General features: G+C 43.9%; 1 protein-coding gene across 1 annotated transcript; it reads right to left on the minus strand.

The window, feature by feature from the left end:
• Positions 1-15149: 15149 nt before the first annotated feature.
• LOC115463480 (protein SET-like) lies at positions 15150-80722 on the minus strand. Its single transcript, XM_030194020.1, has 7 exons — positions 79689-80722; positions 79132-79209; positions 44803-44914; positions 32698-32843; positions 32165-32250; positions 31902-32005; positions 15150-15830 (listed from the first exon to the last, which is right to left on the minus strand). Exons 1-7 carry the CDS (start codon positions 80259-80261, stop codon positions 15700-15702), a joined length of 1230 nt encoding a protein of 409 aa, XP_030049880.1. The 5' UTR covers positions 80262-80722; the 3' UTR covers positions 15150-15699.
• Between the last annotated feature and the right edge of the window lie 63457 nt (positions 80723-144179).

Consider the following 144179-nt stretch of genomic DNA (forward strand, 5'->3'; position numbering starts at 1 on the left):
GCATAACCGAAGCACTAAAAGGAGATAAACTAAACTCCTTACACCAGTCCTCAAATATCCTCCAAGTGCACACGTAATTCAAAGAAGTAGAACGACAACGAGAGCGAAGTATAGTAGTAATGACCTGAGCGGAGTAACCTTTCTTAATCAGCTTAGCCCTTTCAAGAGCCAGGCCGTAAGACAGAATTGATCCGGATCGGGATGAACGATCGGATCCTGCGCAAGAGATCTTGCGTGACCGGAAGTCTGAAGGGAAGATCCACTAGAAGACATCGAAGCTCGGCGTACCACGGCCTTCGAGGCCAATCCGGTGCCACCAAAAAAATCAGACGTCCCTTGTAGTCTAGACCTTCTGAAAAAGGCCACCCTATCAGAGGCCATGGAGGAAAGCATACACTTGGCTGGCCAAGATTGAAGAGCATCCACGCCCTGCGCTTTGGGATCCTTGCGCCGACTGAAGAACAGCAGAGGCAAACAGATCTATCTTGGGAGACCCCCAACGATTCGACCAGCAGCCCGAAACTGCCATTTCGCTTAGCGACCACTCTCCGGGATCGAGCATGTGACGACTGAGAAAATCTGCCTGAACATTAGGACCCCTGCTACGTGAGCCGCTGACAGAGCCACCAGATGGACCTCCGCCCATTGAAGTAGCAGCGACGCCTCTCGCTCCAATGGCAGGCTCCTCCATCCCTCCTTGCCGATTGATATAAGCTACCGCTGTGGCACTGTCTGACATTACCCGTACTACTCGGCCTCTCAGAAGATGAAGAAAACTCTGGAGCGCCAGACGAATCGCTCTGGTCTCTAACAGGTTGATTGAAAATAATGTCTCCTGATGAGACCAGAGACCCTGAGCAAACTGCCCGACAGGGAGCTCCCCAGCCGTGGAGACTGGCATCTGTCATCACCACTGTCCAACTGGGCTGATCTAGAGGCATACCTTTGGTCAAATTGGCCTCCCGAAGCCACCATCGTAGACTGGTCTTCACTTTTTTTTTTTTTTTTTGTTACATTTGTACCCCGCGCTTTCCCACTCATGGCAGGCTCAATGCGGCTTACATGGGACAACGAAAGTGCCAAACTTTGATGAAGCGAATCCTTCTGGGACTACCATCTCAACAGAAGCGACCTCTGAAGAGGCCTCATGTGAGCCCTGGCCCAGGGCACCGCCTCGATCGCTGTCGCCATTGATCCCAAAATCTGTAGATAACCTCTTGCTGGCGGACTCAAATTCTGTAAGGAGAGACGAATTGAGCCTGTAACTTGAGGACCCGGGCCGGCGGAAGAAACACGCAACCCTGCCTTGTTTCGAAACTGGACTCCCAGATACTCTATCGACTGAGAAGGCTGAAGACAGCTTTTCTGTACATTGACTACCCAACCTAGGGACTGTAAGAATTCTACCACCCGAGCCGTTACTTGAACACTCTCGTGGTAAGACTTTGCCCGGATCAACCAATTGTCTAAGTAAGGATGAACTAAAATGCCTTCCGTTCTGAGAGCCGCAGCTACAACTACCATGTCCTTGGTAAACGTACGAGGAGCAGTCGCAAGTCAGAAAGGAAGAGCCCGAAACTGAAAATGGCGGCCTAGCACTGCAAAATGAAGGAAACGTTGATGTGCAGGACGAATAGGAATGTGGAAATAGGCTTCTGTAAGATCGAGAGAAGTCAGAAACTCCCCGGGACGCACCGCAACAATGACGGACCACAAAGTCTCCATACGAAAAGAGGGCACCCTTGAGGGCTTGACTGACTGCCTTGAGATCTAAAATCGGACGGAAAGAACCCTCTTTCTTGGGCACCAGAAAGTAAATGGAATAACGGCCTTGACACCTTTCCGCCCAAGGGACTGGACAAATCGCTCAAAGGTCCAGAAGTCTGCGGAGAGTAGCTCTGACAGCTCCGGCCTTGATGCGAGAACGGCAAGGGGATTCTAGGAAAGCATCTAACAAAGGGTGAGTGAACTCTAATGCATACCCATCTCAAATAACCTCTAATACCCACTGATCTGAAGTAATCTGGGCCCACCTCTCTTGAAATTGCGCCAACCGAGCGCCCACTTGGACTACAGACTGGGCCCGCACACCTTCATTGTTGAGAGCGGGAGGAGGAGGGAAGGGAATTCCATGCCTCTCGACCTCCCCTACGACCTCCTCGAAAGGACTGAGTCCTTTGGAAAAATCTGGAACGTTGTCCCTGAAAAACTCTGCCTGGCCGAAATCAACAAAAATCACAGTCTCTACCCCGAGCTGAGAAAATACCAAGATAGATTCTCTTGGACGATCCTCCGGCAACCTTGGAACCCTAGCCTCCCCGAGGCTATGCACCAGCTTATCTAACTCTTCTCCAAACAGAAAAGAGCCCTTAAAGGGAAATTTACTAAGCTTAGACTTAGAGGCCGCATCCGGCGACCAACCACGCAGCCAAAGTGTACGACGAGCCGCCACAGACAGGGCCATAGACTTAGTAGAAGCCCGAAGCAAATCATAAAGAGCATCTGCTAAAAAGGCTGAACCCACTTACAGCTTAGCCACTTCATTATCAATAGCAGAAAGGTCATCGGAAGAGCGGTCCAACACCTTCTCCGACCAGCGGAAACAAGCTCTCGCTACCAAGAACCCACAAATCGCAGCCTGCACTGCCAGAGCCGAAACATCAAAGGAATTCTTCAACAAGGATTCAATACGGCGATCCTGGGGATCTCGCAGAGCCGTACCACCATCTAACGGGACAAAGTTTCGCTTAGTAACTGCGGGAAACTACTACATCCACTACGGGGGATGTAGAAGGTCTTTATTTAAGTCAGGAACTGGATAAAACCTAGCAAGCTGAAAAGCAGAATCAGGAAACTGCCACTGACCCTGAATAATATCTCTAATATCCTGATGGACTTACCTGCTCTGCGAATACCCTTGACCAGCAAATCCACCTTTCTGGGCTCTGACACCTGAAGATCCTGATCATCAAAGCGTAAAGTAGAAAAAAACCCATAGAAATAAGCTCCTGAAGATCATCCTTATGGAAAATCCTTACCACTGAAGGATCATCCCCCACCAGAAGAGATTCCTCACCTTCTACTGTGTGCTCCAGCTCCTCCAAAAATTGCTCCTCAGAAAGAATACCTCCTCCTCTAAGGAGGGCATGTCCTGGTCATGAGAAACAAACAAATCCTGCTCAACTTCTACAGAGGACCTACACCGTTTCTTAGCCACAGAGGCCCCCTCCATAGACCGCCTCACCTGAGAGTCCACAAGTGCAGCCTTGTGCAGAAGAAAAGCTTGGTACATCTGTACCACGAATTCAGGGGGAAAACCTCCTTCCCCTGCTGGCAACACTGGAGATTGAAAAGCAGGCACAGGCCCAGCAGCTAAAGAAGCCTGAGAAACAACCAATGGTATGGTCTCCAAAATGGCAGCGTTTCCCGCCGAAATCGGCACCTGAGGGGGAGACGCAGCCACTGCCAAAATGACGGACTCGGACCCCCCCCCCCCCAGGAACCAATGATTTGCCAGAATCTGCACCCTGGTCCTCCACAGCGGTGCAGTAAGGACACACACCAGCCGCCCCTAAACCCCAGCCGCTGACAGATAGAACAGGGCGGAGTTTTTTCCGGCATCACAAAAGCAAAAAATAAACAAGGACCAGCTGATCGCTCCGACGCGAACCGCTAAGGAGCTGCCCTGCTCATTGATAGTGCCCAAAAACGGCTCTGCTGAGACAGCAGACCGGGAGGCTCTTTTTTTTTTTTTAATCAGTAGCTGCCTCTCCCCACCTCTAAAGCTCCCCCACTTGAGGAGCTTGAGGTAAATCTTTAATGCTTTGAAAAGCAAAAAATGCTAGCAGACCCAAAATAGCCAGCACCTACATTAGCCAGGGAGGATAGGGGAGAGGGACTCGGCCTTCCGAGTGTGGCACCCCCAAGGCACTGAGACCCCCAAGGGCCTCAGCCTCCAAAGAGCAGGGTTTTTTGTTTTTTTTTTTTAAATGCACAGGGACACAACAGAAATTTAAACAATCAAAGAAACGTTTAACCAAAAGAGAGAAAGAATAGAAAAGACTGAAGGGCTCACCACCTTCCACCTGCTGGAGACTGAGATTACTGGATCTTGCTCTAGCTGGCAAGGGCTCTTACTGGCTCGCTAGCGTCACAGATTTTTTTCTCAGTCTCCACCTGCTGGAAGGTGTACACAACCCATCAGTCACATTCTGGGCGGGTCTGGAGGGACGCTAAGGAAGCTGCCATTAACAAAGACATAAGGAACACAGTAGGAATGGCTAAACCTTCTTGAGACATCTGGAGAATATCGGAAGCTATGTCTTAGGCCAGGGGTAGGCAACTCCGGTCTTCAGGATATCCACAATGAATATGCATGAACTTATTTGCATACACTGCCTCCATGGTATGCAAATCTATCTCCTGCATATTCATTGTGGATATCCTGAACACCTGACCTGCCTGTGGCTCTCGAGGACCGGAGTAGAGAGCTGCACGGCTTCCGTCCAGTTCCTGCAGGGTTCCCGCGGGGATGGGAGCAGTTCTGCGGGGTTCCCGCGGGGACGGAGGCAGTTCCTGCGGGGTTCCCGCGGGGATGGAACCAGTTCTGTGGGCTTCCCATGGAAGTGTAAGCTGCACCTGCACCAGCCTCTCATCTACCGAATACCAATTTATTTGAGTGCTGTCTCTTCCTCCTCTTCTTCCTTGCTTTAACAGCATAAATGTGGAAAGTCTTCCATTAAGGAGGTGGTAGAGTCACAAATGATGACGGAATTCAAAAAGGCATGGGATGAACACAGAGGATCTCTAATTAGAAAATGGAAGTTATATAAAAGCTAACCTTAAATGGCTGCATGTGTGTGGATATGTCAAGTGACACTTAGATGGCGACTCTGGCTGTGATGAACTAGAGCTGATACCTGGCAGACTTGTATGGTCTGTGTCTCATACATGGCAATCTGGTGTAGGATGGGCTGGAAAGGGCTTAGACAGCAACTTCAGTGGCTGGAACATAAGGACAGTGCTGGACAGACTTTTACGGTCTGTGTCCCACAAATGAGAACATGAATAGGCTGGAGTGGGCTTCGATGGCAACTCCAGCAGTTGGAACATAAGGATGGGGCCAGATAGACTCCTGTGGTCTTTGTTCCAGAAACACGAAAGAAAGACCATAATCAAGTATATAATATCACACTTGTTGATTTAATGATGAATTGATCATGAGTGTGACTATTGGGCAGAGTGGATGGACCGTTCAGGTCTATTTGCTGTCACTTACTATATTACTGTTAATCCCTCTTTGCTCCCAGGCTGGTGCACAGACCTCAGCTCTGACACAGGCACGAGAATCAGATGTCACCTGACCTACTGGCGCGTGCATGTGGCGGCCTCTCAGCACACACTGCCAGTGAATCAGAGACAAATCTTACATGTGCGCACCAGAGTGTTCCAAGTTCCAACTTCCATTCCTTCCTTGCCTACAGTGCTGTGGCTCAAATCCAGAAAGGGAGCTGACTGGAACTTTCTTTTATGTACTATTAAATTCTTACGGAGATGGGTGGGGATGGGTTAAATTCTTGCGGGGACGGGTTGGGATGGTTTTAATTTTTGGCGGGGATGGGTGGGGACGGGTAAGATTCCAGCAGGGACGGGCGGGGATGAGTAGGATTTCTGTCCCCGTGCAACTCTCTAGACCGGAGTTACCTGCCCCTGTCCTAGGCCCTTGGAGACTATTACACCCCTTCCGATACTACAGAAAAGTGGGCCTACACGTTGACAGCACTTCAAAGACATCAGATAACTTCAGTGCTCTTGGCAACACACTCCAATATAGTGCAATGGTGGTATGCCCCGGACTTCTCCTGGTGTTTGGCATCACGAGCCCTTAGCATCAAAATCAAATTTTCTCTCTTCCTTATTGCCTCTATCAATGCTCAGTTGAGAGTGAATAATGCATTCTTGATTCCGATGCATCTCTAGGATGTCAAAATGAACAGCCCAGAGCCAAAAATATATTCACACTGCTTCTCTTGACCAGGAAGATCTCCCTTAACATATGTGAACATAAAACAGGAGAGATCATAGTTGATCTCCAGGCAGTTCTAGAATGAGTATCCATAATGGATACCGAACTCTTACACCAGGTGCACTTCTTTAAATCACTGGGGCTTTGTCTGAGACATCTCATTTGGACAAAATAGCCACTGTAAGATCAAACAACCTGATTTTGAAAATAAATACCCTTATCAAGAGCATGAGATACTCACTGAGGTGTCTTCTGAGAGACAGAAAAATAAAGGATACATGATAATAAACAAAAACCTAAGTTATGAACAGGAAAGACACTGCACAGTAGCGACAGGATACATGGGGAAAAAAAAAACTTACAAAACAGTGCAAATTTGGATAAGACATGGTCTTGAGGTGAGCTTGTGACAAGCGTTTGATCACCTCTGTGGAAAAATGAAGACAGTACTACTTAGTAAATTTAAAACAAAACGAAAAAAATATTTCTTCACTCAAGGTGTAATTAAACTCTGGAATTCGTTTCCAGAGTGTGGTAAAAGCAGTTAGTTTAGCAGGGTTCAAAAAAAGGTTTGCGTAACTTCCTAAAAGAAAAGTCTGTGAGCCATTAAGATGGATGTGGGAAAATCCACTGCTTATTTCTAGGATAAGCAACATAGAATCTGTTTTATTGTTCTGGGATCTTGCCAGGTACTTATGACCTGGATTGGGCACTGTTGTAAACAGGATACTGGGTTTGATGAACCTTTGGTCTGTCCCAGTATGGCAATGTTTATGTTCTTAAGATGGTCCCACACAATAGAAGCAGGTGAAAACTAGTGTGCACGCACAGTGGAGCAACTGAAAGCTTCTAGTACTTACTAGGCTATTAGTAGTACTAGTACTAGGCTGGAGAGGCTTTCCAAAGTGGGTTTTAATGGTGGAACAATGTAGGACTCTGGCCTCTGCCAGCTGGCATATGTGGATCCTGTTTAGTCCTATTCTTCGGTACTGTTCTATGTAAAGTATTCTTTCTTTCTTGCCCTTCTACTCTATTATTCTAATTTGTATCTGATATCTCCCGGAGATCTCTCTCTCTCTGGTTTATGTAAGCCACATTGAGCCTGCATGTCTGTGGGGAAAATGTGGGGTATAAATACATTAATAAAATAAATAAATAAAATATCAGCCATGCTGTGAGGACTTGCTATCATGTTTGTTCTTAAAGTAACTTCACTATACCCAGAGTCCTCTTTTGAAACACAAAATATACATAAAATCGGATTTGAGTTGTCTTGTGAACTTTTGAACACACTGTCCCTTTAAGGACTATGATGTTGTAATCCAATACTTAATTTTATATAACAAGTAACATATTAGACTGAAAACCACACTGCTAGCTAGCAGTACACAAAGCCAGTAGACAACTGTATGAGCATGTTTTTCAAACAAGAACAGCAGCAGTAACTGCAAGTGTGTATGCACAGACAAGTTAAAGTCATTCAATATATATATATATACATATATAAATTATTTTATTTCAGAGAGTTACAGACCTTCCTGTATTTTTATACATTTAGGTTACAATACATGAAGATTTTACAGACTCCTTAGCCAGTGTTATAGCCTCACTGCCAGAAGGGATATTATATGCTCTCTGGATTCAGTCAAGAAAACATCCCATACTATAAGTGGATGACTATATCTTTTGCATTTATGCAAGACCTTTAGCACTGTTGTGTAGATCCAAATTTTGCTTGGCAGCACTGATCTTGGGACCTCATCTTGCCCCCCTCAAAACACACACGCTGCATTACAGAACTTCCTAGGTTTGCAGGGTGATCAAAAAGGATAAATTAGGTCTTACCTGCTAATTTTCTTTCCTTTAGTCCCACTGGACCGGCCCAGAAATGACCGATGGTTGTACACTACTACCAGCAGGTGGAGACTAAGAATTCCGATCACATGAGCCTGTAACACCTTTGCCCAGCCCTCAGTTAGAATCAGCATCTTTGTACCAAAACAAGAGTGGAAGAAAGAGAAAACAATCTGCATGTGTGCTTGCGGCCGGACTCCAAACAGCCATACAGGAATGAAACAAGTTAGCTGGCACAGGAAGAAGACCAAAACTTTTGTTATCACTCTTTTTTAACAAAAGAACAAACTAGAAACAGTTCTCTCTCCACAAAGGCAAAATAAACGCAAAACAACCATCCAGGAATCGAGATCAGTATACTCTTTAGGGAGAGATCTGGGCTGGTACAGAAGAACTAAAGGAATGAAAATTAGCAGCTAAGACCTAATTTATCCTTCCTTAGCATCGCTCCGGACTGGCCCAGAAATGACTAATGGGAAATACAGAGCAGTTCAATTAAGGGTGGGACCCAGGAAGTCCTACAGTTAGGGAAAGAGGAAATGGGACTTGATATACCGCCTTTCTGTGATATTTTGCAACTACATTCAAAGCGATTTACATATATACAGGTAATTATTTTGTACCTGGGGCAATGGAAGATTAAGTGGCTTGCCCACAGTCACAAGGAGCTGCAGTGGGAATTGAACCCAGTTCCCCAGGATCAAAGTCCGCTGCACTAACCACTAGGATACTCATTCATATGCTCACCAAAAACCGCCTCTTGACACACTTGAACATCCACCCAGTAATGACGAACAAAAGCATGAAGAGACAACCAGGTCACTGCCTTACATATATATGCCCAATGGAGGATCGAGGAACCACTCAGCTGAAAGTCCTCTGTCCTACACACATACTCCTGAAGAGTTCTATGAGACAACGCTGCTCCTCGGAACCAGGAGAGCCTAAAGTGGGTAACATGACAGTCTAGTTCAAATGAAAGAACAAAACCTTAGGAAAAAAGGAAGGCACAGGCCTCAAGATCACTCTTTCCCTGGAAAACTCCAAGAAGGGTGCCCTGCATGAAAGGGCCTGCAACTCTGACATCCGACAAGCCGAAGACATCGTGACCAAGAACACAGCCTTCAAAGGCAAATCCTTGAGCGAAGCAGAAGACAGCAGCTCCAAAGGGGGCCAAACCAAAGCTAAGCGGAACTTTAGATCCCATGAAGGAAAAGAATTGCGCCTCAGCGGTCTCAGGAGACTTACCGACCGGAAAAACCAAACTACATTTGGGTGACTCGTCCTTCCCTACACCCCTTCCCGTGCACTCCGCTCCATGGATAAATCCTTCTTATCTGTTCCCTTCTCCACTACTACCAACTCCAGACTTTGCGCCTTCTGTCTCGCTGCACCCTACGCCTGGAATAAACTTCCTGAGCCCCTAAATCTTGCCCCATCTTTGGCCACCTTTAAATCTAGACTGAAAGCCCACCTCTTTAACATTGCTTTTGACTCGTAACCACTTGTAACCACTCGCCTCCACCTACCCTCCTCTCCTCCTTCCTGTACACATTAATTGATTTGATTATTTTTTGTCTATTAGATTGTAAGCTCTTTGAGCAGGGACTGTCTTTCTTCTATGTTTGTGCAGCGCTGCGTACGCCTTGTAGCGCTATAGAAATGCTAAATAGTAGTAGTAGTAGTAGACTTGCCAAAGCAAGGTGGCAACCCGAACCTTCAGAGAAGCCACGGTCAAACCTTTATCAAAACCATCCTACAAAAAATCCAGAATCTGCTCAATTGAAGCATGCAAAGACTCTACACTATGATCCGCACACCAGGCCTTGAAACTCTCCAAATCCGCACATAAGTGAGAGAAGTAGAAGTATGGCAAGAATGTAGTCAATAACTTTTGTCGAATACTCCCTTCTGCCTTAGCCGAGCCCTCTCAAGAGCCGAAGCTGCAAGACAAAACCAAGCCAGATCTGAATGGAGACTGATCCCTGCCTCAGCAGATCCCCCAAATCCGGTAGTCTCAGTGGAGATCCTGTCAGAAGATGCACCAGCTCAGCATACCACAGCCATCTTGGCTAATCTGGAGCCACTAGCACCACCAGGCCATTGTGACTTTCAATTCGTTGAATGACTCGACCAAACAGCGGCCACGGGGAAAACACGTAATGCAGACCCATTAGCCAGGGCTGAAGCAGGGCACCAATGCCTTCCAAACAGCAATCCTTCCTCTGACTGAAGAACTGTGCCGTTTTGGCACTGGAGCTGGTCGCCATGAGGTCCATCACCAGACACCCACAGACATACACCTCAGAACCCATTCCCCCGGGGTCCAGAGTCTGACTGGACACTTTGCATCGCGAACAGATGGACTGCTGACACTCCACCCAACTCATAAGAAGTGCCGCCTCCTTCTCCAACTGACACCTCTTTGTACCGCCCTGGCGACTGACATATGCCACTGCCGTTGCATTATCTTAGAGAATTCTCACTGTCTTGCCTTTGAGGAGAGAGTGGAACATGAGATGTGCCAAGCGGATCACCCTGGTCGCCAATAGATGGGGCAAAACCTTTCTTCCTGGGTCCAAAGTCCCTGCGCCAATTGCCCTAAACAATGATCCCTCCAGCCCTTTAAGCTGGCATTGGTTGTGACCACCATCCATTGAGGAGGATCCAATGGACCCTTGGAAAGGTTGGGAAAATGGAGCCACCAACCGAGACTCATGCATACCGCCAACCTGAGCAGTAGCCGAGCACCCAAAGAATCTGCCTGAGGACTCCACCGGAAGAGAGGAGACTGCTGCAGAAGACACATATGAGCCTTAGCCCACGGCATCACCTCTATGTTCATCACCATGGATCCTATAACTTGAAGATAATCTCTGCCCGAGGGACTGATCGGCAAAGAATATGGCAAATCTACAAAGCTGAGACAGAGGAAGAAAGACATGGCTCTGGAATGTGTTAAATAAGACCCCAAAGTAATCCAGAGTGAGTAGGTTCACCACCTAACCAAGGGGCTCCAGAAATTGAACAAGACTGGCTATAACCTGACAGCCCTCTTGATAAGACTTTGCCCTGATTAACTAATCATCCAAGTAGGGGATGACCGCTGCTACCACCATTATCACCTTGGTAAAGGTCCGAGGGGCTGTTGCCAGGCAAAATGGTAGGGCACAGAATTGGTAATAGCGGCCTACCACCACAATGCGCAGAAACCTCTGGTGCTGCTGTCTGATGGGAATGTGAAGATAGACCTTGGTCAAGTCCAATGCCGTTAAAAACGCTCCTGAACAAATTGCAACAATTACCAAAGAGTTTCCATGTGAAAGGTGGAGACCTATAAAGCTCGAGTCACACACTTGAGATCTAAAATGGGCTGAAACATACCTTTCTTCTTTAGCGCACAAAATAGTAACAACCTGTGCCCCACTTTTCCTGAGGCACGGGACAGACCGCTTGCAAGTGCAAAAGCCATACGAATGCCCCTGACTGCCCCTGTCTTCACGCAGGAATAGCAGGGAGACTCCATAAGGGAGTCCAGAAGGGGCCAATTGAACTCTAAGACATACCCATCACAAATAATCTCGAGAACCCACTGATCGGAGGTTACCTGGGCCCACCTCCAATAAAAGTCTCGCAATTGAGCTTCTACAGGAATAAGAGGGTGGGCCCTCAAACCTTCATTGTGAGCCTCTACCTTGGGACTGTGAGGTCCCTACTTCGACGATGGGCCCCTCAAAAGAACCGAGAAGGCTGGAAAAAATTATATTTCCAAGTACCAGCCAGCCCAAAAATGCCTAAAACCGAGGTCCCTAGCAGCCAAAATTCCTCTGCCCCCCAATCTAGGACGATTCTCTGGAAGGTGAGGTACCTTAAACTCCCCCAAACTTTTGACCAATTAGTAAATTCCCCTTTAGAGGTTCTGGTTGTTTGGTGAGGAGCTGGACAATCTTAGATTTGGAAGCAGCATCCACCAACCAACCAACCACGAAGCCAAAGAGACCGCTGAGCTGCCACACTGAGAACCATAGATTTAGCTAAAGCCCAAAGCAAATCAGAGTGCATCCGCTAAAAAGCTCAATCTGAGAGCCTTTCCTATCAATCAAGGAGACGTAATCTGAAGTCCTATCCAGAATACGCTCCGACCATCGATATCATGCTCTAGCTGCCAGAACCCCGCAAATGGCTACCTGAACCGCCAAGGAGGAATCATCAAAACAATGTTTTAACAGTCTCCATTCGGCGATTGGTAACTACCAATACTATCGCATCTACAACTGAAGGCTTCAGCAAAACTTTATCTGTGTCCAGAAGAGAAAAAAGCCAAATCATGGACCTACCCAAGTAAAAAGGAACTTCCAGAAACTCCCACTGCGTCTGAACCATGTCTCTGATGTCTTGATGCATGGGAAAAGACTTATTTGACTTATGGATCCCCTTCACCAAAGGTGCTGCAGCTACCGGTTCCTCCTCAAAATTCAAAGTGGACAACACCAAGAAGATAAGTTCTTGTAAATCCTCCCTGTGGAACACCCGGACGGATATCATCCTGAGGGGAAAAAAGATCTGCAAACCTTTTCTGGTCCCTGTCATCACAGGGAACTTCCTCCACATCTCCAAACTGATCAGACTCCAAAAATTCTCCAGGAGCTTTCTCCTCCTCTTCCCACAACACCCAAGGGCGTTTAATAAAAGAGGATGAGGAGGAAAGACCTCTAGAGGACCTCAGGGGAGCCGACTACTTCAGCAAAAAAACCCAAAATGCTCTGCATTGCTAAAATTAATTCAGGAGGAAACCCTCCTTCGAGAAATTCCCCCAGTACCACCACTGAAGCAGCAAGACAAGAGTGAGGAGAGAGCCACAGAGGCCCCTCTACTGCTGCTGACTGGGAATTCAAAATGGCAGCAGTTCCCGCCGAAATGGGAACCACCAGTCTGCTGGAACCCGGCTCTGCAGATGGCACCGCAGGTCCACCGACACCCCCAGAGCACACCAAGTCAGCCTACTCCAACGCTCCAGCCAATACCACATTGCAAATCTTGCAAACACCATGCTGTTGACAAACGGGGCAGCGTTCAAGCTTCTCTGACATGCTAGCTGCTTTTAACTGGTAAGAACCAACAAGCCAGCAGAAAAAGAAATACTGTCCCAGTTCAAAAGGGTGGTGTCCAGGCTCTCTGCTCCCCCCCCCCCCCCCCCAAAAAAAAAACGTGACTGTCTCCTCAGGTGCTTCAAAATATCCTTCACTCGAAAGAGTTGAGGCCCACCACCTACAGTCCAGGAAAACGAGACCCCTACAGGCCCTCAAGAGACTACAGGAGGTGAAAGGGGGAGGGACTCGGCCACCTGTGTTGAACCCCCGAAGCAACAGAGAACCCCCACGGGCCTCAGCCTCTGCTAGCAAAAAAGGGGATTGACGGAGCACAGAGCGAAAAGTAGATTAAGAAGAAATAAAGAAGCCAACAGTTCTTCTCTTTGTTTTTATGAAGAACAAAGAAGGAAAAAGGCACAATACTAAGCCTGAAGGGCACACCACCTACCACCTGCTGGAGACTGAGAATATCAATTCTAACTGAGGTTGGGCAAGTGTGTTATAGGCTCACGTGACAACCAGAATTCTCAGTCTCTACCTGCTGGTAAGTGTGCACAACCCAACAGTCATTTCTGGACTGGTCCGGAGGAACACTAAAGAAGTGGTAGCAGTTAGGGTTGGAGTGTCCTCTTACTGAACTATACAGCCTGAAAGAGAGTAGATGAGTACTGCAGCTAACGCTTTGGGATCATCTGAAGGCAAAGACGATGTGGCTTAAGACCAAGAGCTGGGGAAGACAAATCTGTAGGGGGAAATTTGTTCCCTAGCTAAAGGAAGCATCGTTCTGGGGAAGATTGTTAGAAACTTCAGAAACAAGACTACATGAATTCCTCAATTGTGAGTCAGAAGGGCCTATTTTCTGATAAAAGGAGCCAAAAAGGTCAAGGGTCACTTCAATAGGGCCTTGTCAGCATTGCTCAGTGCATAAAGTCTTCTGACAGTAGATTTATGGAACTGGACTTCTCCCTCAGCAGGGTAAAGAACCTGACTATTCAGGCCCAAAATCTTCAGCAAAATTGAATACATGGTGCAGGCCAAGGGACCGGTAGCAATGAACCGGTAGCAATGAACCAGATATCTGCAGCAAACCTCATGAATTCCAGTGATGAGACATCTTTCTACATGGCAAAGAACTTGAAGCTGTCATCTTCTTTTTTTCTTTAAAGCATCTAATTTTCAAGAAACAGGTGACCGAAGACTTTGGAAAAAAATATTTCAAATGGACTCAAAAAATACATTGTGCAAGATAACTGAATGCAGAAAGTGCCAAAACATGGCAAATAAGGGATTTCAGGGTTTTTTTGAAGAAATGGAGAAAGCTACAAAGGAAGTTGGGATGTGCTAAAGCAAATGCATTTGACTTTTCTGGCAGATGAGAACAAGATGAGGAGCAGCATTGTCAAAGGGCATGGAAACTCCCACTTGTGGAGTAAAGGCCTCGAGTCTTTTCTAGAAAGCTCTGGATTAAACATCTTCTGAAGCTAAGTCAACATAACCATACAGAAGACAGGTTTGCACTGGTCTAATCACATCATTATATTTAATCATTAAATAAGCATGTGTTTACAATTTTTGTATTAAGTGCTGAGAACTTAAGTGTTTTCCATATATTACTGATTTATCATGAAGTTTCCTTCACACTGCAAAAAGGCCTCCCAAGAGCAGGATGATGCCCACAAGAAGGCCAACACCTTGCAGCTGACATGCTCAGCTCTCCTGGAAGTGAAACACCAAATGCAGCAAGTAGTGTTTAGACAGCCAGTAAAAGATCACTATCAATAAATAAAGGAAAAACGCCACCAGAGCTACACAAAAAATTAAACCCTTATTGAGCATCATACTTATGCATACACCACTACCAGACATCATCTAAGAGATTAGTTACCTCCTTCAAGCAACCTGATGCTTAGCATCTATAGCTTAAAATAAGAGATGCAAGAGTGGAACCAGCCAAGAGGATTATTGTGTCATCACAAGTTTATTGAATATTGACCAGATCTAGTCACATCTCACATACAAAGATATGCTAGAATGTGACGCTGATGAATATTTTCCCTTTTTGGTACAAAGTAGAGCTTCCCAAACTACGGGTCAGGATCCTAAATGAGGTCACAAAACCTGCTTTTGGGGTCATAGCCTAATTGGTCTCTCTATAAGTACCTTATTCCGCATTTCCGGGGGGGGGGGGGGGGGGGGGGTCACTATCTTATTTGGGGTCACAGCCACAAAAAGATTGGGAAGCACTGGTATAAAGGAAGGTGACAAACATATCGTTCATATTAGACATTGGACCCCTGATGCAAGCACAATTCACTGAAACATGGCCGTGTCAATAAGACTTTGTGATATCACATTAGTCCTCTCAGCTCATTCTGCTCCTTGTAATCTTGCTCCTGTTCTGCGGAATTTGTTCCTTCTTTTTTGTATGTCTGTAGCTTAAACCCTATGCCCATTTTTTTCTATAAATATTATAAAACTAGATTTAACCCATAAAAAATAAACTTTTAAAAACCCATCTGAGTCGACTGGGGTCTCAGCAGTGCAATTTTTGAAAAAGGTTTTGATGCATTTTCCAGAGAAATTCAAGGGCCTCACACTGCAGGCCCACCACAGGGCAAAGCCTGATCCAAAGCGTCCGTAATCAGTTTGCTCTCTCCAGCTGCAGTTTCAGCCTTTCTGCAACCTTCTGTACCTCGGGTATCAGCAAGGATGTAGTTGAGTACCACCACCTTAGCCATCCTTATCTTTCTCTCCTATCTTATCCATATATTCTGCTCCTGAAGTTCTCTTCTCACCATCCTCTATATTGCCAGTGTTCTGCCTTGCAAAAACATCCACCTTATCTTCATTTGGGTCCAGATCTGCAAGATACAAAAATAAGGCAACATATGGACAACCACAAAGACAGAGAGACAGCTGGATAAACTGCACCTGAGAAAAAGAGTGGAATTTATCATACTGAAATGCAATCCATTTATTCCTTCAGGTTACGATCACAAATGCCTTTCTCAATTGCTCCAGGGCTGGGTTTCTTCAACGCCTACTTGAATTCCCTTTCAACAGAGTAAGACAGCAATAAATCAAAGATACTTACATGTAAGCAGGTGTTCTCAAAGGACATCAGGCCATTAAATCTCACATGTGGGTGACAATCTGCATCATCTGGTGTGGAATGCCTTTACAACATACTCTCTAAGAGCTCATGACAGAGATCCCACCACGCAAGCACAAGTGCCTTCCTACCTGTCACGAGAGTGTGGGACCATCAGTACAGTAAAATAGCTAAACAAATCTAGGGAAGGTGGGAGGGTATATAAGAATTAATGGTCTGCTGTCCTCGGAGAATACCTGCTACAGGTAAGTATCTTTGCTTTCTCTGAGGACAAGCAGGCCAGATAATACTCATATGTGGGAGTTCCTAACTACCAGGCTAACCGAAAACAACAACAGTAAGAAAACTAGAACTCACAATGGCGAGTTTGAAATAGTAATGTGAAACTATATACAAACTGTGCAAGAGTACAGCCTGGAACAGAATAAAACAGGCCTAGGAGGGTGGAGTTGGATTCTAGACCCCAAACAAATTCTGCAGATCTGTCTGTCCAAACCAACTATCATGTCAGGTATCTTGCTCAAGGCAATAGTGAGACATGGAATTTGTGGACTGAAGACCAAGTCGTAGCCATGCAAATCTCCTCTACAGAGGCTGATCTCAAGAGGGCTACAGACGCAGACAAGGCTGGAGCTGAAAAGCTGGACAGGAGCTTGAAACTGTACTGAAGCTGGAAAGCCAACTGGAGCTTGTAAGCAAGACTGGAATTTTGGAACTTGAAGGTAGGACTTGGCTGGAGCAGCAACCAGAAACCAGGAACAGAGCTTGGCTGAAGCAGGAACAGGGTTTGGCTGAAGCAGAAAAAAGGAACAGGGCTTGGCTATAGCAGGAGCCAAGAACAAGATGCAAGGTTTGGCTATATAACAGGAGCTAGGAAAGCGAAGATACTTACCTGTAGCAGATATTCTCAGAGGACAGCAGGCTGATTGTTCTCACAAGTGGGTCATCATCGTCCACGGCAGCCCAGGAACTGGAAGAAAAATTTTGCCAGCAAAACTGAAGATTTTCGGGAACGTTCGTCGCGCAAGCAGGATGGACTGCGCATGTGCGAACTGCTTCCTGCCCGCCGCACAACAGTGTCTGCTTATAAACAAGACCAACCATAACAACTCCTCCAAAGGGGAGGACGGCGGGTTTGTGAGAACAAACAGCCTGCTGTCCTCAGAGAATATCTGCTACAGGTAAGTATCTTCGCTTTCTCCGAGGACAAGCAGGCTGCTTGTTCTCAAAAGTGGGGTATCCCTAGCATCCAGGCTCACCCAAAACAATGAACATTGGTCAATTGGGCCTCGCAATGGCAAGGACATAAGATTGACCTGAAACCAAAAAGAACTAACTGAGAGTGCAGCCTGGAACAGAATCAAAATGGGCCTAGGGGGGGTGGAGTTGGATTCTAAACCCCGAACAGATTCTGCAGCACCACCTGCCCAAACCGACTGTCATGTCGGGTATCCTGCTGAAGGCAGTAGCGAGATGTGAATGTGTGGACTGATGACCACGTTGCAGCCTTGCAAATCTCTTCAATGGAGGCCGACTAAGTGGGCCACTGACGCAGCCATGGCTCTAACATTATGAGCCGTGACATGACCCTGTAAAGTCAGCCCAACTTGGGCATCAGTGAAAGAAATGCAATCTGCTAGCCAATTGAAGATTGTGCATTTTCCAATGGCAACGTCCCTCCTGTTGGGATTGAAAGAAACAAACAACTGGGCTGACTGTCTGAAGGGCTCCGTCCGCTCCACGTAAAAGGCCAATGCTCTCTTGCAGTCCAAAGTATGTAAACTGCTTTCGCCATGGCGGGTATGAGGACGGGGAAAAAATGTTGGCAAGACAACTGACTGGTTCAGATGGAACTCCGACACCACCTTAGGAAGGAACTTAGGGTGCCTGCGAAGGACTACTCTGTTATGATGAAATTTGATGTAAGGTGCATGAACTACCAGGGCCTGAAGCTCACTGACTCTACGAGCTGAAGTAACAGCCACCAAGAAAATGACCTTCCAGGTCAAGTACTTCAGATGGCAGGAATTCAGTGGCTCAAAAGGAGCTTTCATCAGCTGGGTGAGAACGACATTGAGATCCCTTGACACTGGTGGAGGTTTTAAAGGGGGCTTTGACAAAACCAAACCTCTCGTAAAGCGAACTAAAGGCTGTCCAGAGATAGGCTTACCTTCTACACGGCAATGACAGGCACTAATCGTACTAAGGTGAACTCTTACGGAGTTGGTCTTGAGACCAGACTCTGACAAGTGCAGAAGGTATTCAAGCAGGGTCTGTGTAGGACAAGAAAGAGGATCTAGGGCCTTGCTGTCACACCAGATGGCAAACCTCCATTTGAAAGAATAACAGTGGAATCTTTCCTGGAAGCAAGTAAGACTCGGGAGACACCCTCTGAAAGACCCAAGGAGGCAAATTCTAAGTCCTCAACATCCAGGCCGTGAGAGCCAGAGATGTAGAAGCGACCCCTTGGTTCTGGGTGATGAGGGTCGGAAAACACTCCAATCTTCACGGTTCTTCGGAGGACAACTCCAGAAGAAGAGGAAACCAGATCTGACAGGGCAAGAAGGGAGCAACCAGGATCATTGTTCCTCGGTCTTGCTTGAGTTTCAGCAAAGTCTTCCCTATTAGAGGTATGGGAGGATATGCATACAGAAGGCCTGTCCCCCAATACAGGAGAAAAGCATCTGACGCTAGCCTGTCGTGGGCCTCAAGCCTGGAACAGAACTGAGGGACCTTGTGATTGATCTGGGTGGCAAAAAGATCCACCGAGGGCATGCCCCACGCTCGGAAGATCTTGCGGACTACGCCCATGTTCAGTGACCACTCGTGAGGTTGCATTATCCTGCTCAGCCTGTCAGCCAGACTGTTGTCTACACCTGCCAGATAAGTGGCTTGGAGAAACATGCCGTGACAGCATGCCAAAAGCCACATCTGGGCGGCTTCCTGACACAGAGGGCGAGATCAGGTGCCCCTCCTGCTTGTTGGTGTAGCACATGGCAACCTGATTGTCTGTCTAAATTAAGATTTAAGATTACTTGGTTGGACAGCTGATCTCTGAAAGTCTTTAGGAGCGTTCCAGATCGCTCTTAATTCCAGGAGGTTGATCTGCAGACCTTTTTCCTGAAAGGACCAAGCTCCTTGAGTGTGAAGTCCATCTACATGAGCCCCCCACCCTAGGAGGGATGCATCCGTTATCAGCACTTTTTGTGGCTGAGGAATTTGGAATGGACGTCTCAAGGTCAGATTGGATCAAATCGTCCACTACTGCAAGGAATTCCGAAAGTCTGTGGACAGTTGGATCACATCCTCTAGACTGCCCGCAGCTTGATACCACTGGGAAGCTAGGGTCCACTGAGCTGATCTCATGTGTAGATGTGCCATGGGAGTCACGTGAACTGTTGAGGCCATGTGACCCAGAAGTCTCAACATCTGCCAAGCCGTGATCTGTTGAGACGCTCGAGCCATGGACACCAGGGACAGGAGATTGTCTGCCCTCGCCTCAGGGAGAAAAGCTCGAGCTGTCCTTAGGTTCAACAGTGCTCCAATGAACTCCAATTTTTGAACTGGGGTGAGATGGGACTTGGTATAATTGATCACGAACCCCAGTAGTTCTAGCACCTGAATAGTCATTCGCATGGACTGCAGAGCGCCCACCTCTGATGTGCTCTTCACCAGTCAATCGTCAAGATAAGGGAAGACATGCACTCCCAGTCTGCATAGCGACGCTGCGACTACAGCCAGACACTTGGTAAACACTCTGGGCGCAGACGCCAGACCAAAGGGCAGTACACTGTACTGAAAGTGCTGTTTTCCTAGCTGAAACCGAAGATACTTCCTGTGAGCTGGGAGTATCGAGATATGGGTATAAGCATCCTTTAAGTCCAGAGAGCATAGCCAATCATTTTCCTGAATCATGGGAAGAAGGGTGCCCAGGGAAACCATCCTGAACTTTTCTCGGACTAGATAATTGTTCAGGCCTCTTAGGCCTAGGATAGGACGCATCCCCCCCCCCCCCCCCCTGTTTTCTTTGCACAAGGAAGTACCTGGAATAGAATCCCAGCTCTTCTTCCCCTGGTGGAACGGGTTTGACCGCATTGGTCTTTAGAAGGGCGGACAGTTCCTCTGCAAGTACCTGCCTGTGCTGGGGGCTGTAAAAATGAGCTCCCGGTGGGCAATTTGGAGGTTTGGATATCAGATTGAGGGTGTATCCTAATCGGAATATTTGAAGAACCCACCGGTCGGTTATAAGAGGCCACCCTTTGGTGAAAAAACATCAACCTCCCTCCTACCGGCAAGTCGTACGGCACAGACACTTTGATAGAGGCTATGCTGAACTGGAGCCAGTCAAAAGCCCGTCCCTTGCTTTTGCTGGGAAGCAGAATGAGCCTTAGATGCACGCTGTTGACGAGAACGAGTGCACTGGGGCTGAGCCTGGGCAAGCCGCCAAGAAGCGGAAGTGTACCTACGCCTACATTAGGAATAGGGAGCACTTCTCTTCCCTCCAAAAAACTTCCTAGATGAGGAAGCTGTAGCAGAAGGCGACCGGTGGGAGAGAGAATCCATAGCATCATTATGCTTTTTAATCTGGTTAACAAAAACCTCTACTTTTTCTCCAAAAAGATTGTCCCCCCGGCAAGGAACATCCGCCATCCGTTACTGGACCGAATGATCCAGGTCAGAAACACACAGCCATGAGAGTCTGCGCATCATTATACCTTGAGCAGCGATCCTGGATGTTACGTCAAAAGTACCCCTGGCCAAGAACTTGCGATACGCCTTGTGCTGCCTGACCAACTGGCGAAAAGGCTCGGCCAACTCCGCAGGGAGCGCATCAACCAAGCTGGACAGTTGACTTATCGAGTCCTGCAAGTGTATGCTTGTGAAGAGCTGGTATGATTGGATCTTGGACGCGAGCATAGTGGCCTGATATGCCTTTCTCCCAAAAGAATCAAGAGTCCTAGCTTCTCTGCCTGGGGGCGCCGAAGCATAGTCTCTAGTACTCCTGGCTCTCTTGAGAGCGGAATCCACCACCATGGAATTGTGGGGTAATTGGGACCTCATCATTCCAGGTTCACCGTGGATCCGATATTGGGATTCTGCTTTCTTGGGAACCACAGGGCCAGACATAGGGGCGGACCAGTTTCTCATAAGGACTTCCTTCAATACCTTATGGAGCGGGACTGTCACAGCCTCTTTAGGTGGAGAAGAATAATCCAGGACTTCCAACATGTCAGACCTGGGCTCAACCTCCACAGGGAAAGGAATAGCCGTAGCCATTTCCCCAACAAAAGAGGAAAAAGAAAGACTCTCTGGTGCAGATAATCCTCTTTCAAGCGGAGGAGAAGGTCCAGAGGGAATCCAGAAAGACTCATCGGAAGAGAAGTACCTGGGATCCTCCTCTGATGCCCACGAGCGCTCCTGCTAAGTGTCAGACGTAACCTGAGTGAAAGTACTCTGACACTGGACCTGTCTCAACGCTGAAGAACGATGTCCTCCGTGGCAATGTTGAGAAGTCGACGCCCAATCCGACTGCGGCAAAGCTTCCTCCACCGACGTCGAAGGGGAGTCGACCTGGGTGGCAGCCGACGCAGATGCCGCAGGTGGCACCGAGGTCAGAGACCTCACCACAGGTGAAGGGCCAGGCACCGCTACAGCAGATGACACAGGGGTCGCAAGCACCCAGTCATCAAAGCTGATTGTCACAGTAACCCTTCCAGAAGTTCTAGAAACAAGGCCCGGATACGCTCGTCAACAGCCACCATTGGAAAAGACTGTGGGGCTGGTGGAACAGGCGGTGTCAAAATCCGTGGAGGCTCAAGAGCAGGTACCGGGCTGTCTGAAGACCAACGCATTGGCACCTCCTGTATCGAGGGGGAGCAGTCCTCTCGGCGCGGACGCTTCTCGGGTGCCAACTCTCTCGACGCCCTGGAGCTCCCAGTACTGTGCGTTGACGGAGAACGATGACGGTGCTTCTTAGCCTTCGCTCAACGCCCGTCATCAAGACTCCTCGGTACCAACGAGGAAGACGTGGAATCCTCGGGGCATAGCAGGAGGCCTCGAGACAGGTGGAGACCCACTCGATGTCTCACTGCTCCCAGCGTGAAGTGGTCTCTCAGCAGCCATTACATTGGTCCCCGATGTCGATGCTCCTGTCAATGTCAACGCCGATGTCGACGGACCAGACCCGGCTCCAAAACGTTTTTCTCGTTGAGCCTCTCGAGACGCTTGGGTCTGTTTCTTCATACAAAGACACAGACTACAAGCGGCTGGGCTATGGTCGGGCCCAAGGCACTGGATACACCAGGCGTGGGTATTGGTACCTGAGATGGTCTGGTTGCACCGAGTACAACGTTTGAAGCCGCTGGGTGTCTTCGATGACATGGAAGAAAACACAGCCTCAGCGAAATCAAACGATGCGATTGTGCCAAAAAGGGCACAAAAAGGGGAGAACCCGACCGAGCGGCCTAAAGGTCGGCCGTGTTGAAAAGGAAACTTTAAAATGGGCAAAAAAGAATAAGGAAACAACGGGAAACCAACATATTTAAAAACAAAAAATTTCAGTAAAGTAAATAAAAGAAAAAGAAAGCGAACAAGGATTGCAAAGTCTTCGTCCTGGGCCGAACAGAGCGGAGCAAAAAACACAGCCGCAACTAACCGCAGAGAAAAAAAAAGACTAAAGCTGACAAGCTCGTGCGGTGGGCGGGAAGCCATTCGCGCATGCGCAGTCTATCCTGCTCACACGACGAATGTTCCCAAAAATCTTCATTTTTGCTGGCAAAATTTTTCTTCTGGTTCCTGGGCCGCCATGGACGAAGACGACCCACTTGTGAGACCAACCAGCCTGCTTGTCCTCGGAGAACAGAGTTTAGATATAGCAGGAGCCAACAGCAGGGTTAGACTGTAGAGGCACGGGAAAACAGAACTAGAGTCAGGGCATGTACTAGGAGACAGGGCTGGAGTTAGAAAGCAAGGCTCAGAACTGGAGCAAGGGAGCAATGCAAAGAAAACAGAAACAAACAAAGGCAAAACTGGGAACAAGGAAGTTACAGAAGAAAAGCTGAGGACCAAACAGGAACAAGCACAGGCAAGGCAGAGGAGAAAACAAGAACAAGCTAGAAGTACAAACACACGCTGGCAAGAAATCACCAGAAGACCTCTGTTGCAAAGGCAAAGTTTGAGTGTCTCATACCTCCTTATGAGAGCCCTCACTGATAATATCATGCCTTCAGGAATAAGGCTTGAAGCACACAAACACCAGAGTGAGGCTTGGATACTGGGATGTCAGAGTGAGGCTTGGATGACATGAGAATGAGGCTGGGAAGCTGAAACATCAGAGCAGGGATGGAACAAACTCTGGAATGTGGCTTGAGAAACAGGGAGAAGGCAGTACGTAAAAGCGGCAGAACCTGCTGATGAGCTTTGAAACATGGACTGCAGAACTGGAAGTTGAGAACAAGTCTGGAGCTTGAAGACAGGACTGGATCTTGAGAACAGAGCTAGGTTAATACCACAGCCTGCAGTCTTCCTTGGGCTGTCCTCGAGATCACAGGGCCCCCTGGCAACAAGGATGTCCTGAACCCCACATCCAGGGTCCAGTTCTTCGGGCATGGTACAAGCCATTGGAACTTGAGGAATTTTCTTAGGACAACCACTGGACAGAGTCTGAATCTTGGATGCAAGTAAGAGGTCTTACTCTGAAGGGAGCTCCCTCCCAGGAACAGGTTTGCAGTATCCCTGCTCTCTTGACATGAGGACCAAGTTGCCAATGGCTGCTCAGGACAGGCCTTAGCCAGGAATCCACAGGTCTGGAGCGGAACATTAGGAACACATACAGTGGCTAGGGTAATAGCAGAAGTGTCAGAGTCCAGGCAATGTTCAAAAGCATCGCTCCAAGCCATAATCTCACCACTCTCCCAGTCTAAGGTTAGATTGTGTCTCTGTAGCCAGGGTAAACCCAAGACAATGTGCTGCATGGATGTCTGGAGGACATATAGAATAATGTTCCCCCTGTGATCACCGATATACAGGGATTGTCCAGGTTCTTAGGTGTCCTTGAATATGACCACAGACTGATGAGACCGGAATGATACTGGGTAACTCTTGCGTTGGGATGCTGAACTGCAGGACCAGGGCTTCGTCTATGAAGTTTCCGCCTGCCCCAGAATACAGGAAAACCTCAGTATACTCTTCTCCTTGATCTAAATCAAGCACCGTTGGAATTAGAAATTGAGTGCGAAAAGGGCCCAAGGGCCCAGTGTGGTGCCTACAGCCAAAGCTTGGTTCAAGGGTCCAGATTTATTTGGGAACTTGGAGGCACAGTGTCCATTCTCGCCACAAAACAGACATAAATTAAGGGTCTGACGCCTCTGGCTTTCTTGTACTGAGAGAGGAGAGTGACCCAGTTGCATGGGTTCTATAGGATCGAGAGTAGGGCCCTCCCTGTGACTAGAAGCACGTGCAGGGTACTGCTAGCTTGGTGCCTTCATGGTTGTCTTTTCTAAGGAGCGCCATTCTCAGGCTCACTCCTGGAATCAAATTATCATACTGCACAATGAAACACCTGAGTGAGGCCAGGAAACTGGATCATCAGAGCAGGGCTAGAATAATCTCTGGAATGCGGCTTGAGAAACAGGGAGAAGGCAGTCCATAAAGCCACAGAACCTGACCACAGGAGGAAGAGGTGACAGACACAGGGGCACTGCCACAGCCGTGACCCTGAAATTATACTGAGGGACTTTGTGATTACACAGAGTGGCAAAGAGATCCACCAAGGAAGTGCCCCACACTTGGAAAACCTCAATGGTTACACCAATGCTGAGCGACTACTCATGTGGTTGCATGACCCTGCTCAGTCTATTGGCCAGGCTATTGGATTTCCCAACTAGATATGTAGATCTGAGAACTATCCTGCTCTGGACAGCCTGTTGCCACATCTGGACAGCCCGACACAGAAAGTATGATCCAGTACTCCCCTGCTTGTTGATGTAATACACTGCAACCTGTCTGATGAATGAGTACAATTTGGTTGAACAACCAATCTCTAAAAGCCTTTAGAGAGTTCCAGATTGCTCATAGCTCCAGAAGACTGATATGAAGATCTGTCTCCTGAGTTAACCAAGCATCTTGAGTGTGAAGCCAACCCAAGAGAGCTCCCACCCCCAGTGGAATGCATCCGTCATCTGCACCTTCTGGGGCTGAGGAACTTGGAATGGAAGTCTCATGGTCAAATTGGATCGCACAGTCCACCAGAGGAAGGATTGAACCAACTTCAGTGGTACCCAGATGACATCCACAGGGGTTCTCGGAGGCTTGACACCACTGGGAAGCTAGGGTCCACTGGACAGTTCTCATGTAGAAACATGTCAAGGGAATGACATGCACAGTGGAGGCCATGTGGCCTAGCAACCTCAACATTGGCCAAGCTGTGATCTGCTGGCTGGCTCGAACCTGAGTGGCAAGTGCAACTAGAATGTCTGCTCTCTGTACAGGGAGAAAGGCTCGCGCTTGCTGCTTGTCTAGCAGGGCTCCAATGAATTCCAATTGCTGATCCGGGAGCAAATCATACTTGGGATAGTTTAAAATGAACCCTAGTAGCTCTAAAATAGTTCTCTGCATGGACTCCCTAGCATCTTCCTTCACGTGCTCTTCGCCAGGCAATCATCCAGGTACATAAGAAAAGTCATACTGGGTCAGACCAATGGTCCATCTAGCCTAGTATCCTGTTTCCAACAGTGGCCAAGCCAGGTCACAAGTACCTGGCAGAAATCCAAATAGTGGCAACATTCCATACTACTAATCCCAGGGAAAGCAGTAGGAGTTCCCCATGTCTGTCTCAATCCAGACTATGGACTTTTCCTCCAGAAACTTGTCCAAACCTTTTTTAAACCCAGATGCGCTAACCGCTGTTACTACACCCTCCAGCAAAGAGTTCCTTCTATTTGTTTCCATGTAACTTCCTTGACTGTCCCCTAGTCTTTAAACTTTTGGTAGTAGTAAAAAAAAAAAAAAAAAAAAAATCGATTCACTTCAACTCGTTCTACACCACTCAGGATTCTGTAGACCTCAATCATGTCTCCCGTCATCCGTCTCTTTTCCAAGCTGAACAGCCTTAACCTTTTTAACCTTTCCTCATATGAGAGTTGCTTCATCCCCTTTATCATTTTGGTCGGTCTTCTTTGTAGTCCGTGTAGCAACTCTGTGACCACCACTAGACATTTGGTGAAAATTACACTGATGCGAGATCAAAAGACAACACGCTTAGGTATAAGGATGAGACGCATCACCCGTCTTCTTTGGGACAAGGAAATATCTGGAATAGAATCCCCCTCTTCCCCTGGTAGAAAGGGCTTGCCCGCTTGGGCCTTTACAAGGGCAGAGAGTTCCTCTGAAAGTACCCGCTTGTACTGAGAGCTGGAGATGCTCTTGGTGGGTAATTTGGTGGTTGTTGACGCTAATGTAGGGCATAACTGAGATGGACTATTTGGAGAACCCACCGGTCAGAGCTTACAAGGGGCCACCTTGCTTGAAAAAAACCCAGCCTCCTCCCTCCTATCGGCAGCTCATATGGAACTGTCAAGGCAACTATGTTCTGCTGGAGCCAGTCAAAAACTCATTCCCCGTTTCAAGTGGGGAGCCAGCTGGGGCTTAGGCACACGCTGCTGACAAGAACGAGCACGCTGGGGCTAAGTCTGCTGAGTAGGGCGAGAAGAAGGGGTGTTCCTATGCCTCTCAGTAATAGGGACCCCTCTTCGACTTCCCCCAAAAACTCCTAGATGAGGAGGGTGCAGAAGGTGTCTGGCAGAAGAGAGAGTGTTGATGGTATCATTGTGTTTCTCAATAAGTTCGCGACCTGCTCCATCTTCTCTCCAAAAAGATTATCCCCAATACATGTTGTCAGTCTTCTTGAGGAGGTCAGGACCGACAGAGGGAACTCAGTTCTTCACTTGAACATCATACAAGATCTTGTAAAGCGGGACAGTCACAGCCTCTCTAGGATGAGAGTCGTAATCCAGGACCTCGAACATCTCAGCCCTGGGCTTGTCCTCAGTCTCCAAATTGGAATGGCAGACGCCATTTCCTTCACAAAAGCTGGTAAGGAGAGGTTCTCAGGTGGAGACTTTAGTCTCTCATCTGGTGGTTAGTCTGATGGGTTACCATAAGACTCCTCCTTTGAGAAGTATCTTGGATCTTCATCAAATGCCCATGAGCGCTCCGTACTGGTGTCGGCAAAGAACTCCTCATGGGAGGGCTGAGACCAAGCCTGCCTCGAGTATGAAGAGCTTAGCCCTTGCCTGGAATGTCATCGAGGTGCAGGCTCCACCCTCGAGTCCGGCAAACCTTCCTCCCTCGATGTCAAGGGGATACCTGTATGGACAGCTGTGGATGTCGGTACTGCATGAGGCACCAGTGACCTCATCACAGACTAAGGGCCATGTGAGGGAACAGAGGCATAAGAACACAAGAGTAGCCATACTTGGTCAGATCAATGGTTCATCTAGCCCAGTATCCTGTTTGACAAACAGTGGTCAAGCCAGGTCACAAGTACCTGACAGAAACCCAAATCGTGGCAGCATTCCATACTACAAATCCCAGATACACTAACCGCTGTTACCACATCCTCCGGCAAAGAGTTCCAGAGCTTACCTATTCGCTGAGTGAAAAAATATTTCCTCCTATCCTCGAGTGTCCCCTAGTCTTTGTACATTTAGAATGAGTAAAAAATCGATTTCTACTCATTCTACACCACTCAGGATTTTGTAGACCTCAATAATATCTCCCCTCATCCATCTCTTTTCCAAGCTGAAGATCCCTAACCTCTTCAGCCTTTCCTCATACGACAGGAGTTCCATACCCTTTATCATTTTAGTTGCTCTTCTTTGAACCTTTTCTAATTCCACTATATCTTTGAGATATGGCGATCAGAACTGAACGCAATAATCAAGGTGCAGATGCATCATTGAGCGATACAAAGGCATTATAGTATTTTCGGTCTTATTCACCATTCACCTTTCCTAATAATTCTAAGAATCCTGCTTACTTTTTTGGCTGCTGCCGCCACACACTAAGCAAAAGATTTCAGCATATTATCTACAACGCCACCTAGATCATTTTCTTGAGTGCTAACTCCCAAGGTGGACCATAGCATCAGGTAACTATGATATGGATTATTCTTTCCAATGTGCATCACCTTGCATTTGTCCACATTAAATTTCATCTGCCATTTAGATGCCTAGTCTTCCAATTTCCTAAGGTCGTCCTGCAATATTTCACAGTCCAAACGTGTTTTAACAACCTTGAATAGTTTTGTATCATCTGCAAATGTAATCACCTCACTCGTCGTTCCGATTTCCATATCATTTATAAATATGTTAAATAGTACCGGTCCCAGTACAGATCCCTGCGGCACTCCACTGTTCACCCTCCTCCATTGAGAGAAATGACCATTTAACCAATTCCTAATCCACACCAGAACCTTGCCTTCTATCCCATGACTCTTTAATTTTCTCAGGAGTCTCATGAGGAACTTTATCTACAGCTTTCTGAAAATCTAGATACACTACTTCAACTGGCTCACCTTTATCCACATGTTTATTCATGCCTTCAAAGAAATGAAGCAAACTGGTGAGCAAGACTTCGTTTGGCTGAACCCAAGCTGACTCTGTCCAATTAAATTATGTGTGTTTACTTGTTCTGTAATTTATTCTTTACAATAAATTTCACTATTTTGCCCAGAACCGACTTCAGGCTTACCAGTCTATAATTTCCCAGATCACCCCGGAACCCTTTTAAAAAATCGGCGTCACACTGGCTACCCTCCGATCTTCAGGTACTAAGGACGATTTTAACGATAGGTTACATATTACTAACAGCAGATCAGCAATTTCATGCTCGAGTACAACTGGATGTATGCCATCCGGTCCGGGTGATTTTTACTACTCTTTAGTTTGTCAATTTGGCTCAGTACATCTTCCAGGTTCACCAAGATTTCTTTCAGTTCTTTAAGGGTGATTCTCTGCATCATCACACTTAAAAACCATTTCTGGTACAGGCAGATCTCTTACATCTTCTTCCGTAAAGACAGAAGCAAAGAATTAATTCAGTTTCTCCAATATGGCCTTGCCCTCCCTAAGCGCCCCTTTTGCTCCTTTGTGATCTAATGGTCCCATGGATTCCCTCGCAGCCTTTCTGCTTCTGATGCACCTGAAAAAGTTGTTACTGTGAGTTTTAGCCTCTGCGGCAACTTTCTCTTCATATTCTCTTTTAGTGTTCTTTATTAACGCTTTACATCTGACTTGCCAGTGCTTATGTTGCTTCTTATTTTCTTAACTTGGGTCCTTTTCCAATCTTTGAAGGACAATCTTTTAGCTGTAATGGCCTCTTTTACTTCACCTTTTAACCATAATGGCTGACGTTTTCTCTTCTTTCCACCTTTGCAAATACAAGGAATGCATCTGGATTGGGCTTCCAAGATGGTATTTTTGAATAACGAAAGCCAACATCAACAGAAGGTAAACCACTCCACTGAAGACCAAATGCCAAGCAAAGAGTAGTGGAGCAAATAACCTCTCTCATATGGTGTCCACAAAAAAGTCTTTATTCAAATTGATAAAATAAGCGATCTGACACAAGTCGTGTTTCGGTCCTACTGGCCTGCGTCAGGGGCCTGTGACAAGTAAATATAACATCACCACCACATAAAATACATAACTAAAAAATTAATTAAAAATGATAAATAAAATAAGACAAAAAATCATTCATATGAAAAACATACCTAGGAATTTGTAAAACAGTATATATTCCCAGAGCAGTTGGATTAGCCAAATCTCCAATAGTATGTAAAATCAAAACAAACTTTTGTTCAAAACAAGATTATATACATATATAAAAATATATATATATATAAATGCATGATAAAAAGTACATGATATACAGGTCACAAATATAAAAATATATGAGGACTGGTTATGTATGTATATTTAGATTACAATCTATATATAAAAATCTACAATTGAAAGACATAAGACTAGCCGAGACTGAAAAAATGTGTCTAAACAACGCATTAAGTGTGTCACATTAAAGATCTGCCTGCCTTTTGGTTCCTGTGCGTGGAACAGGGAGCATCTCTGAAAATGCTACCCTGGAGGATCTGGACTTCAGCTTTCTATCTAAGAGCCTAAATTTGGCTTCCAGAACCTCCCTCCCACATCCACATGTACCAAGACAGCCGGCTCCTCCCCAGCACTATCTAAGGATCCTGTCATGGCTGGCACAAGCACCCCTGATGCCAATGAATCCCTACCAAGTGCTCCTGGAGCATGGCTTGGATCCACTCATCGAGGGTTAACATAGGGAAAGGCTGGGGCATCGGTTCAGAGACAGTCTGTTGAACTGCTGCTGTTGACTCAGGCACCTGGTTCTGGTTACCGGAGACCCCCGTGCCGACACCTCCTCGATGGAGGGAGAGCGCTTCTTCAGGTGTCGATGCTTCTGGGGTACCAGATCCCTTGGTGCCATGGTAGCATGCTTTGAGGGGGATCGATGGTTTATGCTCCTTGGGGTTTTACCTGATGCCGAGCATCAACACCCCTCAGTGCTGACGATGATGTCATCAACTCAGTGTTGTGTCTGATGCTGACCGGTCCCGAGGGCCCTGCCCAGTGGACGGCCCTGAAGCAGGTGGAGGCCTGCTCAATGCATGCCCACTTCCAATGTCAGATATGGGTCTAGCAGACATGGGGACCAATGCACCCGATGCTGGTGCAAGCACCAACGCTGATGCCAACATTGATGATTCAGACCTGACTCCAAATATTCTCTCCAAAACCCTCTGGGTAACTGTGTTCTTTTCTGCATACTCAAGCAAAGAACAGAGTTAGTGGGGTTAAAGTGTGGCCCCCAACATTAAGGAAGGTCTCAGCCCCAGAGATTGTCTGACTGCACCGAGCACAGTACTTGAAGCCACTGGGAACTTTTGACAACATGGAAGGGAAAACAGCCATGGCCAAATAAAACGACTGATGGGGATAGAAAAAGGGGCAAATCACCCAAAAAAATTAAGGGGAAAGGACCCCGGTCGAAGTTCAGGCTTAAGAGAACCTTGTGAGCTCAAGAAAAATAAGGAAATTTAAAAACCGGGTCAAACAAACCTTAAGAAGTAAAAGCAATCCTGAAAGGGGGGAGGGAAAATCATGGCAAAAAATACCCTCTGGGAAGGCATAAAAGCTCAAAAAGAAAAATAACACTACACACCAGACGCTGTAAGGAGTTGTGAGCAACATGCTCTCTCCTCACCACGGATAGAGAAACTTAATGGTCCCGTGCTCTCGGATAGTATGCTTTGAGGCATATTTTCAAAGCACTTTGGGAGGCTAAGTTCCATAGGTTTCTATGGAACTTTGGGAGGCTAAGTGCTTTGAAAATGAGCCTGTTTGTGTTCTGCACTGGGCAATGTGGATGATGTTACCCGCATGTGAGAATTACCTGGCCTGCTTGTCCTTGGAGAATTGCAAAACATGGGATGCATTATTCTGGTATTTTTTGGCAGGAACAAATCAATTTGAGTGCAAATTATTTTAGAATGTATTAAAGCCCTACACTACATGGGCACACTCTGTTTGCCATACCATATCACAGGCCATAGGCAACAGGGTCTTCCTGTGTGGCTATATATCAACTCTAAAACAATCTTTTTACATACTGTAAACTACCTACAACAGCCCCTCCCTGCTCATACTAAGTTTCTAGCTAAATTGCAACAAATCAAAATCATTAACGTTCACAATCCAGAAGAATGAGTTGCCTCTGCAAGTGCCATACTAACTTTCACCATGCTTCTCCTCATCCAAGATCTCGTGCACTTCCTCCTCTTCCTCCTCATAATCATCATCTACAATCACCACACAGTCATCACCATTCTCCGTTTCACTGCAAAACAACAAGACACAGAAAGCTGTTTATTAATGGTAGACTGTGCTCTGCTCCTTTTACCCATCAGATCTTCCTCATAACCTTATATTCAGGTCTCAATCTTTTTACTTCGAAAAGCTGATATCCCTACCCACCAGATAGAAGTATAAGACTTACCTGTCCTCCTCTCTATTCTCTGTGCTTTCCCCCTCACCCATAAGATAGTATTGTAGGGGATTCGGCCAAAGGTCCTCCTTAATGATCTACAAAAATAAAATAAACAGGATTAGCTGGAGAAATGGACAACAGCACTACATATGAACATGGATGGAAAAATCCTGGATACCTAAGATCTGGCACTTGGTGTTGCAGCCCATGAAGTAGCTTTGAAAAGCAAAAAGGAAGAGGTCAAGAGTAGACATAGGGAGAGATACAGAAGGAAAACAATCCTGGATTAATGTATGGGAAGCAAGAGCACAGAAACCAAGAGTTACAACACAATTTTAAAAAAAGGAGGAAACAAAATTAAAAAAAAAAAATCCCTATAGCTTCAAGAAATGTTATTAGTATCCAAGTTTTCAGTATTTATTCATTTCACTTAGCTAGTACTACTGTAGAAGCTCACACTACTGGCATGGTAGCTACAGCAATATTGATATTAAACAAAAATATATAATGAAAGCAGCAAAACAAATCTTACAGAATCTCACCTCAGCAATCCTGTCTGCAGCAGGAAAGCTATGGTCAGAGAACCAACTGAAGAAACTTTGACCAGTGCCACAGGCCTTCCTGCTAGAACCCATGGGATCTTGGCCACGCCACCAGCGAATAGGAGTGGAATGAGAAACCAGCCTTCCTGTAAAGACAGGCATCAATTGTTAGGAACAGGAATCTGTTTTGAGCATCTCCATATTTTCTCAAACAAGTAAAGAATAACAATTTAGCGCCTACTGACCAAAATCCTAACAATAAGTATTGCTACTGAAAATCTAAGTTATTTACATGTGCAAATTAAGATTATACAGCAATGAGGCAGTGGCATTAGCCTTAGAGTATGGCTGCTTTCTAAGAGTGCTCTAATAAAGAAAAATATCCTCCAACTGCCAAAGATTAGGACTGAACCCCAATCAAGAGTGATTTGTGCAGAGGGAGAAGCCTTGTTGGCCCACAAGAACTTAGAGACATTCCAGTTTGTTTGTGAGAAATAAGTTGGGCAGCAATTCAGCAATGCCGCATATACTACAAGTGTCAGTACCCAAGTCAGAGTTAGAAGAAAGCTGTGTCGAAAGTGAATGCAAGAAGGGAAAGTATAAGAAGGGATTTGACAAAATGGTTGGCAGAGGTCTGTGAAAATATTGCTATGGTAAGGATGAATATCAAGGAAGTGGCAGCCAACATCTGTTGAATTTGCAAAACAGCTGAAGGTAGAGCAAACCAAGTCAATACAGCAAACCCAGCAGCAAACACAAAGCATTGCAGACAGTAATCAGAGAGCTAAAATGTAAACTGCAGACCTGGAAAATAAAATCACACACTCCAAAATCCAAATAAGGGGTTGCCTAAAACAGAGATATACTTAGAATGTCTTGCAACAGTGGAGAGTAGGCCGAATGATGTTAGCTCCAGCAGAGACAGTGGTGGAAAGCCCCTTAATTAGTAGGCAGAGCACACCGAATCTTATGCCCCACAAGAGAAAAGGGACCATGAAACATGTAGCATGTTTCCATTATTTAACTAAGAAAGATGTAGAAATAAAGGTAGAGGCAATTCAATAGAAGGGCCAGGTAATCGATGATGTTATCCACTGTTATGTTTCAAAAGAGAAAAGTGATGAAAGAAGTCATTGAAATACTCAGAAAACAGAAAATAAAAGTGGGCCTTCTCCTTTGCTACTGTGTTCTTAGTCTAGCAAAACCAAGAGAACTACTTCAGAAGAGATGGGCAAGGCTCTGGCTGCAGCAAGAATTAAAAATGTGACAAAGTTTAGAAAAGGGTAGGGACAAGAGAAAAAACTGCAAGCATCAAACTCTCTGGCAACGTGTTCCAGAGGGAAGAAAAGGCAAGGATCCCTAGTGACGTAAACAGAAACAGAACTGTGGAGGGAGTATTGACAAGAAGAGCAGGACTGAGGGTAGAGACCACCATTGGACTGAAACTGGAGAGTTAAGGAGTTGACAATTTGGATGCTGGGAGTTCCAAGATGAGACAATGTGTTTAAATAATGTTGTGTCTAAGGAATGGGTCTCAGTTAGTTGAAAAAGATCCTGAGTTAATCGTTATATAGATGTCAGGTTGAGATAAACAAAGAAGGGGTGCAGATTGGTTCTGTTTGGAATTATAGATGTTGGAGGATGCTGATCTCAGGAAGAGGCACTCTTCTGAAAGGGGGTTGGTTGTTAGATGACGACTAGGAGAGTTATAATGGGGGTGGGGGAGGACTGAATCTTCCACAATAAGAATGTGAGCAATGGGTAGTTTGTTGGGTGAGGATGAATGGAACAGAAATGAATGGAATCAAAACTAGGTCACTGAATCTCAAGGGGCTAAAAGTGGTAATGAAAAAGACATCTGGTTTTCAAACAGCCTCAACTAGGATGCAGTGATGTTACAAGAGACCCACTTGAGAAAGGGAGATGACAGAATGTTGAATGACAGAATATATGAGGCCTGGTGTGGGGCATGTAGTTTGGGGGGAGGGGGGGAGGGATGAAAAACACAAATGGCAATTCTGATAATAAGGGATGACATTTCAGGTGGAGTATACTCACAGCCTATGAATGGGAAATATGTTGTGGATTTTAATATGGTTATCAATCAAACAGGATAAATCAAAGGGACAAGGATACAGCCAAAGAGACATGGATTCAATTAAGATTTACGTAAACCTTTGATTACACAAGACATTTGAAAGGCACAACACTAGCTGCAGGGACAATACATTATACTCACATCCACATTAACAGTATGCCTGAACAGAATTTATATTAATGGGGAGGCATTTGCTGTAGTCAGCAACAACCTTGGAAACAGAAAATACTGTGATATCAGACCATGCGCCGGAGTGGGTTAGTCTGTCAGGATTTGAACCAGCAAGGGAAAGAAATTCTGGACAGTACTGTGAAATTAAAAAGTTAGGGATATTTTGGGACTGTGACTAGGGGAGGTAGGGAGTGGTATGGGATCGGATGCACTGAAGGCTGTCATAAGAGGTAGACTTAATGTGGGAAACAAGGATGCAGGAGGGGGAAAATTAAAAAAAAAAAAAAAAAGAGAAATAGGAATGTCTGGACCTGATCATCAAACTGGAATGGGAATCTAAGGGTCTTGGAGAATTTAGACAGAATTGAAAAAGGTTGTTCTGGAGCCGTTATCGCATAGCAGTGCAGGAGTGCCTCATTTTCATATGGGCACCGTGATTTATTCTGCATAGGACAAAGTTCTATTAACATATGTCATATGAACTTCCATTGACATATGTTTAAAGGCTTTGTTGACCCCTGAAGCAGGTTTACATGCCGAAATACAACCATGTCGGGTCCGCAATACGTTGAATTTGTGACTACATTAAAGGTCCTTAACTTTGGATATCTTTGTATTTGCCTAACTTCTTTGTTGTCTTCTGAAAGTAACATCATTGGCTCCCTTGAGGCAGGCAGTGATCTCAGTTCTCCAAAGGCAGCAAGACAGGACAATTTGCGGATCTTATAGACCTATCAACACATCTTATTAGTGAAAATATTAGCAAACCAGCTATCAGAAGCAATGACACTCCTAGTACAGAAAAACTGGGTAGATTTCGTATCATGGAGCTAACATTAGATGAATCTGCTTTGGGCCACTAGGAGTACCAGGGAGACAGAGGACATGCTAGACTGGGGTTGGGGGTGGGGAGAGAGAAGGGGGAAGGGAGGGAAAATAGAACAGAGAACTATTAAGAGACTGTGAAAGGTGAGTGACAGGGAATGGGACGAGTTCGGGATGAAGGAAAGATGGAAAGCTGTATGTAGTTGTAGATTAGGAGAGAGTCACTGAGAACCTGTTTGTAAGAAAAATGAATTCCAGACCGAGAAGCTGAAAAATGAACAGAAAAAAGATGAAAGGAAGAGATCGATGTTAGAGATGGATATGAGGAGGAATTGAAGACTGGAAGAGAGAGAATTAGACAATGGACAGAAGTCCCTGGAAAGAGTTAAAAGAAGACAAAAAGAAAAGCAGAAACCAGAGCCCAAGACCAATTAGAAAAAAAATAAAATGGTCAGGTAGCAAAGATAGAAAAAAAAATATTTTCTGTTTGATGATTAGCATGTGTCAATTTTTGAAATGAGTATCTGCCAGGGCCAGTGTTAGATATGACTGGGGGCTAGGACAGAAATTTGGGAGATGACTCCAAAGCCTATTAGCAAACAATATCTTCTTCAGCTTCAGGTTGGCATGGAGTCTTCTCTGGCCTAGAAGCTCAGGGCAATAGTCCTGTGTGCCCCTTCCCCTCTCTCTCATGCCATCCCTGACATTTGCTGTCTTTCTTTATATTTTCCATAGCACAAGGGGAAATGAATCTCCTTCTGTTCCTTTGGTGTTGCACTATATACAGCGTCTGGCTTCTTTGTGTTACAGTTTAATTTTGTATGTGTATTTCTATATTCACTTTGTGGTTATTTATTTTTTATTTGGTGAGGGTCTGTGTTGTGTGTGCATATCAAACTGGATATTCTATTACACATTCTTGCATAGAAACTCCATAACAACCTGTCTTGTTTCAGGTATACTGATCTTCTAGGGATCACTGCAATATTTATGGTGCTGCTTTTTCCCCAGGTGGAGTCCTAGTCATGTGAAAGTTAGTGCTGTAATTATAGATTTGCTGTAGGTACTAAGTGACTTTTTATTATGATTTTTTTTGAAGAGGTTTGTATTATTTTACACTCTGCTTGGTATTGAGATGGCACTAGAATCAACACTTTTTTGTACGGTACATTTTATGGGAATGAAAGCCTGTTGACACTTAATGGTTCCTTATATCGATCTACTCAAGCATTCTACCCACCAAATATAAGGCAAATCTCACTCGCATCACCCTCCCTATTACTACCTGCTCTATAGAAAGCTCTGATGGGTATTCCAAACAAAAGAACACCTCTGAATCACCCCCCCCCCACTTTGGAGAAATTCTTTATGCCTGTGAAATTGCACAGGGGGGGGGGGGGGGGGTTACTTTTAAAGCTGATCCTCAGATATTGTAGCCAAAGAAGGCAGAGCATAAAAATGTATATAATTTTACATAAGTAATGCCACACTGGGAAAAGACCAAGGGTCCATCGAGCCCAGCATCCTGTCCAATCCAGGCCAAGGGCACCTGGCAAGCTTCCCAAACATACAAACATACTATACATGTTATTCCTGGAATTGTGGATTTTTCCCATTTAGTAGTGGTTTATGGACTTGTCCTTTAGGAAACCGTCTAACCCCTTTTTAAACTCTGCTAAGCTAACCGCATTCACCATGTTCTCCGACAACGAATTCCAGAGTTTAATTATGCGTTGGGTGAAGAAAACGTTTCTCCGATTTGTTTTGAATTTACTACACTGTAGTTTAATCGCATGCCCCCTAGTCCTAGTATTTTTGGAAAGCGTGAACAGACGCTTCACATCCACCTGTTCCACTCCACTCATTTTATATACCTCTATGTCTCCCCTCAGCCGTCTCTTCTCCAAGCTGAAAAGCCCTAGCCTCCTTAGTCTTTCTTCATAGGGAAGTCGTCCCATCCCCACTATCATTTTAGTCGCCCTTCGCTGCACCTGTTCCAATTCTACTATATCTTTTTTGAGATGCGGCAACCAGAATTGAACACAATACTCAAGGTGCGGTTGCACCATGGAGCGATACAAAGGCATTATAACATCCTCACATCTGCTTTCCATACCTTTCCTAATAATACCTAACATTCTATTCGCTTTCCTAGCCGCAGCAGCACACTGAGCAGAAGGTTTCAGTGTTATTATCGACGACGACACCCAGATCCCTTTCTTGATCCGTAACTCCTAACATGGAACCTTGCATGACGTAGCTATAATTCGGGTTCTTTTTTCCCACATGCATCACCTTGCACTTGCTCACATTAAACGTCATCTGCCATTTAAGCAAATATATATATTTTACTTTTATTTCTAAGTAAGAGGATGCTCAAGAAATGCCATAAATTATTTATCTGGTCCCCCTTCATGGCAGCAAAAGGAAGGGGGGTTTGGTTAATTATCAGTACAAGGAAGAGAGGAGGGGAGACACAGGATCTTAGAAAATGAGGCCCTGGGAAGAAAACAGAAGGGATTGCTGGCAAGTGCAGAATAAGAAAATGTAATTGTTGGGGGGGGGGGGGGGGGGCATCAATCCATTTACACATCACAGCACCTCTGTGCCCTTATGCACAGCCAGAAGTACCTTCAAATCCCTTCATTCACATCTTCCTATATCTGTGATCCCTTGCTGTTTCCTCTCCCATCCCCTCACTCACATTATTCAGCACCTTTGAATCTCTCTATCCCCAATACAATCCAAAGCTCCTTTGATACCATTACTCATTCTTGCAACCACATTCTCTACCTCAATCTTCAGGCATATTCCCATGGTTGCCCTGCTTGTAGGACAGTAGCAGTGTAGTCCTCTTTTGCTCCAGGTCAAGTTATGCTTTGAACTGTTAGTTTTAAGCTTGACATGCCAGCTCAACAGCAGAGAACAGAGGTGTAGCTCAAGCCATTGTTGTTGTTGTCCTCCTGACATGTGGTAATATGTTAGTAGGGGAGGGGGAGGGAGGAGAAGGAAATGTGGACACCACATTTCACATGCTCAGGATCCAACCAGAGGAGAATGTGGCCTGAGGCCTGAATTGGCACTGCTGTGTCTCTTATCCAACAGAATTGTCCTGAAAACCACTATTGCTACTTCTATCACTGCTGTGGCTCTGACCTCCAGTCTGGGCCCCTCGGTTCCAATTACACGGGCTGGATGAAGTGTTTGTTTGGGCCAGAAGCAGCATATAAGTCTTATGTTATTATAGTATCCCCTGTCCTTCAAAACCACACTCACACAGAAGATTGCAAATAAATATAATATGAGAACTTGAAGCTCACTCTTCAAGCCAAAAGAACTGCTACTAAGAAAAGTGTTTTTGTCTATCAGGCATTTTAAACCCGATTCTATGGGCTTATCAGCTGGGGTAGAACTACGTTAAAGGTCTCATTAATAGGTGGTCTTCTGGTGGAGGAGCTGTCATCAACTGCTTCAAGAACTTGGATAGCAACAGAAAGAGTTTTAATTAATGTGAATTCACTAAGCAGTTATAGTCAGATGCACCTTTACTAGAGAGATATGAAGAAGGTTCTATGAAATGCAGAAAAATGGTTCAAGCTTTTCCTGATAACATCACTCATAGAGGATTTCCTTCATCGCAAGTTGTATAATTTTTTTAGTGGCTTGCTTTCTTGAAGCTGTTACAATAGTATGGAGCATTCAACATTCATATTAGTAGTGCTAATGAATGATGTCTGGATAGAAAATCTTCCCTTAAGCTTCCATTATCAGTGCAGGAGATTCTACTAAACAGATCAGTCTAGACCAGTGGTTCTCAACCCAGTTCTTAGAAACACCTAGCCAGTCAGGATATTCAAAACGAAGGATATGCACTGGGATTATTGAACAAGTTGTGTTGTTCTACTCCAGAAGGCCTAAGCAATTGCAACTGATAACACCAGCATCCAGCATATGCCAGGGAACAGTGCTCCTTTATGTCTGTCCTTCTCATTCTGCTGATTATCTTAATAACTTTACAAAACAAAATAGGACAAAGCTTCTGTAATTGTAGCTCTGTCTGGATATCATCAAGTCTGGTTTCCTCGTCAGTATCTGTTATCAGTCTAGAACAGGAATTCTCAACCCAGTCCTCACGACAGATCCAACCAGTCAGGTTTTCAGGATTTCCACAATGAACAAGCATAAGAAATTTGCCATGAAAACTTGAATTTCATAATAAATTGCTTGGAGTTCCAACTGAGTTATGGAGTTTTGTTTGTATGTGTGACCACATTCCCTGGATAATGGAACTTCTAGATGAGCTTCCCCAGCGTTGCTTGGATGCATCTGTCATTAATATAAGTTGGGTTGCAGTGGGTGAAAAATCTCCCTCTAAACTAGGGGTTCTTATCCCAGTCCTCAGGGCACACCTAGCCAGTCAACGTTTCAGGGCATTCCTAATATATATGCATGAGATTTGCATATAATAAAGACAGTGTATGCAAACCCAGCTCATGTACATCCATTGGGGATATTCTGAAACCAAATGAGCTAGTTGTGTCCCGAGGACTGGACTAAGAACCCTTGCTCTAAGAAGACTGTAGGGAAATGTCCACCACTTTAGGGCTCTATGCAGCTTCTCCATCATTCAAATCCTGTAGTTGGGAGGCTGAGAGTTGTTGGTGCCACTGGAATTTCAATTCACTTTGTGCTACCTTCCGGACGAGAGACAGCCTGCCCCTCCACTGAGACCACCAAGACGCCCAGCGCAACCTCATTGGGAAAACTGTGGAGCTGCCGCTCCGCCAGAAGAACCGGCGGCATTGGACTTGTGAGGAGCACGAAAGCATCTCTGCCTGAAGGGCCTGCTTTGACTACACCCTTGAGCAGGGTAGCACCGTGTGGATCGCAAATGACCCGCCCTTTGGAATACTTAGGAGCTGTAGTGCACTGCAACCCTTTCTGACGAAGAGTAGGGAGTCTGAGAGGACACGTCTCTCTAATATCCTTTACCAATCTCCTGAGGTCCTCGTTTAAGAGCAAGAGCTCCCTAAAGGGTAATGGCTCAAAAACCGCTTGGAAGCTGCATCTGCCTCCCTGTGCAGAGCCACAGCTACTGGTGCGCCACTACCGAGATTGTACGACAGAAGAGTGACACTTCCTTGAGCAACACTTTGACCAGTCTCATATTGTCAAGCGCGACACTTATCAGCGCAACACTTTATAGCACGTTACTTATAGAAGTGTATTTTTTAAGTGAGTGACACTTATTAAAGTGAACCACAGGAGAAGGAACAGATAGAGAATATATAAAATCCATGAAATGTTTGACGCCTTCACCGAAAGAATGCAAGTGCATATAAAGCAATGTTAAACAAGTACTTAAAAAGTACAAATTAAAAAAAAAAAAGAAACATTAAATGGCTTACAAAGAAATAGATGCTGTTCACTTTAAACATTCAAATTGATTTTGTAAGTGATGCTAGACAAAGGCTTTTCGATCAATATTATTCTTAAGTACTCTTGAATTAAATTAATAATCTGTGAATTCAAACATTTACATTTCTTTGACCTTTGGTTGTCTCCCTGACCACAGGAAGCTCTGGAATACAAGGCAAACTGCAATCCTTCACACTGAAGAGCACACAGAAATTTAAAAAATGAACAGATGGTGATAAATCGATCTGCGTCTGGAAGACACAATGCCAGCCTTCAAAGCTTATTATTAGTTCTTGGTATGCCTTCAATAGTCCTTTCGTGAACCATCCACATCTTAGGAGGAAACTGAGGACGTCTAGAGACACCTCTTCTATTTCTGCAGCCTATGCAAAATAGCAACAAATCTGAAATGTTGAGATTTAATAACTCAGCTTCACCTAGAATATCATCAAAAGCTTTGGGCATGTCTTGGACAGGTAAAAATGCCAAGGAACACAATGACTATACCATGCAGCAAACATCTTCATTCTCTGTATATGCTGCCATCAGCTGGTATGATTAAATATAAGAGATGAACATAGAGGCCTCATGGCACTTTTAACATGTAATCTGTTTTCTCCTAAGTTAATTGTAAGCCACATTGAACCTTCCACTAGGGTGGAAAACGTAGGGTACAAATGCAATCAAACATATAAATGGCAAGTGACCGACTCACCTGCAAATGCGCAGTAGAGTCAGAACGCTAAGAGTGTAGAAGTCCAAGCCCCGCCTCCACCAGCAGTACAGTCCAATAGGGAGGAGGGCTTGGTCATGGGCGTGGAAATCGGAGGAGGAGGGAGCAGGGAGGGAAGGAGGGGGCGGAACTGAGGGAAACATGCTGGGGGGGAGGGCAGGGGAGACAGCAGAACTGGTGGGCGGGGCATAGGAAAACAAAAAAACTAGCCCGTTGTTACAGGCTTAACGGCTAGTAAATAAATAAATAAATAAATATACCAGGGTTCTAGCTTATCTGCCAGAGGGTGCTAAAGCATAGCCTCTAGAACTCCTGGCTCTTTCAGCTCAGTCTACCACCAGGGAATTAGGAGGCAACTGAAGATTGTCAAACCCTGGGGAATTCTGTATCCAATACATGGTGTCTACCTTCTTTGGCAGGCCAGGGACCAACACAGGGGACTCCCTGTTCTTCACCTGAACATCTTTCAGGATGCGGTGAAGAGGAACCATCACAGCCTATTTAGGAGGAGATTTGTAGTCCAGGACCTTGAACATCTCAGCCCTGGGCATGTCATTCGACTCCAAATGAATGGAAATGGCAGCTGCCATTTCCAGCACATGATCAGGGAAGAAAAGGCACTCTGGTAGAACTTCCTCCATTCCTCTGGGAGGGGTCAGATGGGATGCCATAGGACTCCTCCTCGAGTCTGCCTTGAAACAGAGGAGCCATGTCCTTAAGAAGGGTATCGAGGAGTGGGTTCCAACCTCGACGCCAGCAAAGCTTCCTCCACTGATGTCGAGGGGGTGCCCACACAGCGCTGTATGCAACACCAGCATCAGAAACTTTGTGGGACAGCAGAAGTGGCACAGCTAATGCAAGCACCACAGATGCCGACGCACATTGGTGCAAAAACCCCATCAAGAAGTCTTTCTCCCAAAGTCCATAGTTATTTGTGAACCCCGATTGTCTTCTCGATAGCGCTATAGAGCGAGTGCCAGTGATCTGCATTGTTTTGGGGATGTTGGGGTTTGGGGGGAATTTGAAAAAGTTTTATGCAAACTATATTGTTCAAGTTGTTTCAGATTTCTTGGTTGGACTGACATGGTTGTACTTTGATTTATGATTTCAGCATGCTGGTTGTTTCTCAATAAAAAAACATTTTTATTAAAAAGAAATCCGCCAAGAGCTCAGGGAGCATGACCCAGCGTGCTCATCGGGAAAGACTGGGGTGCCAGTTCAGAGACTGACTGCTGAACTCCTGGGATCAAGATGGGTGCCTGGTCCTGGCTGTGTGGCGACCCGTGCATTGGCACCTCTTGTACGGAGGAGGAGCAGTCCTCCTGGAGTCAATGCTTCTCTGGGACCAAATCACTCAGTGCCCCGGAGCTCCCGGCACTGTGCATCGAGGGGGATCTATGCTGGTGCAAATCCACACGTCGCCTCAGTGTCAGATCCAATTGTGACTGGTCCCGGGGGACCTACACAGCAGCTGGCGTCAAGGCAGGTGGAGACCCAGAAGCGCACCCACTCCCAATGTCTGAGACAGGCCTCTCAGCCAAACAGATCGATGCACCCGATGCAATTCCCAACATCAATGACGATACCAACACCGAGGTTTTGAACCGGGCTCCAAAAATCTTTGCCCTTTGAGCCTCTCTGGTCAGTTGGGTTCTCTCTTTCCTACAAAGGCAAAGAACACAGCTGGAAGGGGTATGTTCAGGCCCAAACACTGAAGACACCAAGAATGAGTGTCTTTGCCAGAGATGGTCCTACTGCAGCAGCTACAGCACTTAAAACCACTGGGAACCATCGATGACATGGAAAGGAAAACAGCTGTGGCGAAATCAGACTACTCGATTATGACTAAAAGGGAATATATTGGGGGGAAAAAAATTGAGGGACAAATGCCCGAACGGAGCTCAGTCCTAAGAAAGCCTAATAAGTGTGCCAAAAATAAAGGAAACCTAAAAGTGGGGGGGGGGGGGGGGGGGGGGGGGGAAGAGGATCATTTCTGAAGAAAAAAATTTCTGAAGAAAAAAACCCCAAAGGGAAAGTACAAAAATCAAAAAAGTATGCTCACGCACTAGACGCTGTGAGGAGCGCAGGACAATCACGTTCTCTCCTCACTGTGGATGAGAAGAGATTGATGATACTGTACTCTCGTGGCAGGCAGGAAGGCACTTGCGCATGCACAGTGGGAACGCTGCACATACTCTTAAAGCTCTAGTAACTTAAGCTCTCCACCAGGCGACGTGGATGATGCCATCCACATGTGAGAACATGGCCTGCTTGTCCTCGTAGAATATTATACGCAGCTCTTACATCATGATTCTCATGCTACTTTATACTGGTTAATAGGTCTAGAAATCTATTTCACCAGTTACTTAAGCTACCAGGTCAATCAGAATTCTATTGGGCCTTGTTCAAACTTGCTGCTACCCAAGGTCCCCCCCCCCCCAACTTTTAGCACAGACTCTGCAGCAACAATCCACATCTGGGGGTCATACAGCAAGGCTTCTTCTGGTAATCCTCCAACCATAGGACCTGAAATCTGGCCACCAGTTCTAATTGCAGAATTACTGCCTGGCAGTCCCTCACACCCCTGTAGCATCCTCAGACTCATTTTTCAGCTGAGCCACCAAATACAGAGAGGTTTAATAGCAACAACAAAGTAATAGTCTATCTAACCCTCTCAAACTTCAGATGATAAACTAAAGAAATCCAAACACAAATAGAAGAGAGCATACTGCTTTTAGAGAGCTTATGGGATGCCACTTGCTTTAGAGGCTCATAAGTCAATGCTAGAGCTGCTACTACACATGATACCTTCACATTGAAGGCCTCTACAAACCCAACACAGAGAAATTTATGTCCTTACCTGAGGGTCCACACTGAAACTCCTTTACGATAACTTCATTTTGAAAGTAAGGGTTTCCTGTAAAGTAGAACTTGATTTTACAGCTGGATTTCATGTGTGTGAAGTCTTCCACCTATTGTAAAATAAAAGCCCGGAAAAAACCTTTGAGTTGAAAAAGCAACAAGACCATAAAACCAAGTTATTTACCTATTGCAGGCAGGATACAAGTTCTCACAGAATGGGTGATACTGGCCAAGCCCACATAGGAAAGCTTCTCCAGCTTATTATGTACAGCGAATGATACATACCTGTAGCAGGTGTTCTCCGAAGACAGCAGACTGATTGTTCTCACGACTGGGTTGACGTCCACGGCAGCCCCCACCAACCGGAACAAAAACCGTGGGCAGTCCCGCACGCAGGGCACAGCCACCGCACATGCGCGGCTGCCTTCCCGCCCGTGCGCGACCGTTCCCGCTCAGTTGAATGACAAGCAAAGGAATGAGGAAAAAACGCAACTCCAAAGGGGAGGAGGGAGGGTAGGTGAGAACAATCAGCCTGCTGTCCTCGGAGAACACCTGCTACAGGTATGTATCATTCGCTTTCTCCGAGGACAAGCAGGCTGCTTGTTCTCACGACTGGGGTATCCCTAGCTCTCAGGCTCACTCAAAACAAGAACCCAGGTCAATTGAACCTCGCAACGGCGAGGGCATAACAGAAATTGACCTACAAAGAACAACTAACTGAGAATGCAGCCTGACCAGAACAAATTTGGGTCCTGGAGGGTGGAGTTGGATTCAAACCCCAAACAGATTCTGCAGCACCGACTGCCCGAACCGACTGTCGCGTCGGGTATCCTGCTGGAGGCAGTAATGTGATGTGAATGTGTGGACAGATGACCACGTCGCAGCCTTGCAAATCTCTTCAATAGTGGCTGACTTCAAGTGGGCCACTGACGCTGCTATGGCTCTAACACTATGAGCCGTGACATGACTCTCAAGTGTCAGCCCAGCATGGGCGTAAGTGAAGGAAATGCAATCTGCTAGCCAACTGGAGATGGTGCGTTTCCCGACAGCGACCCCTTTCCTATTGGGGTAGAAAGAAACAAACAATTGGGCGGACTGTCTGTGGGGCTGTGTCCGCTCCAGATAGAAGGCCAACGCTCGTTTGCAGCCCAATGTGTGCAACTGACGTTCAGCAGGGCGGGTATGTGGTCTGGGAAAGAAAGTTGGCAAGACAATCGACTGATTAAGATGGAACTCCGACACCACCTTTGGCAGAAACTTAGGGTGAGTGCGGAGGACTACTCTGTTATGATGAAATTTGGTATACGGAGCATGAGCTACCAGGGCCTGCAGCTCACTGACTCTACGAGCTGAAGTAACTGCCACCAAGAAAATGACCTTCCAGGTCAAGTACTTCAGATGGCAGGAATTCAGTGGCTCAAAAGGAGGTTTCATCAGCTGGGTGAGGACGATGTTGAGATCCCATGACACTGCAGGAGGCTTGACAGGGGGCCTTGACAAAAGCAAGCCTCTCATGAATCGAACGACTAAAGGCTCTCCAGAGATGGCTTTACCCTCTACACGATAATGGTAAGCACTAATCGCACTAAGGTGATTCCTTACTGAGTTGGTCTTGAGGCCAGACTCTGATAAGTGCAGAAGGTATTCAAGCAGGTTCTGTGCAGGACAAGAGCGAGGTTCTAAGGCCTTGCTCTCACACCAAACGACAAACCTCCTCCACTTAAAAAAGTAACTCTTTTTAATGGAATCCTTTCTAGAGGCAAGCAAGACGCGGGAGACACCCTCAGACAAACCCAAAGAAGCAAAGTCTACGCCCTCAACATCCAGGCCGTGAGAGCCAGAGACTGAAGGTTGGAGTGCAGAAGCGCTCCGTCGTTCTGCGAAATGAGAGTCGGAAAACACTCCAATCTCCACGGTTCTTCGGAGGACAACTCCAGAAGTAGAGGGAACCAGATCTGACAGGGCCAAAAAGGCGCTATCAGAATCATGGTGCCATGGTCTTGCTTGAGCTTCAGTAAGGTCTTCCCCACCAAAGGTATGGGAGGATAAGCATACAGGAGGCCGGTCCCCCAATGGAGGAGAAAGGCATCCGACGCCAGTCTGCCGTGTGCCTGTAGTCTGGAACAGAACAGAGGCAGCTTATGGTTGGTCTGAGAGGCAAAAAGGTCCACCGAGGGAGTGCCCCACTCTCGGAAGATCTTGCATACCACTCTGGAATGGAGCGACCATTCGTGCGGTTGCATGATTCTGCTCAGTCTGTCGGCCAGACTGTTGTTTACGCCTGCCAGGTATGTGGCTTGGAGAAGCATGCCGAACTGGCAAGCCCAACGCCACATCCCAACGGCTTCCTGACACAGGGGGCGAGATCCGGTGCCCCCCTGCTTGTTGATGTAATACATTGCAACCTGATTGTCTGTCCGAATTTGGATGATTTGGTAGGACAGCCGATCTCTGAAGGCCTTCAGCGCGTTCCAGACCGCTCGGAGCTCCAGGAGGTTGATCTGAAGATCTTGTTCCTGGATGGACCACAGACCCTGGGTGTGGAGTCCATCGACATGAGCTCCCCACCCCAGGCGAGATGCATCCGTCATCAGCACTTTCGTGGGCTGCGGAATTTGGAATGGACGTCCCAGGGTCAAATTGGTCCGAATGGTCCACCAGTGCAGCGAATCACGGCAACTGATGGACAGACGGATGACATCCTCTAGATTCCCGGCAGCTTGACACCACTGGGAAGCTAGGGTCCATTGAGCCGGTCTCATGTGAAGGCGAGCCATGGGAGTCACATGAACCGTGGAGGCCATATTACCCAGGAGTCTCAACATCTGCCGAGCTGTGATCTGCTGAGACGCTCTGGTCTGAGAGGCAAGGGATAGAAGGTTCTGCGCCCTTGCTTCGGGAAGGAAGGCCTGAGCCGTCTGAGAATTCAGCAGCGCTCCTATGAATTCCAGAGATTGGACTGGCTGGAGATGGGACTTTGGATAATTTATCACAAACCCCAGCAGCTCCAGAAGGTGGATAGTACACTGCATGGACCGCAGAGCTCCTGCCTCTGAGGTGCTCTTGACCAGCCAATCGTCGAGATACGGGAACACATGCACTCCCAGCTTGCGTACATACGCCGCAACCACCACGAGACACTTCGTGAATACTCGTGGTGCAGAGGCGAGCCCAAAGGGCAGCACACAATACTGAAAGTACCGTGTCCCCAGACGGAATCGGAGATACTGTCTGTGAGCTGGCAGTATCGGGATGTGAGTGTAAGCGTCCTTTAAATCCAGGGAACATAGCCAATCGTCTCTCTCCAGCGCGGAATCGAAAAAACTGAGCGGGAACGGTCACGCACGGCGGGAAGGCGGCCGCACATGCGCGGTGGGCGTGCCCTGCGTGCGGGACCACCCGCGAAGTTTTTGTTCCGTTGGACGGGGCTGCCATGGACGACAACCCAGTCGTAAGAACAAGCAGCATGCTTGTCCTCGGAGAATAGAAGTTTCTCAAATCACTTCACCAGGCATGAGCATATCTGGCCAGTCTATTTATTCAGCGTGACTAAAACTCCATGTGGAAGTGAGTGGATAATGTGAGCAGTTATGTGAGAAATTGTATCCTGCTGTCCACAGAGAACACCTGCAACAGGTAACCAGTTTTCTTTTTTCCTAAGAAAAGCAAGATAAAATGTCCTCACAACATAGACTCCTTAGCTACAGGTTGCCTTGAACAGAAAAATTGAAAAAAAAAAACCCCAAGATGCTGAATATTCCCCCACCCCCTATTTTTGGAAGGCAGCCTGGAACAGGCTGGATTGGAGACAGGGTCTGATTGTAATCCCCAAAAAGATTCTGAAGGACTGACTGGCTAAACTTACTGGGGATATCAGTTCATATGTTCACCTCCCAATACTGGCTAACAGTATTTAGAGGAGAACATATGAACGGATATCCATGTCACGACTCTGCAAATTTACTCCACAGAGGTTCTCTCAAGTAGTCTGCCAACACCATCATAGCTCTGGCATCATAAATTGTAATATGACCCTAAAAAAAAATCAAACCTGCCTGAGCATAAGTGTAGGAAATGCTCAAGCAATCTGCCAGTAAATTAGACAGTTGACATTTGTTGACAGCAGTCCCTAATCTATCTGGGTCAAAAGAAACAAGGTTAGGAGGACCTTCTCAGGGCAATAGTTCACTCCAAACAGGAGGCCAGTACTCTCTTGCTCATTATAAATCCAATGTGTGCAATGCACTTTCACCTTTAAGGGCATAAAGCCTGGGAAATAAAGTGGCAAGATAAACTGGTTAAAGGAAATCTCAGTTACTAGAGCCTAGAGCTCATTCACTCTGTATGCTAAAGTCATCAACACCAAAATAAGACTTTCCAAGCGAGGTACTTCAGTTCACAGGTATCGAGCAGCTTAAAGACAGCATTTATCAGCTGGGTTAAAACCATGACACTTTAGAAGGCTTGATGGGAGGCTTCAATAAGAGCAGTGCTCACATTAAATCAAACTAAAGGCTGTACAGAGATGGGTTTTTACTGTTCTAGGATCTTGCTAGGCACTTGTGACCTGGACTGGCCACTGTTGGAAACAGGATACTGGGTCTGAGCCAGTATTGCACATACTGGTGATAAGCGACAGATGCACTAAGGTGTACCCTAAGCAAGTTGGATTTTAAACTTGACTGAGTTTAGGGCCTTTCCATCACAACAGAAAGCAAACCTCCTCTGCTTACATTTTTAAGACTTTCTTGTGGCATCTTTCCTGAAAGCCAGCAATACTTAAAACACATTGTCAGGCACAATGAAAGAAACTACTCTTACTATTTGTGTTGATTCCTCGTCATTGTTTACGATTAACGAGCAAATGTTAATGGCAATCAAAATCTCTATATATAAAAGGCACCACCAACGTTCTAAATGAAGCCTCCAGCCGGAAGTGTGACGGGGGAGAGATATCCGGTTTCCCCATGAGTGTCTGCCCCGCCCTCGCTCTCTCTGTAACACAAACAGTGAAGGAAAACACAGCAAAGCACAAAATCAAATCGCTCTCTGTAACAGTGAAGGACTCAGAGGGGGGAGGGGGGAGGAGAGAGAGGGCAGAAGCCCTCACTATCTCTGTAACACAAACACAGAAAGAAACTTAACACTGAAGGACTCGACTCCGAGGGGGGAGGGGACAGACTGCACAGGGGAAGGGAGAGAGGGCAGAGGGCAGGGGGACACATACTCCCACATGCACACAGAAGAAAACCTTGCAAGCCCCCGTTTCATTTGCATCAGAAACGGGGCTTTTTTACTAGTAACTCCATAAACACTGATTGCAGCAGCCTGAACATCCACCTCTCACATCGCTGTGCTCCTCCGGGGTTCTACTCCAGGGGCAGTGACGTGAGAGGTGAGAGGAGCAGCGGATGCAGAGCTGACAGCTGATGGCTGCCTGCGGTGCCCCGCTTCCTTTTTAAAAGCATTTTTGCAGGTTCAATTTGTTTTTTTTGTTTTTGTACCGGCCGCTGCTGCTCAACAGGAGAAGCAGCAGTGGCCGGAAATGGCAGCTGAGCTGAATTCGGAGGCAGGGGGGAGCGGCGGCGACCTCAGGGGGGAGCGAAGGGGTGAGCGGCTGCGACCTCAGGGGGGCGTGGCGGCAAGGGGTGGGGCCTGAGACAACGGAGGGGGAAGGGGTCCTGAGGCCAGATACGGATGGGGGGTCCTGAGACCTGAAAGCTGGGGGGGGGGGGGGGGGGGGAGACCTGAGAGAAGGGGGGAGGGGAACCAGATAGGGAGAGGGAGGGGTCCTGCAACCAAACAGAGGGAGGGGGAAATATCTCTGGCACACACACAGTGTCTCTCTCACTCTCATACACTATCACACACTCTATGTCTCACACTGTATCACATTTACTCTCTATGTGTCACACAGTCACTCTCGATCTCATACACTCTCGCTCTCACAAGAGTCTGTGTATCGCACACATACTCTCTCAGTTTCACACAAACACCTCACACACACTGTATCTGTGTGAAACACTCTCACACTCACTGTGGCTCACATATGCACTCGCACACACTCATTCTCACACACACACTCTCTCTCACAGACACACTCGCACCCACACTCACTCTCTCTCTGTCACACACACACACTCTCTCTCTGTGTCACACACACACACACTCTCTCTCTCTGTCACACACACACACTCTCTCTCTGTCACACACTCTCACACACTCTCTCTCAAACATACACACTCTCCGAGGAAGACCTTGCTAGCACCCGTTTCATGTGTGTCAGAAACGGGCCTTTTTTTACTAGTAAAAACTATACCTGCTATACACTGCCTTGGGTTAATCTCTTCATAAAGGCGGCTAATAAATCCCAATAAATAAATATGATAGAGCCCATACGCCAGGCCCCTTCCCTGCCCATCTTCAAATCCTTGCTCAAAGCCCATCTCTTCAGTGTCGCCTTTGGCATCTAACCACTATTCAAGAAACCTAGACTACCCCAACTTGTCATTTCGTCCTTTAGATTGTAAGCTCCTTTGAGCAGGGACTGCCCTCTTTCATTAAATTGTACAGCGCTGTGTAACCCTAGTAGCGCTATATAAATGTCAAGTAGTAGTAGTAGATCTATAAATACTGAGTGGAACAGGTAGATATGAATCACTTGTTTCCCCTTTCTAAAATACTAGGACTAGGAGGCAGGCAACAAAAGCTACTAAATAGTGAATTTAAAACAAACCAGAGAAAATATTTTTCATTCAACATGTAATTAAATTCTAGAATTTGTTGCCAGAGAATAAGCAGTATAAAATCTGTTTTACTCTTTTGGGATCTTGCCAGATACACGTTACCTTAATTGGCTATGGTCAGAAACAGGATACTTTTATGGTTTTGCTAAAAAAAATTGTACGTCGGTTTCTTTTTACATTTCTGAAATAAAATTAATTAGGGAAAAAAAAACACGATACTGAGTTTGATGGACCTTCGGTCTGACCCAGTATGGCAACGCTTATGTTCTTAAGTTGGAATAATTTATAATGAGCTCTATTAACTGCAGCACAGATCCTTCTACTCCTTCTCGAGATGTGCTCTCTACAAGCACATAGTCCAAATAGTGAACATATGAACTTCCAATCTAAGTAGAAATGCTGCTGCAACCACAAGGCATTTGTGAAAACCCAAGGAGCTGAAGACATGAGTCAGTATGTGATCCCGGTAGTGGTATTTCCCTATGACGAATTTGAGATACTTCCTGTGACTAGAATCCCTCTATGTACAAGTAAGGGTTCTTTAAGTCCAGAAAACAATCAGCTCCCCTTTTGTAGAAAGTGTATTAGTGTCTAGGGAAAGCATCCAGAACTGTTCTTACTAAAAACTTGTTCAGGACCCTTTGGTCTAGGATGGGACAGAATTCCCCCAGAAAATATTGCTCTTTCCCATGGTGAATGGGTTAGACTGCTTTTGCAGGTACATGAGAAGGCAACTCCTGATAGCTTGACCATGATGCTCTTGGTGGGCAATTTGGTGGTATTTCAAACAGATAAAGACAGTATGCCTAACAGATGATTTTCACAATCCACTGACTAGAAATAAATGGGCCCCTGCTTGGCAAAAAAAAAAAAAAAGTCTCCCTTCTACCAGTTGGTCATATGGTATGGATACTGGCTATGTTCTCATGAAGGCTGTCAAAACCCCACCCTGCTTTTAGCTGCAGCACTGGCTGTGGCTTATTCGCCCTCTGCTGTTTGGGTTGAAAGTAGGATCCCTTTGTTAACCGATGAGGGTTATCTATGGCTTTGAGAATATTGGGGACTCCTCTGCCCTCCACTCTGGCACCTCCTAGAAGAGGGGACCAGGTTAGAAATGGGCCTGAGAGGGTCAGTATTACTGTGCTGCTTGACTAGGGTAGCAGCATCCTACACCTTATCTCTAAAGAGATTCTCTCTATAGCAAGGCACATCAACAAGCTTTACTTCCACATCATAACCGAGGTCTAAAGCCTGGAGTCAATACCCATTGCAGTAGCTCTTGAAGTTGAATCGAAAATATCATAGGTAATCTAGATCATGTGTTTTCCATGCTCCTTCCATTTTCCCACTAGTGAATGGAGTTGCTCAGCCTTCTTATAAGAGAGAATTGTCTGCATATGCCAACACTGCATACACTATTCTGCAGATACATGCCTATGAACAGCTGATAAGAAAGTATGCAGAAAGTGAGCACAGCATTCTGGGGGGGGGGGGGGGGACCCACCACAAAATACTACCCCCCCCCCCCCCAAAAAAAAAAAAAAAAGACTCCAATGTCTAAACTTCTCTCCTCGGACACAGGTCTTGGAAATCTGGTTCAAGTGGAGAAGCGATCACAGTAATTATGACTATAAGAACATAAGAGTTGCAAATACTGGGACAGAACGGAAATCCATCAGTCCAGTATCTTGATTCCAACAGTGGCCAATCCAGGATACAAATACCTAGCAAGATCCAAAAAAGTAAAACAGATTTTATGCTGCTTACCCTAGAAATAAGCAGTAGATTTTCCCAAGTCCATCTTAATAATGGCCTTTTCTGCTGCTGCTTCGTCAATCCTAGAGTCCTAAACTCTACATACAGAGTCAACCTTAAGGCGGAGAGTGAGGGGGATCTCCCACATTCTCATCTGCACATCCTTCTGGATTTGTGAATGAGTACTGTCACAATCACCGGGGGGGGGGGGGGGGGGGGGGGGGGGGAAGAAGGTCAATAACTATGGGGCTGAATGGGGTACATCCCAGAATACTAAGGGAGCTCAGAGAAATCCTGGCGTGACTTCTTAAGGATTTAATAGATCTTTAAAGACAGAAGAGATTCCACAGAACTGCAGACAAGAGGACGTGGTCCCTCTTCACAAAAGTGAGGATAGGGAAGAAGTGGGAAAGTATAGGCTGGTAAGCCTCATCTCAGTGGTAGGAAAAATAAAGGAGTCGCCACTGCTGAAGGCAAAGATGGATCCAACGGGTTGCAGGATCTGAAGCAATGTGGTTTTACTAAAGGAAAACCTTGCCAAGCAAATCTGATTTCTTTGACTAGATGACCTAAGAACTGGATAAAGGACATGTGCTAGATGTATTCTACACAGATTTCAGCAAAGCCTTCAATATAGTTCCTCACTGAAAACTCCTGAATAACCTGAGAAGGCTGAACTGAGGCCCCAAAATGGTGAACTGGATTGGAAACTTGTTGACCAACGAGTGACAGGGTAGTAGTAAATGGAATCCGCTAAGAGAAAAGGAAGGCGAATAGTGACGTGCCTTAGGGGTTGGTACTGGAGCAGATTCTGTTTATTTGTGAGAGACATTGCTGAAGGGTTAGAAGGAAAAGTTTGCCTTTGTGGATGACACGAAGATAGCCAATAGAGTGGCTACCCCATAGGAAGTAGAAACCATGAGAAGAGATATCCCAAAACTAGAATGGCCACAAGTCTAGCAGTTAAAATTTAATGTGGGGAAGTGCAGAGTGATGCACTTGGGATGCACAAATCCAAAGGAGATGTACAACATAGGAGGCAAGAGATTGATAAGCACAGCTGAGGAGAGGAATCTTGGGGTGATGGTGTCTGAGGATCTCAAGGTGACAAGTAGGTGGCCACAGCCAGAAGAATGTTAGGCTGCAGAGAGGGGTATAACCAGCAGAAGAAAGGAGATTCTGATTCCCCTGTACAAGTCACTGGTGAGGCCCCACTTGGAATATTGTGTTCAGTTTTGGAGGCCATATCTTGCTAAGGACGTAAAGTGATTCAGAGAAAAGCAACAAGAATGGGATGGAGTTTGCAACACAAGACGTATGATGAGACACTTAACCTGAAAATATATACCCTGGAGCACTGGTTCCCAAATCTGGTCCTGGAGGCACCCCTGCCAATCAGGTTTTCAAGATATCCTCAATGAATATCCATGAGAGATATTTGCATGCACTACCTCCACCGCATGCAAATCTCTCATGAATATTCATTGTGGATATCCTGAAAACCTGACTGCTAGGGTGCCTCCAGGACCAGGTTTGGGAACCACTACCTGGAGGAAAGGAGAGACAGGGTGATATGATACTTAAAAGATATTAATATAGAAGCAAACCTTTCCAGAGACAGGAAGGCAGTAGAACTAGAGAATATGAATTTAGGTTGTAGGGAGGCTGCTTTAGGAATAACGCCAGAAGTACTTTTTCACAGACAGGGTGGTAGACACCCAGAATGCCTTTCCGTGGGAAATGGTGGAAATGAAAACCTAACAGAATTCAAAAATGCATGGGATAAACACAAATGAATCCTGTATGGAAAGAATGGAACCAAAAAGGGTTGATTAAATGCCAACTCCAGTTAACTGGGAAGTAAAGCCAGTGCCAGGCAGACTTCTACTATCTGTGTCCTGATCGTGGCTGGACAGATTTGGATAGGCTGGAGTGGGGCTTCAATAGTTGGCTAGAAAGGCCAGTGCCGAGCAGACTTCTAGTGCCTGAAAATGGCAAGGACAAATCACATCATACCTTATGTTATGAGTTTATCTTGTTGGACAGACTGGAAAAGGTCTTTATATGCCATCATCTACTATATTAGTGTGTCATTTGAAAATTTGATCCTCACTTCTTCCCATTTCTATATCATTTATAAGAATGTTAAAAAGCAGCAGCCCAAATACAGATACCTGTGGTACTACATTATCTAACTTCCTCCAAACAGAGAACTTGGCCTTTACATCTTCCAGCTTCACTATGATTTGTTTGAGTTCCTCTAAAATGCCACCATTAATTATTGAACATCGCTAGACTTGGTTTAATGGGACAGCTCTTCAGGTTCATTTTTGAGCTCTTTCAGTACTCTGCGGTGTATACCATCCAGGCCAGGTATGATTTGCTGCTCATCAACTTGGCCTTTACATCTTCCAGGTTTACTATGATTTGAGTTCCTCTAAAACGCCACCATTAATTATTGAACGTCGATAGACTTGGTTTAATGGGACAGTCAACATGGGTTTAGCTAAGCAAGTTTTGCCTCCCTGTTCTGCCGCCTTTTTTTTTTTTTTTTGGCACAATATGTGAGGCAGTTAATCTAGTGTAAGTAGATGTTGAGAGTGTGTGTTTTTGTTGGAAACATTTTTTTTGCAACTCAGAACAGAAAGAGTAAAGTTAAAAGGCCAGTTGATGAGCAGCAAATCACACTTGGCCTGGATGGTATACACCGCAGAGTACTGAAAGCGCTCAAAAATGAGCCTGAAGAGTTACAATTATTATCTGTAATCTTTTATTAAAAACATGTACATTACCTGACAATTGGAGCGTGGCTGACATCAATTTTTAAAAAGGTTCTAGGGGCCAGACAGATGTTAGTGCCATGCAAAATGCTATAAAAAACAAAAATACTATTCCTGGTATTAACTGTCTTACGTCTTCCTCAGTAAAGACCAAAGCAAATTTATTTAGTCTCTGCTATGAACCTATCCTCACTGAGATCCCCTTTTATTCTGTGATGATCAAATGATCCAACTGACTTACAGGCTTTCTGCTTCTAATATTCTATATGAAGCTTCTTTTTGAATTCCCTTTTTGGCTCTCTTACCAATGCTTTCCAGCTAAGTTGCCAGTGCTCATACTACTACATGTTTTCTCTATTCAGAACTTTTTTCCATTTTTTGAATTATGTCCTGCTTGGCTAGAACAGCCTCTTTTGCCTCCCTTTTAACCATGTCAGCTATCACTTAGCACAGATTCTACCAGGAAACATCAGGTTCAGGCTTCCAGGCCAGCATTTTTAATACAATATCCACATTTGATTTAAATGCTTAACCTCTATGGCTGTTACACAAATTAACTCAAATTTGATCACATTATGATTGCTATTATCAAGTGGCCCCTAACACTATTACCTCCTGCACCAAATGCTGCATTCCACTAAGGACATCTAAAATAATCCCTGAACCAGCTGCTCCAAAAAGCAGTCATTTATTTCATCTAGGAACTTTACACCTTAAAGGTTCCTGACCTGATATTTCTGTTCAATATCAGGGTAACTGAAATCACTATTATAGCATTGCCAAATTTGTTGAAGTCTCTAATTTCTGCTATTTCATATTCTGTTCAGTTTGGCCATACGGATGGTAGTATACCCACAATACAATTTTCTTTGCCTTTACACATGGACTTTAAAGATTCCACGCTGCAATCTGTTTCCTACAGAATATTTATTCTGTTTGACTCAATGCCCTCTAACATATAGCCATAGCCAACACCCCTCCTCCAATTTGATCTACCCTATCGATAATTTATACCCTAGTATCAGTCTCTCATTGGTTATCCTCCTTCCACCAAGGTCTCCAAGATGTCTATTTACCTCTTCATTTAGTACTATAAATTCTAACTCACCTCATATTTTTGTAGGCGTCTAGCATAAAGACATTTCAACATGTGTATTGTATATTTACAACCTTCTTAGCAGATAGCAAGGATGATTTAAGTCTTAAATCTGTCTGCTTTTCCCTTAAAGGCACCCCGCTTATTTTTGTTTTTATTGCAACCTATTGCAAAGCCCCAACTTCCCTTTTTTGTAGTGTCCTTCAGATACTTACTGCAAATCATAAATTCATGAGCAACTGTCAGCTCTCACTCAGGTTCTCCTATAAAAGCTGCATGACCTCAATTTACATGGCAGTGCCAATAGCCTGGTTCCACCCTTAGGGTGGAACCATCTTTTCAGAGGCTTCCCCTTCTCCAGAACTTTAAAATGTCTAAATCCCTCTTTCCCACACAACTGTCTCATCCATGCATTCAGATTCCAGAGATCTGCCTGCCTCTTGGGTTGTGTGCGTGAATGGGAAGCATTTCTTAGATCATCACCCTGGATTTCAACTTTCTACCCAAGAGCTTGAATTTGGCTTCCAGAACCTCTCTCCTACATTTTCCTGTATCACCAATACCCACATGTACCAAGATAGTCCATTTTCCCCCACTTCCCCAGCACAGTCTAAAATCTTTCCAGCTGACACCTGAGGTCTGCCACCCTCACACCATGCAGACAAGTGACTAAACAATGCTCATGTCCACCAACCTCCATGCTATCTACATGCTTAATGATCAAATCTCCAAATTAAAATGGTCATCTTAATCTGGTGCTTGACAAATCTTGGGCACCAGATCGCCGTGGCACCTAAAAATTATACCCTTGCACCTGGAATCTTTTGCCCTTGTGCAGTTTTTTGTTCCTACATCACTACCACCAAATGGGTCTTCTTTTGCATAGCACAACTCAGCTGAATTTTACAGTGTCACAAAGTCCAAATCTCTTTCTGTCTCAAATCTTGCAAGATTTAGAACCACATGATCAGCATCAGAGTTCAGCACATGATGTAAACTTCAACCGAGTTGTGCTGCAAAGGAAGGCCTGCTTGAAGACTGCAAAGCTGAAGCAGGAGGGCATTAGAACTGGAGTACAATGCTGGGGAGCACTGGACATGCTGGTGCTGAACAGGAAGAAAAAATAAAAACACGGGGCCTCTGAGCTGCAGCAGGGCTCAAGCCCTTGCCAAGTTTCTGCCCCCTCTTCTATCACAGACTTCCTGTTACTAATGAAGGAAGGGGTGGAAATGCGACAGGGCCTTGAGCCCTGCGTTTTATTACTTTGATGCAAGCTGGGCCATGCTGAACAGTGGGGATCCTTATGCCAAACTGGTGTGGCAAAGCAAGTTAAGGTGATAGGCTGGTACAGAAAAACTCCCTGGCCTAGTGCTTTGGGTCAGCAAAGGAGAGTGAGAGAAAAAAAAGGACAGAAAAAAGGTAGTGGAGAACGAAAGAACATGAACAGTAAATAATTAGAATAAGAAAAATCTGAGCATAAAAGGAGTGATACGGGGGAAAAATAAGCTGTGGGACACTTCTGACAAGGACAGAGGAAATGAGAGGAATAAACACAAGGATTGAGAGCTAAGAAGAAGAGACAGAGTGGACGGGATGGGATGGATAAAAGAATGAAGGATGGGGATGAGAGAAGAGATGGGGGGAGGACTCATGGAAACCCTGTACTATAGCAGATAAGTAAATCATCTATGGCACAGCTGTTAGAAGGCCTTGGTGTGCTGCTGAAAGTGCGCTTGAGGAAGGGGGACTGCTGGCTTCTGACAGCATAGTTCAGTGGTGCATTAAGAGACTAATTTACTAAGTTTTCTTTTCCTTTGGAAACAATGGGAAAATAGAGTTAGTGAATTAGGCCCCAAAGGAGTGGCAGCAAACCTGAGAGGATGCCCCTCCTGCTGTTGAGCATGGGTCAGGACACTGGGAGAGGGGGGTGTTGGAGAAGGAAGAGAGGTTTTGGACCTTGGCTCCTAGATTGAAAGGATTTGTCAAGGCCTGTCTTAATCCTTCCTTCCCAGGCTGAAGCTCATGGAGATACATCCTAGGTGCGAGAAGATATCACATCCTCTGAAGAACGGTCTTTGCTACAGATCATTTCCTTCCTCACCAAGGTGATGCTCTTCTTTCAAGTGATCTCTCTCCATCCAATGCAGCAGAGATTGCCAGACTGGAGGTGGAAATTCTCAACTTGGCCCCTGTAGGTCTCCTCTATATAATCGACTGCCTAAGCTCCACTAAATCTACTACTCTAGTTTCTAGGGATCAGATTCTCTGAGAACCTGGAGCACTCTGCACCAAGTGCATGATCTTCTTAGCATTGGTAAGTTATTCAGTTATTTAAAGTTGCTAAGAGAGTAGGTTTCCCTAAACTAATATAAAGGGCCTTAAAGATTTTTTTTTTTGCATATTTCATGCCTTTGTGTTTGCTTCCTACTGAACTGCAAATTTGTTGTTTATGATGAATCAATCATCTGCTGATGAAAATACCCTGAGGTTGACAAATTTTCTTCTTGTCCTCCTAACTGGGATAACTGACTATAAATTAAGATGTGCCAGTGTCACTAAACACCTAGTGTTACCTCGCGGCCACTTAGAGAGTCTAACCTCAGCACAGCTCACATCAGCTTGCACCTGCCACTTGTGCTCCACACTAGCACAACTGCCTCTGGACAAGTCTCCTGCTCTCAAATTATCTCCAGTGATTTCTACGTTACGGGGGTCACACTCCCAGTAGTTCCATAGTTCCCATAAAGCACTCACAGAACCAACACACAAACCACCAGGATTCTTTATCAGTCCAGACAGAGAGGCAATAAACTAAGGAGAAATTAGACCTTACCTGCTAATTTGCTTTCCTTTAATCCCTCCGGACCGGCCCAGGATTGGACTGATGGTTGTGCACGCCTACCAGCAGGTTGGAGACTGAGAAAAAAAAACTCTGACTCTAGCGAGCCAATAGGAGCCCTGGTCATGTGACCCTAGCCTCAGTATTTTAATAACAAAGCAGAAAGAACAAACAGTCTGTGCCTCAAGGAATTCAAGCAGCCAGAAAGCACTAGTAAGGACGTGCTCTAACAAAGGCTCACCGACAACTCTTCCCAGAGAAACGGTATGGCCTTATTATAATGGCTCACCGAGTACCCTAACCAGAGCATCGGTATGGCCAGACTATCCTGGCTCACCACATACTCTAACCAGAGCAGCGGTATGGCCTTATCACAATGGCTCACCGAAAACCCTAACCAGAGAATCGGTATGGCACAATCATTGTGGCTCACCACGTACTCTAACCAGAGCAGCGGTATGGCCTTATCACAGTGGCTCACCGAATACCCTAACCAGAGCATCGGTATGGCCCAATCATTGTGGCTCACCACGTACTCTAACCAGAGCAGCGGTATGGCCTACATAGAAAATCCATCATCTTTTTTTTTTTTTTTTTTAAACTTGCAAACAAAACAGCTCTGCAACCAACAATTGAACATAGAAACTTAGACAGAAAGATAGAACACGGGAGGGACCTGGGCCGGTCCGGAGGGATTAAAGGAAAGCAAATTAGCAGGTAAGGTCTAATTTCTCCTTCCTTAGCATCCCTCCGGACCGGCCCAGGATTGGACTGATGGGACGTAACAAAGCAGTAGTCCTATGGGAGGGACCCCAACAGACCCGCTGAAATCACTCGCGACGCAAAAATCGCCTCCTGCCGACACTGCACATCAAGCCTGTAATGCTTAGAAAACGAATGGAGAGAGGACCAAGTTGCTGCCTTACAAATCTCCGCTGGTGGAACTAATGAACACTCGGCCCAGGACGCAGCTTGCCCTCTAGTTGAATGAGCTTTAACAGAGAGCTTTACCTGCCAAAAGGTAGGCTGACCCTATCATCTCCTTGATCCACCTAGACAATCTGGGCTTAGAAGCCGCCAACCCCTTACGGTAACCAGCCAACAGTAGAAAAAGACGGTCCGTGCGCCGAAAATCTTCAGTAACTGCGAGATACCGCTTAAGCACTCTTTTAACATCCAGAGTATGTAACTGTCGCTGTTCCTGCGTCCCTGAGGCCGATCCCAGAACAGGAAGAAACACTGACTGGGACAGATGAAAACGAGATACCACTTTAGGCAAAAAGGAGGGAACCGGACGAATAACCACTCGCTCCTTGGAAAATTGCAGAAAAGGAGATCTGCATGAAAAAGCTTGCAACTCTGAGACTCTCCGAGCCAACGCAATAGCCACCAAAAACTCTGTCTTAAGCGTCAGATCCTTCAAAGAACATGCTTGCAAAGGCTCAAAAGGTGGTTTCGTGAGAGTCGAAAGAACCAGATTAAGATCCCAAGATGGAAAGACTGATCTTACCGGAGGACGAAGAAGGCTGACTCCCTTTAAGAAACGGGCCACCTCAGGAAGACTGGAGAAAGATTTACCCCGAATCCGACCTCTAAAGCAGGAAAGAGCAGCTGCTTGCACCTTAAGAGAAGAAAGAGACAGCCCTTTATCCAACCCTCGCTGTAGAAAATCCAACATCTGAGGCACAGATGCTCGAAACGGAAGGATATCAGCCTCTGCACACCAGGCCTCAAAAATTCTCCAAGTACGAATATAGTTTAGCAAAGTGGAACGCCGACGAGACCTAAGCATGGTGGAAATCACCGGTCCTGAAAAACCCCGTTTAGCTAAACGGGCTCGTTCAAGAGCCAAGCCGTAAGACAAAATCGACCCGGATCTGGATGTGGAACTGGCCCTTGAACCAGCAAAGTCCTGTGAACTGGTAGCCGAAGAGGAGGCGCCACCAATAGACGCTGTAGATCCGCGTACCAAGGACGCCGCGGCCAATCCGGTGCTACCAAAATTACCGGTCTTCCGTGATCCTCGATCATCTGTAGGAGACGGCCTATTAGCTGCCACGGAGGGAACGCGTAAAGAAGGTCGGAGGGCCACTGTTGCAAGAGAGCGTCTACCCCTGCCGCTCTTACATCCTTTCGACGACTGAAGAAACGAGGGACTTTCGTGTTGAGACTGGATGCAAACAGATCTAGAACTGGAGTGCCCCAGCGCTCCACTATCAACCGAAACGCCTGATCGCTGAGAGACCACTCCCCGGGATCGAGAGTGTGGCGACTGAGAAAGTCGGCTTGAACGTTTTCCACTCCGGCCACATGCGATGCTGAAATGGCCGAGAGGTGAATCTCCGCCCAGGCGAGGAGACTCTCCGCCTCCCGACACAAGAGACGACATTTCGTTCCCCCCTGACGGTTGACATAGGCCACTGCCGAGGCATTGTCCGAAAGAACTCTGACCGCTTTGCCTATTAGTAGAGCCCTGAAGTGCTGCAGAGCCAACCGGATCGCTCTGGTCTCCAACAAATTGATTGATTGAACTGCATTCATTTGAGACCAAAGACCCTGGGCCCACTGCCCCAGGCAATGCGTTCCCCAGCCTCGGAGACTGGCATCTGTTGTTAACGGTATCCAGCGAGGAGATTCCAAAGGCATGCCTACTGTGAGATTCTTCATCCGCAGCCACCAAAACAGCGAGCTGCGCTCTCTGTTGCGGAGAGGCAGACGCCTCCATAGTGACTCCCTCTGAGCGGACCAACGAGATAGAAGAGACCACTGAAGAGGCCTCATATGGAGTCTGGCCCAGGGTACTACTTCTATGGTGGCTGCCATGGATCCGAGAATCTGAAGATAATCTCGAGCACACGGACGCTGCTGTTGAAGAAAAACCCGAATCTGAGACTGGAGTTTTAGAATCCTGGCCTGCGGTAGAAAGACTCGGCCTTGTGTCGTGTCGAATGTGACGCCCAAATACTGCAGAGATTGAGAAGGAACCAACCGACTCTTTGACACATTTACTATCCAACCTAGAGACTGCAAGAACTGCATCACTCGTTCTGTGACACGACAACTCTCTTGATAAGACTTTGCTCTGATTAACCAGTCGTCTAGATATGGATGAACAAGAATTCCTTCTTTCCTGAGGGCCGCAGCCACCACGACCATAACTTTGGTGAAAGTGCGGGGAGCCGTCGCCAGACCGAAGGACAGAGCGCGAAACTGGTAATGCTGCCCTAGAATTGCAAAGCGCAAGAACTTGTGGTGAGCCGGACGAATGGGAATATGCAAATAAGCCTCTGTGAGATCCAAGGCTGTCAAATACTCTCCCTGGCGCACTGCGACTATGACTGATCGCAGGGTCTCCATACGAAAACTTGTGACTCTGAGAGCGCGATTGACAGGCTTGAGGTCCAATATAGGGCGAAAAGAGTCTTCCTTCTTGGGAACTACAAAATAAATGGAATACCGGCCTTGCCTGTACTCGGAAGGAGGGACTGGACAGATAGCGTGAAGATCTAACAGCCTCTGTAGAGTATCCCGAACCGCCCTCACCTTGAGAGGAGAACGACAGGGAGACTCCAGAAAGGCGTCTGCAATAGGCCTTGCGAACTCTAAGGCATAACCGTCTCGTATAACTTCCAAGACCCACTGATCTGAAGTTATGTGGGCCCACCTCTGATAGAACTGAGAAAGACGAGCGCCAACAGGCACCAGAGGAGAGGCCCTCGCCCCTTCATTGGGAAGGACGAGTCTGGGATCTAAAACCTGGAGAGGAGAAACTCGCTCCTCTGCGAGTACCCCGAAAGGACTGTGTCCTATTGTAGAACCGAGATTTGTGAGGTTGAAAACCCCGGCCAGTCTGAAACCTACGTAAACCTCTACCTGAACCTCTACCAGAGAAGGAACCTCGACCGGACAGGCGGGGTCTATCTTGCGGCAATCGAGGAACTTTAGCATCTCCTAAGGAATTAACCAACTTATCCAATTCTTCCCCAAACAAAAAGGAACCTTTAAATGGAAACTTGCTCAATTTGGATTTGGAGGCCGCATCCGCCGACCAACCTTTCAACCACAGCGATCGGCGAGCAGCGACTCCCAAAGCCAAAGACTTAGAAGATGCTCGCAACAAATCATACAAGGCATCAGCCAGAAACGCCGCTCCCGTTTCAATCCTAGCCACCTCTAGATCAATAGCTTGAAGATCATCCGAAGTCCTGTCCAGAACTCTCTCTGCCCACCTAAAACAGGCCCTAGCCACTAAGGAACCACAAATGGCAGCCTGTACTGCCAAGGAAGAAACATCAAAACTATTCTTGAGCAGAGAATCCAGACGTCTGTCCTGAACATCCCGAAGAGCTGTTCCGCCATCTATGGGGACCGTATTACGCTTAGTCACCGCCGACACCACGGCATCCACGACCGGCACCTTAAGCAAAGACTTATCCGCTTCAGGAACCGGATAGAGACGAGACATAGATCTGGACTGCCGGAAAACCGCATCTGGGGACTCCCATTGCGCTTTAATAACATCCCAAATATCCTGGTGCATAGGAAAGGTCTTGGAAGCAGACCTAGAGCCTTTAATCAAGAAATCGACCTTACGGACTTCCGAAGCCCGAAAACAAACAGTGATGGGAGCCAGACCAGGTAAAGAAATCTTTTTATGTTTCCCTGCTGTGGAAACGCTAACCAGCCACACCACACACACTTGACAGTAACAGAGCTGCCTGCTCGTTTAATCAATGGGGACTTAAGAGGTCCGTGGCAGTAAAACAAATTTAGCTTCTTTTCACATCTGGCTGCCTCTCCCAAAGGTAAAATCCCCTTGCTAATCAAAGGGCAACCCTTCCCTTAGAAATTGAATTAAATAATAAGGGAGGTGGGGCGGAACAAGTGGGGAGGGATCCGGGACACCCGTGTTTTCACCCCTGAGGCTGAAAGTCAACCAAGCTGAAAAGAACACCTAACAAGCCTCAAAGAATTCCTGTGGCACAGAATAAAAGCAGAATAAAGCCAACAATAAAGAACAAGCTGAAAGACAATAAAGAGAGACTAATGGGCTCACTCCTACCTGCTGGGAGACTGAGAAAATACTGAGGCTAGGGTCACATGACCAGGGCTCCTATTGGCTCGCTAGAGTCAGAGTTTTTTTTTCTCAGTCTCCAACCTGCTGGTAGGCGTGCACAACCATCAGTCCAATCCTGGGCCGGTCCGGAGGGATGCTAAGGAAATATTGTTTATTGTCTTAAAAATTGAACGGTGGAACAAAGTGTAATTAGGAAACAGTAACAGGTAACTGAAATATGGATCAATTATAACTAAACATTTGCATACTGTCTAAACAGTACCTGGGAAGATCAAGACATATAATTCACCGAGCCTCAGCAAAGAGATCAGCCTCTCTTTTCTCCTGGGCTAAGACTGAAGCAACAGCCAGCAACAACTGCTGGGTAATTTCAAACTCCAGACCAATCAGAGCCCAGTCAAGTTTTAAAAATATACTGCTCACAGAACTATAGATTCACTTCGTCACTAAGTGAAACTAAAAGAGGACATTCACTTTTCTATAACAGCTTTAACATAAACATGCACCACCTGCTGGCCAAACTAGAGAAATGTACTTCAAGATTTAATAAAGGCAATTTTACAGGTTTAAAACACATTGTTCTGTCACAGCCTGAATGGGTGGGAAAAGAATTAAGTTTCTCCAATCAAATAACTACCTTTTAATGATCTAGAGCTGTAACAACTAATGTTAAACTATGACAAAATAGTAGACTCTGAACAAGCTAATATTTTTTGCTTTTTTAAATAAAAACAGTTTTATTAATAAACCGAAAAATTCTCACCCATCCCAAGCACTGTCACCGAAACGCCAAGAAAAAGTAATGCACACTCACCCAGAGGCTTCTTCTGCTCTCAGCACTTTCTCAGAAAAGAGCTCAGCACTGATATACACTACAGTGCAAGAAATTCTTTAGTACACAGCCCCCACAAGTTGAACATCTGTTGCGTCATCTGAACCAGAAAAATCTGATAGGGTTGTATTTACCAAGCATATCCCAACCCCAGTGCTTCCCACTTTTAGATTATCTAATTTCATTTTAGCACTTGAAAATTCACATGACCACAGACACGTACCCTTCTCCAAAATGGTGACAAATCTACAAAAATTATTTTTTTAAACTAGTAGTATGATGTAGTAACTCAGACGTATGGCACCCTCTCTTTGAAATTCACTCCTAGTTCCCCTCCGATTAGAACTCTCCTTCACAAAGTTAAAGGTCGCACTAAAATCCCCATACATTTTGAGACCTTTGGTGAGAGTATTGGAGGCATCACTGTTGGCTAAAGTATTCACTCCCTACCTATCTGGTTGAATGCTAAATTTCTCTCACTGAATGTTTGATTTTAGTGACATTTTTTCACTAAGTTAGTTTGTACACCATCTTGCCATGACCTCAAAGCCATAAACCATATTTAACTTTATCTGAGATACTCAAACAGCATCTCCACCACCTACTGTTAGCTGGAGAGGGGAAGAAACTGAGAAATCATCTCAATTCCCAACTTTCAGATCAACATCAAGCCAATCTAGAAAGCTGACTAGCCTATTGCAGTTTTCTAACCCAGATGTTCTTTGGTTAGTATGGTTTATTTCTCTCTTTCACCTTGCTGAACACCTCAAGGACTGGTCCTGTGGCTGTGTGCTTGACCTAAGGAGAAACAGTGAAAATACTTACCCATAGCAGGTATTCTCAGAGGCCAGCAGTATGATTATTCTAAGATGTGGGGTTGACGTCCATGTCAGCCCGGGAATCGGAATTTTGCAACAGCAAAAATTTCAAAAAAGTTTGCTAGTCTTCTGTTGCACATGTGCCCGCCGCGCAAGCGCGTACCTCAGTTAAATCAAACAGTATAAGAAATAACAAATGACAACTCCAAAGGGGAGATGGGAGGGTTTGTGAGAATAATCAGCCTGCTGTCCTCGGAGAATACTGGCTACAGGTAAGTATCTTCGCTTTCTCCGAGGACAGGCAGGCTGCTTATTCTCACATGTGGGGTATCCCTAGCATCCAGGCTCACTCAAAACAATGAACAATGGTCAATTGGGCCTCGCAACGGCAAGGACATAATGAAGATTGACCTGAAACTATATACAGATAGCTGAGAGTGCAGCCTGGAACAGAATAAAACGGGCCTGGGGGGGTTGGGGTGGAGTTGGATTCTGCAGCACTGACTGCCCAAACCAACTGTTGCGTCGGGTATCCTGCTGAAGGCAGTAGTGAGATGTGAATGTGTGGACTGATGACCACATTGCAGCCTTGCAAATCTCTTCAATGGAGGCTGACTTCAAGTGAGCCACCGACGCTGCCATGGCTCTTACATTATGAGCCGTGACATGGCCCTCCAGAGTCAGCCCAGCTTGAGCATAAGTGAAGGATATGCAATCTGCTAGCCAATTTGAGATTGTGCATTTTCTGATGGTGACTCCCCTCCTGTTGGGATTGAAAGAAACAACCGAGCAGACTGTCTGAAGGGCTTCGTCCACGCCACGTAAAAGGCCAATGCTCTCTTGCAGTCCAAGGTGTGCAAGCTGCTTTCGCCAGAGTGGGCATGAGGTCGGGGAACAAATGTTGGCAAGACAATTGACTGGTTCAGATGGAACTCCGAAACCACCTTCGGCAGGAACTTAGGATGCGTGCAAAGGTCTACTCTGTTGTGATGAAACTTAGTATAAGGTGCATCCACAACTAAGGCTTGAAGCTCACTAACCCTACGAGCTGAAGTAACAGCCACCAAGAAAATCACCTTCCAGGTCAAGTACTTCAGATGGCAAGAATTCAGTGGCTCAAAAGGAGCTTTCATCAGCTGGGTGAGAACGACGCTGAGATCCCATGACACTGGTGGAAGTCTGACAGGGGGCTTTGACAAAAGCAAACCTCTCTTGAAGCGAACTAAAGGCTGTCCAGAGATCGGCTTACCCTCTACACACCGATAAGCACTAATTGCACTGAGGTGAACCCTTACAGAGTTGGTCTTGACACCAGACTCTGACAAGTGTAGAAGGTATTCAAGCAGAGTCTGTGTAGGACAAGAGAGATGTTTGCTGTCACACCAGATGGCAAACCTCCTCCATTTGAAAGAGTAACACCTCTTCGTGGAATCTTACCTGGATGCAAGCAAGACTCGGGAGACACCCTCTGAAAGACCCAAGGAGACAAATTCTAAACTCTCAACATCCAGGCTGTGAGAGCCAGGGACTGGAGGTTGGGATGAAGAAGCGACCCCTCATTCTGAGTGATGAGAGTTAGAAAACACTCCAATCTCCATGATTCCTCAGAGGACAACTCCAGAAGAAGAGGTAACCAAATCTGATGCACCCAGATGGGTGCAATCAGGATCATGGTTCCGCGGTCTTGCTTGAGTTTCTGCCAAGTCTTCCCTACTAAGGATATGGGAGGATACAAATACAGAAGGCCTGTTCCCCAATGCAGGAGAAAAGCATCTGACGCTAGTCTGTCGTGGGCCTGAAATCTGGAACAGAACTGAGGGACCTTGTGATTGATTTGAGTGGCAAAAAGATCCACTGAGGGGGTGCCTAACGCTCAGAAGATCTTGCGGGCTACGCCCATGTTCAGTGACCACTCGTGAGGTTGTATTACCCTGCTCAGCCTGTCAGCCAGACTGTTGTTTACACCTGCCAGATAAGTGGCCTGGAGAAACATACCCTGATGGCATACCCAAAGCCACATCTGAAGTTTCCTGACACAGAGGGCGAGATCCGGTGCCCTCCTGCTTGTTGGTGTAATACATTATAACCTGTTTGAATCAAGATGATTTGGTTGGACAGCCGATCTCTGAAAGCCTTTACAGCGTTCCAGATCGCTCGTTAATTCCAGGAGATTGATCTGAAGACCTGTTTCCCGGAAGGACCAGGCTCCTTGAGTGTGGTCCATCTACATGAGCTCCCCACCCCAGAAACGATGCATCTGTCGTCAGCACTTTTTGTGGCTGAGGAATTTGGAATGGTCGTCCCATGGTCAAATTGGACCGGACTGTCCACCACTGAAGAGACTTTCGAAAATCGCAGCTTGATACCACTGGGAAGCCAGGGTCCACTGAGCTGATCTCATATGTAGACGTGCCATGGGAGTTACATGAACTGTAGAGGCCATGTGGCCCAGAAGCCTCAACATCTGCTGAGCTGTGATCTGCTGAGACGTTCAAACTTGTCTTGGGAAGATAGTCCAGCAGCGCTCCAATGAATTCCAATTTTTGGCCAGGAGTGAGATGGGACTTAGGGTAATTTATTACGAACCCCAGTAGCTCTAGCACCTGAATAGTCATTCGCATGGACTCCAGAGCATCTTCCTTCGAGGTGCTCTTCACCAGCCAATCGTCGAGATAAGGAAACAGTCTGTGTAGCAAAAATGCGACTACAGCCAGACACTTTGTAAACACTCTGGGTGCAGACGCTAGGCCAAAGGGAAGAAGTACACAGTACTGAAAATGCTGTGTTCCCAGCCGAAACTGAAGATAATTCCTGTGAGCTGGAAGTATTTGGATGTGAGAGTGTAAGCATCCTTTAAGTCCAGAGAGCACAGCCAATGGTTCTCTTGAATCATGGGAAGAATGGTGCCTAGGAAAACCATCCTGAACTTTTCTCAGACTAGGAATCTGTTCAGGGCCCTTAGGTCTAGGAGGGGACGCATTCCCCCCTGTTATTTTGAACAAGGAAGTACCTGGAATAGAATCCCAGCCCTTCTTCCCCTGGTGGAACGGGTTCGACCGCATGGGCCTTTAGAAGGGCGGAGAGTTCCTCTGCAAGTACCTGCTTGTGCTGGGAGCTGTAAAAATGAGCTCCCAGTGGGCAATTTGGAGGTTTGGATTCCACATTGAGGGTGTACCCTAAGCGACTATTTGAAGAACCCATCGGTCGGAGGTTCTAAGAGGACACCTCTGGTGAAAAAACAATCGGCAAGATGCCCAGTACAGACACTTTTACAGCGGATATGCTGAGCTGGAGCCAGTCAAAAGCCCGTCCCTTGCTTTTGCTGGGGAGCAGCAAGGGCCTTAGGCGCAGGCTGTTGACGAGAATGAGCACGCTGGGGCTGAGCCTGACTAGGCTACCGAGAAGCCGGAGTGTACCTACGCCTAGCATAGGAATAGGGAGCACTTTTCTTCCCCCCCCCCAAAACCTCCTAGATGAGGAGGTTGTAGCAGAAGGCACCCCGGCGGGAGAGAGAATCCATAGCATCATTATGCTTCTTGATCTGGTCAACAAGATCCTTTACTTTTTCACCAAAAAGGTTGTCCCCCCCCCCCCCCCCCCCAGCAAGATACATCCACCATCTGCTGCTGGACCGAATGATCCAGGTCAGAGACACGCAGCCATGAGAGCCTGCGCATCACTATACCTTGAACAGCGATTCTGGATGCAACATCAAAAGAGTCATAAGCGCCCCTGGCCACGAATTTACGACACGCCCTCTGCTGCCTGACCACCTGGCGAAAAGGCTCGGCCTGCTGCGGAGGGAGGGCATCAACCAAGCTAGACAGCTGCCTCACCGAGTTCTGCAAGTGGACGCTCGTGAAGAGCTGGTAAGACTGGATTCGGGCAGCGAGCATAACAGCCTGATACGTCTTCCTCCCAAAAGAATCCAAGGTCCTAGCTTCTCTGTCTGGGGGCACCGAGGCATAGTCTCTAGTACTCTTGGCTCTTTTGAGGGCGGCATCCACCACCATGGAATTGTGGGGTAACTGAGACCTCATAAAGTCCAGGTTCACTGTGGATCCGATACTGGGAAAGCTTTCTTCGGGATCACGGGGCCAGACAGAGGGAACAACCAGTTCCGCATAAGGACTTCCTTCAGTACCTTACATAGAGGAGCAGTCACTGCTTCCTTAGGTGGAGGATAGTCCAGGACATCGAGCATCTCAGCCCTGGGTTCATCCTCAGCCTCCATAGGGAATGGAATAGCTGTAGCCATTTCCCGGACAAAAGATGTAAAGGAAAGACTCTCAGGAGGAGACAGTTCAGAGGGAATCCCATATCAGAAGAAAAGTATCTGGGATCTCCCTCTGACTCCCACAAACGCTCCTCTTCAGTATCTCTGGGAACTCCGAGCCTGCCTCGATGCTGAGGATCGACATCCTTGATGGCAATGTCGAGAAGCCGACGTCCGCATAGACTGCAGCGAAGCTTCTTCCACCGACGTCGAAGGGGAGTCAGCTTATACCAGTGCTGCTTGACCTCACCGCAGGTGAAGGGCCAGACACCACTGCAGCAGACTGTACGGAAGGTGCAAGCACCTCCGACACTGCAGCAGACCGACGCAGCAGTCCTTCCAGAAGCTCTAGAAGCAGTGACCGGGTGCGCTCGTCGAGAGCAGCCATCGGATAAGGCTGCGGGGTTGGTGGAACAGCCGGTGGCAGAATCTGCTGAGGTTCAGGAGCAGGTATCGGACTACTAGGAGACCGAATCATCGGCACCTCCTATATAGAGGAGGAGCTGTCCTCTCGGCGCAGACGCTTCTCGTGTGCCGAATCCCTCAACGCTCCGGAGCTCCCAGCACCATGTATAGAAGGAGACTGATGACGGTGCTTCTTCGCCTTCACTCAATGCCCATCATCGAGACTCCTCGGTACCGATAAGGATGACATGAAAATCCTCACGTCTCCTTGGGGCCGGATCCGACGACGGCTGGTCCCGGGGGCCTGCATAGCAGTAGGCCTCGAGACAGGTGGAGACCCACTCGACGCCTTGGTCTCTCAGCAGCCATTACCTCTGCGCCTGACATCAATGCCTCCCGCGATGTCGACGCCAACAGCCTTGGTACCTATGTCGATGCTGACATCGAAGGACCAGACTAAGGCCCAAAACGTTTCTCTCGCAGGGCTTCTCGAGCCACATGGGTCCATTTCTTCATACAAAAGACACAGACTACAAGTAGCTGGGCTGTGGTCAGGCCCAAGGCACTGGCTACACCAGGAATGGGTTATCGATACCTGAGATGGTCCGGTTGCACCAAGTATGTTTGAAGTCGCTGAGTGTCTTCGATGACATGGAAGAAAAAACAGCCTCGGAGAAATCAAAAGACGCGATTGTGCCAAAAAGGGCACACAAAAAAATGGAAGAAGGCCAGTTGCGCCGAAAAAAAGAAAAAGGAACTAAGACGAAAACTAAGGGTAAAACTTTTTTTTTATTTTTAAAGCGAAAAAAAAACTCGTGAAACAAGACGACTTCCCGGGCCTCAATGAAGAGCACAGGAGGAACCTGCCACACCTCGTCACAAAGAAAGAAAAACTGAGGTACACGCACGCACGCCAGAAGACTCTGGCAAAACTTTTTTTTACATTTTTGCTATTGCAAAATGCCGATTCCCGGGCCAACGCGGACGTTGACCCCACATGTGAGAGTAAGCAGCCTGCTTGTCCTCGGAGAATAGGCCTTACCTGCTAATTTGCTTTCCTTTAATCCCTCCGGACCAGCCCAGAATGTGACTGATGGGTTGTGCACACCTTCCAGCAGGTGGAGACTGAGAAAAAAACTGACTAGAGTGAGCAAATGAGAGCCCTTGCCAGCTAGAGAAAGATTCAGTAATAAAAAGTACCAAAGCAAAAATAAGCCAAAACATAAGTAAATGGTCTGTGCATCCGAAAGCCTGAGCAGCCACCGGCACACTGCCAACACAGGGTGTGTGCCTCCAACATATGTCCAATGACATGCCCCTGCATATCATGCACAAAAGGATACATACTGATCCAAAGAACTTTTTTCTGTTTTTTTTTTTTTTTTAAATTGAACCACAAACCAGCAACACAGCTCCAAAAAAAGAATCATCACTTAACACTTGAAGACACAGAATACCTAAAGGGATCTGGGCCGGTCCAGAGGGACTAAAGGAAAGCGAAGTGAGATGGGAGGTAACAAAGCAGTAAGATTATGGAAGGGACCCCAGCAGCCTCGCCGTCAAGACGTGTGCCCCAAAAATCACTTGCTGACAACTCAGGACATCCAATCGATAATGCTTAGAAAATGAAAGCAAAGAAGACCAAATCGCCACCCTAAAAATGTTCTCTGGAGACACCAGACAATACTCTGCCCAAGAAGATGCCTGACCTCTCGTACTGGGCCTTCACCCCTTCCGGAATAGGCTTCCCGGAACGAAGGTAAGCTGAGGCAATCATTTCTTTAAGCCAATAGGAAATAGTAGGCTAAGAAGCCATAAGCCCTTTGCGTGAACCTCTGATGAGAATAAACAATCGGACCAACGAATCACCTCTGTAGACTTGACATAATGCTTCAGAACCCGTTTGACATCCAAACGCTTCAAGCGACACTGCTCCTCCGACCCAGAGAAAGAACCTAGTACAGGCAACACCACCAGTTGAGTTAAATGAAAACGAGTCAACACCTTGGGAAGAAAAGAAGGAACCGGTCGTAAAACTACCCGATCCGAGCTGAACTCCAAAAACGAAAATCTACACGAAAGCGCCTGCAACTCCGAACTCACCTAGCTGACGCACTAGCCACTAAAAACACTGCCTTCAGAGTCAAGTCCTTCAAAGTACAAGACGACAAAGGCTCAAAGGGAGGCTTGGTAAGAACCGAGAGCAGTAAATTAAGGTCCCAGCGAGGAAAAGAACAGCGCAACGGAGGACGAAGGTTAACCCCTCTCAAAAAACGGAGCACATTGGGTGACTAGTTAAAAATCTTCGTTGGACACAACCTCGAAAACACACCAGAGCTGCAATCTGCACCTTAAGAGAGGCCAAAGCAAGACCTTTGCCGAAACCACGCTGTAAAAAAATCCAAAATTTGTGGAACAGATGCGCAAAAGGGATATATAGCGAACTCTTCACACCATGCCTCAAAAATCCTCCAGGTTCGAACATAACCCAAAGAGGTGGCACGCCGACGTGAGCGAAGCACAGTAGCAATTACATTAGCGGAGAATCCTTTGTCAGTTTCGCCCGCTCAACAGCCAGGCCATAGACAGAATCGACCCGGATCCAGATGAACCACAGGCCCCTGTGTCAACAGATCTTGTGTGACCGGGAGCTTGAGCAGTACCTCTACAAGAAATTGCTGAAGATCGGTGTACCACGGTCTGCGAGGCCAATCTGGCGCTACTAAGATCAGACAGCCCCCTGTGCGTCTCGACTCTCTGAAGTAGACGCCCTATCAGTGGAAATGGAGGAAAGGCAATAAAGAAGACTAGTCGACAAGAGATGAAGCGCATTACCCCCTGCACCTTGGGGTCTTGAGATGACTGAAGAAGAGAGGAGGTTTTGCATTGAGAGCAGACGCAAACAGGTCCATCTTGGGAAACCCCCCAACAGTTCACCACTGCCCGAAACACTACGTCGCTTAAAGTCCACTCTGCAGGATCCAGCAAAATTCGACTGAGAAAGTCCGCCTGAACATTTTAAACCCTGTCACGTGAGTTGCTGACAGCACCACCAGAGCACTTCTGACCACTGGAATAGTTGCAACGCCTCTTGCTCCAACTGTAGACTCCTGTCCCCCTTTGCCGATATAAGCTACCGTGGTGGCATTGTCTGACATCATGCAGGACTGTCTCAACCCTTCAACAGATGACAAAGGCCTGGAGCGCTAGGTGAACTGCTTGGTCTCTAACAGATGAGCAAGATTTCTCCTTGAGGGGACCCAGGCCATGAGCATACTATCCCTGAACAGTGAGCTCCCCATCCCATTGGTCAGACTGGCATCTCGTAGCCACCATTGTAGGCTGCTCCTCACCTGAGCAGGAAGTGACAATCTCTGATGTAGTCTGTCTGCGAAACCACCGCGATAGAAGCGACCTCTTCAGAGTTCTATGTGAGCCTTGGCCCCAGGGAACTGCCTCTATCATCGCCGCCATGGAACCCAGGACTTGAAGATAATCCTTGGCCGCTGGTCTCGGGGACCGCAATAACTGATGAATCTGAGACTGCAGTTTGAGGACACGAGCCAACAGAAGAAAAACACGGCCCTGCAACATGTCGAAACAAACTTCCAGGTACTCCAACGACTGAGAAGGCTGAAACCGGCTCTTCTGTGCATTAACTACCCAACCTAGGGACTCCAATAAATCTACCACGCGAGCTATCACCTGAACGCTCTCCTGATAAGACTTCACCCTGATCAACCAATCGTCTAAGTGAGGATGGACTAAAATGCCTTCCATTCTGACGGCTGCAGCTACTACAACCATGACCTTGGTGAACGTACAAGGAGCAGTTGCGAGCCCAAAGGGAAGAGCCCAAAACTGAAAGTGCTGGCCTAGCTCCGCAAACCGAAGGAAACGTTGATGCACAGCTCAAATAGGGATATGCAAATAGGCTTCTGTGAGGTCAGGAGACGTCAGAAACTCCCCAGGTCGTACCGCCACAATGACCAACCAGAAAGTCTCATACGAAACGAGGGCACCCTGAGACCAACTGACCACCTTGAGATCTAAATCGGCCTGAAGGAACCCTCCTTCTTGGGCACCAGAAAGTATATGGAGTAACGCCCTTGACGCTGTTCTGCCAAAGGAACTGGACAAATAGCCCGAAGGTCGAGGTCTGCAAAGAGTGTCCCTGACAGCCCTGAGTCGAGAACAGCAAGGAGATACCAGGAAAACGTCTAACAAAGGATGAGCAAACTCTAAGGTGTACCCATCTCAAATAACCTCTAGGACCCACTGGTCTGAAGTAATTTGGGCCCAACTCCCATAAAATTGCGCCAACCATGCATCCACCTGAACCGGAGGCTGGCCCACAAACTTTCATTGTTGAGGACGGGAGGAGGATGAGAAGGAATTTCCCATTTCCTGACCTCCTCTACAACCACCCCGAAAGGAGTGAGTCCTCTGAAAAAACCTGGAGCGTTGAACAGGAATTACTTTGCCCGGTTTATACCGACGAAAATCACAGCCTCTACCACGGCCAGAAAAAAAAACCACCACGTCCAGACCCCCTGGGGCGATCCTCAGGAAGCCTCAGGACCTTAGTCTCACCAAGGCTACACACCAGCTTGCCCAACTCACCACCAAATAGAAAGGAACCCCTAAAGGGAAATTTACTAAGCTTGGACTTAGAGGCTGCCTCAGCAGACCAGCAATGAAGCCAAAGAGAGCGACAGGCTACGACAGAGAGAGCCATACATTTAGAAGCTCAAAGCAAATCGTAAAGAGCATCCCCCAAAAAGGCCGAACCCATTTCCAACTTGCCACTTCGACATCTATCGCTGAAAGATTATCAGAAGTACAGTCCAAAACTTTTTCAGACCAACGAAAACAAGCTTTTGCTACCAAGGACCCACAAACAGTGGCCTGCACTGCCAGAGCAGAAACATCAAAACTATTCTTCAATAAAGATTCTATATGGTGATCCTGGATATACCTCAAAGCCACCCCGCCATCCACGGGAGCCGAGTTCTGCTTTGTAATTGCGGATGCTACCGCATCTACTACCGGAGGGCGCAAAAGATCTTTGTCAGAATCTGGAACAGGCTAAAGCCTGACCATGGATCTAGCAAGACGAAAAGCATAATCAGGCACCTCCCACTGTGCCTGAATGATGTCCCAAATATCCTGATGCATTGGAAAAGACCTACCTGGGCCTGCGAATTCCCTTCACCAGCAAATCTACTTTTCTGGACTCTGACACCAGAGCCTCTTGCTCCTCAAAACACAAAATAGTGGAAACCTGCGAAATAATCTCCTGCGGGTCATCTTTATGAAAAATTCTTACCACTGAAGTATCCACCCCTGCAGGAAGAGGCTCCACTCCATCTTCTGGTTGAACGAGGTCCCCAGGTAAGTGCCCTTCAGGAAACCATTCTGGTTCCTCCAAGGATGGCATTTCCTGGTCAGGGTTGGAAGAAAAATCCTCCTCTGTCTCCCAAGACTGCCTGAATCGCTTTGCAGCCACTGATTGCCCCTCCTGAGACCTCTTCACTGACGCTTCCCCCAGAGCAGCTTTGTGTAAAAGAAAGGCTTGGTACATTTGTACCACAAACTCAGACGAGAAGACTCCTTCACCCGCTGAAAAAACAGGAGCCTGAGACAGAACCGGTATAGAAACCGGTAATGCAGGCAGGGACGCAGCATTCTGAGAAGCCAAAATGGCAGCGCTTCCTGCCGAAACCGGCGCCACCAGCAAGACTGACCCAACTGCACCTGAAGCGCCCAGACCCCTCAGCCGATAGCGCTGCCATTTTCACAGCCCCTGCTCCGCTGAAACCTTTACTGCGGTACAAAATTTACAGACACCGCTCATGCCAACTCCCCGCCGCTGACAGACTGAACTGCGGAGGAGCTTCTCTGGCATCGCGTCTGGCCAAAAAACAACAGCGAAGAAAATCAGCCCAAAGAAAAAAAAGTAAGCCAGCACACAAAGAGAAAAACAGCAGCCCTGCTCATTTAAAGCCAGAGAGAAGCAAATAAGATTCAAAGCTCGTTTTTTAATTTTTTTTTAAGTGACTGCCTCTACCTGCCTCTAAAGCTCTTCCCCTAAACAGAGGAAACTGACTTTCTGAACTGAGCTTTCCTGTTTGTTTTTTTTTATATATATAAATCAAGCACAGCTCCAAGTAATACTAGGGAGGACATGGGCGGAGGGACTCAGCCAACCGAGTTTGACACCCCCCAAGGCGCTAAGAGACCCCCCCCCCCATGGGCCTCTGCCTCTAAATAACAGGCTTTTTTTAAACCCAGATGCACAGAAAAAAACTATTCCAACTAAACTGAGATTTTTTAAACCAACTAAAAGAAATACAATATAAAGGGAAAGGGGAAAGGGAAGGACTATATACCGCCTTTCTGTGGTTTTTCCAAATACATTCAAAGCGGTTTACATATTATATACAGGTACTTATTTGTGCCTGGGACAATGGAGGGTTAAGTAACTTGGCCAGAGTCACAGGGAGCTGCAGTGGGAATCGAACCCAGTTCCCCAGGATCAGAGTCTGCTGCACTAACCACTAGGCTACTCCTCCACTGAAGGGTTCACCACCTTCCACCTGCTGGAGACTGAGATCACTGGATCTTTCTCTAGCTGGAAAGGGCTCTTATTGGCTCTCTCTAGTCACAGTTTTTACTTAGTCTCCACCTGCCAGAAGGCGTGTATAACCCATCAGTCACATTCTGGGTTGGTCCAGAGGGATGCTAAGGAAAATGTCATTGAAATGTAACACCACTGGATAATTTTGTTAGCTCACTTGGGATCACAGAACAGTTTGGGATCCACTGCCAAAGAGGAAAGAGACAGAGTTACATAGAGGCATATTTTCAAAGCACTTGCAAAGTTACATAGAGGTATATTTTCAAAGCACCTATGGAACTTTAAGTACATAAGTACTGCCATAATGGAACAGACCAAAGGTCTATCAAGCCCGGCATCCTGTTTCCAACAGTGGCCAATCCAGGTATAAGTGCTTTGAAAATGAGCCCCTAAGTAAATCAAGCCATCAATGTTTATGTTATTTGGCACAAGCTAGTGTGCACACATGCAGTGTATACTAAGACGTGGCCAACAATACATAACATTATAGGGGGAAAAAATGCTGCCTCAAAGAAAGCTCCATGAACAATCATGCTGTTCTGCCAAATAGACTGCAAGACCTTCCAGCTCTTGCCTTAAAATAAGAGTTCTGTCTGTGTATGTTTAGCAAAAGGCTGGAAACGCGGAAATAGGTAAAAGCTAGAACCTCTGGATCTGCTACATCTGATGCATAAATCAACTTAAAAGACCCAGAGGCTCTGGCTTTTACCCATTTCAACAGAACTAGATGAAGCTGCCAGACATGCAGCTTCCGGGAGATCTGACCTTTACCTATCTTTGTACAGCCAGATAGCTGGATCCAAAGCATTCCATATTAGAGGTGCTGTTAGACCTGCAGCTTCCAGGGGATGCAGAGGATCCAGCTTTTACCTTGCTCTTTTAACATGAGATGTATCAGATCTGGCAATAAACTAGGTAAGTGGCAGATCAGCATCTTTCAAGTGGAATGAATCAGATCCAGGTTTTACTGATTTCCCAGAAAGTTTCCAAATACAGTAATAAACAGTAAGTGTGCTGCAGTTTCTACTGGGCCTCCAAACCACCTTTGACAGTCCTCAGTTACCTGAAGATTTGTCATGTAACTCAGGGTGTCCTCATCGCGGTCATCAATCATAGCTGACAGCTGAGGGTGATTCAGAAACTGGCTGCTGAGTTAAGGATGACAGAAGAATTAAAAACAACCCTTCCCACTCTATCCCCTACTACAAGCTGCTGGGGATCATCCTCCAGATTCACAAGGGATTAGATTAAAACCTGAACTATAGCTCATTATGCACACTTTCACCTTCTCAACATCCCAGGGCTATTTTTTTCTGGGGGGGAGGGAGAGATGAGGGCAGCTGTCTGGAGCCTTCAACACCAAGGGCACGGGATGACTTTTTGTGGAAAGGGAAGACAAACACGCCAATCTCTAGCCCGCCCCAAAAGCTCTGTAATTACTGATGAGCTATAGGGATCACGGACTAATATTTTGCCCATTACATAATCTCATTCCATTACTCATATCACAATACAGCAAAGGGCTCCCACACTGCAGAAACCAGCACAATGTCACTAATGTAGAAATTCACGGCACTAGCTTAGAATCTGCCCAAGCAGGTGCGAGAATAAGGAGGATACAGCAGTAACCCAAAATCCCGGGATGTTTTGGATGATGCGGTTGCGGCGTTCAAGGTGTGGCCGCCGGAGTTGCCCAAACTTCCTGCGCAAGCCCAGAAATGCCAGGTTGGCTCGCTCATTCACCGCCTCCAGATCCTGCTGGATGGCCTCCAGAGCATCTAGGTACCGTCGAGGCCCAGGAAGGGGCTGAACTGACACGATAGAGCACTCCTCCCGCTCTGTTTCCTCGCCTCCGGGGACTCGTCTCCGCTGCCGCCCCCCAGCCCCGGCCTGCGTCGAGTCCGGCTCTTCCTCGGCTGCAGCGAGGCGAGGTTTCTGCGCCTGCTCCCAGGCCTCCGCGCTGGAGTCTGGCTCGGGCCTCCTCCGCGCCTCCTTCTCGGCGCTTTCCCGCCCTTTGTCCGCTGCAGCAACCGCCCAGGCTGTCATGTTAGCTAGCGCCTGGGCAGCCTCCGTCTCCTTCAGCAGCTGCTGCTCGCGCTGGCCGGATTCGTCTAGCCGCCGCTGCTTGGCCTCTGGTGGCATTGGCAGCTGAGGATCTTCCTCGTCCTTGTCGCGCCGCGGCGGGCCGCTCATGGCCTCTCCCCCGCGGCTCGTGCGCGCCTCTTCCTCCTCCTTCTCGCGAGCGGAGCGCGAGAGCACAGCGCGTGCGTGCGTTAAGAATTTTAAACAAGCCCCCTAGCTGCCTGCTCTCCTTCAACGGGGGACCAAGAACGTGCGAGCAGCTCACTTCGAATCACGAGATCCAGCACGTCCGCGTGACAGTCACGGCTCTGTCGGCGCGCCCCCTCCCCCCCTTGTTACGTCCTCTCGCAGGTTGTCCTTTCTAGAGGTTCGAGGGCAAAGGTCTCAGACGTATTCGTTTCCTTGTTTTTGCGGCCTGTTAGCCTGAGTTCCCTCCTTCCTCTCTCCCAGGAACTATTGCGCGCTGTCATCAGTACTCCTACTCCATAAGCAAAGTCATTGGTTCTCATTCAGTTTCTGATACAGCGCATGGCAAAAATGCCACACAAAATGGACCAATGATGCTTATGATCAACGCTCTGCGGGCCGGGCTGGGGTAAGTCACGAGACGTTGCGCCCAAGGAGGTAAATGTTGAAACCAATTAGGTCAGTCTAAGTTTCCCCTTCCCCGCGCAGCTGTCATCCCCGTACACTCAAAGCAAGTAAACCTTTGAGCTGCTCTATCCAAGTTGTCGTCTTTATTACAGGTAGCTATTAATCTCACTGTATTTTCAAACATGCCGGCTTCTGCAATATACGGATCTGTACATATGCCGTCTGGAATTTTGGAAGATAGAAATAATAAAATAAAATTTAAAATTTTGATGTACTCTGTTTACTTTTGAAATGTGATGGATGCCTGTTCTAGTGTATGCATGTGATAATCTTTGAATAACTGCCAATACTTACGGTTATGATTTCTGAACATGTGGTATCATTAAAGGACAAACTTTTAAATGCCCAGTTGGGTATATATGCTAATCTCAACTTTGTTGAATGTTTCAAACATATCCATCTATTTGTTCCCATGATATAACTGAATTCTGTTATTCTATAAAAATTAAATTTTGGATATACTCTTTAGAAGTTGTTGTTTACTTTTGCAATGTAATGGATGTCTGTTCAGGTGTGTGCATGTGATAATCTTTGAATAACTGCCATACTAATGGCTATGGATTTCTGAACATGTGATATCATTAAAGGACAAACTTTTAAATGCCCAGTTGGGTATATATGATAATCTCAACTTTGTAGAATGTTTCAGACATATCCATCTATTTGTTCCTATGATATAACTGAACTCTATTATTTCAAATGTAAGGCTACATTGAACCCAACTTTGCTTGGGATAATGTGTGATATAAATGTTTAAAAAAAAAACTTTATCCTACCTGCTGGATAGTGATGGCACAAGGAAATCAAGTTTGGTCCACTGAAGACTAACTCAAAATAACCTGTTCCTTAGCTGGGCCCTAGTATTACAATATTGAAAATGTGACTATGCCATGCCTCTGTGGTTAGGCTCCACAATTTAATTTTTTTTAATGTCCAAGAATTTTATTGTTTTTAGAAAAAGATAAACAATTTATCAAGCAATAACATCAAGTAATAACATCAACTGTAACAAAAAATTCAAACAAAAAAAAAAACCTGCAAATCAAAATAATCTTAAACAAGTTACCTAAAATTATAAGATTTCAGATAATTATCCACATGAGACCAAATTTTAGCAGTAGAACATCTCACCCATTTTGTCTGCAACAGAGGTTTCAAATGTATGAATCTGTAAAATTGAATGCCACCAAAAAGTAGAATTGAGAATAGAATTATCTTTCCAATGCATAAGAACCAGTTTCAACGCAGCAGCAACTAAAATGTTCAGTAATTTTTGTTGGGAAATATCCAATTGATCTTGGAATAGCACAGAATCTACCATAATAATTGAAGGAGTAATTGGACCCTGTACAGGAAGAATATTTAAAATAAAAGACCACACCTGACGCCAAAAGTCATAAGTTATTCGACAGGCAAAGATCATATGAAGAAAGGTACCAGTGTGCGAGCCACAGGACCAACATTTGTTGTTATTCAAAAGACCAGCTACTGCCAATTTATGAGGAGTCCAAATCGCCCAAATATAATGACTGCACGTAGCTGGCCGAAGCTATAGATAGGCCTATTCACTTTAGACCAGAGATAAGGGCAGAAAAAGACCTGTACGGTCCATCCAGTCTGCCCAACAAGATAAACTCATATGAGCTACTTTATATGTATACCTGACCGGATAAGAAAACCACTGATTGGGTGATACCTGAATTTGAAGATTGTTTCCCCATACTGAACATAGGCTTAGTTTGCTGCTTAAACACTTTTGTATTAAAAAATTTGTATAATTGTGATACAACTTGGCCTTTGTAACAAATTCTAGAGAGGAAATCATGTATAGGAGGAGACTTTACATTTAGGTTAGAGAGATCTTTGTTCTGGATTAGGCAGTGTTTAATCTTTAGATTGTAAGCTCCTTTGAGCAGGGACCGGCCTTCTTTGTTAATTTGTACAGCGCTGCGTAACCCTAGTAGCGCTCTAGAAATGTTAAGTAGTAGTAGTAATCTGGAGCCACTTAAAGTGTTGGCTGACTGGTAAAGAAAAGCCAGAACAGAGATCCTCAAAGGGAACAACTGGATTACCAGAATATACATGAGCAATTGTCCTTATCCCATTTTTTGCCCAAATTTCCCAACATATAGGGTGCTTATTAATTTTGATTAAAGGGTTGCCCCATAAGGTGGAATGAAGGGAACTAGAGCTTGAAAATTCCATATACTGTAATTATCAAGTTCATGCAAACAAGAGAAAGAGGAAAGAATTATATTATTATTTTTCAATTGTTCTGGAATAAATAACAGCAAGAGATGGGGACTTAAAGAAGAGCCCCACATCAGTTGCTCCATTGCTAACCAAACCGGTTGATAATGTAGAGGTTTTATCAACCAGTATGACGCCTGACCTAAAATGAATGCTTTGTGGTAAACAAAAAAATCAGGAGAGGACACCTGCATTTCCACTAATAAGTTAAAAGATTAACTGGGTTTCTTGAAAGGATTATATCAATTTAGGATGTATGACTAGGCACACAAACATACACATTTATTCAATATCACACTTCTTCATGTACAGCCACAAAACAACCTTTTAGGGTGGATAGTGTTTACATTGAGCTCCTTTTATTATCAACCAGATAGAGAGATCAGTTTTCAGTTTTGGTATAGTATAAGTTATAAAAAGAACAAAATATAAGAAAACCAATGGGCTGCATTAGGGGTTTATAGCCCATTTATGTTTAAACAAAAGAGATCTGCATGAAACAAAATATTTATGTTTGTTTTGACATAAAACCACTCACCCTTGCAACATGTTCAAAACAGAATAATCTATTTGTGTATCTAAAAGTTAAACTTCTACAAAACAGATGAAGATGTGATTCCATGTGCCCCAATGAAAGGAGAATTTAATTCTACTTCCATTTAATTTCAATATATTCCATCATCTTTGTAACGCCAGGCTTTCCAAGGCAGATTACAACAACAGTTAAGATGAACCTATCAGGAAACAGGATATCCTCACTGAAATGTGGCCATCTGTATTGTATACAGTGTATTTATTTATTTAGTTGGCTTTTAGTGTAGAAAAATAAACACAAACTACAGAGTTTAAAATTGCTGTTTCTACCAACTATAATAATTTTTAAGCTGTTTTAGTGATGTTCAATTGTTATTTCATGATATTTATATTTGAAAGCATCCCATATGTAAATAAATTTAAAAAAACTATCCAATAAGTTAAAAACAAATCTTTTGTCTTCCACCCTTTTAAGGCACTGCCTATCCAATTGAAACAGCTTTAGACTTGTTACAGATGGACCAACAATAATGACAACGTGGATGCAGCAGCTCATAGGTTTGGGCAGACTGGATGGACTGTGCAGGTCTTTTTCTGCCGTCATCTGCTATGTTACTATGTTTGCTTGCTTTGGGCTCTGTTTACTAAGGTGCGTTAGTGTTTTTAATGCGCTTACACTTAGCGCATGCGCCAACCATGTAGGCACCTATAGGAATATTGTAGGCACGTACATGGTTAATGTGCGTTAAAAATGTTAACATGCCTATAATGCTGCTTAGTAAACAGGGCCCTTTGTTTTGAGTGTACTAGAGATGACGGCTACGTGGGGGAGTGGAAACAGAGATTAACCAAATTGGCTTCCTTGCTTACAGTGGGTTAGATAGGCTCACTTCCACTCCTATTAAACCTCCCTGGTTGCACCCAACAAGACAAGAGACAAGGAACCAAGGAGATTTAATAGACAGGAGACTAAGGGGCAGATGCACTAAAGCTAAATGAGCCTTTAATGACTCTCCAACGAGGAAAATTTGATCCGTTGCATGCATCAAAGGGCTTTTACCGAGGAAGCCAGCAGCTAACGAAAACGGAATGGAGATGAGCAATTAGTGTGAAAACCCCATTGAAACGACATGCACCAACCTTTTCCGATTGCCTTTACGCAGGAAAAAGGCAGGAAATCTAACGAGAGGTCTGGACCTCTCGTTAGGACAGCTCTGTGCCAGGAAAAAGTGTAAAGTTAAAAAACAAACAAACTTTGAGCCAATCCCAGCGCATTAGCAGAGCTAAAAGCGCTGTGATTGGTCCAAAGGACCTCAGAAAACTCATCAAATAAAAAAATAAAAAAGGGTCGGGAGGGGGCAAGGGCGCTCGTCCGAGGCGTCCTGTACGGACGGCCTTGCCCCCCCCCCCCCCCCCCGCTGCTCCCTACTTTCTGCCGCTCCCCCCACCCCGAAAAAGCAAAATTCAAGCAGCCCCTGCCCCCCTCCCTTCCTCACTACTCTCTCACCTCAGCTCCACCTCCCGACATCCTCCTTCCTGTGCCCCGCCCCCTTTTGGGGTCGCCGCCATTCCCCTCCTCCATCGGGCCCCCCTCCCTCTTACCGGGCCCGTGCAGCGCCTCTCTCCTCTGTCCGAAGGCGCTGCACGGGCAAGAAGACAGCTGATGCTTGCCTTCGCCCAGCTTCGATGGCGCGTCTTTCTCCTGCTTTCTCCTGCTGGGCCCGCCCCTGTCTGACGTCGGTAACCTACGTAGGTTACTGACGTCAGACAGGGGCGGGCCCAGCAGGAGAAAGACGCGCCATCGAAGCTGGGCGAAGGCAGGCATCAGCTGTCTTCTGCCCGTGCAGCGCCTTCGGACAGAGGAGAGAGGCGCTGCACGGGCCCGGTAAGAGGGAGGGGGGCCCGATGGAGGAGGGGAATGGCGGCGACGACCCCAAAAGGGGGCGGGGCACAGGACGGAGGATGTCGGGAGGCGGAGCTGAGGTGAGAGAGTAGTGAGGAAGGGAGGGGGGCAGGGGCTGCTTGAATTTTGCTTTTTCGGGGTGGGGGGAGCGGCGGAAAGTGGGGAGCAGCGGGGGGGGGGCAAGGCCGTCCGTACAGGACGCTCCTGATGAGCGCCCTTGCCCCCTCCCGACCCTTTTTTTTTATTTTGTTTTGATTTGGGGGCCATGTGCTTTTGATTTGACTGTGTTTTGACTGTCTGTGGCATGCGCAGAGCAGCTAACATAACGCTTGGCTGCTCTGCGCATGATTTGGGGGCCGATTAACGATGTGTATTGTGATTCTTTGATACATTGTACGTTTCTATACCGATCTGAGCATGTGTGACTTTTTTTTTTTTGGTGCATTCTTCGTTTTTTAAAAATCGTTAGGGCCTTTAACGATTTTGATTTTTTTACGTTTGCTTGATGCATCTACCCCTAAGTGACGCCAACACATTGAAACCAAATAGGTTAATCTCAGTTTCCACTCCCCAGCGCAGCCGTCTTCTTTAGTACACTCAAAACAAACCTGTAAGCTGCTACATCCATGTTGTCATTGTTTATTGTTGGTAGCATTTTTATTTAATCTCGCTTATATTTTCAAACATGCTGTCTTGTGCAGCATACAGATGTACACAGAGGAAGTATAATAACGGAATAACTTTTCATAGGTAGAGAAGTAGTTTATTATAAATCGTAATCAGTGTGTCATTTGGAGGTGCTGGTTATAGGGACACTGTAGCATGTTATATTCATGCAGAGATTTTTTTTTCTCCTGGTAAAGGGCCACTAAAACAGACATCATGTATGAAAATCAGGTGCTCAACATTCAGCATTTCTATCTCTCTATTTATTTATTTACTTATACCCCACATTAACATGAATTAGGTTGAAACCTGGGAACATTTAAAATCTTTTTTTATTTCCTGTGCCTAGATCAAGAGAGAAAGATGGTTTGTGGGAACTTGCTCCTTTTGTTTTGAGGAAAGCAGTGGTATATTATAAACATGCACTTAATATTGTTTATTACTACTATTTACATCTCGTAGCGCTATAAAATGATAAGTAGTAGTATTTAGAAGAAAGATATTGAATAATGAAGGCAAAGCTACTTTCCTGAAGAAGTCCAGAGTCAGTGCCAACATTTTTCCAGTTCTGTGATATTTATTTATTTATTTATTTATTCTTCAAGTCAGTTTTCAACAACATTTCTCAGTTGTTACCCAAATGTGAACACAATTATAATGTTAATAAGTTTTGGATGTTATTGAATTCTATTATTCTGTCTCACTGTATTTCCAGCTTTGGCACGGTATAAGTCATCACAAGGACAAAATATTTTAAAAAAACCCAATGGACTGCATTAGGGGCTTATAGCCCACTTAGTTATGTTTAAACAAATGAGAGATCTGCATGAAAGAAAATATTTATTTTTATTATTTTGACTTATGAAAACCACTTGTCCCTAAAACATGCTAACCCCCCACCCCCAGAATAATCCATTTGTACAAAAGAGATGAGGTGAAGATGTGGTTTCATGTTCCCCAGTGAAAGTTGCTCTGCTGGTGCTAACTTTTTAAAAGGAGAGGTTGTCACACTCAAGTGAATTTTGAAAAATCATATTGAAAAACTGGCATATACTGGAAATACTTCCCCATTTCAAAAATATAAAACCGATAATAGCCTATTTGAGGAATAAGAATCTTAGGCAAAAGCTTGTTCCTTCAGCATTACCAGAAACAAAGACACTGAACTTTGTTACATTTGGACATTTTTGTTGTGGCAAATATACAGTATGTAAACACAGTCTCATTTTTTAAACATTTGAGCATCCAATCACTGGGAAGATATACCCTTTGAGGCATACTACAGACTGTAATTCGACAAATATTGTTTGTGATTATTTGACCTTGTCAACTTTTATGCAGGCAAGACAAAGCGAATGATTAAAACAAGAATTATAGAACATAGAAGTTGCGTTAGCAGAAACATACAGTCTTCTCTTTAGTTTCACATTGGCAGATCTAAATCATACTATTGATGACAAAACAAATTCTGTCATAAAACAGATACAGAAAAAATGGAGAGGAGGAGATTTTGAAAACATACTTCTAAAAGAAGAACATTTTATTTTCAAATTAAACACAATCATACCTAACGATTTAAATGCTGAGCTTGATTTAACACCAGTTTTACTCTGATTCATTTACAGCCAGTAATTATGCACTTTCAAACTGATCAGCATTCACTTCAGTCTTTGGTTCTATTTGCCTACAATGCCATCATCCCCTAGAGATCAGTGAACATTTGTTTCCATACCAAATAGTATTTATCACAGTCTCTGTTTTCTTTTGCTTTCATTACCATCTTCTGCAATTTTTTACATTCAAGTACACACGTCACAGATTTGTTAATTGTGTGCGGTTTACATTTCAGTTTAAAAAAGAGTTCCCACCATTACTCTGGCGTCCTTTTACTAAGGTATGCTGAAAATGGCCTGTGGTAGTGTAGACATGTGTTTTGGACGCGCACAGAATAATTTTTCAGTGTACCTGCAAAAAATGCCTTTTAAAATTTTTGCCAAAAATGGATGTGCGGCAAAATGAAAATTGCCGTTTGTCCATTTTGGGTCTGAGACCTTACCATCAGCCATTGACTTAGCAGTAAAGTCTCACGCGGTAACCGGGTGGTAATGACCTACGCATGCTAAATGCCACTTGGTGCGCCTAGCTGACGCGCGCCAGAAAATAAAAATATTTTTGGGCGTGCATAGCAGACCGCACCAAAAATGAAATTACCGCAAGGACCACATGGTAGCCATGTGGTAACTCTATTTTGGCGCACATTGGGCGCGCGTAGACGCTTACGCAGCCTCTCTGTTTTTTAGCCTGTACTCTGGAGAGTTCAAGCATTTACATTTTTCTATGAGAAATCAGTAGTAAGGTATGGTTTACTACTTCTTACTTAAATCATTTTTTCATGCAGTTTTAATTCCGGTAATAGCTGTTGCCTGTTTTACAGTATGTAGTTTTTTTTACACAGAAATGAGCACAAACATCAAGTGTGCGTCGAAGCGGTTCCTTGCTTTAGTGGCGCCTGGCTCTATTGGTAATTTCATTCCATTTTTGTTTACAACAATTTGGCAATAGCTACATCAAGGCTGTAATTACAAGGTATAAAGTATAGAGTAAAGTTAAACATCATTCACATGGGGTTCCCTTTTTTTTTTTTTTAGTACTGTTTGCATTCCTTTAAAAGATCAGCAATTATACACTTTCATACTGAATAGCATTCACTCTCTTTTATTGTAAGGCTGTTATACTTCAGGAATAAATAATCAGGCGCTTCCACAATAAATAGTGCTTAGTTTGGTTTTCACTTCTATAACTCATATACGTCATTATGTGGCCAGTCATGTTTAATTTGAATTTTTTTAAAGTTTTCCCGCTACTATTCATTTTTTACCCGAACTCATGAGAGATCCAGTGTTCACGCTTGTGTATGTAGCAACAGTAATAGACTTTGGCAACTACTATTTACCAACTGTACGCTCATGTTAGACATTTTTTGAGTAGATTTAGTTATGTCAATTACTACTGCTTGTTTTTTTATAATATGTTTTTCATTTTACATCTAAGTAAGTGAGAAGCTAAATTGTGCAACATTCTTACTCACAAGCTGTTCTTTAAATGACTGACGTATAACCATCTTTTAATTTGAAAGTATAAGACAGAACTATCTTTCCGTTTTTCAATATTAGTTCTTTTTTTTTTCAAATGACTGTTGTTCCAAACTGTGACTACATTTCTAGCCATTGGACAGTAACACTTTACAGATTGCAGCACTCGCTTTCTGAGTATCTGTTTAGCTTTCATGCCACTCTTAAATCCTTCTATTTTTTTTAAATTAAGGGCTCTGTTTACTAAGCAAGTGGAGGAGTGGCCTGGTGGTTGGGGTGGGGGGCTTTGTTCCTGGGGGGCTGGGGAACTGAGTTCGATTCCCGGCACGGGCAGCTCGTTGTGACTCTGGGCGGGTCACTTAGCCCTCCATTGCCGCATTGAGTCTGCCATGAGTGGGAAAGCGCGGGGTACAAATGCAAAAAAAAAAAAAGCCGCACTAGAGGTGCATTAGTGCTTTTAGCACGCTCTGTGTAGGCACCCACAATATTCCTATGGGCGCCTACACAGTTGGCGTGCGCTAATTTTGTGCACACCTTAGTAAACAGGGCCCTAAAACATGAAAATAGTTCAAACTCGTTTGCACATAGTTTTTAGTATCAATTACACTTTTTTTAGTAGAATATTAACCCCATTAGCCCGAGGACAGAGTTTCATGCTGCTTTCAGTTTTTTATTATTTTTCTCTATTTTTTCATATTGATTTATTATTTATAAGATTTGTGTTTATATTTCATTACTCTTTATCCATTCACTACAATTGAAACAGTTTCCACACTATTTAGGTACACAGTTCTATACATTTTTTGTCGCCTCCGTATCATATGAGTAGATATATCTGTTTTCTTAAGATGTTCTTTCTTTGTTAGATATACGACATTACATGTATTTTAACAGAGGCTAGCTAGGAATTCCATACAGAAGGTAACATTATTACCATTTCTGTACAACAATTATTTATATGTTCTATGGCCAGATTCCATTTTGACTTATTCATTTATATTGTGTCAAGATATCTCTGCATTTATTTATGTAGTCATTTATTTAGTTATTCATGTTTTCATCTATTCATTTTTTTTCTACATGTATTTTTGTTTTAGACTCCTGAGGAAGGCCATGAAACACGACGTGTCAAGTCTTGGATGCTGCAAATAAAGCTACAACACATCGGAAATCGTCTGCTGTTCAATTTTTTTTCAGTGAGAGAGAGAGAGAGGAACACACTTAAGTATTATAAGAGGAGGATTTAAAAGTTTATTTTCAGCTTATAGTTGAAAAGCCTGAAGGTGGGAACTCTGTGATGTCAGAGAACTGTGATGTGTAGAGAGACAGTTAGAAACGGTGGTTGAGATGGATCAGAGGTAAGAGTAGGATGTTACTATCTGAGTGGGGTCTTAGAGGGAGAATTTGCCTCAAAAGTATTTGTGAAAGTTACTGAAAGGGATGAATAAATATTTATAGGGGACATCTGGGAAGTATTTAAGGAGGGTATTTGTAAAAGAAATTCTGATGGAATCTTGCTGTAACTATAGAGGCTGGCAGGACTAGGTTTTAAAATTGTGTAAAGTGATACAGTTTTGACAGCTTTAATAGCTGATGAAAACAAAAGCTAATTTTTTGTTACAATTTAACCATTAAGCAGAAGGTCCTGAATTGGACAAGAACCACTCTCTAGTGAATTGTGGTAATAAGTAAGGACTGTAGCTCCCCTGAAAGAGGATTTATACTGCCACCTCTTAAGAAAGTGCTGAAAATTGAAGAATTTACAAGTTTGAGGAGGGAACTATATTAATGGTTTCAAACCCTTTAAAGCAGATAGAAAGCTGCCTAACTCAGTAAATGGTGTGACGTAGGCGGTCGGTGGCCCAACTGTTTGGGGAGGCTAAAGGGGGTGGGGTTAGGGGTGGGGCAGGGGTGGAGCTTACATCCATAATTGTCTGACAATACACAGAAAAAAAAAAAAGTAAAATAACATAGTCACAATTAATACCTTTATTAAATTTAGATATTAGATATGTATCATATTTCAAAGAATAAAGTGGTTGCTCAAAGCATATACTAACCACAATCACTCAACTGCAAAACACTATGCACAAATTTGTGCAAAAACACACTCAGGACCTTACTGTACCATAAATATTACACTGGGCAGACCCTAATACACCTACATACCACCCATACAGAAAATGCAGACCGTCAACAATATGAAACAAGAGATCATAATATCACAATTCTCATGTAGAGCCACAAAACACCCTTTTAGGGTGGATAATGTTCACAATGAGCTCCTTTTATTAACGACCATATGTAGATCCTTCAAGAGGTAGTGTGTCATAATTTAGACTCTACACCCTTTCTGATTATTTGGTGCCACCTCAGTAAGGCCCACACGCAATCTCTCCACTGCAGAACACTATACACAAACTTGTGCAAAAACACACTCATAACCTTACCAAACCATAATAACACTAATTCTAAGGACAGGATGAGCTACAACCTTATGTGTGGAAAGGCAGCACTGTAACTACACTGGGCTCTAAAACACCAGTACCTACCTAGTGAAAAAAAAAGGGCTGCAAATACTACACACTAGCAGAATACTGTGTACAATTAGCTTATCTTGTTGGGCAGACTGGATGTACCGTACAGGTCTTTATCTGCCGTGATTTACTATGGGGCTCATTTTCAAAGCACTTAGCCTTCCAAAGTTCCATAGAAACCTAAGTGCTTTGAAAATATGCCTCTATGTTACTGCACCTTGATCACACATGAAAAACATATGACACCACAGATATGAAGGCGAAATACTGAACTGGAAAGTTACCTCAAGAAGTCAGACTCAGCATGTAGCAATACTAGAAAAATTGAAACTTACATGCAAATATCACAGAGCACATTTCCAAAAGCTGACATATTCCAATTAATAAATTCTGAATAAAATACTTTTTTTCTACTATTGTTGTCTGATCATTTAGTTTTTCTATTCGCTTTGGGCCCAGTGTCTTCTGTTTTATGCAGTGTCTTCTTTCCATTTGATATTTTTTCTTTCACCATGTCCACCATCCTCCTGTGTCCTTATGCGTCATATCTACCATCTGTAGCCCCTGTCCCTATTCTTTCTCCAGTTTCAGCATCTGCCCTCAAAGTGTTCCGATCCAGCCCTTAAATTCAGCAATTTCTCCTCCATTCCATATCCAGCATTTCTCCTCACTCACCTCCCCTCCATCCATGTGCATCTACTTCTCTGTCTTCCCTCCCTCCATCCATGTCCAGCATTTCTCCTCTCTCCCTTCCACTCCATCCGTGTGCATCTCCTTCCTTTCTTTCTTTCCTTCCTTCCATCCATGTCCAGCAATTCTCCTCTCTCCCTTGCCCTCCCCCTCCTCTCCTGTCCAGCGATCTCTTCTCTCCCCTGCCCACCTCTCCAGCGATCTCTTCTCATCCCCCTGCCCTCCCATCCAATTCAATCCATGTTCAGCGATTCTCCCTGCCCTCCCTCAGCTCCCTGACAGCCCTCCTCTCCGTTCCTTCCTTCCCCCCCGCGCATTTAACACTTTTATTTTCAGTGGCAGCGATGGCAGTGAAGAAGAAAGCACTGCAGACTCGCCTCCAGCTTCTTCCTTCCCTCACACAGTGTCCTGCCTTCTGCGACGATGCATTTCCTGTTTCTGCGAGGGCGGGACACTGTGTGAGGGAAGGGAGAAGCTGGAGGACTTATCTGAGTCTGGTCTCGAGACCAACTCCGTAAGGGTTCACCTTAGTGCAATTAGTGCTTATCAATGAGTAGAAGGTAAGCTAGCTCTGGACAGCCCTTAGTTGTTCACTTCATGAGAGGTTTGCTTTGTCAAGCCCCTTGTCAGACCTCCACCAGTGTCATGGGATCTCACACATCGTTCTCACCCAGCTAATGAAAGCTCCTTTTGTGCCACTGAATTCCTGCCATCTGAAGTACTTGACCTGGAAGGTTGTTTTCCTCGGTGGCTGTTACTTCAGCTCATAGGGTCAGTGAGCTTCAGGCCTTGGTTTGGATGCACCTTATACTAAGTTTCATCACAACAGAGTAGTCCTCCGCACTCACCCTAAGTTCCTGCCAAAGGTGGTGTTGGAGTTCCATCTGATCCAGTCGATTGTCTTGCCAACATTCTTTCCCCGACCTCATGCCCACTCGCTGCCGAAAGCAGCTTGCACACCTTGGACTGCAAGAGAGCATTGGCCTTTTACATGGAGCGGATGAAGCCCTACAGACAGTCTGCCCAGTCGTTTGTTTGTTTGATCCCAACAGGGAGGATGGGGATCACCATCGGAACACGCCATATTTATTGGCTATCAGATTGCCTCTCCTTCGATTATGCTAGGCTGGCTGACTTTGGTGGGTCATGTTCATGGCTCATAATGTTAGAGCCATGGCTGCATCGGTAGCCCACTTGAAGTCAGTCTCCATTGAAGAGATTTGCAAGACTGCGATGTGATTTCAGTCCACACATTCACTTTCACTACTACCTTGAGCAGGATACCAATGCAATAGTCGGTTTGTGTAGTCAGTGTTGCAGAATCTGTTTGGGGTTCTAGAATCCAACTCCACCCTCCTAGGGCCCGTTTTAGTTCTGTTCCAGGCTGCATCCTCATCAAGTTGTATATAGTTCAGGTTATCTGCATTAAGTTATTGCCGTTATGAGGCTGAATTGATCAGTGTTTGTTGTTTTAGGTGAGCCTGGATGCTAGGGATTCCCCACGTGAGAATTGTAAGCCCTGCTTGTCATCTGAGAAAGCGAAGATATTTAGCAGGTATTGCTCCAAGGACAGCAGGCTTCATATTCTCACAATCCCTCCCACCTCCCCTTGGAGTTGGCTTTTCTTCATATTTATTTTCGTATTTTGCTTTGTATTAAACTGAAAGACGCAGCTGCACTGTGGGTGGGAAGGCAGTTGCGCATTCGCGCTGGATCGTTGCTCGCAGCTCCAGGGGGCTCTCGTTCTTTGGGATTTTGCCAGCAGGATGCGTCTACCCACTTATGGGAATATGAGGCCTGCTGCCCTCGGAGAATACCTGCTACAGGTAAGCATCTTCTCTTTATATGTAAAAGTTTCTTCAAGATCGCTCCCATTCCAGATATTTCCAGCTCCCTGCTATCAGCATGCAAGCAGCAGTGGTTATTGCCCATCATTTCCCCCCCCCCCCCAACAATCTGCTTCCAAGCCTGGAGAAGCCCAGTTCAGTAACCCAAGTGGGGACATTTTTACCAAATGTTTAAATGTGCCCTTTGGACCATTCTTTCCTCAGCATTCTATTTTTGTGGTCTTAGAAGTTGCTTTTTCCTCTTGGATGTATAAATACCATTGGTACAACATTATATACCCATATTCTATCATATTGCTTGATATTGCCCCTTTAAATAAGCCCTCATACATCTCTTTCAAATCAGCTTTGTTAGCCTGTCTGCCCAAATCTTCCCAGTTTTTTCTTTTTATTTAATTGGCTTGGTTCGTGGGCTGGAGGGTTGAGGCACATACTGGCAACAGATATCCTCTCTAGCAGGACCAGAGGAGAGTACTTGTGCAATTCGACTTTTCCTCTTTCAGCAAATCCATTGTGACTTTCTCTTAATATAATGGCTAATATGTGAAGATGAAAATTACCTGTTTCCTAACTCAGGCCAGATGCACTAAACTTAATGAGCCAGCACGTGGTTTTTAACTGGTTCTAGCCAGTTTAGCGCGCATAGTAAACCGGGACATGCCAAAAAGGTTCTCCGAGCCATTTTCCTGTCACAGTAGCAGCTAACAAAAACAGAATGCAAATGAGCTAATTACTATTATAATGTGAATGCGATGCGAATGCACTACCGTTTCTGACCCCATGCACCGCGGAAAACCTAACGGGAGGTCTGCACTTCTCGTTGGGGCTGCTGTGAGCAGGACCCATGCAGAGGCCCATCGCAAAAATCGGAAGAAAAGTGCTCGTCAGGGACGTCCTTTGAAGGGCCTAACACTTGGATGTCCTTCACTCAAAAAAAAAAAAAAAGGGACGTCCCCGATGAATCCTTGGACATTTATTTCTTCAGATTTTGTGATGAGCGTCCTTCTCTTGGACGTGTTTTTCTTATGTGCCCGAAAACCGCTGGAGAGAAGAATCGGGGAATCAGGACGTGTGAGGACGCCCAAATCAAAACTATTTGGACATCCCTTTCGATTATGCCCCTCCAGGTCTCTCTCAGCCAATCACAGCTCATTTAGCTGTCACTGGTGTCAGCTAAAGAGGAACCCGAATTACAGCTAAGTCATGCAAGGTTCCGTGTTAGGAGTCACAGACCTAGAAAGGGATGTGGGAGTCATCGTTTATAAGAAAACGTCTGCTCAGTGTGCTGCGGTGGCTAAGCGCACACAGAATGTTGAGTATTATTAGGAAAGGGATGGAAAACAAACACGAGGATGTTTATAATGCCGTTGTATCGCTCCATGGTGCGACCGCACCGCGAATATTGTGTCCAATTCTGGTCGCTGCTTCTCAAAAACATATAAAGAATTGGAGAGGTGCAGAGAAGGGCGACGAAATGATAAAAGGGATGGAACGACTTCCCTATGAGGAAAGGCTAATATGGTTAGGGCTCTTCAGCTTGGAGAAAAGTCGGCTGAGGGGTGATATGATAGAAGTCTACAAGAGAATGAGCGGAGTAGAGCGGACAGATGTGAAGCGTTTGTTTACACTTTCAAAAATAATAGAACCCAGGGGACACAAGATGAAGCTAGAATATGGTAGATTTAAAACAAATAGGAGAAAGTGTTTCTTTACTCAGCTTGTAGTTGGACTCTGGAACTCCTTTACCGGAGAATGTAGTGATAGCAGCTGGCGTACGGAATTTAAGGGGGGTTTGGACAGATTCCTGAAGGAAAGTCCTTGAACATATTAAAGGCCCATTTCTGGAACGAATGAAACGGGTGCTAGCAAGGTTTTCCTGGGAGTGTGTATGTTTGAGAGAGAGAGAGCCAGAGTGAATGTGCGGGTGTGTGACAGTGGTGTTTGGGAGAATGAGAGTGTGTGACAGGGCCCCCTCCCTGTTCCTAATGCCCCTCATCCCGTTCCCTCCCCTCCTTTCTCCTCCTTCCCACACTTTGGGTTCCTTAAGGCTTTCAAAAGTCTATGTACCCCCGTGGCCCTAACGCCCAGTATCCGGATACCCCACCGCTTTCTTCCTCACCCCTCCCCCAAGATGTAATACTTTCACATCCTTCATTTTTTTTTTAAAGTGTCCTATCTACCCTGTGTACAAATGCCCAGCATTCAGATTGTGTTCCTCTCGTAAATTTTCATTCTTCATTCATTCGAACTTGCCCCCCCCCCCCCCCTACCTGCCCCCCCCCCCCCCCCACGAACACTTTTGGTTCCTTCAGTCTTTTAAAACTCTCCTATGTACCTGTGTGCTAATGGCCAGCATTGAGATTGTTTTCCCTGTCCCAAATTTGCTTGTCTTTCAGTCATTCACAACTCCCCCCCCCTTCTCCAGTTTAACACTTTCATTTCCTTCAGTCTTTTAAAACTCTCCTATCTACCCTGTGTCCTAATGGCCAGCATTCAGATTGGTTTTCCTTTCCCAAATGTTCATGTCTTTCAGTCGGTTCAGAACTCCCCCCCCTCCCCCCATTTAACACTTTCGGTTCCTTCAGTCTTTTAAAACTCTCCTATCAACCTTGTGTCCTAATGGCCAGCACTCTGATTGTTTGCTTTGCCAAATTGTCTGTCACTGATATCACTGAGGTCAGTGCCTGCCTGCCTGGCCTAGCAGACCACTTCCGGCAGGCACGGTCCCAAGCACATCCTGTGGAGGTGAGAATTATTATATAGGATATTGTAAACTCCTCCCTTCTTCCGTAGGGTACAGCCTCCTCCTCCCAGGTGCAGCACCAGCTGCAACTGCCCTTGTGGGCACAAGCACATATACCACACTGGTTGAGCAAAATCCCATTTTATTGTAGTTCCAATCCTCCCCAATAATGAGCGCTGTTCACTGTGCGCTTCCCCCTTTAAACTCAGGGGAAACAATTCTGAGGTCCTCAGCTTTTAGCAAGTGCAGCTTCAAAACAGAAATCCACAATCCCAAAATATCAGAGCACAAAACAGGTGAGCTGAGATCCTTCTCTCAGCCAGCAAACCTCGGTCAATTCCCCCCCTCCCCTTCCCTCCAAAGAAAGGTTCCTTTATTTTCAAGTGTCCTACAGTTAGTAGTCCTTGGCTTCCACAAAGTCCAACTCAGTTTCTCTCCTTAGTCAGAAACCACAGTACTTTGGTTCTCAGACTGAGCAGCGCTCCACCTTCTGCACAGCACAACTACTCTGTGGCCTTCCCACACACTGCTCTTCCTCCAACAGTTGTAAAAGTCACTTATCTTTAACTCTCCAGGTCCATCTGTTTCTCAAAGACTTAAGGAAGGCAGCTCTCTCTCTCTCACACACAGGTGGCAGGAATTACATACTGCTTCCTAATCCAGGGAAACTGGTCCTCTTGGTTCCTGCTCCCCTCCTGGCCACTGGTGTTTCTGCATCCCCCTTACTGCTTATGCTCGAGCCCTCTCCTGGTAAGGGAATCCTATCAGGTTTTGGGGTCCCACCCCCTCCCCTGCTGGCTTCTGGGTACAATAGTTCTAACTCTACTGGCTTCAAGGGAGGATTCAAGGACCCTGTCCTATTACAATATATATATATATATTTAATTTATTTATTTGGGGGGGGGGGGGGGTTGCCGGGTTCTTGAAGCCTGGATTGGCCGCTCTCGGGAGACAGGATGCTGGACTTGATGGACCCTTAGTCTTTTCCCAGTATGGCGGTGCTTATGTGCTTCTGAACTCAGCTGTAGCAGACCCCGCATGGATGTAATACAGTGAGAGCCATTCCGTGCCTAAAAAGAACATGGTGCAGTGAGAGGAAAGCAGGTGAACTGGTGAGAAGCCTGAGACTTTTTATACTCTGATCCTGGTAGTTGGCTGCTTTGTCTAGAAATGTTCGCTTCTTTAGATGGGGCCTTTAAGCACGCTGGCTATCTGTTTGTCAAGGGTGCCTTGGAGCACACTTGCTATCTGCTTGTCAGAGGGTGGGGAAGGAAGCCAGGCTCACTGACTGTTTGAGTGGGAGAGCAGGCAGGCTATTTGAGGAAGGAGAGGTGAGGCTAAATGACTGGGTTTGGGTCAGCATATTAGTTTCTAGTTGTATGACTGGTGAAGGGCTGGGGAACATAAACTGGCTTGTAGGAATGACTGCCTGTCTTGGCAACCCTACTTCCTGCCTGACTGGGAAAAAAAACTCCAAGCTTTCCTCAGCCTGTACATATTTGATAAAGAGCCCCAAAAACAGGGCCTGTAGTTATGATGGGTATTAGAGGAATTCTGCCCTAAATCCTTAAAAGTCCCTCAAAAAGTGGATGTGACCTGATAATGTCCCAGTGCTGTCAAATAATGTGGGCTGCAGCTTCACCCCCAGTATGAACCTCATTACAAACGTCATAGTGGGGTCCTCATTCCGGTTACTTGTCCTGGGTTTGTAATAACAGGTCCCTGTTGTTGAAATTTTGCCCTACGAAATGCTTTTTTCAAGATCTTGACCGGTAATTCCTCTGAGCGAGTTTCTCACTGAATTGTTGCGCTTGAATTTTATAGTCAACAGGTGATGTACAATTCTTTAAACGGAGAAATTGTGAGAATGGTAAAACTTTCTCGTAGTGCTTTGGGATGGCAGCTACCACTTTTTGAGGGAATTCAATTAAGAACAGCTTTCTCGCAATCAAAGAATTTGAAACTAAATCCTCAGTTCCAGCAGTATTACCAGATAATATTGTCCACACATCCTCATTAGCAGTCGGTCATCCACAAATGCCATAAAATACACTGCAAAACCTGTGATTTAACAATAGAAACAGATAATTTCACACACAACGGGGTGGTGTACAACTTAAATCAATGCACCACTATAGATCAGTAGGCGTGATATATACAATGGTCCGTGCAACAAGGTATACATCGGTAAAACGACCAGGTCATTACATGCTAGGATGACCGAGCATCGGTCTAGGATTTTGGGTCAGAATCTAGGAGCGACATTAATCCAACAGTTGTGCACAACACCACCACCTGATTGATAATTTGGCAGTGCATGGTGATAGAGCAGGTCAGCCCCATGTTGAGGGGCGGCGATTACAATAGAAGACTGCTACAGAGAGAGACATACTGGATTTATCATTTGAATACCTTAGAGCCGGGGGCTTAAATACGTATTTACATTGGGGTTGTTTCATTTAGTCAATAGCAGCGTTAATCAGCTGCTTCCAGGCAGTCCCGGGGTTGCTTTGTGTAATCAGTAGGCAGCGGGAGTTTTGAATCAGCTGTTTCCGGTCTGTTTCTAGTCAAATAGACGCCACCGCCCATATCGTATCTTAAATACATGGCGTATAGACGGCGCAAGAGAGGTGAAACGGTAAGCCTTGAACACAATCAGTACAGATTATGTTTCACAAGTATGGAGTAGATATTTTGTAGAATCTTACATAGAATGTTTATTATTGTAGGTCCGGTGCCATTATCTCCCCTTGACAAGCATCCTTGCGAAACAGGCACCTGTCGGGAACCAGGGCATGCTAGCCGACACAGATAAGTAAAGTGCAGCCATCCATGTGAACAAGATTTGGATATGTCCGTTTAGAAGGCGACCACAGAAGAATATTACAGCAGTATGTTATCAGAGAGCACTAGCATAAAGGAGGGGGAAGGTGAGTTGATGATTATTAATATGCACAGAAAGATAAGGACTCACCGTAAGGTGGAGTGAAATTAGCTGTGTAAAGTGTATGGGACTCCTCCTCTAGTAGCAGTGTCTGCAAGATCGTGTTCTATAGAGCGGGCAAATACTCTGAACAGCAGCTCTACTCCTGTATTAATTTGATATTGTAGACATTATCAGTAGAGATCAGCCGTTTTTTGTTTAACAGTATTTCTAGAATAAAGCAGCATGAAATGTTTTGTACTTTTTTGGGATCTTGCCAGGTATTTGTGACCTGGATTGGCCATTGTTGGAAACAGGATGCTGGGCTTGATGGACCTTTGGTCTGTCCCAGTATGGCAACACTTATGTAGGTGGATTCACCTTGGATTCATTCCCTCCCTCTGCGCTCCTCGGAGATGTGAATACAATGTGCATTATGTCCACTTAAATTCTTTGCCAGTGTAAACACTGGTCAAGAAACAACATTTTTTAGTAGAAACAAAATGCACTGTGAAAGGTTATGATATGAGGCTCAAATGTCTGAGTTACTGGGTTTTTAAAAGGTCATAGTCAGACAGGTGGTGTAATGAACCGCTGATATGACTTTGTTGTAGGTAAAGTTGACTAGTCCTCCTGTGAATGGAGCAATTTAATTTGTTGCAGGAAGCCCAAATTTTAATATTTAAGAATTAAGCCACGTAAAGCCACAGTAGTCAGTTAAGACAACTAAAGAGCTGATGTTTCCAAACATCTTTTTTTTTTTAGTGAAGGCAGCCAAATTAATTCATTCCTGGCTTTCACTAGTTGTTTTTGCTCCAAAAACAGATCAATCAGAACAGAAATAACATTCTCTTTCTGAGATGTTTCATTCAGAGATCGACGACTCCTCTAAATTTAATTTACTTTACAGTAAAATAGGTATTTTGTCTTACAATCTGTATACAACTATTTTAATTTTCCCTTTCTTAGTCTCTTCCACACTCTTGATCCTTCAATAAACACACTCCTTGTAAAAATAATAAGATGTAAAAAAAGGAAAATGAAAGGATATATTTGGGGAATTGCATGAATCTGCACTGTAAGGTTTAAGGATATTTGCTCAGAACGTAAAGACCAGATATTTACCTTTAAAATGTTTATTTACAATACAGGTAATGTAATAATGTTAAAAAGACAGTTTTTAGGGATCTTACACAAGGGAAATGTATCACAAGATAAATATTGTTAGAAAGTCTGAATTATGAATTAGGCTGGATTAATAGTGACTCACTTTGATGGAGGCTGCTGGTTGGAGTGATGAAGGAGGTCCTTGCTGGAAAAGAAGTCTTTTTGTTGCAGACTTGATGCTGGAGCCTGGAAAAGGTCCATAGCTAGATTAAGGCGGCCCAGAGGGAAGCAGTGATGTTCCACGGCATATGCCACCACCACTTATATGTGAACTGCAGCTGCTACAGTCAGGTAAGCCAAGCTCTGCTTGGAATCTTGTAGATTTTGTACTTTGACCTGAGTAATTGTTAGAGACTTCCCTGGTAACTTTGAGGAATCAGACCAACATCAAGTAAAGTATGCTGCTGTACTGAGAGGCAATAAGGTACATTTTGGCCCTGCAGGAGAAGGCCACATGAGGACATTGTTATATTTACAGATTAGTTTTTGTTGCCTTTTTCCTCCTATTTGTGAATTGAACTGGACCCCTGAACTAACAACTTTAATGCTCTTTTCCTTTGCCTGCAGCTGTGTGGCTCTGTCTTACCTGGGCACTGGGCCCACCCTCATTCACATTACCACAGTCAGCCACTATAAAAGTATTGCAGCTCTTAGTTTGTTTTCTTTAACCTGTGGTCCTATATGTGGAAACTATTTTGCTTGGAGGTAAAATACACTCTTTCATTATTTAAATTACTGTATTCTGGTTGGATATTAGTAGAGGGATGCAGACTGCAAGATCTGAACAGTCCCAGCAGCCCGCACTGGTTCACATTCACACAACCAAATCAGGTGATGGTTTCAGCTACAGTTTTTGGTTTCAGACAAAACCAAAACAGTTCGGATGGCCTCTAGTTCCAAAACAGTGAGATTTGCCACTCTGTTGAACAAGGATTTTCCAGTGGTATACAGTAGATTCTGGATAATCGGGACACTGGTTAATTGGGGCAGCCTAATTGGATGCATAAGGAGAGTGATAACCAGCAGGAAAGACGAGGTGATAGGCCCTTGTATAAGTCTCTGGTGAGACCACATTTGGAAGTACCTATGGAAGATATAAACAGGATGGAGTCGGTCCAGAGGGTGGCTACAAAATTGTCCCTATATGTTTTATGCAGAGACCTCTTACCAGGCTTATAAATCTCAACATGTATACACTGGAAGAGAGGTGGGAGAGAGGGGATATGAGACAGACGTTAAATACCTCAATGGCGTTAATGTACATGAGGTGAGCCTTTTTGAAAAGAAGGAAAACTCTGGAATGAGAGGGCATAGAATGAAGATGAGGAAATAGGCTTAGGAGAAATCTAAGGAATACTCTTTCCACGAAGGGTAGTGGAAGCGTGGAATGGCCTTCCGGTGGAGGTCTGGAGTCTAGGATTGTGTCGGAATTTAAGAAAACGTGGGACAGGCGTGTGGGATCCCTTAGGGAAAGGAGAGTTAGTGGTTGCTGAGGAAGGGCAGACTGGATGGGAGTGGAGGAGTAGCCTAGTGGTTAGTGCAGCAGACTTTGATCCTGGGGAACTGGGTTCAATTCCCACTACAGCTCCTTGTGACTCTGGGCAAGTCATGTAACCCTTCATTGCCCAGGTACAAATAAGTACCTGAATGTAGTTGCAAAAACCACAGAAAGGCAGTATATCAAGTCCCATTCCCTTTCCCCTATCCATTGTCACATTCCAAACCAGGAAAATAAAACCACAATTAAAGGGAGAAAGGTTTTGCTTAATTGGAACAGACGTCCACAGAGCATCATTATGTGTCACTTTCCCATTAAGTATAAATGGGCAGCTGCATTGTGTAGACTAGAGAGCTGCATGGGAACAGGGTTAGCCGGAATTCCACAGTTACCACAGGGATCCCATGCGGATGGACCCAGGTCTGCAGGGATCCCACTGGGATGGATCCGAGCCTTGTAGGCGAGTCAAGTAACGTCTTCCCCTCCAGCCCTGGGTGCCCTCCCTGAACATATCAGTACATCCTGGTGGTCTAGTGGGGCAGGAAAGATCCCCACTCTTTCCTGCCCCCTGCCGCTGTTTCTTTAAAATGGCTGTGGAAAACTTCAATCGGTGGCCTTGCAAGACTTCTTTCTGGATTAAAACTTATTTCCAGCAGGAAGACAACTAAGGTAGTCTGTATTTGCTTTAGAGATGTGTGCTAATTTTGTTCAGCTGCATCTAATGAAGAGAGCTTATCAAGGTACACTCGATCAATACCTCCAGCATTAATATACTGTTTCAATGAGTATTTATCAGTGCTTTGCAACGTTTGTTTTTTAATTTTCTGGGTTGTGTTCAACTTTTGTATTTGCTGGTTGAGTTCCAGAATAAAGGAAAAATGTTACTTTTATCTTGCACTTGTACTATACTCCTTTTTTCATGATATCCTGACAACTTCATTTATTTGGGGCAGCCACTTAATTGGAACAAAGTAGTCCCAATGTGTCCCAATTAACCGGAATCTACTGTATTGATTTGTATCACTTCCACATGAAAGGAGAAATATGCAAGATGAAAATTGCGTACTTAGTGTCACACAAAGGCACATTCCTCTTCATGCGCAGATTCAGGCATGTCTGTGTGGAGAACTTGGGGGAGATGTATTAAAGTGTATCACAATATATTGCAAGACACTGGGTAGATGAGCGGGAGAAAGCATATGGGGTCTGTTGGTTGGTGGTCTGTGTGAATTCTGAATGACCATGAGTGGTTCATAGCAGTTATTCTCAACCCAGTTCTCGGAGATACTACATGCAAATAATCTCCATTGTATGCAAATGCATATTCATTGTGGGTATTCTGAAAACTTGACTGTCTGGTTGTGCCCTGAGGACTGGGTTGAGAATCACTGTTTTGTAGGGAGAGTATAGGTATATGTGTGTGGAGATACCTGGTGGGTGTATAAAGTGTATGTGAAGCACTGAAGGTGATGGTGGCTGGGGAGGGATGGTGTAGGGGAGTTTGGGTGTGTGAGGGTGCAGTCAACGCAGGGAGTTTGTTGTTTTGGTTTGTTTGAGTGTTGAGGAAGGATGTTATAGGGAAGTTTGGGTGTGTGAGGGTGCAGTCAATGCAGGGAGTTTGTGGTTTTGGCTTGTTTGAGTGTTGGGTGGTTGTGTGTTAGTCTGTGGAGATGTTAATCAGGGTGTTCTCCGGAAACAGGCAGGCTTGCTGGTGAAGTTTCACTACTGAGCTTCCATGTCATGCTCTCCCTTAGCTAAGAACCTTTTTGAGGCTTCAGTGAGCATGCAGAGGATCTCCTTCAGTTTCCTCAGTATTTTCTTCTTCCACTACTGAACAGTCATGTTTCTCCCCTCCATTTGTCTGCAGCAGCTCTTGGAGGCCAACTGAGTTTCGGATGCGGCATGGAAACATACCCAAAACAGAAAGCACTTGCTTCTGCTCAGGCCATTCCCAATTCCAAAATGGTGGCCGTGACCTCTAGCACCAGTCTCACAAGGCTGCTGTGGGAAGTCCCAACCTCAGTTTTTTTTTAGTGTGGAGGAAGGAGGCAGGAGCAATTTGGAATGCTCCTGCCCTGAAGACACCACTAAACAATTTATGGCAAGAGCCAAAACACATAGAGTCCACACTCACTGATCATCAATGCATCATACAGTACATCCACTTCTAACCCTCATCCCCCGTAATTCCACATCACTCATACCTTTACTCACATGAATATGTACACCATATGTCTTTGTGTCTTAATACTGCCCTTTAAGCTTCCCATTGTCTCTTTCCAACGTTTCAATGTTGATGTCCCATTGTTATATTCTTAATGATACTTCAACGGTTTCATATAACTTGTACAATGTAACCCATAACCAAGTTATAACAAATGTATTTCCATTATTCATATCCTATTGTAAGCCACACTGAGCCCGCAAAGAGGTGGGAAAATGTGGGATACAAATGCAATAAATAAATAAACCACCAGGGCCTTTATAAGGTAGGCCCAGGGAAGGCCTACTGTGAAAGGGGGGTAAAGAGGGTGGAGTGGTGGGCAGCCTGGAAGGGGGGGGAACGTGTTTTCTGTCAGGGGGATAGGGGGAGGCTGGCCTGTGGCGGAGGGGAGGGCAGGGCCACAGCCGCAGATTTCGGTTGGCCCGGTGCCGCAGATTTCAGTCAGCCCGGATAGAACACTAGTCAATGACACTTTGCAGGCAGTGAGAGAAACTTCTTTAACTTTGACTTCTTTCCCCGGCATGGCAGCAATATGACCAACAGATGACTTGTCTTCTCCCTCCCTCCAGGGCTCAAGTTCAGCACTGCTGGGGGAGATGATAACAAGACTGCACACTGCTTCAGCTCCTACCACTCTCCCACACCAAACATCAGTATCGTAAGCATTCAGATCACTGTTCTACCCCCATATCGATGAGCAATACAGCTGCTCCTCCTACCAGTTTAGTCACAAGCTGAAAACCTTGTGGCTCAACAAAAGCAGCAGCATAAAATCCATTGGCTACCTGAGAAACTGCCAATGCCACCGTCTCCTCCCTCCCCACCTGTTTCCTGCGCTAAGGCCAGTGACCACAGGGCATGTGAGGCCAGCTCAATGATCACCCTGAGCAAAGAGCACATCCTTTAGAGGTAAGAAGGCCAGTGCCCCTCCTTGGGCTAGGCCAAAGAAACCTGCGGCTATCAAGAGTGCAGCAAAGTCAGGCGAGAGTTACTCTTACAAGAAAGAAGAGACTGGAGCTGGGATCACACCCTGGACAGCCACCAATAGCAGGAAACCAGGGAGGGTCTGGACTTCATTTTATTTTGTACTAAACAGGACCTCTAGGGCTGCAGCACGGGAGGTAAGGAGAGGCTGTGTGCAGACCACAAGCTCCCTGGCCACACCCACAAAATCCAAAGGGCAAGAGAGTACTCTTTCCACCATCCCCCACACGGGTCCTTGGAGTCCGACTACTCATCCTCAGTTCACACACCAAACGGGGACCAGTCTCCGCTCACTCATTTTTGCTCCTCAGTGGAAATTTCCTCTGAAGTTTTCAGCTCCCAACTCTCTGCAGACATGACCCATGATCAACCAGGTGCCTGAGAGATGGATGGACAGAAAAAGAACAACAACCAACTGCCACAACCCACCACAAGCCTTCAAACTCCTCCTACAGGAAGATGGCAGCCAGCCCAGGACATCACAGACTGGGTGTGGAAAAAGTCACCTCACTGCATGTTACACTTCCATGGGAACCCCGACAGAACTGCTTCCATTCCCGTGAACCTGGATGGGATTCCTGTGGCAGTCCCATGGCCCCAGAGGGGATTCCTGTGGAAATTGCGAGAGTCCCGCAAACCCTGTTCCCAAGCAGGCCTCTACTTCAGAGGTTACTTCAAGTAGTTACTTTTAATTTCGTTTTTTAAACTTTTAGTAGGTTATAGTAACTGTGGGCCTGAGAAAGCTCAGTAACAAATCTAGGACTGGGAACAGAAATGGCTAGGGAGAGTGGGACAATTTCTAGAAGAGCCAGGTAAAATCCAGTCCTTTGTGAGTGAGAGGGGGTTAAGGGTGGATATTGGAGGAGGGAATGGAGAATTTTGAACTAGCAGAAATTACTGAAAGACAACTGCAGCACAGAATTACTATAATTAAGACAATTGCACTGTACAGCTTTAACAGATTTATTTAATTGAAAGTAATTTGCTGGATTGGATTTTGAGCTAAAATAAACTTGTTAAAGCAGTGCAATGTCTTAATTTATAGACTGCAGCAGACAGTCTTTCAGTAATTTTTGCTTCTTACTGCTGCCCCTGCTGAGGTTGCTGCAGGCTTCCCATGCAGTGCTGGGGTGGGGTGGGGTGGGGTGGGGGAGGGGGAAAAGTACATACAAGAAAAAATAATCTTGACTGGTATTTTGAGGGCTCTACACCAAGTGTATTTAATTATTAGCAATACTGCAAAGTAAAAGGGTCAGGATTTGGGGGGCCATTTCCTTCCCCTCTGATTTATTTTCAAATTTTAAAGGGCCAAACAACCCAAGAGTGGGCACTCCTTAGGGGATAAGCACGCAGGCAGTGGCTATCAGGGTAGCTCCTCTGCCTCATGCTGCCCAGGGATCTTGGACCCTTCCAATTGAGGCTTGGCGCTGAGCTTGCATTGCTGGCCCCTAGCGCTTAGGCAGGAACAGTCCCTTTGAGAATTATCGCCAGAGGGTATATAGCATTCAAACTGGGTGCTAATGTAGAGTGGGGGTCAGAGGTAGCTGGATCCACAAGAAAAACTCTGCATGGATATCTCCCCTTCTACAATCCTGACCCAAGGATTGATGATATTCACCCTTCCCCAGCCACCCCCTTCTCACTCTTTACATTTTCATTCCACAATATTCCTAAGGTAAAGGGAAAATGGGGTAAGTACCGGAGAGGGCATGCAGTGGGACAAATTATCTAATGTCAGGTTGCTGCACGCTTTTCCCATGTGGTGCTAGGGTGGGGTGAAGATGAGGAAAGCAACAGTTGTACTGAGAATGAGTTGTCTTTAGCCTGTTCGACAGTCCAGATGAGGTCTGCTAGCAGGTGAGCACTACTCTCTCCCTCCGAGCACTGCATGCTGGTAAGCAAGCAGATGCCACAGGCACGTTAGCAGTGGATCATGTGTGTGTCGCCAGTCCAAGCAGAGAGGGTTCCCAAGTGGGATTGGCTACAGGCTCATCACCCGAAATTGCCTGCTCTTGTGCTGCGATCCTCTAGATCTCCAAATTCTGTGCACAAAAGGTACAATTCTGCGCAAATTCTGCATTGCACAGAATACTGTCAGGAGTAATAATATTGAAGCCACAAGGTGCCACTGTAACAAGGCAACAGCTATTGCTCTGCTTCTCCACTTCTATGATGCCGTACGCATAGCAATCAGAATCAAACTAGAGGGTTCAGAAACAAACTGTACAGTTCAGTCACTAGGTTTCACAATAGAGCTTACATCAAAGAAAATGCAATAAACATCTGAGTACTACTCAATGGAATAACTTCCAATCCTTCTGAGTGTGTGCGTGCGTGTGTGTGTTTGTATGTCTGTGTGTGTGTATTGTGGCATGCTGGATAGCCCACCATTGTGTATACATAGGTAACTGCATACTAGAGAGCTCTGTAGAATATGTAGCAGAGCTGTGGAAACAAAAGTGAACTCACAGTGCTTCTGTGTTGTGTTATGGATCTCCGGACCATGCAGCAGAGTTCTGGCAGAAGAAAGCAACAAGCGAAAGCACAGGTGGAGGTATTCAAGCAGCTAAGCCTGTAGAGATAGGGAAGGGAGCTCCCAGTTGTTGTCCTTACCTGAGGGAGGAGGCTTCAAAAGGTAGTTATAAAATATATTTAAGTTGTCCAATAAGAAGGCATTGTGTTATATTCTTTGTTTTAGTTCCATTTATTAACCTCTAAAGACATATGGAGTGGCATTTTAGAAAGGACATCCAACTCAGAATATGGACGTCCATTTCCTAGTATTTTAGAACGTACAGCCGGTTCTAAAATACATGAGAAATGGGTATACATGTGCTGGTGACGTTTAGCATAAACATCCATTTTGACATGGATGTCTTTGCGGCAGCATAGGAACATCCATGTTATAAAATGGTCACAGACATCCATGCAGAGCAGAAGGGAGAGTTGGAGACCGGGAGAAGTCGGAGAGAGACCAGAAGGAAGAGCACAGTGAACTGCATGCCTTGCAACAAACTCAAGGTTAGCTCTGCTTTCACATCAGACCTCATCTAAGACTGTACCATTTTGCATTCAGAAATACAATTCTTGGACCTATTCCTGGGAGGCTCGCTGACACTTCAGCTTGAGTGAGGAAAAATCCACTTCTCTACCACTGAGAGACTGCCAGACAGCACGGTGAGATTCGGGATTTATTACCTATAGATGGGGATAGTGAGTCCTTAATTTATCTGAGAAAGATAGGTTACGTCAGGACTTTTGGTTTGTATTTTCAGCTAATACCTATATTTGGCATAAGACGTGTGATAAGTTTTCATAATAATATTAGGATATCAGTTGTGATGGTTATAATCACATCTTTAGTTAGGATTGTTAGGATAATCAGATGGTAATCTATTTTGGTGATAATCTAATTGTATAGCAGATTATTTTTGTATGTTGCTTGGCACTTTGCTTCAGAACTATTTATATATATTTTTCTTACATAATAAACCTAATATGTTTCATCTCTGTGGCATGGTTTATTCTTGCAGCACAGCTAAGCTAGCATGTCTGTCTGATTACAGAGGTACACCCCTAGACCTGAGTTCATTTCATTGCTATTTGGTAATGTTATCTGATATATAAGTACCTCTGAGCTACTGTTTTACATAACTTTTTGTAAAATTGATGGAGAGCATGGTGACGAAACAACTTAATGATTACCTTGACAAGTTTTCTATTTTTCACGAATCCCAATCTGGCTCCGTCCCCTTCACAGCACCAAAACCGTGCTCATCACTCTGCTTAACAACTTTCGCGCAATGGCCTCAATAATGGCGACAGTGTGGAGCCCGTTCCCCTAGCTTGAAGGGCATTAAAAACAGTGTATGGGTATGCCTTCTGGGACCATATGTACCCAGGAGAGTAGCGAGCTGCCCCTGTGTGTATCTCATGTAGCCAGCGAAGCAGAGCCGCCACATTGTATAATCATAAGTCTGGTAGGTTGACACCCCCTTTTTCCCTAGGCTGCTCTAGCTTAGCCACCCCTATTCGTGCTCTCCGTGCTAACCAAATAAAGGACTCCCCTGTATGTCCCCTCATCTTTTCTAGAGACCCATAGGGGCATCATTTGTAGGGGGTACACATTAATTGATTTGCTTGCTTTTTTATTATTGTCTATTAGATTGTAAGCTCTTTGAGCAGGGACTGTCTTTCTTCTATGTTTGTGCAGCGCTGCATATGCTTTGTAGCGCTATATAAATGCTAAATAGTAGTAGCAGTAGGGGTATAAGATCTTAGGTAGAAGAACCATCTTGACCAGGGCAACCCGTCCTAGGAATGAAATAGGCAGGTCCCTCCATCTGTGACACAGAGCGAGGACTCCCTCAATTCTTTCCTGCACATTTTTCTTATACATAACCACAGGGTCCAAGTGTAAGTATACTCCCAGATATTTCAGGGGGCCCATATTCCACACCAGGGGAAAGGTTGTCAAGGACCTGCACGGGCATGCGGAAGACAATGCCATCGCCTCTGACTTCTCAAAGTTAATCCTCAGCCCAGAGAAGGAGCCAAATTGTTGGATAAGGGCCACTAGTGGGGCTATATCATCAGCGAAGAGGTTTATTTTATACTCCTGTTGACCCACCCATATACCCTGTACCGAACTGGATTGATGAATTTTACATGCCAATGGCTCCAGGGAAAGGACAAACAGCATTGGCGACAATGGGCATCCCTATCTCGTCCCCCTCTGCAGTGTGAATGAGGGAGTGAGCTGTCCGTTCACCAGAATTTGCGCTGTGGGGCACATATAAAGCGCCCGTATACCAGTGAGAAATTCTCCCATGATGTCAAACTGAGGGAGTACCCAGAACAGGTAGTCCCATAGGATTTTATCAAATACCTTTTCAGCAATGATAGAGTCCCCTGGCGAATTTCCTTTTGCTTGAATTGCGCTTAATGCTCTGAGGATATTCATTGATGCATATCTCCCAGGCACAAACCCAGTTTGATCAGCAAGCGCTAACCCAGGCAGCACTTTGCCTAGCCTCGAGGCCATGATTCAGCAAGGATATGGGTCTATATGATCCCAGCAATTCTTTATTCCTGACCGGCTTGGGAAGAATCACAATAGTGGCGTGCGCCATCCTACCAATGTCCTGTCCTCTAGTACACAGCGCCTGACATGCATCTGAAATGGGCCTACTATGTTACTTCCTAGTATCTTATAGTATTCTGGGCCTAGCCCGTCCGGTCCTGGGGCTTTTGCCAATTTCAAACACTTCAGGGCTTGCTATATCTCTTTTCCGGTGACTGGGGCATTCAATTGTTGTACTTGGGCCTAGGACAGACATGGAAGCTCCAGCCCTCCAAAAATTCTCTCCCTGTTCTCCACATCACAACTCCCTTTGTCATATAAAGTGCTATAAAAACCCACAAAGGCCTCCTGTATAGCCTTGTCTTTGTTTAGTAATGCACCTTCTTGATTCCTAATTTTTGTAATTACCTGCTTTGGGGATCTAGCGCGAATCAGTGTAGCCAGAAGCCGTCCTGCTTTGTTCCCCCATTTGTGTAATTGGTATTTGTATAATTGTATATCCCTAAGGGCTCTCTGATTTAGTAGTACATTGATCTTGTGCCTGATATCAATGTATTGTCACCGCACCTGCTCTGGGCCGCCCCTCACCAAAAATGCCCTGGTGGAGTGGAGTTGCCGCGCCAAGGCCAGCAATTCCTGCTCTTGTTCCTTTCGCTTCCTGGAGATGTATTCAATTATCTTACCTCTTAGAACCGCCTTCCCCGCCTCCCAATAAACCACGGGATCCACTTCGTCTGGATCATTTTCTTCTAAATAATGCTTCCACTCTTCTCCTAACAATCTCTTAAATTCTTCATCTAGATAGAGGGAGGGGTTCATCCTCCATACTCCTGGTTGTCTCCTAGGGGAAAGACCCATCACCACCCATACCATACTGTGGTCAGAGACCACCCCATCCTCTATATCTGCATCCCTAGCTAATGATAAGAAAGGTTGGGAGATTAATATGCAGTCCAGCCTCGCCTGCACCTTGTGGACCTGAGAGAAAAAAGTAAAATTGCGTTCATCAAGGAGGTGCAGTTATTGCATTAAAAAATTGACTCCCCTGGCCTCATGACCTTTGGGTCTTGTCTTTGGGGGGCTGCAGTCCTCCCACTGTCAATGGGTACCCATGCAGTGTTGCCAGCATGGCTATCAATTTGGAGAAGAAACTTTGTGAATAAACGTTGGGGGCATAAACAGAGCAGATAGCTATTTTTTTCCCATGTAGGTCCCCCATCCAGACCACAAAGCGGCCTTCAGGATCTGCAATAATCTTATGACATAGGGCATCCAGTTTCTTATGGATCAAGATCGCTACCGCCCTTTGCCTACTGTTATAGGATGCAGATGCCAGCTCCCCAACCCAATCTCTTTTTAATTTGACATGCTCAGGGTGAGTTAGGTGGGTTTCCTGCTAGAGTAAAACCTCCACCTTAGACCGTTTGACATACTTCAAGATCTTTGTGCATTTTACAGGTGAGTGTATTCCATCCACATTTAATGTAGCAACTCATAGGTCACCCATTCCGTCACTCTACTAGCGGTCTATCGTGAAAATGCAAGCTAGCGATGTCGAAGGCTAAAGACGGCGTCCCAGCTGCGCCGCCCCCACCCATGCTTGACAAGCCCTCCCTCGAGACAGAACGAAGCTTCAGCAGTTTCAGGAGCATGGAGTCCCAACCCTCCCCCCTAAATCGCTGGACAAAACTGAGAACTTGTCGCACTCCCCCTCTCCCCTCCTCCACTCACTCACCACACCTTTCACCCCCTGCACATATGACCCTCCCCCCTCAGACCCCATACACATCCTCCAATCATCCACACGCACACAATCACCCACAGAAAAAAGTCCCCGACCCCTGACCCCTTCCCCCCTCTCCCTCCAGCACTCCCCCATCTCCCCTCTGATCTAAGCCCCCACCTGTATCACTTCTATAGCTTCCCCCCTCCTTCCCATCCGGTAAATAGTAAGCAGTTACAGTACGGTCCCCTTGACATACATGGAGCCCACCAACGAACAGGAGTCCCTTATTGTAAGTCCAATAAAACACCAACAGAGCGGTTAACCAGGGGCTCTCAGGACTATTTTTCTGACTTTAGGGAGAAACATCTCTCACGACCAGAACTCACAGTACTTTGCTCTGCCACAAGCATGAATTCTCACTCGGGAGGAGGCAGCTTCTCTATGAACTCACGGAGCTCTGCAGCCGTTGTAAAAGTTAGATTGCGGTTGTTGTGAAGCAGTCTCACCCTCGCTGGGTATTGGAAAGCAAACTTGATAACTCTGCTAAAGAATTAGGAACAGAAAGGCGCTAGCACCCTCCGCTGCTCCGAAACATGTGGAGAAAAATCTTGGAACAGAAGTATTTTCAAGCCTTTGTAGTCCAAGTTGCGCGAGCGTTTGTACAGTTCCAATATCCTGGCTTTAGTAGCATAGTTCAGGTAACGCAGTATGACTGGGCGCGGTCGATCTTCTTCCTCTCTCCGAGTCCCTACCCTGTGCGCTCTCTCCACATGGATCGAGCCCGCCTCTGAGGGGAGTCCCACCGCCCCTGGCAGCCATTTTTCTGTCATTTCCAGCAGGTCAGATTCTTTGATGGTTTCTGGGAGGCCGACGATTCGCAGATTATTCCGCCTTGCCCAGTTCTCTTGGTCTTCCACCCATTCTAACAAGCGTGTATTCTGTGCTAAATGTAACACAAACCGCCCCTCTTTTACTGGGTCCAGGGAGGGGCGGTTTGTGTTACATTTAGCATCCCCAATCATTTTGAAAAGTTGGCTACTATGGCCACAGACACCTCAGGCTCCAGCTTAATCTCCACGGAACTACTTCATTCCCTATAGGATACCGCTCCTTTGGATTCTTGCAGCCCAAATGCATGATTCTGTATTTTTTAACATTAAATATTAGCTGCCAAATTCTAAACCACTATTCAAGCTTCAGATGTGCAAAGTCTAGTGTGTTCCTTTTGTAGGCTTACCTCAAAAATTTAGGAAGATATCACTAACTGGAGCCCCTAGAAATATAATTAATTGTTCTCGTTTAACAGATAACTAAAATTTAACCTATCAAGTTCCTTGATTTTTTCCCTTTCAATTAATTCCAAACACTTCTGTTTAAATTACTTCAGCTAATTGATGAGTGGCTCTCTATAGGAAGATCTGGAGGACTGGGGGAGAGGGCGGGAGGGAGGGAACTGACACCCCCAAAGTGCTGTGACTTTAAACAGTATAATTAGTTTGACTCTCCCTCTGAACTGGAGGTAAAAAAAGAAAGCCATAGAGCAAGCAATTGAGTTTATTTATTTATTTTTGTTACATTTGTACCCCGCGCTCTCCCACTCATGGCAGGCTCAATGCGGCTTACATAAGGCAATGGAGGGTTAAATGACTTGCCCAGAGTCACAAAAGAGTTCCCTTTAAAAAACAAAAATCTCTTTCTAAAGCAACAGAAAAAAAAAAAAACTAGAGCTGCAAGTTAATTGTGGTTAATGCTAGGGCTGTACCGAATATTTGTATTCGATCTGATTCGGCCCCGAATAGATTATTCGTATTTGGCTGAATAGTGATATAAATTCAAATACAAATAATCTGGCGTTCTGTTGTGCTAAATCCTACTGAAATAAACACTTGAACTCTGATTTCATGTTACTTCTTTTATTATTTGTTATGTTAAAACTCAATGCCTATTATTTATATTCATATTTGGCTGAATAGTAAAATATGCTATTCGATACAGCTCTAGCTAATGGCACAACTAATGCGCCATTAGTTGTGATTAAAAAAATGTATCGCCCTGGCTTGATCAGCATCTCTTTCTGCACATCTCTCCCTCACCCACTCCCCTGCACCTTCAAAGCTGCTTAGACATCAGCAGCAGTGCAGCAATGTCTACTCAATATTCTACCTGCTGCCTGCTCTAGATGCTCCCTCTGACCCAATTTCCTGTTTACTCAGGGACCACCTGTTCCTTTGGATTGGGGGGGGGGGCAGGGGCTAGGAAAGGAGGAGAGGGAGAAATGTTGGATCCAGGGGGGGCATAGTGGAAGGAGGGAGAGATGGGCACACAGGGCAAAAATAAGATGCTGGCAGGCTGGACAAAGTGAGTGGGGGGGAGGTGCTGGCAGGCTGGACACTGCAATTAATCATGATTAAACATTTTAATTGAAATGCAACAGCTAAAAACACAAAACAAGGGGGAGGTTGTGATGTTATCGAACCAAATGAACATGCTGACCCGGGACAATCTAATGCAATCAACCGCCTAAAGCACTCTGCTTTCCTCCTTATTTATAGATCAATCTTTTATGGGCACTCCACTACTCCTAATATTTTTGAGTTAATGACCAAAACAAAGCCCATGGATCTTCAAGAATTTACCTATCAGGGCAATCAACTGAGTTGGGGGAAAAAAAACACGGCGACACAGCAGCCTACTTATATTACTGAGCCACGGAGGCTCAAGCAGCGGCTCCTGGCTGGTTAAATGGCACCTAACTGGCTATCTGCCGATATTCAGTGCATTGCCATCTATGTTTGGTGGCCAAATAGCAGGAATATCTTTGTCCAGTTTAAACATAACTGGCCAGTGCTGAATATCAACTTGGCCGGTTAAATTTAAACCGGTCAAAAACCACCCGGATATTCAATGTCAGTCGCTGGAAACAGCCCGACATTGAATATTCAGGCTCAGTGCCAATTGCAGGAGAGCCCGGCTACCTCTCACGGTCTGAATATCGGCCCCATAGAGTTACCACAAGGGTGGAAAACCTTAGAGTCTTTAGGCTGGTGGTCCTCAGAAAAAAAAACATGGAGGAACCCATAACAAAGGAACCCACATCAGAATGACAGCGTGCCACAGTGGACATGGGCCAATTGCAAAGGCAGAGGGCATGAAGTGAATTGAACAGCAGCCACTTTATTTGCTGGCTTGCTCTTGGCTCCCAATAAGGGAATTTGCACCAGTATTGCTTGGATTTTGTATGACAATTACTGAATGAAGTTGGTTATATTTTAACCTTATCGTTTACTGTTTATTAAACTTGTTATACCGCCTATGTTGCAGGCAAATCAAAGCAGTTTACAATAAGTCAACAATAAAAATAAGGAAAAAGAAAAAGGAACACCAATTTATGGATAGCAAAGAACTAACTACCATTCTTTTGAAAATGTCCCTCCATGTGTAATTAGCTCATCACAAAGTAACAAACAACCAAGCTGAACATTAACCCCCACCCTCAACTCTAAGCATAAAATTTATACAAAATGTCACAAAGCATAAATTATGAAAAGTACGACAGATGATATTAGAAAAAAAATATGCTATGGCCCACACTACAGATACATGGGGACAGGCATAAGGGCACCCACATTGGCTGCATGCCTTCATAGGCCAGTATCAAATGTGCTGGCCTGGAAATAATGGCAGATTAACAGGTAATTATCCGCTGATCCTGTGTACCTGGTTGCAGACTATAGCAGAGAGTGAATGGCAGCAGAAGAGCAGAACAAGGCAATGAACAGAAGTCCATTCCAAAGCCACCAACAATATTGCTATTGTGTGGTATCGTGAATGAGGGTGGGTCCTAGAGCCAGAATAGACAGGAGCCACACAGTGGTCAAGGTCAACAAAATAATAATGCTTTATTAAAGTTGCTAGGTATGGGGGTCCTGTTAAACTTCACAGGCAAGGGGAAAATATCACAAAATAGTCCTTAGGTGTAAGCAAAACATCCTCTTGTGGTCATGGCATGCATAGATCTCTAGTCAACAACAGTCACCAGCTGGCCCCTGGCTGGATCAAGCATATAGTTCTTCAAGGTTCCCAGTGGCACTGGGCCTACCTGACTGTCATGGTTGCAGTTCACATGTAGGTGGTAGAAGCAAATGTGGGTGGGCACTGTTGCTTCCCTCTGGGCCTTCTTAAGCTGACTGTGTCCCTAACTTTCATACTTCCTAGCAAGAAGTCATCACCAACCAGCTGCATTATGGAAAGAAAACTGTCCTGAAGTTCAACTACCAGAATTTCAGGAATCCAGGGCCATAATAAGTAGAGGAATTCTCAAAGCCCATCCAGTAGAAAATCTTGCAACAGAGAAGCAAGGCAATCCAGTAAATGGAAAACACAGATTCAGCACCAAGTAACTGTACTATGTACTACATTATTCTAAAGAAGTTTTGTTCCACTAAAAACTGTTGCTGGGAAGAAACTGGGGGAGACCCTAGCTGGTCAGATGGAGAAATGCTGGATGAAAGGAGGGAGAAAGAGGGGAAAATGCTGGAAGGAGGGGGCAGAAAGAGGGAAGATGCTGGATGGAAGGGTAGGGAGAGAAAGACACTGGAAGGATGGGGAGAGAGAGAAAGAGGACATGCTGAATGGAAAAGGGTAGAGAGAGAACTGTCTAGAAGGAAGGGGAGATAGAGGGAGACAATGGATGGAAGGAAAGGGATTCAATGGATGGAAGGATTGGGTAATGGGTGGAAGGATGGAGAGAGAAAGAAAGAAAGAGGGAGGACACTGGATGGAAGGGTAGGAGAGAAAGAGGGAAGGTGCTGGATGGGAGATTAAGGAGAGAAAGAGGAGACGCTGGATGGAAGGATGCAGAAAGAGAGGGGAGGCACTGGAAGGATGGGGAGAGAAAGAAGGGAGATGCTAGATGGAAAGGGGGAGAGGATAGAGTTAGTGAAAGACTGGAGAATAAGAGGAAGGGACATGGGGAGAACAAAAGTGAGGAAAAGATGAAAAGTCATAGGTAGATAAGTAAAAAGAGGGAAATTAAAGAATGATAGTAACTTAAGAATGAATTAAATCTGGACAGAGAGCGAGGCAGAAAAATAAATTGAAGAAAACAAAGAAAATGATTTTTGAAATTGGAATGAACAAGGTGATTACATTTGCAGATGTTAAAACACATGTGGACTGTAAAAAATTGCAGGAAGACCTTAATAACTTGGAAGACTGGGCATCCAAATGGCAGATGAAATTTAATGTGGACAAATGCAAAGAGATGCACGTTGGAAAGAATAATCTGAATCATAGTTACCTGATGCTAGGGTCCGCCTTGTGGGTTAGAACCATGCCAAAGATCTAGGGGTCATTGTATGCTGAAAGCTTCTGCCCAGTGTGCGGTGTCGGCCAAAAAAGCAAACAGGATGCTAGGAATGATTAGGAAAGGGGTGGTAAATAAGACTGAAAGTACTATAATGCATCTGTATCAATCCATGGTGTAATCTCACCTTGAGTATTATGTTCAGTTCTGGTCACTGTGTCTCAAAAAAGATATAGCGGAATTGGAAAAGGTTAAAAGAAGAATGACCAAAATGATAAGGGAATGGAACTCCTCTCATATGAGGAAAGGCTAAAGAGGTTAAGGCTCTTCAGCTTGGAAATGAGACAGATGAGGGGAGAGTTGATTGAGTTCTACAAAACCCTGAGTGGTGTAGAACGAGTAGAAGTGAATCAATATTTTACTCATTACAAAAGTACAAAGACTAGGGGACACTCACGAAAAATTAAATGGAAATACCTTTAAAACAAAAAGGAGGAAATATTTTTTCACTCAACAAATAGTTCAGCTCTGGAACTCTTTTCCGGAGGATATAGTAATAGCAGTTAGCGTATCTGGGTTCAAAAAAGGTTTGGATGAGTTCCTGGAGGAAAAGTCCATAGTCTGCTATTGAGACAGACATGGGGATGCAACTGCTTGCCCTGGGATTGCTAGCATAGAATGTTGCCACTATTTTGGATTTCTGTCAGGTACTTGTGACCTGGCTTGGCTAGATGGACCATTGGTCTGACCAAGTATGGCTATTCTTATGTTCTTTTGTTCTTAAGCAGAGAAAAATGACAAATGAACAGGAAACCCTGGCAAGAGTTAAGAGAAGACAAAGGAATGCAGAATCAAGAGACTGGGACCAACACAATTAAAAAAGAAGTAAATGGCCAGACAACAAAGGTACAGAAAATAATTTTATTTTTAATTTAGGATAAAGCAATGTGGTAGCTGTATTAATGAAGGTTAATAAATGCAAATAAAACACAAAATAGAAAAATAAGGTGATACCTTCACTGATTTTTAAAACACTCAGTGGCGTACCAAGGACGGGGCGGTGGGGGCGGTTCGCCCTGGGTGTAAGCACGAGGGGGGTGCTCTGCTCTCGCTGCTCCCACCCAAAGGCCACTGGCACCGCAGTCCCCAGTCCCCACCTGCCTACCCTCAGCTCCCTTGACAGCCATCTTCTCTCTGCCACCCGGCACCCTGCATTTAAAAAAATATCTCTGAATCAGCGGCGCAGCGTCTCACGTCTGTGTGTAAAAGAAGCAGATCACCTCGTCGGGCCTTCCCTGTGTCCCACCCTTGCGGAAATAGGAAGTTACATCAGAGGAGGGCAGGACACAGTGAGGGAAGGCCCGACAAGGCGATACACTTCTTTTAAATGCAGGCGTGAGGTGCTGCACCCCCAATTCAGAGATTTTTTTAAGTGCAGGGTGCCAGGTGGCATAGAGAAGAGGGCTGTCAAGGGAGCTGAGGGTAGGCAGGTGGGGACTGGGTCAGGGGTGGAGCTCAGATGGGAGAAGGGGGCTGGAGCTGGAACTGTTGTCTGAGAAGGGGGCATGAGGAAGAATGGGTCTGGGCCTGAAAGGAAGGACAGGTGAGAGATTGGGGCTGGAGCTGAAAAGGGGCCCTAATGCAAGGCAGGTGGATGAAGAGGACTGGATCTGGGGGCTGAAAAGGAGGGTAGGTGGGATAAAGGTGCTAGTACTGGAACTGGGGGCTGAAACTTGGGGGACTGGGGGCTGAAAAGGGGACAGGGAGAAAGTGGCTGGGGCTGAAACTGGGGACTGGTGGGATAGTGGGGCTGGATATAGGGGCTGAAAAGGGGGGCAGGTGGGAGATGTGGGCTGGAGCTGGAACTAGGGGCAGGTGGGATAATGAGGGTTGGAACTGGGAGCTGAAAAGAGGGGGCAGAGAAAGAGAGAGGGGACAGATCCTGGATGGGAGAGGGAGGGCAAATGGATCGAAGGAGCAGAGAGAAAGGGCAGAGAGTAGATGGAAGGGAGAGAAAGGGCAGAGAGTGGATGGAAGGGGGAGAGAGAGAGGGCAGACGGTGGATGGAAGGGGCAGAGATAGAGGGCAGATGCTAGATGGAAGGGTGAGAGAGGGCAGAAAGTGGGTGGAAGGGGCAAGGAAAGAGGGCAGACAGTGGATGGAGGGGACAGGAGAGAGAGAGGGCAGACACTGGATGGCAGGGAGAGAGAGAAGTCAGACACTGGATGGCGGGAGAGAGCGAAGACAGATGCTGGATGTAAGGGATACAGTGTAAAGAAGATGAGGAAAGCAGAAACCAGAGACAACAAACTAAATAAAATATATTTTTTTCTTTTTTTTTTTTGCTTTAGGATAAAGTAGTATTGTAGCTGAGTTAATAAATGTTTATAAACAGAACATGGAAATAAGGTAATCTTTTTATTGGACTAATTTTAATACATTTTGACTAACTTTCAGAGAACAAAACCCCCTTCCTCAGGTCAGGATCGGATACTGTAACAGCACTATACTGTATTGACCTGAGGAAGGAGGGTTTGGCCTCTGAAAGTCCAATAAAATGGTATTATTTTATTTTCTATATTTTATTTCTATTTGCTAATTTGTAAAGTGGTGATTGGTATTTGTTAGTTTTTTCAAATTTACATCGGCGGTCTTTATATTTTGCACAGTACTAGGGGACATTTTCTGTTTCTGTGGTGTTGCATTGTTTGCAGAGTCTGGCATCTTGGGGGTTCAATTTAATTTTTGTCTAAATAGAAAGTTTATGAATACTTATTCTATAGTGGATTAGGGTGTATCTGTGTTTGTGAAAAAGACATGGCTTTCAGTTGGGATTGACTTTGCAGGATCGACGATCTGTACTATTCTGTCTGGTTTTGTTTTACAATAGGTGAATTGATGTTCTAGTGCTTGTTTAAGATGCTTTCCTTTTCCTTGTGTGACTTGTAGAAATGACTGCTTATGGTATGGTAGAATTGCTGTATAGGTCTTGAGTGTTTTTTATTCTCGGTTTGCCTAGTACTGGATTTTGGAGGGGGGTGTTAAAAAATTACCAGCCCCGGGTGTCAACTACTCTAGTCACGCCACTGAAAACATTTTTGATTAGCCTTCAGAGACCAGCATTTCCTTCTTCAGGTCAGGATTATCCTGACCTGAGGCAGGAGTTTTTTTCCTCTGAAACCTAATTGAAAAGAGTATTAGGCTATTAAATAAAATATTTTCTGAAATGGCTGTGGGATTGAGGTGTGTCAGGGGGGTGGAGCCATGTAGAGTGGGTAGAGCCAAGGCAGAGTGAGGCAGGGCTGGGGGCGTGTACTAAAATCTCCCTCTCAAAAATTGGGACTCCTTGGCAGCTCTGTTACCGTCGCAACTGATGCCTCCGCCATCCCGGTCCTACCTGAAGGGCCCTGGTGGTCTAGTGGCCTCTGCAGGGGTGAGTATGTTCTTTCCTGTCCGCTGCGCTGCCACTATTCCCCTGCCTGTAGGCGCTGCCATGTTTTCAAAATGGTGGCCGAGACTTCCTGTGATAGTCTCATGGATCTCAACAGCAGATGCAAATTTCAAAAACTGACATATTTCAATCACTATACTATAGGTTAACAAATACAAATAAAACAAAAAATGGAAAATATGATGATACCATTTTATTGGACTACATACATTTTTCAATTAGCTTTCAGAGACCAAAATCTCTTTCCTCAGTTCAGGACAGTATACTGCTAAGGTATTCTGTTCTGACATGAGACAGGAGAGTTGGGTATACAAACATTAGTCAAAATGGAAATAAGGTGATACCTTTATTGGACTAATTTTAATACATCACCTTATTTCCATTTTCTGTATTTATTAACACAGCTACCACACTACTTTATCCTAAATTAAAAATAAAATTAATTTTTCCCTACCTTTGTTATCAGGCCATTTACTTTTTCTAATTGTCTTGGTCCCAGTCTCGTTTCTTCTTTCCTCGATCTCTTCTTAACTCTCGCCAGTATCTGCCCCTACCCCCCTTTCCATCCAGCATCTGTTCCCTCTCTCTCCCCTTTCCATCCAGCGTCTGCCCCCTCTCTCTCTCCCCTTTCCATCCAGCATCTGACCCTTCTCTCTCCTCACTTCAATCCAGAGTCTCTTCTCTTTTTCTCCCTCCTCCATCCAGCATCTGGCCCCTCTCTCTCCTCAGTTCCATCCACTCAGGCCCCTTTCTCTCCCCAGTTCCATCCAACATCTGCATCCTCTTTCCCCCTTCCATCCAGCATCTATCCCCTCTCTCCCTCTCATCCAGTGTTTGTTTCTCCTCTTCCCATTTCCATCTGGCATATGTCCATTCTCTTCCCCTCATCCAGTGTCTGTCCCTCCTCGCCCTCTTTCCATCTGACCCCTCTCATCTCCATCCACCATCTAGCCCTCCTCCCTACATCCATTGTTTGCCACCTCTATCCCCTTCCATCCAGCATCTGAACCTTCTCTACCCCTCATCCAGCCTCAGACCCTCTTCTTCTCCCTACATCTAGCATCTGCCACTTCTCACCTCATTTGCATCTGACATCTGTCCCCCTCCATCCAACATCTGCCCCCTTCCCTTCCATCCAGCATGCCTTATCTCCCTTCCATCCGGCATCTGTTCCCCCTCCCCCTTCCATTCTCCATCCAGCGTTTGCCCCCTCCCTCCTCTATCCAGTAAGTCTTTTTATTCAGCCTCCCCCCAACCCCTCTCTCCCCCCCACACACTGGTGCACTAGGCTCTCCCCATTCCCACCCAATACCCTCCTGCTGCGGCCACCACTGCTGCTGCTGCTGTTTCAAAAACAGTGAAAAAGATCGCAGGGCCGCACTGTTCCCGCTTGCTCATTCATTTTCATTCATTCATTCTTTTTTCTTTTGTTCTTGCATTCTTTCTTTCTGTTTCATTCTTTCACTTTTTTTTGTTTCATTTGTTCTTTCTCTCTTTTTTGTTCATTCGTTCATTCTTTCATTCTTTTTGTTCATTCATACCTTTTTCTTTTTTGTTCTGATTTGTTCTGTCATTCATTTTCATTCAATCGTTCATTTTTCTTCATTCTTTTGTTCATTCTTTCTGTTTCATTCCATTATTCATTTTCGTTCCTTTATTTTTTCTTTTTTGATTGTTTAGTTCTTTCATTCTTTCTTTGTTTCATTCTATCATTCATTTTTGTTAATTCATTCTTGTTTCTTATTTGTTCTTTCAGTGTTCATTCTCTCGTTCTTTCATTCTTTTTCGTTTCATTCGTTCTTTATCTATCTCTTTTGTTCATTCATTCTTTTTTCTTTTTGGTTCTTTCATTCTTTTATTCTTTATTTATGTTCCTTCTATCATTTTTATTATTTTTTCTTTTTTGTTCTTTCATTCTGTTTCATTATTTCATTCATTTTCATTGATTCCTTTTTTCTTTTTTGTTCTTTTGTTCATTTTTATTTTATTCGTTCTTTTCTTTTTGTTCATTATTTTTTAATTCTTTCGTTCATCATTATTTCTGTTTTTTTCTTTTCATTTATTCATTTATGTTTTGTTCTTTCATTATTACTTTGTTTTATTCTATCGTTCATATTCATTCATTCTTTTTTCTCTTTCATTCTTTTATTTTGTTCTTTTTTGTTTCATTCGTTTTCTCTTTTTTTGTTCATTTTTTTTTCTTTCGTTCTTTTATTCTTTTTCTATGTTTTGTTCCATCTTTCATTCTTGTTCATTCATTCTTTCATCCTTTGTGTCATTCTGTAGTTCATTTTTGTTCAGTCTTTTCGTTCTTTCATTCTTTCCTTTTCATTCTTTCCTTTTTGATCTATCATTCATATGTTTTTTTCTTTTTTGTTCTTTCGTTCTGTTTCATTCTATCGTTCATATTCATTCATTCTTTTTTCATTCTTTCCTTCTATATTTCTTTCTTTTTTGTTCTTTCGTTCTTTCTGCTTCATTCTATCATTCATTTTCGTTCATTTATTTTCTTTTTTGTTTTCTGTTTCGTTCTTTCATTCTTTTTCATTTGATTTGTTCTTTTTCTCTCTTTTTTGTTCATTCTTTTTCATTCTTTTGTCCTTTCATTCTTTTTCTGTTTTTCTATTCATTTTGTTCAGTCATTCTTTCTCTCTTTCGTTCATTATTTTTTTCTTTTTCATTCTATCGTTCATTTGTTTCTTTTTCATTCTTTTGTTCTTTCATTCTGTTTCATTCTATCACTCATTTTAATTCATTTGTTCTTTTTTTCTTTTTGGTTGTTTTGTTCTTTCATTTTATTTTTCTTTGGTTCTTTCATTCTTTCGTTCTCTTTTATTCTATCATTCACTTTTTTCATTTGTTTTTCTCTTTCATTTGTTTTTTTTTTCTTTATTTTGTTCTTTCATTCTTTCTTTCTATTTTGTTCTATTCATTTTATTCAATCATTTTTTCTTTTTTGTTCTTTTCTTTCATTCTTTCTTTCTGTTTCGTTTCATTCATTTTCATTCATTCATTCTTTTTTTCATTTTCGTTGTTTTGTTCTTTCATTGATTCTTTTGTTTCGGTCTTTCGTTCATTTTCATTCATTCTTTTTTCATTGTCGTTTCGTTCTTTCATTCTTTTGTTCTTTTTCATTTCATTTGTTCTTTTTCTCTCTTTTTTGTTCATTTGTTCTTATTTTCTTTTTTGTTCTTTCATTCCTTTCTTTCTTTTTCATTCTTTTGTTTCATTCTGTTTTGTTCTTTTTCATTTCATTCCTTCTTTATCTCTCCTTTTCATTCAGTCATTCTTTTTTCTTTTTCATTTTGTTCTTTTTCATTTTATTCTTTCTTTATTCTCTCTCTTTTGTTCATTCATTCTTGTTTTCGTTTTTGTTCTTTAATTCTTTCTGTTTTCTTATTCATTTTCATTCGTTCATTCATTCTTTGTTTTATACATTCTTTTTTGTTTTTCGTTCATTTTCTTTGTGTATCATTCTTTACTTCTTTATCATTTCATTCGTTCATTTGCTCTCTTTTTGATTCATTCATTCTTTTTTCTTTAGTTCTTTCATTGTCTTTTTGTTTCGTTCTATCATTTATTTTCTTTCATTTGTTCTTTTTTCTTTCATTCTTTTTGTTTCATTATATCGTTTATTTTCTTTCATGTTTGTCAATCTTTCATTCTTTATTTCTTGATTTTTAATTTCTTCATTCTCTCATTCTTTCTTTCTGTTTCATTCTATTGGTCATATTCATGCTTTCTTTTTTCTTTTTCATTCTTTCATTCATTCAGTCTTTCTATTGGCATTTCGTTCCTTTTCGTTTCATTCGTTGTTTTTCTCTTTTTCATTCATTCATTCTTTCCTTGTTTCTTTCTGTTTCAGTCCATCGTTCATTCTCGTTTATTCATTTTCATTCTTTTTTTCTGTTTCATTCTATAGTTCATTTTCATTCATTCGTTCTCTTTTCTTTTTTTTTCGTTCTTTCTGCTTCTCTTTCTTTTTCTATTTCATTCATTCTTTTTTCTTTTTTGTTCTTTCATTCTTTCCTTTTCATTCTATTGTTCATTTTCATTCATTCATTTTTTTCTGTTTCATTCTTTCATTATTTTTTTCTGTTGTGTTCTTTTGTTCCTTTTCATTCATTCGTTCTTTTTTTTTTTGTTCTATTGTTCTTTCAGTCTATATTTCTTTCTTTTTTATCGTTATTTCATTCTTTCTGTTTCATTCTATTGTCCATTTCCTTTTTCATTTTATATTTTTTCATTCTATTTTGTTCTTTTCGTTTGATTTATTTTTCTCTCTTTTTATTCATTCTTTCTTTTTCTCTTCTTCATTCTTTTCTTCCTTTGTTTCTTTCTATTGTTCATTTACATTCATTCACTCTTTTTTATTTTTCATTCTTTCGTGTTCCATTCTTTGTTTTGTTCTTTTTCTCTCTCTTTCGTTCATTCATTCTTTTTTGTCATTCTTTTTTTGTTCTTCCATTTTCATTCATTCTTTTTTCTTTTAAGTTCTTTCTATATTTCTTTCTTTTTTGTTCTTTCATTCTTTCTGTTTCATTCTATCATTTTCATTTCATTCATTCTTTTTCTCTTTCGTTCATTCGTTCTTTTTTGTTCTTTCATTTTTTTCTTGCTTTCTGTTTCATTCTTTCATTCTTTTTCATTTTAGTCATTCTTTTTCTCACTTTTTCATTCATTCATTCTTTTCTCTTTTTCTCTCTTTTGTTCTTTCATTCTTTCTGGTTCATTGTCATTCATTTTCATTCATTTGTTCTTGTTTTTTCATTTTTTTTATATTTCATTCTTTTTCTGTTATTCTTTTTCATTTCATTTGTTTTTTTCTCTTTCATTCATTGTTCTTTTCTTTTTTTTTGTTCTTTCATTCCTTTCTTTTTCATTCTGTTTCATTCATTCTATTTTGTTTCATTTGTTCTTTATCTTTTTCATTCATTTGTTCTTTCATTTTTTGTTTCATTCTATCATACATTCATTCATTCTTTTTCATTCGTTCTTCTTTCCATAGTTCATTTTCTTTCATTCTTTTTCATTTTATTGTTCCGCTCACAGGACAAGTCCCTCCTCTCAGTACCCTTCTCCGCCACCGCCAACTCCAGGCTCCGCCCTTTCTGCCTCGCCTCACCCTAAGTTTGGAATAAACTTCCTGAGCCCATACGTCAAGCCCCCTCCCTGCCCATCTTCAAATCCTTGCTCAAAGCCCACCTCTACAATGTTGCCTTCGGCACCTAACCATGTCACCTCTATTTAGGAAATCTAGACTGCTGCTCCAACCTGATTGACTACACATTTTGTCCTTTAGATTGTAAGCTCCTATGAGCAGGGACTGTCCTTCTTTGTTAAATTGTACAGCGCTGCATAACCCTAGTAGCGCTTTAGAAATGTTTAGTAGTAGTAGTAGTTCATTTTTATTTTTTATTTTTCATTCTTTCTGTTCTATCATTCATTTTCATTCATTCATTCTTTTCTGTTTTTTCATTTTTCTTTTTTCTTTCTCTTTCATTTTGGGCTTTTTAAAAATTTGATTCATTCTTTTTCTCTCTTTTGTTCATTCAGTCTCTTTTCTTCTGTTTCATTCTTTTGTTTTTTTTCTCATTCCTTTTCTCTGTTTTTCATTAACTCTCTTTTCTTTTTCATTCTTTCTCTTTATTTCATTATTTTTCATTTGATTCATTCTTTTTCTCTCTTTTTTTCTTTGTTCTTTTTCATTCTTTGTTTCATTCCATTGTTCATTTTAATTTATTCTTCATTCTTTCTTTCTGTTTCTATAATTATTTTTTCTTTGATTCATTATCTCTCTATTTCGTTTTCATTCTTTTTTCTTTTATTTTCATTCTTCTTTCTTTTCCTGTTTTGTTCTCATTCCTGTTTCCCTCTTTCTTTTTCATTCTTTTGTCTTTCATTCTTACCATTTCTATTCATTTTCCTTCTTTTGTTTTTTTTCATTCATTTGTTCTTTTTGGTTCTTTCATTCTTTTATTTCATTCTGTTTTGTTCTATCATTCATTTTCATTCATTCGTTCTTTCATTCTTTATTTCTTTCTTTTTCATTCTTTAATTAATTCTTTGTTTCATTCTATTGTTTGTTTTCATTCTATTTCTTTTTTTGTTTTATTCTTTCATTCTTTGTTTTGTTCTATTGTTCATATCCATTCATTTGTTTTTGTTCTTTATTTTGTTATTTAATTCTTTATCATTTCATTCGTTCCTTTTCTTTTTCGTTCATGCTTTCTTTTTTTGATCTTTCGTTCATTTTCTGTTTTGTTCTGTCATTCTTTCTGTTTCATTCTATCATTCATTTTTGTCCATTCTTTCTTTTTGTGTTCGTTTCTATTGTTCATTTTCATTCATTTGTTCTTTTTTTGATTCACTCTTTCATTCTTTAAATCTTGCTTTTTCGGTCTTTTTGTTCTCACATTCTTTTTGTTTTCTATCGTTCATTCTCTTCTCTTTTTCATTCTTTCTTTGTTTCTATTTTGTTCTATTCATTTTCATTCGTTTTTTTTCTTTCTACTTTTCTTGTTCTTTTTCACTTCAATTGTTTTCTCTTTTTTTGTTCTTTTTTTTTCTTTTTCATTCTTTGTTTTGTTTTCTTTTTCGTTCATTTTTTTTAGTTCTTTCATTCTTTTTCATTCTGTCGTTCATTTTTGTTCGTTTTTTCTTTTTCGTTCTTTTGTTTTTACTATCTTTCTTTGTTTCATTCATTTTTTCATTCATTTTCATTCTTTATTTTTCATTCTTTTCCATTCTTTCTTTGTTTCGTTCTGTCATTCATTTTTGTTCTACTCGTTCTTTTCATTCTTTTTAATTTCATTGGTTCTTTTTGTCCTTTTTGTTCTTTGTCTTTCTTTTTCATTCTTCTATTCTTTCTGCTTCACTATTTCATTTCATTCAATCTTCTCTTTTTATTTTCATTTTTTCTTTTGTTCTTTAATTTTCATTGTTTTATTCCATTTGTTATTTTTGTTTCTTTTTCATTCTTTGTTCATTTTTTCTTTTGTTCTTTCATTCTGTTTCATTTCATTTGTTCTTTTTTTGTGTTTTCTTTTTTGTTCTTCCATTCTTTTGTTCATTTTCATTCATTCTTTTTTCTTTTTCATTTAGTTCTTTCATTCTTTGTTTCATTCTATCATTCAATTTTGTTCATTTCATTTGTTCTCTCTTTTTTCAATTTTTTTCTTTTGTTCTTTCATTTTTGTTCATTTGTTCTTTTTTTTAATTTTTGTGCTTTCATTCTTTTTTTCTTTGTTTTGTTCTTTCATTCTTTTTTGTTTCATTCATTGTTTTACTCTTATTTTTTACTTTTGTTCTATTTTTGTTTTTTATTCATTCATTCTTTCATTCTTTTTCGTTCATGTTCCCTTTTTTGTTCTTTCGTTTTTCATTCTGTTTCTTTTTTGTTCATTTTCATTCATTTGTACTTTTTTGTTCGTTATTTTTCATTTCATTTGTTCCTTTTCTTTCATTGTTTTTTGTTCTGTCATTCTTTCTGTGTAGTTCTATTGTTCATTCTTTTGTTTTGTTCTTTCATTTTTTCATTTCATTCTGTTCTCTTTTTTTTCGTTCATTCTGTTTTTCTTTTTCGTTCTTTCATTCTTTTGGTTTCATTCTATTCATTTTTGTTCTTTTTTTCTCTTTTGTTCTTTCATTCCTTTTCTCTCATTTTTGTTTTGTTTTTTTCTTTTTTGTAATTTTGTTCTTTCATTCTGTTTATTTCTTTTCTTTTCTTTTTATTATTATTCTTTATTAATTTCAAATTATACACCAAGTATTACACTGGTAAAGAAAAGGTACATTTGTCCATAATTTTTAAAAGAAATATTTTAAAAAATATATAATGAATCCTGACAAGTACACACTAGTCCTCAAAATTAGATCCAAGATTTACAATAACCGGAGAATATGTTTATTTCTTTTCTTATTTTTTGTTTCATTCTTCCTTTCTTAGTTTCTTTCTTTTTCATCCATTTGTTAATTTTCCCTTTATTATTCTTTGTTTCATTCTTTTGTTCTTTTTCTTTCATTTGTTTTCTTTCATTTTTTCAAAACAAAACATGAGAATGAGTGAAAAAAACAAAAGAAAGAACTAATGAAGGAAAACTTTTTTCGTTCTTTTTAGTTTCATTTTCTAATTTCATTCTTTTATTTTTTCTTTTTCATTCTTTGATTCTCTCTCATTCATTCTTTTTATTTCTCTTTGTTTTTTGTTCATGAATAAGTGAACAAAAAATGAAATAAAAGAATAAAAAGAAAAAGATAAAAAGAAAAAATGAAAATGAAAAATAAAGAGAAATAACAAAAAGAATGAAGATGAGAAAAAGAATGAAAAAAGAAAAATGAAAAAGAAAAAAGAATGAATGAAAGAATGAAATAATGAAGAGAAAAACAGAAAAAGAATGAAAGAACAAAAAAACAAATGACAAGTGTTTGTAAAAATGAAAAAGACAGAAAAAAGAATGTATGAAAAAGACAAAAAAAAGAATGTACGAAAAAACAAGAAAAAAAGAATAAATGAAAGAGAAAAATAATAAAAAAGAATGAACAAAAAAATGAAAAAAATACCTAAGAACAAAGAATGAAAAATAAAGTAAATAACAGAAAAGAAGAAAAATAAAGAAAAAGATAGAATGAACAAGAAAGAATGATAGAATGAAAAATAAAGAATGAAAGAACAATGCAGAAGGAATGAAATAAAAGAACAAAAAGGAAAATGAATAGAAAGAAGAAAAATAAAGAAAAACTTACAAAAGAACAAAAAAAATGAAAGAAAAAACAAAGAAAAAATAAGAATGAATGAAAAAGAAAAAAGAATGAAAGAAAAAGAAAGAAAAGGAAGGAGCAAAAGAATGAGAGACAAAAAATAAAGAATGAACAAAACTGAAAGAAAAAAGGAATGAACAGAAAAAGAATGAAAAAGGAGAAAGCAAAAGAAAAGAAAGAAAAGCTACAAAAGAATAAGAAAGAAAAAAGGATAAAAGAAAGAAAAGGAAAGAAAAAACAAGAATGAAGAATGAAAAACAAATGAATAAAAAAGAAAAGAAAAAATGAAAGCGTGAAAAATTACTTGCGTCAATGTGGAGTTACCGCCCGGCTACTGCGTAGCCCTTGCAATAATTTAATTTTTCATGCACGTCTGCTACGCACGCCGGAAAATAATTTTTATTTTCTGATGCGCGGCAGAAACTGGGCAGTAATCATCATTCTACGCATGTAGACACATGAGACCTTACTGCTAAGTCAATGACTGGCAGTAAGGTCTCAGAACCAAAATGGACGTGCACCAATTTTTATTTGGCCGCATGTCCATTTTCGGCAAAAAGACCTTTTTTACAAGCGTGCAGAAAAATGGATCTGCTTGCACCCAAAATATGCGCCTACACTAGCGCAGCACATTTTTTAGCGCACCTTAGTAAAAGGACCCTAGAATGAACAAGAGTGGAAAAAATTAAGAACGAAAGAAAGAATTAAAGAACAAAAGAACCAAAGAGATAAATAGATAAACCAAAGAACAAAAGAAAAACAAAGAGCAAAACAATGAAAGGTCGAAGGAGTAAAAGAAAAATGAAAAGAAATGAAAGAATAAAAGAAAGAACGAAAGAAATAAAGAACAAAACAAAAGAAACAATGAAAGAGAGCAAAAGGTGGAATGAAAAATGAAAGGAAAGAATGAAAGAACGAACAAAAGAAAAAGAAAAAGAAACAAAAACAGAATAAATTAAAAAGAGCAAATGAAAAAGATGGAAAGAAAGAAAAAGAAATAAAATAAATGAAAAGAAAAATGAAAGAATGAAAAAAGAATAGCAAAGAAAAAAAAGAAAGAAAATGAATGAATGAAAAAGAATGAAAGAAAAAGGAATAGAAAGAAAAAAAGAACAAAGGAACAAAAGAATTAAAGGAAAGGCCAAAAGAATAAAATGAAGAATGAAAGAACAAAAGAATGAAAAAATGAAGGAAAGAATGGAATAAAGAACAAGAATGAAAGAATGAACAAAAGGACAAAAGAAAGAAAAAACAACAGAAATAATGAAATAACAAAAGGAGCAAAGAATCAAAGAAAAAGAGTGAAAGAACCAAAAACCAAAAGAAAGAACAAATGAAAGATCAAAAGAAAGAAAAAAAATGAAAGACTGAAAGAACAAAAGAATGAATGAAAAAAATGAACAAAAGCGCAAAGGACAGAAAATAAAAGAATGAAATAATGAATGAAGGGAAGAATGAAAATGAATTAAAGAAAAATTAACAAATTAAGGAAAGGATGAAAGAATGAACAATTGAAAGAACAAAAGAATGAATGGACAAAAGAACAAAAGAATAAAAGAACAAATCATTGAAAAAATCAAAAGAGCAAATGAAAAAACTAAAGAATAAAAGAGAAAAAAAGAATGATAGAATGAAAGAAAGAACAAAAGAATAAGCGAAAGAAATGAACAAATTAAAGAAATAAATAAAAGAACAAAAAAAAAGTTAAAGAAAAATGAAAAGAACCAAAAATGGAAGAATGAAAAATAAAAATAGAATGAAATAAAAAAGGAAAGAACAAAAATGAAAAACGCAAAAAAAAATGAAAGAATTATGGAAGATCAAAAGAACAAAAGAAGGGAAAAATGAACAAATGACTGAAAGACAGAATGAAAGAATGACAAAAAAGAAGAAAAAGAATGAAAGAACGAAAGAAAAGGCAAACTAAAGAACAAAAAGAGAAATAATGTAAGAACAAAGGAATGAAATACAGAACAAATGTAAGAAAGTACAAAAGGGAAAAAAAACGAAAGAATGAATGATCAAAAAATGAAAGAATGAAAAGAATAACTGTAAGAATGAAAGAATGAATGAAACAAACGAAAGAAAAAAGAACAAAGAATGAACAAATGAAAGAATGAAACAAAAAGGACAAAAGAATTAAGAAACAAAAGAATGAATGGTCAAAAAAAGAAAAGAACAAAAGAAAGAATGAAAGAACAAAGGAAGAAAAGAAAAGAAAGAATGAGACAAAGAAGAAAAAAACAGAAAGAATGAAGGAAAATTTGAAAGAGCTAAAGAACAAACAAAAGAATGAATGAAATAAACAAAAGAATGAAAGAAATGAAAGAAAAAAGAAAAGGAAGACACAATGAAAGAATAAAATAAATCATGAAATAAAGAAAGAACACAAAAAAGAACAAAATGAAGGAATGCATGAATGAACGAATTAAAGAACTAAAGCAAAAACAGAAAAGAATGAAAAAACAAAAAAAATGAAAGAAAAGAACCAAAGAATGATAAATGAAAGAATAGAAGAATTAAAAAATTAAAATACGAACAAAATGAAATAAACAAATGAAAGAAAAAAATGAAAAAGCATGAAAAAAGGAACAAAATAATGGAATATCAAAAGAACAAATGAAATAACAAAAAAACAAAATTATGAAAGAATTAAAAAATGAAAGAACAAAGGAAAGAAGGGAAGAATGAAAAAATAAATGAAAGAATGACAGAACGAAAATGAATGACAAGAAGAAAAGAAAAGAATGAAAGAAAAACTAAAGAACAAAAGAAAGAATTAAAGAACAAATGAAAGTACAAAAGGAAGAAATAATGAACAGGGAAGAAAGAAAAAATAAATGAAAGTATAAAATGACAAAAAGAACGAAAGAATGAATTACAAAAAAGAGGAAAAGAATAAAAGAAAATCTAAAGAACAAAAGAAAGAAAGAATTAAAGAACAAATGAAAGAAAGTGCAAAAGGAAGAAATGAACAAAAGAAAGATAAAAAATGAAAGAAAGATCAAAAGAATAAATGTAAGAATGAATGAAAGAACAAATGAAAGAAAAAAAGAAAGGAATGATGAACTAATGAAAGAACAGAACAAAAGAATGAACAAATGAATGAATGATCAAAAAAGAAAACAAATGAAAAAGAATGAAAGAACAAAAGAAGAAAAGAAAATGAAAGAACAAAAGAAAAAAGCAAAGAACAAAGAAAGAATGAAAGAAAAATTGACAGAACTAATTAAAGAACAAAAGAATGAATGAAATAGTGAATGATAGAAAGAATGAATAAAAGAATAAACAAAATAATGAAGGAAAGAAAAGAACAAAAGGAAGAACGAAAGTAAAGAGTAAAACAAAAGAAAGAAAAGAAAAAAGAATGAATGAAAAACAAAGGAAAGAACAGTAGAAATAATGAAAAATGAAAGAAACAAAATAAACAAAAGAAAGATCAAAAGAAAGAAAAATGGAAAGAATTGAAAGAACAAATGATAAAACTGAAGCAAATAATATAAAAGAAAAAATGAATGAAAGAACAAATGAAAAGAATGAATGCAAGAAGAAAAGAGCAAAAAAAACAAAGGAATGAAAAAACTTAAATAAATTAAAGAAAGAACAAAACAATGAAGAACAAAAGAGGGAATGATTGAAAAACAGAATGAATGAAAGAGCAAAAGAAAGAATGAAAAAATAAAAAAGGAACAAAAGAATGAAATAACGAATAAAGGACCAATTAAAAAAGAATGAAGGAAAGGACAGAAAATAAAAGATCAAATGAAAGAATGAAGGGAAGAACAAAAACAAATGAAAGAATGAAAGGAAAGAGAACAAAAGGAAAGGAAGAATGAATGAGCAAATGAATAAAAGAACAAATGAAAGAAAAAAGAACAAAACAGAATGAACGAGCGAATGAAAAGAACAAAATAAAGAACGGATGATCAAAAAAAATGAATGAAATAAAGAACAAATGAAAGAAAGAACATATGAATGAACAAAGAACCAAAGAAAAAACATAAAAATGAAAAAACAAAAAGTGAAAAAAACAAAAGAACGAAAGAATGACAAATGAAAGAACTGAAGAATTAAAAAAATAGAAAGAAAAAATGGAAAAAAAAATAAAAAAATGAATGAAATAATGGAAGATGAAAAGAACAAATGAAAGAATGCAAAAACAAAATGAAGCCCTGGAACTCATTGCAGGAGGATGTGGTAGAAGCAGTTAGCATATCTGGGTTTTAAAAAGGTTTGGACAAGTTCCTGGAGGAAAAATCCATAGTCTGTTATTGAGGTAGACATGGGGGAAGTCACTACTTGCCCCAGGATTGGTAGCATGGAATGTTGTTACTATTTGGATTTCTGCCAGGTACTTGTGTCCTGAATTGGCCACTGTTCGAAGCAGGATACTGGGTTAGATGGACCATTGGTTTGGCCGAGTATGGCTATTCTTATGTTGTTATATTATATAATGGAAGCCAGAAATTGCATCATCCTCTGTTTTAGCAACAATTACATTAATTTTACTTACCACTAAAGCAGGCGTTCTCAGTCTAGTCCTCGGGACATACCCTGCCAGTCAGACTTTCAGAATATCCATAATGAATATACATAAGATAAATTTGCATATATTACCTCTATTTATGCAGCAAGACTCATAGAAGGTTGCAAGCGACGTGACCACATCACACCATTTTTGCAAAAACTTCATTGGCTACCTGTGCAATAGAGGGCTAAATTTAAAACTCATGTCTGATCTTCAAGGCCCTTAAAGGAAATGGCCCAGAGTACTTGAAGAACACCTCCCAGGACACTAAGGTCTTCCCAAGGGGAATCCCCAACCACACCCTCTGCAAAAGACATTACACGATGTGATACCCACAAGCAAGCCTTCTCCGGAGTAGTCCCCACACTCTGGAATGCACACCCTGAAAGGCTCCATTTAATACAAGACTATCTCTACTTCAGGAAGCAGGTGAAAGCTTGGCTCTTCAACCAGGCCTTTAATGGAAGAAGTAAATAACTTCTTAATCTCAAACACACACAAGGAGTGACACAGGCTGCACATACTGAAACAAGACATGTCTATCTACTCTTACCCTAGCTGAGATAAGATTTAATCATCTCTCTGACCTCATGTGCAACGTCCTTTAGTCACCTTATTTGTTCCATCTTTGCTTATACCTTGTGCTGCCTCTTAAAATGTTCTATTATGTATTGTGTTGACATTGTAAGTAGTATACTATGCCATACTTTGTATTATTTGAATATGTTACTGCTGTAATTTGTCTATTGCTTATGTTTGATTTATTCTTACTGTACACCGCCTTGAGTGAATTCTTTCAAAAAGGTGGTAAATAAATCCTAATAATTTGTATGCAAATCTATATTATGCATATTTATTGTGGGTTTCCTAAAAACCTAACTGGCTAGGTGTGTCCCAAAGACTAGGTTGGTAACCCCTGCATTAAGGTCAGACTAACTGCTCTACAATTACCTCCTCCGCTTCCACTTTTGTGAAGAGGAATCGCATCCACCCATATCCAGTTTTCTGGAACCACTCCCAACTCTAAAGAAGCATTGGAAAGTCAGAGTGGAGACAACCTTCAACAACCTTGGGTGTATCCCATCTGGTATACTGCTTTTCTACTTTTAGCTAGCTCCTTCCATACAAAGTCTTCAAAAACTGTTTGAAGTCTGCCTCACTTCTGTTCCTATTTACATTCTTATTCTGCAGTTCTACCCCAGCCTTTCATCTGTGAAGACTTAACAGAAATTTGTTAAGCCGTTCTGCTTTTTCGTATTCCTTCTGTTTACCTTTTAATCTGTCAGTGACACTTTTGCACTTCCTCTTGCCCCTAAAAGCTAAAATTGTCTTGTCCTCCGAGGCCATTTCATATTAACCATTTTTTCTTCCGTTTGCATCTTCACTTTCCCAACTACTTTTCCAGCTTCTAGAAGAGACTCAAGTATACTTTTTCAGCAACTTCTTTTGAAAATCATAGCAGCCTCTTTTTTTCTTTTTACTTTTGTAGGTTTGTTATGCTTACAATATCTCCTGCCAGTTTTGCCCATTGGACTTCTACTTCCCCCTAGGGCCTAGACGTCCCCTTTCAGTTAACAACTCTACATAGTACTCTCTATCTTCACAAAGTTAGTTCTATTGAAGGCAGTAATGCACCATAACTGACTGTGCACTACTACTACTGAACCACATCTAGTAATCTCTGGATCCTAGATGATTACCCACTACAATATCAGAAACACTCTCCCCATTTAGAAGCACCAGTAACTCCCCTCCCCCCCCCCCCCCCCCCCCCCCCCCCACATATTCAGGTGCCAGCTTCTAGAACAGTTCTCTTGAGAGATAATCCAGTTGATATTGAGCACTATTTAACCAGCCATGAATGACTCCTGGCTGGTTAAATAGCACTTAACCAGCTGCATGCTAAGATTCAGCGCAAGGTACCTGCTATCTCTGCTGAATATCAGCACTTAGTGGCTAACCAACTACACTACATGATATAACCGGCTACCTGCGAATATTCAGCACAACGCTGGCTATGTGGAGCGGCCAAATAGGACCATCTAAATAGCAGTCCTATCTTTGGCCACTATAAACTTAACCGGCCAGCGCTGATTAACTTGGCCAGTTAAAAAACCCTGGACATTCAGTGCCTTTCACCAGGAACGGCCCAGCTTTGAATATCCAGGCTCAGTGCCAATCGCGGGACTTAGCTGACCTGCCTCCTGCGGGCTGAATATCGGCTGGAATGTGTCTAAACGGGTTAGTTTTGCACTGCCATGTGGGGTAATGAACTTCATGCCTAAACTAGGGCATGTGGAATATAATCTCAGATTTTCTATGTAGTACTCACAGTCATTGTAGTAGTTCCACGGTGCCAACCAGAGCTTCCTTCTGGAGTTCATAAGATGAGACATGCATTGACAACTTATCACGGTGTACTTGAAATTTTATTTTAATCAAGCACAATACAATAGGGGATATGTCTATATCTTTCTGCCACATTTTCTTAGTTTCCGACTGCATTGCTTGATACTTGAAGATCTTCTCTATCGCCACTTGATTCAGAAAATAATCAATCACTTAGCACTGATATCAATGCTGTTCTCATGCTTTTCTCCTTTACAATGATATCTGGCCTTCTTGCATCAAGCCTATCATTTGAAACTAGAATTTCCAAGATAATTGTAATTTAATTTTCCACAATTCTCTTAGGGTCATGATCACCATGTTTTTAGTTACAACAAAGTTATTATGTTTACAAAGCTTCCATTGGATGAGGATTGCCACCTTATTATGCCTTTCTTACAAACCTTTTTACCAGCAGAGCTTTGTATCCAACTATGAGATGCATAACTGTTCCCAGCTCTTCCTTACCAAAGCTACATCCGTTTTCCCAGATTTCTCCTATGCTCACCGTGAACCATCTTGTCTGTAATCCACTGTCTTCAGCTGCAGCTATCAATATCTCATCCTATGGGTTCAGATCACTTCTCTATATTGCTAACACTTTGGGAGTCTTTTACTATAGTGTGCTGTGTTTTGGTACAGCTTAACAGCAAATATTCAAATATACTAACTGCGATGGCTGTGCAATAATTGTTGGGTGTATATCAACATGTCCTCTGCAATTACCAAAAATTGCACTAGTGTACATAAACCTGGTTGCAATTAGCGTCTTCTGCTGACGAGGAACTAAGTGAACCTGCCCTAACTGAAAAAATGATGGTTAGCAATGGTAAGTACAACATGCTAACTATAGAATGCAGTCTGCACCCATTTTCTACCCATGACCCACCTAGTGTCTGTCCCCTAACACAACATGCAATTAATGCATGACACCATGGCACTGGGGTAACTGCTTCTGCGGAAGTGTGCCAACCATTAATGCACTAACTCGTACATTAATTGCTTAGCACACTTTATTAAAAGGGTGCTTATATATTTCTGTGTATGCATTTGCCATGTGTTTTCCCTTGTTTGCTGATCTAACTACATAAAGAATTCAGTTGTTTCCTTCCCTCGTTATAGTGTTGAATTTTCACTCATTCCTTTGACTTGTCAGAATACTTCTACAAGTTTTGTGATGGATTCTGAAAAGGTAAAATTAGTCCCAACAGATCAATCCACAGACAAGTGGGTTATGTCCCTCTACCAGCAGGTGGAGATCTTCAGAGGATCACTATATGTGGGCATGTATAGCCAACCTAACCTCAGTACAATTGATACCAAAACAGTTGAAGCAAAAATCCAACCGTAAAGTCTCTCCTGTCTCTGGAATGCCAAAATATGGCCTCCTTCACCACTCCTGCGGGAGGGAAACACTCGAAGTGGGAAACTGTATCATGGTGCTCCGTTTTCCATGACTGTGCTTGTTTTTGTTTTGTTTTTTTTGGTCAGTGCACCTAATGGAAGCAAAAACAAGTTGGAATAACTATCCAAGCGAGAACTACCAAGGGCGGGCTTCTGGATTGATCTGTTGGGACTAATAGAAAGAAAATTATCAGGCAAAGACTAATTTTACCTTCGATAGCTTCCCACAAATCAATACAGAGACAAGTAGGATGTACCAAAGCAGTCCACAACTAGGGCAGGACACTACCATCCTTGAAACATATGCCCCACAGTCAACTGGCGCACGACCATAGATGCCATTGCAGAGAAACAACCAGGTGGATCACGCCAGGCGGCCTAAAACTACCATTGAGAAAAGATTGGTCCTGGATGAAAAGAGCAACCATCTGAGGAAAGGTCCTGTGAATCCAGGACACAATGAAATCAGGGACAAACACCCAAATTTCCCTGAACTTGGAACCGAGAGAGCCGAGGGCAGAAGACCAGCGGTAAGCCGAGACCAAGGTCAGCCCTAGGAGTTACCCTCCACAGTCCAGCAAGCATCATTTTTTTTTTTTGTTACATTTGTACCCCGCGCTTTCCCACTCATGGCAGGTTCAATGCGGCTTACATGGGGCAATGGATCATACTGCCCCCAGCCAGGAATCAGTCCCCAAAAAACACCGCCTAAAGAGGGTTCCATACGGTACCAGTGTCCACTCCGAATAAAACCCATCAGACCAGAAGCAAGGTGCCACAAAAGTACCAAGCCATGGACCAAAATCAGATGCCGTTGCCATGCATCCCAAAAGAAGGAGAACTACCTGAGCCAGGTCCACCAGTAAGCTGTAGTAGAGTCCGTCGGTCAGCATTGGAGGCAAACATGTCAGACCATAATGCAGCAAATAATCACAGACCAAAGGAGCAAGACCCGAAAAGCCAAAAACAGAGTCAGTCCCCCAAGGGTGGGCTCAGAGGGCCAAGTCGGAACTAGGGAAGTGAGCCTGAGGGGTCAGGAAGGCAACTCAACAGCCGAAGGCAGAGAATACAGGTCAAGTCCAACTGCCAAAGATGGAAGGAGGCCAAGAAGAATGGCCGGAAGTGGAAATAAACCAGGTTCAGCTGCCAGGACCAAGGACAGCAGTAGACAAGACTGACAATCTGAAGACGCAGGGAGGCGAAGAACGACTGCCAAATCTAGGCCAAGGCTCGAGGGCTGAAACCACAGCCAAGAAAATTCCATCTGAGTCAGGAAGGAGTCCATGGTAGCTGTAGCAAGGTCAGGCATCTTGGCCAAATCCAGAACTAGTCCAGACTCTCTCTCGAAGAAACCGAGACAATGCAAGACTCCCATGGACAATGCTGGAACTATGCCAGAACTAGGTCCACAAACAGACCAAGGACAGAAAAGACTCCGTGACCATAACCAGAGCTAGGCAAGGTTTCACAACTTGCACCGAAACTCGGCAACTCTTGACGGCTGAGCATCTGAAAATGAAGTCAGGCTAGGCATCCCAAGCAGAGAGCCTGATGCCCGGAGACCGAGCCACGCTCAAACTCCAGGGACAGAGTGAGGCTCAACGGCTTGAGATGGAGGAAGACACGATAGCCAGAAATGGAGGAAGGCTCAACAGTCAGAAACAGAGGAAGGCTCGACACCCAAAACGACACAGCAAGGCTCGACATCCAAAGACAGAGCAAGGTGCACTGTCCAAAGACAGATCAAAGCTCGTCGTCCAGACAGCGGCAAGGCTGACCTCGCGAGAGTGAGCTAGCTGAAAAGAGCCCCTGAAGGTGCAACGGACCATAGGTTCCCACACACACCAGAGTCGTCAGCGAAAGGCCGACTGGAAAACATAAGATGACAAAGACAAGAAGGCACGGATCTATCCTCCACAAGATCCGACAAGAATACAGTACCAGGGGCCAAGAGCTATAGGACTGGAATCCAAGAGCTACCGGTCCCCAACCGAACCCTAAAAAGGGCCACAAACCCGGCCGCAAAAAGAAATACACAACAACCCTGAAAGGAAACCGTAGGCTGGTCCTGTCGCAGAAACCCAGTCTGGAAATCAACCAATCTGCAAGAAGGCAAATCACTGCCCCAAGATGACTGACTGACAATGCCAGCTGCCTGATGTAACAGTCCGAAGCCTCAAAGGAGGCAACAGGACAGCCTCCCTAACAACAGTATGGGAGTTAGGAAGGGCATCGAAAGCCCCCATCCCTGCCCTGACAAACCATGCCCCAGTATCAGGGCAGCAGCACCTGGAGAGAACTAGGGAGAGAAAACTACGCTAGGGCAATGCCATTGATTGGACAAGGGCTTAGCCCGGATGCCCCGCCAGAAGTACCAACAAAACCAAACTACCGAGGCAGGTACTTCAAAGGGCTAACACAATGGCCTGACTCAGACAGAACAAGCTATGTACAAACAAGGGAAGCTTATCCCCCCAGGGCAGAATACAAACTACCTGACACCTAAACCAGGGAAGCCGTGCAACCAGCACCAGCTGTGCAATACACATCCCTGAAGCCACACAGAGAGATCATCCAGAGGAGGTGGTAGGCCAGGGAGGAAATGGACACATAGATGGCATTTTAAAACCATCATGTGCATTTTCCAGGAAAAGACTACTTGCCAAAAAGCAAATTTAAAAGATGCACTGATTCCATAAAAACAGACTCTTAATGATATGTCTTGGCATAATAATTGTGCAAGACGGATCGCCACTGCGGAAAAACAAAACTGCCCTAACGCCAGTGAGGCCGGCAAACTGCACGACAAACCGATTCCTGAAAAGAGGAACAAAGGATTAGCCGCTGCTGTACCGATGTCACCAAACCATGCCGGCCATGCTTGCAGCAAAGACACTCCCACCAGAAGCACGGGAAAACATTCAGGCCTGGAAACCATTGGCAAAAAAGAAACAGCTCCCCATGCAATGAGCAACAGAATCCGAAGGGGAGCAATGAGTAGTCTGGAAAGCAGGGTGGGAAGTGCACCAGCACTCCCACCCGACAGTGCCCGGGCTTTCTCCTCTGTGGTTTGTTTTATTTTATTTACTAGTAAAAAAAGGCCCGTTTCTGACACAAATGAAACGGGCGCTAGCAAGGTTTTTCTCGGAGTGTGTATGCTTGAGAGAGTGCATGTGAGTGACTGTATGAGAGTCTGTGTGCGAGTGTGTCTGTGAGAGAGGGAGTGTGTGTGCAAGTGCATATGTGAGACAGTGTGAGAGTGTTTCACACAGATACAGTGTGTGCGAGAGAGTGTGTATGAGACAAAGACTCTGAGACTGTGTATGAGACCAAGAGAGTGAGTGACTGACACATAGAGAGTGAATGTGAGACAGTGTGTGAGAGACAGTGAAAGACATTGACTGTGAGAGTGTGTGTGTGTGTGACAGAGATATCTCCCCCCTCTCTGGTGTCAGGCTCCCCCTCCCTCCCTCCCCCCCCCCCCCCTCTCTCTCTCTGGTGTCTGAGCGTTACTGTGCAGGACGCTGAGCTCTGGCTGTGCTTCAAGGAACTGACCAATCCTATTTAATAGAATGAACCTCCAACATTCTGAAGCCGAGAAACCTCGTGTGGTTGGTCACTTCTGCTTGTGACGAACCCAGAGGTACATGATGTCAATTCAGGAGATGGATACAGAGAGCAGGAATGCCTCAGCCATGCAGTCAGCTTCAGAATGTTGGAGGTGCGTTTTATTATATAGGATTTGTTAAATAGAGCCGAAAGAGAAATTGAAAATGATGGCTGCCTAAACAAGAAGCCACAGAGCCCTGCAAAACACGCGCTCTCCCCCCTCCCCCACAGCTGAAGTTCCCAGATCAGTGCTGTAAGAAGCCCATAGGCTCCTGCGACCAAAATGAAAGAAAAGAAAAGCCAATTCTGGCAGGTTATGATCCTTCACAGTAATCCCGAGAGAACTCTCTGCTCTCCCCACCATGCACAGAGCCATGCCAGCTTTATTTTATTATTTTTACCAGAGGCAGGTAAACAGAATCAGAGGTTTGGGAACTCCACAGTCGTGCAATAAAGGAGAGAGAGTAAGAGGCAGGGAAGGGGTAGGGGAGAGATCTGACACCACCAGATGTACCCCAAAGTGGCCAAACCTAGCCAATACCCCTAGCTCCACTAAACCTGAGGGAACAGGTTAGGAGCAAAGCTCATCCAGAGAGCCACACAGGAGATGTCCCATCCACCTGCTGAGCTAGAGAGAATACTGAGGTTAGGTTGACTACATAGGCCCACATATGGTGATCCTCTGAAGTTCTCTCCATCGCCACCTGCTGGTAGAGGGACAAAACCCACTTGTCTCTGGATTGATCTGTGGAACGCTATAGAACTTAGTTTTATACTTCAGTACTTTTTGCATTTTTAGGTCTGTTGAAACTGTTAAGTAGGCCTCGCCGCTTATGATAGTAGCTCTCTCTGTGGAGAATCCAGGATTTCTCTAATTCTAGGCACCTATTAATAGCACATCTTTCATAGCAATTTGGTGAATGTCTTCAATGAAATCTACTTGTGAGAGGTCTCTATAATCACATCAGTATGAACAGATGTTCTATTCCTCTTCCCAGATTAGCCTAGTGTCTCCTCTTTACCTTGTTAGCCCTATAATTCTATTACTTTAATATTATTCTTTATGTGTAGCACAATTCCTCCTTCATTTCTTCCCACCACCTTCATAAATAGATCTAATTTCTAGCCTGACTACAACTAGATGGATTATGAAGCACATACATAATGTTTAATGCTATTTTTAATTAAGACAACACAAGCAAACAGCATCAAACCCAAATTCCCCAAAATAAATATTGACAACACTCCTATAGCTTGGTATAATGATATTTGAATCCTGGTTCTCCATGTATCCTCAAAGAGGGGTTATACACTGCATATGGCCACATCTCTGAAAATCCAGATTGGTCCTTCAAATTGAAAAGTGGGTTGCTGCTAACATCACATCACTTTAGAAAGTTGAATAGGGGGATAGTTAACTTTCTAGAAGCCAACGGGTTACAGGGCCCGAGGCAACATGGCTTTACCAAAGGAAAATCCTGCAAAAAGAATCTTATTGACTTCTTTGACTGGGTGACCAAAGAACTGAATGAAGGACCTGCGCTAGATTTAATCTACTTGGATTTCAGCAAAGCCTTTGATACAGTCCCCCACAGAACACTTGTGAATATGCTGAAAGAGTTGAACTTAGGACCAAAAGTGGTGAACTGGATAGGAAACTGGTTGACTGACAGGTGGCAGAGGGTGGTGGTAAATGGAATCCGCTCAGAGGAAAGGAAGGTGAGCAGTGGAGTTCCTCAGGGGTCGGTGCTGGGGCCTATTCTGTTTAATATATGTGTAGGAGATATTGCTGAAGGGTTAGAAGGAAAGGTTTGCCTTTTTGCAGATGACACAAAAATAGCCAATAGAGTGGATTCCCTGGAGGGAGTGGAAACAATGAGAAAGGTTCTCTAAACGTTAGAAGAATGGTCGAGGTTCTGGCAGTTAAGATTTAACGATGTATTAATTAAATTGAGAAACCTGTGTCCTGTAAACTATCTTTATTTAATACTTATTTTAGCCTTTATTCTTTTTATTTTTCATTTGCTTACATTTCTATATGCTTATGAATAGTGCTCAGTTTT

The sequence above is a fragment of the Microcaecilia unicolor genome, chromosome 2 (assembly GCF_901765095.1).
Source record: "Microcaecilia unicolor chromosome 2, aMicUni1.1, whole genome shotgun sequence".
NCBI lineage: Eukaryota > Metazoa > Chordata > Amphibia > Gymnophiona > Siphonopidae > Microcaecilia > Microcaecilia unicolor.

Excerpts from the sequence above, each read along its gene's own strand:
- LOC115463480 (XM_030194020.1), bottom strand. The coding sequence starts at position 80,261 with ATGAGCGGCCCGCCGCGGCGCGACAAGGACGAGGAAGATCCTCAGCTG. Across the intron at positions 32,251-32,697 it reads CTGCAGACAGGATTGCTGAG|ATCATTAAGGAGGACCTTTG; the intron begins GTGAGATTCTGT and ends TTATTTTTGTAG. Across the intron at positions 32,006-32,164 it reads GAGAATAGAGAGGAGGACAG|TGAAACGGAGAATGGTGATG; the intron begins GTAAGTCTTATA and ends GTTGTTTTGCAG.